This window comes from Poecile atricapillus, chromosome 13, assembly GCF_030490865.1.
Source record: "Poecile atricapillus isolate bPoeAtr1 chromosome 13, bPoeAtr1.hap1, whole genome shotgun sequence".
Lineage (NCBI taxonomy): Eukaryota > Metazoa > Chordata > Aves > Passeriformes > Paridae > Poecile > Poecile atricapillus.
In genome coordinates this window covers 6,568,268-6,702,780 of record NC_081261.1, presented here as the reverse complement: position 1 = coordinate 6,702,780, position 134,513 = coordinate 6,568,268, and the positions used below count along the sequence as shown (strand labels likewise).

General features: G+C 54.9%; 11 protein-coding genes across 26 annotated transcripts in view; 6 read left to right on the top strand and 5 right to left on the bottom strand.

Annotated features, from left to right (window-relative positions):
* TCOF1 (treacle ribosome biogenesis factor 1) overlaps positions 1-4,223 on the top strand; it is a 19,768-nt gene extending 15,545 nt beyond the window's left edge. For 2 of the 3 annotated variants that reach the window (XM_058848635.1, XM_058848633.1), the window contains exons 14-17: positions 1-21; positions 1,020-1,586; positions 2,601-2,701; positions 3,194-4,223. The exon at positions 1-21 is cut by the window's left edge and continues 208 nt beyond it. In XM_058848635.1, the coding sequence (XP_058704618.1) occupies positions 1-21; positions 1,020-1,586; positions 2,601-2,701; positions 3,194-3,226 (722 nt within the window). In that variant the 3' untranslated portion in view covers positions 3,227-4,223. The remainder of the gene's footprint in view (positions 22-1,019; positions 1,587-2,600; positions 2,702-3,193) is intronic. The other variant, XM_058848634.1, reaches the window with a different exon arrangement.
* Positions 4,224-4,484: 261 nt separating this feature from the next.
* Positions 4,485-8,639, bottom strand: CD74 (CD74 molecule). 4 transcript variants are annotated; one of them, XM_058848636.1, is made up of 9 exons: positions 8,487-8,639; positions 7,096-7,271; positions 6,883-6,977; positions 6,740-6,793; positions 6,458-6,553; positions 6,136-6,226; positions 5,610-5,798; positions 5,199-5,291; positions 4,485-5,082 (listed from the first exon to the last, which is right to left on the bottom strand). In XM_058848636.1, the coding sequence occupies exons 1-9, from the start codon at positions 8,555-8,557 to the stop codon at positions 5,078-5,080; spliced, it is 870 nt and encodes a 289-aa protein (XP_058704619.1). In that variant the 5' UTR covers positions 8,558-8,639; the 3' UTR covers positions 4,485-5,077. The 4 variants fall into 4 exon arrangements, with proteins under 4 accessions (XP_058704619.1, XP_058704620.1, XP_058704621.1 ...); XM_058848637.1 differs by having other exon boundaries at positions 6,883-6,974; XM_058848638.1 differs by lacking the exon at positions 5,610-5,798.
* Positions 8,640-13,597: 4,958 nt separating this feature from the next.
* RPS14 (ribosomal protein S14) lies at positions 13,598-16,639 on the bottom strand. Of its 2 annotated transcripts, none has more exons than XM_058848806.1 (5): positions 16,364-16,639; positions 15,069-15,219; positions 14,605-14,766; positions 14,345-14,421; positions 13,598-13,706 (listed from the first exon to the last, which is right to left on the bottom strand). In XM_058848806.1, the coding sequence occupies exons 2-5, from the start codon at positions 15,215-15,217 to the stop codon at positions 13,639-13,641; spliced, it is 456 nt and encodes a 151-aa protein (XP_058704789.1). In that variant the 5' UTR covers positions 15,218-15,219; positions 16,364-16,639; the 3' UTR covers positions 13,598-13,638. The 2 variants fall into 2 exon arrangements, with proteins under 2 accessions (XP_058704789.1, XP_058704790.1); XM_058848807.1 differs by lacking the exon at positions 16,364-16,639 and adding an exon at positions 16,007-16,028.
* Positions 16,640-21,334: 4,695 nt separating this feature from the next.
* On the top strand, positions 21,335-42,635 carry NDST1 (N-deacetylase and N-sulfotransferase 1). The gene is made up of 15 exons (XM_058848503.1): positions 21,335-21,470; positions 33,095-34,000; positions 34,522-35,004; positions 35,213-35,300; positions 35,524-35,678; positions 36,745-36,930; positions 37,310-37,438; positions 37,593-37,775; positions 38,101-38,197; positions 38,344-38,467; positions 38,641-38,815; positions 39,023-39,193; positions 39,965-40,074; positions 40,812-40,914; positions 41,019-42,635. The coding sequence occupies exons 2-15, from the start codon at positions 33,491-33,493 to the stop codon at positions 41,136-41,138; spliced, it is 2,634 nt and encodes an 877-aa protein (XP_058704486.1). The 5' UTR covers positions 21,335-21,470; positions 33,095-33,490; the 3' UTR covers positions 41,139-42,635.
* A 19,127-nt stretch (positions 42,636-61,762) lies between these two features.
* SYNPO (synaptopodin) lies at positions 61,763-76,288 on the top strand. The gene is made up of 5 exons (XM_058849133.1): positions 61,763-62,183; positions 63,106-63,289; positions 64,729-65,003; positions 70,924-72,845; positions 74,113-76,288. Exons 1-5 carry the CDS (start codon positions 61,763-61,765, stop codon positions 74,887-74,889), a joined length of 3,579 nt encoding a protein of 1,192 aa, XP_058705116.1. The 3' UTR covers positions 74,890-76,288.
* Positions 76,289-76,399: 111 nt separating this feature from the next.
* On the top strand, positions 76,400-83,014 carry MYOZ3 (myozenin 3). 7 transcript variants are annotated; one of them, XM_058849147.1, is made up of 7 exons: positions 76,400-76,582; positions 77,504-77,586; positions 77,880-78,043; positions 78,273-78,347; positions 78,446-78,593; positions 78,855-79,026; positions 81,511-83,014. In XM_058849147.1, exons 2-7 carry the CDS (start codon positions 77,556-77,558, stop codon positions 81,671-81,673), a joined length of 753 nt encoding a protein of 250 aa, XP_058705130.1. In that variant the 5' UTR covers positions 76,400-76,582; positions 77,504-77,555; the 3' UTR covers positions 81,674-83,014. The 7 variants fall into 7 exon arrangements, with proteins under 7 accessions (XP_058705130.1, XP_058705128.1, XP_058705131.1 ...); XM_058849145.1 differs by having other exon boundaries at positions 77,500-77,586; XM_058849148.1 differs by having other exon boundaries at positions 77,484-77,586.
* Positions 83,015-84,287: 1,273 nt separating this feature from the next.
* RBM22 (RNA binding motif protein 22) lies at positions 84,288-92,214 on the bottom strand. The gene is made up of 11 exons (XM_058849144.1): positions 92,093-92,214; positions 91,227-91,280; positions 90,251-90,280; positions 88,632-88,764; positions 88,266-88,366; positions 87,930-88,102; positions 87,212-87,412; positions 86,573-86,737; positions 86,067-86,155; positions 85,421-85,552; positions 84,288-84,730 (listed from the first exon to the last, which is right to left on the bottom strand). Exons 1-11 carry the CDS (start codon positions 92,144-92,146, stop codon positions 84,600-84,602), a joined length of 1,263 nt encoding a protein of 420 aa, XP_058705127.1. The 5' UTR covers positions 92,147-92,214; the 3' UTR covers positions 84,288-84,599.
* A 195-nt stretch (positions 92,215-92,409) lies between these two features.
* On the bottom strand, positions 92,410-104,606 carry DCTN4 (dynactin subunit 4). The gene is made up of 13 exons (XM_058849142.1): positions 104,409-104,606; positions 103,079-103,149; positions 102,513-102,691; positions 101,554-101,597; positions 100,703-100,810; positions 99,141-99,214; positions 98,691-98,803; positions 97,279-97,388; positions 96,207-96,280; positions 95,794-95,848; positions 95,209-95,316; positions 94,705-94,802; positions 92,410-94,544 (listed from the first exon to the last, which is right to left on the bottom strand). Exons 1-13 carry the CDS (start codon positions 104,541-104,543, stop codon positions 94,331-94,333), a joined length of 1,383 nt encoding a protein of 460 aa, XP_058705125.1. The 5' UTR covers positions 104,544-104,606; the 3' UTR covers positions 92,410-94,330.
* A 1,847-nt stretch (positions 104,607-106,453) lies between these two features.
* SMIM3 (small integral membrane protein 3) lies at positions 106,454-109,138 on the top strand. Of its 2 annotated transcripts, none has more exons than XM_058848954.1 (2): positions 106,454-107,520; positions 108,167-109,138. In XM_058848954.1, the coding sequence occupies exon 2, from the start codon at positions 108,168-108,170 to the stop codon at positions 108,345-108,347; it is 180 nt and encodes a 59-aa protein (XP_058704937.1). In that variant the 5' UTR covers positions 106,454-107,520; position 108,167; the 3' UTR covers positions 108,348-109,138. The 2 variants fall into 2 exon arrangements, with proteins under 2 accessions (XP_058704937.1, XP_058704935.1); XM_058848952.1 differs by having other exon boundaries at positions 107,367-107,502.
* A 4,427-nt stretch (positions 109,139-113,565) lies between these two features.
* GPX3 (glutathione peroxidase 3) lies at positions 113,566-116,411 on the top strand. The gene is made up of 5 exons (XM_058848552.1): positions 113,566-113,765; positions 114,784-114,937; positions 115,160-115,277; positions 115,475-115,574; positions 115,665-116,411. The coding sequence occupies exons 1-5, from the start codon at positions 113,679-113,681 to the stop codon at positions 115,893-115,895; spliced, it is 690 nt and encodes a 229-aa protein (XP_058704535.1). The 5' UTR covers positions 113,566-113,678; the 3' UTR covers positions 115,896-116,411.
* A 660-nt stretch (positions 116,412-117,071) lies between these two features.
* Positions 117,072-131,083, bottom strand: TNIP1 (TNFAIP3 interacting protein 1). 3 transcript variants are annotated; one of them, XM_058848549.1, is made up of 17 exons: positions 130,954-131,083; positions 125,101-125,271; positions 123,973-124,095; positions 123,575-123,657; positions 121,397-121,588; positions 121,133-121,227; positions 120,979-121,054; positions 120,650-120,742; positions 120,339-120,404; positions 120,059-120,190; positions 119,845-119,973; positions 119,394-119,510; positions 118,969-119,094; positions 118,562-118,642; positions 118,251-118,445; positions 117,912-118,002; positions 117,072-117,558 (listed from the first exon to the last, which is right to left on the bottom strand). In XM_058848549.1, exons 2-17 carry the CDS (start codon positions 125,231-125,233, stop codon positions 117,533-117,535), a joined length of 1,758 nt encoding a protein of 585 aa, XP_058704532.1. In that variant the 5' UTR covers positions 125,234-125,271; positions 130,954-131,083; the 3' UTR covers positions 117,072-117,532. The 3 variants fall into 3 exon arrangements, with proteins under 3 accessions (XP_058704532.1, XP_058704533.1, XP_058704534.1); XM_058848550.1 differs by having other exon boundaries at positions 120,650-120,739; XM_058848551.1 differs by lacking the exon at positions 120,650-120,742.
* Between the last annotated feature and the right edge of the window lie 3,430 nt (positions 131,084-134,513).

Below are 134,513 nucleotides of genomic sequence, written 5' to 3'. Positions count from 1 at the left end.
TGGCTGCAAACCACAAAGCAGGTGGGTCTCCTTTGGCAAGGTTGGGAATTTGCTTGGCCCAGGAGCGAAGCTGTGCTGCCGCAGGAGGGTGACACTGGGATGGGCCCTGTTCCCAGTGTGTCTGTACCATGGAACCACAGCATGGAGTGCTGCTGCCGTCTGCTGGCTTCCCTGGCCACAGCACAGCCTTCTACCTCAGCACCCTGCTTGTGCTGGCTGCCTCCAAGGCTCAGTGCCTTTGCCTCTTCCAAGATGTGCTTTAACCACAGTAATTAACAGGAGCAGGTAGGGCTCTCCCTGGAGCCGGTGCACACTGCACTGCTGGCTTCTGTGGAAGGTTCAAACACTGCCTGAAGAATGTCTGCTTCACAGTGCTGGTATTCCAGCCCTGCCCTTGGGCTATGTGGGCTCTGCTGCGTGTCTGGAGAGCAGAGGTGGGAAGCAAGCCAGAAGACCAGTGGAGAAACAAAGTGTCCCACCATTTCCCTGATTTGTTGGCAAATTGTAAAACTTGAAGCTGGAAGCTGCTTCTGCTCTGGTGCGACTCTGGCACCTTCAGATAAACTCTGGCTTGCTCTAGAAGTTCAGATGGGTCTGTTAGTCCCTTGGGCATATCATGAAATTGTGCAAAAGGCTGTTGAGGAAGTCAAAACTGTCTATGGATAGATAGCTCAAGAGGGCCCAGGGGCTCTGGGCTTGGCCATTGGTGGTGATTACCTGTGGCAGTGAGGAGACCCCTACCACCCTGGGAAATCCCCAGCTTACTGAGGATGGTGTCCTGGAGGACTGCTCCATCTATGCTTACCCATCTTGTCAAACAGCCAAAGCTGTTGTGGCTGTTGTCACCCACTTCAGGCTGAGGCATCTTTCTCTGACTCTGCTGCAGATGCCAACAAGTTTGGTTTTTTTTTCTTGGGAGAAGAACTGGATTTTCCTCATCAAATGCGTATTTCCATCCTCCTGTGACTAGTCTGTGTAATGAATGCTCACTGAATTGTCTTCTTTGTCTGTTTCTGCAGAAAACAACCCCGCTTCAGGGCAGGAAGCTACAGAAGCCTCCAGCAAAGAGAAGGTGGCAGGAAAAACAGAGCCAGGTCATGCCAGCCTCAAAGCTTCCTCACTGAAGAAAACCCAGGCAATGAAAGAGAACAATGTTGGGGCAACAGGGATGCAAGTGAACCCAGCATCATCACATGCCCTGCTCTCCGTCCCACAGTCACAGCAGCCAAGCTCAGGGAGTGAAACTGAGGTCACCACTGCTGCCAAAGTCCCTGCAATGCAGACAGTGGAGGGGTTGGAAGTGAAGAAGAAGAAGAAAAAGGAGAAAAAAGAAAAGGAGAAAAAGAAGCCATCCTCTGCAGCAGACAAGGCTGTGAAAACATCCAAGGGCAAAGACAAAGAGAACAAGAAGCAGAAAACATCTCAGAAGCGGAAGCTGACAGGAGAGGATGGGGCTGTGGAGCAGCCCAAGAAGAAAAAACTGAAAGGGCAAGCTAATGAAGATGTACCCAAAAAGAAAAAGAAGAAAGCAGATGGTGACCTGGAGAAGGTGGCAGGCAGCAAGGAAAAGAAAAAAGCAGTTAAAAGTAAGCATCCTACACTTGGGGCCTACTTTGCAATAGGTTCTTGCAGCTGATGCATGTTCAGCCTCTGATGCAGGGCCTTGCAAATAGCAACCAGTTTCCCATTGGCTTCCTGTTTGGCTGCTTCTCTCATGGAATCATAGTCAAGAGGCCTAAAAAAGCTCTAAGATCATCAAGTCCAACCATTAACCCAGGCCCATCCCCAAACCATGTCCCCATGTACCATATCTACACATCTTTTAAATGCCTCCAAGGTTGGTGACCATACTGCTACCTGGACAGCCTGTTCCAGTGTTTCACAACCCTTTTAGTGAATAAATTTTCCCTAATATTCAACTTAAACTTCCCCTGGCTCAACTTGAGGTTATTTCCTCTTGTCTTGTCAGTTTTGACCCTTCTACAGCTTGTTGTTCTGTAGTGCCCTGCTCTCTGTCCTAATCCAAAGGCCATTTTTTTTTTTTTTGCAGTGCAGCCTGTATTTTCAAATCAGAGCTGTTTTTGTGTTGGATCTGTTAAGCTTTAAAGAAAAAGGGAGGGGTGGGAAACATGGATTGGCTGGGCCGTATCTGATGGTGTTTCCATTCTGCTGAAATGCAGCCCCTATTTTTGGAGGAGACAGACTTGTCTATTGGCCCCTGTGTGAGCTGTTTAACAGGGATAAGTGGAGCCTCTTGAGCAGTTGTGCTGAGCTGAACCTCGTGTCCACCCTGTATTAGCAGCTCCCCTGGCTCTCATTTCTGGCACGTGCCCATCTACTCCAGCCCTGAAGCAGTTCCTTGGAGCAGGAGGTGTAAAGAAGGGAATTCTATGTCATTCCACCCATACGTGTGCACAGATGGTGGGTTCAAGCTGCTCTGGCTCAGGGGTATTAGGGAAACATTCCTGCTCTGGAAATCTTGCTCAGGTTTGGATGTGATCAAAAACTTACTGGGGATCCTCCTACCAGCCTATGCTCCCTCTCAGAGGCTGGCAATACCAGAGTACCTCTCTTAGCTGGCTTTTCTTTCCCACTCTTAGAAAAGAAGACTGGAAAAGAAAAGAGGAAGAGCAAAAAGGCACCTTTGGAAGGAGAACCTGAAGCAGATGACTCTGCTGAGGTTCACAAGAAGAAGAAGAAGGTATGTGTCACACCCTGGGCTGTGCTGCTCATCCCAGCTTCCCAGGCTGGAGAAGGAACAGAGCCATATCCAGGCCTTGCTGGCAGTACAGGGAAGCCTACAGTTCACTGTGGCCAGTCTTAAGACATCCTGACCTTTGGTTGGGATTAGAGTGACTCAAAGGGCTTGTTGCTGTATTACTGCCCTAGGAGATTCCTTTCCCCTGGAATGGTCAAACCCAGGGACCCTTAGTCCTGTCTAAGGAGTAGGTGCTCCTCTCCAGCTGTCTGTTCATCTCATTCTCAGCAGAAGCTGGAGTGCCTGAGAGCTTGCCAGGCTTCTGCATCCCATCCCAAGGGCTTGAAGGGGTAACAGAGGGAGACTACAGAATGTTCCTTGTGGTGGCTGCCACCTCTACAGGGACATATCCAGGAAGCCTCTGTGGCTTTACTGTGTCCTCCATGTCTGTGGTGCAAATGATACTGATGTATTTTTTTCTGCTTTCCATTTTAGAAGAAGAAAGGAGCTCAGCCTGAAGGATTGTAAGAAGGTACATGGCCTGTGGGGATTGGCCATTGGTACCCTGAGCGGCGTAACCTTGGCCACATCCAGAACTCCTGGGCCAGATTTAGGAACACAGTGTGCCCTCTAAGAGCTCACTGAGTCAGCCTGGCCCTGGATCAGAGGGCCAGGGAGTGGAGTGATGTGAGGAATGTCGTGCAGCCATGTGCTGGCTTCTTTGGATGTGTCTGACCTCAACTCTTTAGCTGCTGAGAACTGGATGTCCAGCCTGGGTGTTGCTGACCTCTGTCACCAGCAGAGATGAGCAGCTTCTGGCAGTGTCTGTCTGTCCCTGCTGACCACAGGGAGCTGGGGAAAGTGATGGGGATTAGATGGTGATGTTGTAGCCACCTGGAAGTGGACCAGATGCCTCTGCCCATGCTCTGCTCAGCTGTAAGGCTGTTCTCCTCCTCCCCATCCCTAACTTTTAACTCCTCTCCCCAAAGGTACCGCATTCCTGTGATTAAAGATTTATGGGTGAAGATCAAACAGAAGAGAGGAAAAGGAAGCTCACCTGGAGAATTCCAACTTGTTTTCAAATAATAATTTATAACTTCTTTTAACTGTGACTTTTAAAGCAGAGCTGTAACTTTCTGCCTCCTCCTGCCCTGCTGAGGCCCAGAGATGTGTTTATAGTCCCTCCAGATGGAATGGAACTGGAGGAGGCAATTTGACCAGAGCAGAGCATAAATTGCTTTTCCTGTTGTTGACACCCAGCCATCCCTTTCTCTTACCACAGAGCTATATTTTTGAGAAAAACTTTTACCTTTTTTCCCTTCTTCCCGTGACTTGTGGTGTCAGTCCTTTTGCTACTACAAGGAAAGCTCTCGGGTTTCCTTTTTATCCTAACACTGACAGTGGTGATTATCATGTCCCTGGAGTTGCACTGAACAGTTGTGTCCAGCAGCTGTTCTCAACCAAGGCAGTTTTTGTGTTGTTTTTTTTTATGAAATACAAAATAAAAACCAACAAACAGATTTTACTTCAGCTGCGTTCAGGGGAGGCCAAGGCTGACTGTCTCTGGAGAATGTTGTGTGTGGGAGAGCAGAGCCCAGTGTCTGCCTGTCTGGGGCAGGGGGATCCCAAGGTACAAGTGAAATCAAACAAGGAATGGGCCAGGGAACACAGACAGTCCTCGGTGGAGATACAGCTGTCCAAATGCCTGCAGAGATTTTTCTTTATCTCTTTTTTGTTTCATTTATTTATAACCTCAGACAGCTGCAAACAGCACACGGAGCCCTGCTGGAGTTGCTTATGAGGCTTTCTTACTGAAAAGTTTATTTGAAATTATTAGCTTGTGAGATTGTTTATAAAGGAGGAATCAGATATATTCAGGAAAATTAGAAGCCCCTCTGCCTATGATTACCCACTGCTGAGGCTGTAGGTGAATCTCTGTGTACAAATCTGAGCATTCCACAATAAAAACCCATTAGTCCAGTAATCTAACAGGGCTTCAGCCTACAGGGATCAGTTAAGAAGCTGGTGGGGGATATTTGGTGCTTTTAATGTTCATTTGGTGTAAGGAAGCTAAAGTTCTTCAGCAGGGGTGAGCTGCACTGCTGCCTGGGAGCTGTTGGAGCTTGAGCCAAAGAGAACAGGATTTATGGATCTGATGTCGTTGAAATAATTTTCCAGCCTGCTCTACTGCTCTATTTCATGGTGGTGGCAGCTCAGCCCTGTCTGATGCTCTGCAGCAGGGGAAGGGTGCCCAGGGATGTCCACTGTTAACTGACTTGGAAAAGCAATGTAAGAGCAGAAAAGAAATAGAGAAAAAAAATAAGGCAGGAGCTAAAGGGGCAGGGATGTTGAAGGCAACTGCTGGCTTCCTCTTCTACACTAACCTGTTGGTGGAACAAGAGGAGGTAGTGAAACAGCTCAAGGACTTTCCAAAACCCCTCCCTCACAACCTCCCCCTCCCCAGCAGTCCTCAGGACTCTGGGGACACTTGGACACTCACCTTTGCCTGTGCTCAGCTTAAGCATGTCCACCCCAGAGAAGATCATCTCCTCTGGATCTGGGGTGGCAGTGGCAGCACTGGGAGCATCAGTGCCTGCAAAGGGAGGGTAGGATGTGGGTGCTGGAGCCCAGGGCTGCCCCATCGTCCACCCCCATCCCTCTGAGGGCAGCAGGGGAGAGCCTGCACACACTGCTGAGCAGGGGGCAAGGGAGGGGCTCATGGAAAACCCTGGCTGCATATCTCAACTCCAGCTACCTGTGGGGGGCTGTGGGTTTGGGGGTCCTCTCCATACTGGCATACTGGCACTGGATGGGTGAGGAGTGCTTCCTGAAGCCTAGATGCCCTCCTAACGGTCCTCCCTACTCCCATGCACACTGCTCCTTCCTCTCCATCCCCTCCCTGGCAACCTACCGGGGCAGTCCAGCTTTCCCCGAGTCACAGTGCCCTCAATCTTGGTGCCATTTTTGTAGGAGCACCAGCAGAAACCGGTGGAGAAATGGCACTGCTTGGGCAGGTAGTCACCGTTCTCATCGCACTGTGGGCGGAAGCGGCCCAGCTGATCATCCCCAAAAGTGGCCTCTGCTTGGCACTTAGTTTGCACTAGGGCAATAGAAACAGAGGGGACACTATCAGCCTCCCAGACCCTTCCCCAGAAACATTTAAAGGTGAACAAGCCCCTGCTCAGTGACCTTTCTGAAGCTCTTGGGCCAAGCAGGGATGGAGGACTTAGGATGGAGCTCCAGCTATTCAGCCTTTTGTTCACCCCAAATACCCTACAAGCAGTGGGCAGAGCTGCTCTGTGATGTCCCAGCAGCCACGAAACAGGGACTCCCCACAGAACAAATCCATGAGTGGAGGGAGGGCTTGGTTCCCTGTGAGCTGCCCCATGCCAACACCTCCCTGACCCTCCCCAGCTCAGCAGTCCCATCCCCAGTACCTTTCTCTGCTGGGACTGCCTTGTGGTCCTCCGACTTGGGGTTCTTGGCCATCTCAAACAGCAGCCACTTGTGCATCCAGGACTCAAAGGACTGCAGTGAGAGGATCCAGCATGTTAATGGGCATGGGGGAGTTCATCTCAGGGGAGCCATGTCATGAGATCTAGCTTGGACAGAGAAGGTGGTGAACACCATCCCCTTCTTTGGGGTGGGAGCAGTCCAAGCCTGGCTAAAGACAGACTCTGTCCTGCTGGGGATACCCCAGTCCCTCCCCAAAGCACTCCTGGACAGAAGTGGGACAGGATGACAGTGACAAGCACTGACCTTCCAGTCCACATGAGTCATAGTGCTCCTCAGTCTCTTCAAGTTGTCCATCAGGTTGTCATTCAGCTCCGGGAACATCTTGCTGGGGTCTGCTTGCTGCAGAACAACCACAGTGAGGGCAAAGAAAAATGAGGTGGGGAGGTGGGGGTTGGAGCTCTGCTGGTATCAGCCAGACACATGCTGCAGGAGGTCAGGAGCTCCCCCCACCTCTGAGCATCCCAAGTAAGACCCCTGACCACTGCAGGAGGCAGCTGTGGGGTGGAGGGGAGGAGAGGGCCTTACCAGCAGCAGGTGCTTCACTTGATCCTCGGTTTTGTTGCTAGCAGGGGCCTTAACCTCAAGAGAAAAGACAAAGGGGCAGTGTGAGCACAGCAGCAAGGCCTGAGGGCGGCAGGCAGCACCAAGTGGTGGAGGGTCTCTCTTACTGAGAGGTCTTCAAAGGGTGCAGGATGCAGGACACTCATGACCAGAGGAGTGTTTGCCTTGGCCATCTTCATCTTATTTACTGGCTTGGCACCTGCTGAAGAAGGAGAACTCTGAGAGGCACCAAGCAGGTTGGGTGGCCCAGGAGGATCCGGGAGGGATTAATCCCTTCTCCTTCCACCTCCCACCACTCTGGTGTCCATGGTGCTACTGACCAGCAGGCAGCTTCCTCTGCAGAGCCTCCAACTTCAGGCTCTGGGAGGTCTTGGTCAGCTTGCTGATCTGCCCGCTCTGCTGGTACACGAAGTAGATGGTGACAGCCTGGCCAGCAATGAGCAGGGCCACCAGGATGGAGAGTGTGGAGAAGGCGACTTTGCGCCTCAGCACAGACCTGCGGGACACGGACGGGGAGCTCAGCCACGCACCGGCAGCTGGAGGTGACATCCTGCTGTCACCCCCTCCCGGCCCCAGACACTCCTGTCCCGGGGTGTTTGCAGCCAGACAAATGCAAATTCCCCCATCGAGGAGAGCAGAAGTGAAACCTCAGCAGGAGCGTCACGCCCCCACAGCGGGAACCGAAACCCCCTGTGGGGGCGGGGGGACGTGGGGACACGGGAGCGGGACGAAAGGCACGTGGGAGGGGACAGGGCGCTGCCAGGAGATTTTGGGAAACAGCATCACTCTGGGCATCGCCTTTTGCGGGATGATGAAGCCGCTTGAAATCTTACTGGTGCATGGAGCAGAGGACACGACTCATGGGATGCTGGACTGCACTTAATTTTTAAGATGTTGTGCCAGATCCTGCCCCGCTGAGTGAATGTGGCGCTGTCGAGGTGCCCCAGAGGTCACCCCCTGCCTGCGCTGCCCGCCCAAGGGACAAGTCCCGAACGGCGCCCGCTGCATCGGCATCTGCCTGGTGACTGATGACGTCAGAGCTCCAGGGCTCCTGATTGGCTGAAAGTTCTGGGGGGGGTGTCCCCCCCTGCGGGCGTTGGGATATAGGGACGAGTTGGGACACGGGGGGGCTGCCCCACAAAGTCATTTAGGTCCAGGCTCCGCTTCTGCCCCACGGCCACACCATCAGCCTGCCTGTCCCACAACCTCTTTCCCACAAAGCTGCTTCCCCCAAAGTTTCAAGCCGTGGCTCTCTGCCCCACCCTGTGAGCCTGGCCACCCCACCGCCTTGCTTTGTCCCCGGCGGCCCAGAGATGCAGTGACCCCTTTCATCCCACTGCCGCCCCGTGCCCCCCCAATCCCATATCCACCCAATTCCCCCCATCCCACAGCCACCCTCTGTCCCCCTCCCACTGCCGCTCCATGCCTCCCATCCCATAGCCGCCCAATTCCCCCCCATCCCACAGCCACCCCGTGTCCCTGCCTTGCCTCAGAGACATGTTCTGGCCCCTTCCACGGCCCTCTTAGCTTCACAGTGCCCCATTCCCACAGCCTGCACCCCATCTTCTGCCTCACAGTCACTCTGTGCCCCCTCGACCCGGCTGTATCCCCTTCCATCCCACAACCACGCAATATCCCCCTGCTCCACGACCTCACTGTGCCCACTTTGCCCTCCCCGTGCGCCCCATCCCCGCGCCCCCAGCAGCGGCACCTCTGGGTGTCCCCATCACTGAGCACTCCGCTGCCGCGGTCAGAGATGAGGTCTCGCTGCTCCTCAGCCATGGCTCCGCTGGGCTCCCCAAGGCAATGGGCACCCCGAGTGAAGCTTCTGGAAATACCTTCGGGTCCCCACCCTGCCCTGACACCCGGGGGGGGGGAGCCAAAAAAAAAGTCCTATTGGCTGCTGGCACTTGCATCACTTGTTGTCAGGCAGAGCGCTGCTCCAGAGGTCTCCAGTTCAGAAATGATGCTGGACACAGCCCTCAGCTCCACGGCCACTCGGTGGGATTTCACTGCCCACATCATGCCACGGACAGGTCACGGTGCCCAGCCTGGTGACAACCGGTGCCATGGGCCCAGAGGCTCCGGTAGCCCTGATGGGGCAGGAGGTAAGAAAAGGGAGGTGGCAGTGGGATGGGGAAGGTGAGAGGAAACCTGTGAGGAAGGAAGTGGGGTGCAGAGCTGGGACGCAGGGGTGGGACACCATGGGGGGGACCCCCACACCAGAAGCTGAGCAGGACCTTCTGTGGGGGCACAGTGCCAGGGTACAACCCTCTTCCCTGGCCTCCTCCCCTGCTGCTGAGAAAAGCTGCACTTGGGCTCAAGCCCCTCCTTGGGGGTCACTTTGGACCCTCCCTGTGTGGGGGTCCTTGGCCAGCCCTTCTCAGGCTGAGGGGGTGACGACTAAAAGATCAAGGGCTTTCAAGCCCTCCTTCCCTCTAGCACAACTTTGCTTTGCCTGCAGCAGGGCAGAACCCCCAAAGCCAAGAGAGGAGGAACAGCCCCCTAAGGTGAATGACCCCAAAGCACCAGTGGGAGTGGGGCAATGAGGGTCTCCAGCCCCTGCACAGCCCCACAAGTGCTACATGGGCAGGAGCAGCCATCTACCCCGTAATGCTGGGTTTTGGTGGTTTTACACAATGTCCCACAGCAGCCCAGGGTAACACACCCCAATGCCCATGCTGGGCCCAGGGTCACACTGAGCCCAGCACCAAGCTGGCTGCAGTGTCAGGACTCAGCATGACCACAGCCAGAGTTCAGCCAAAAGAGAAACACAGAGTGTGGAATTACAAGTCCTACCTAACCAGGCATCACTGGTTACATGGAAAACACACTGGGGCGAGCAGGGACATGTTGTTTCAGCGACTCCATTTCTTTTCCTGAATCAGTCCTGAGCCTCCCAGCTGGCAGAACAGCCCTGGGAGAGCGGACAAAGGGATCCTCTCAGAGCACTTACAGGGAGTAGGACAGGGTCTCCTGGCAGATGCTGTTCCTGGAGGAAATGTGTTGGGATGATGCTCCTGCATTCCAGGTGGGAAACTGCAGCCCCACACACAGGAAGGGTTTTGGTGCCTAGAGCCCGCTCCCAACCCTGTAACCCAACTGAGAAAGGTCTGGGCACACAGGGGTTCACACACTGGCCCAGAGGTGTCCATCAGCCCCACCTGAGGCCTGTTACAAAGCTGTATTTAGAAACCATCAGAGGGGTTTGCAAAGAAAATAAAAAGGGAGAGGAGATGGAGAGAAAAGGGAAGAAAGAGAAGTAAAAAAAGGGGAAGAAAAAGGGGGAAAAAAGCAAAGAACACAAAAGCCTTCCATACATTTTTTTTGTCTCTTCCCCTCATGGACACTGGGACTTTTGGGGGACACACGGGTTTTCCTCACAGCCCCAGTCCCCACTCAGCTCCTCATTTTGGGACCACAAACTCTGCCCCAAGGCCACTCTCCTGGTGCATTCCGTGACTAGCCTCAGCCATAAGGGGAACCAGAGAAAGTTTGAACAGGAACTTCACAGACAAAACCCCAGCGATTCCATGGAGCTGGGCTGGCTCTGCAAACCACAGACGTGGGTGATAACCTGGGGGTGGGGAACAGCCCCCTTCCCAGGCAGGCTGAGTTTCTCAAGCCCCAGCCTGGAGAAAGACTGCCAGCCCTAAGTCAGTCCCTGCTCCACACAAACATTCCCAGTCAGCTCTTCAGAGCTTCACACACAACTTTCTGCCCAGGGCTGGGACACTCAGTGTGTTCTCAGTCTGTGAATTCATTTTACAGGGAAGACACAGACACTTTCAGAGAGCAGCTTCCATCCTGTCAGACCCTCATCACTCTCCCATTGCCTGAGGCTGTCACCTCCCTGTTACCCCAAGGCTTTGCATTTGATGCTGCCCATCAAAAACTTCACAAGTCTTTTTTTGGGAAAAAAAAAGCCATCTGGAGCAAGGAGTGATTTCAGGACTCTGATGAGGACCAGGCTACAGAGCAATTATTTCAGGCAGTGAGCTGGAATAACCCATTGGGCATTCACAGGAAGCCATTCATCACCAGCTGGGCCTCATCTCACAGCTCTCAGCCCTCAGACCCTGCACAAAGGTTTGGAGAACAGACACAGTTCCCACCAACCCTGAGGTGACACCCTCGACAGCATAGAATCAGCCCTGGGCAAACCTGAGAGAAAAAGCTGAGCCACAGGACTCACCAGTGACAACTGACTGTGTCTGGGGATGGAGCACAGCCCCTGAACAGCCCCATGCCCTCCACAGGATGAGCATCCCTGCCAGGGTGACACAGGGTGGGCAAGCAAGGGGGGGCAGGCACAGCGTCCCCCACCCGTGCAGCCCAGAAGCCAGCACCCAGCTACAGCTATAGAGGGGTACAGGTAGTTCAGCTCCTCACTGAATCAAGACAAGCCAGTTGGGTAAGGCCAGGGACTGACAAGAGCCATGGGGACCCATCTGTGCCACACTGACAGGAGGGCCTTTCCCTCCAGAAAGTCCCAGGACATGGGCCAGAAAGCTGCCCTGCACTGGTGCCTCAGTTTCTCTTCTTCATTCATCATTTCCTCTTTGGGGTTATGCATCAACACAGGAAGCTGCTTCAAAGATGTCAGGTTGGCTGAGAAATCAAAGCAATTTTTGCCTTTAATTGTGCAGTGAGCCCAGACACCAGCCTGTCCATGCCATAGCACTGCCAGGACAGCACGTGGCATGGGCTGGATGTACAGTGACTCGGCTCAGCCAGCCCTGTGTACACCTGCATGGCTCCAGCTTCCAAGGATTACGGGTTAATAGAGTAAATCCACCTTTCCATGGAGCAGACACCTTCCCCTTTCTACATCTGCTCTATAAACCAGCAGGGCTGGACCAGGGTGGGCAGCAGAGGCAGTGAGTGGAAACATCTCCCCCTGCACTGAGAGATGAGCAGAGTCTGCTGAGTTTTTGCCACAGCAAAGGTCCTGTACTGGATTTTTGCTGTAGATCTCTTCCCAGACGTGCCTCATGAAGCAGCCACAGTGATATCCCCTGGGACACAGTAACTCACATGCTTACACAGAATCACTAGGTTGGAAGAGACCTTCAAGATCATCAAGTCCAACCCATGTCCCAACACCTCAACAAAACCATGGCACCAAGTGCCACATCAAATCTTCTTTTAAACACATTCAGGGATGGTGATTACACCACCTGCCCTGGGCAGACAACTCCAGTACTTTATCACTCTTTCTGTAAAAAACTTTTTCCTAATATCCAACCTCTATTTCCCTTGGTGCAACTTGAGACTGTGTCCTCTGTTCTGTCAGTTGCTGCCTGGAGAAAGGTCACCTCTGAGTCTCCTTTTCTCCAGGCTAAACAACCCCAGCTCCCTCAGCTGTTCCTCACAGGGTTTGTGTTCCCAGCCCCTCACCAGCCTTGTTTCTCTCCTCTGGATGCTCTCAAACATCTCAGTGTCCTTCCTAAACTTGGCCCGTCCATCCAATCATTCCAGCTCTCTCTGCAGAGTCCTCCTCCGTTCCAATAGATCGACACCTGCTCCCATCTTAGTGTCATCTTCAAATTTACCAATGAAAGACTGAATACCCTCATCCATGTCATCAATAAAATATTGAACAGGACTGGCCCCAGCACAGACCCCTGAGGGACACCACTGGTGACTGGCTGCCAGCTGGATGCAGCACCACCACTCTCTGGGCCTGGCCATCCAGCCAGCTCTTAACCCAGCACAGAGTGCTCCTGGTGGGCTTCTCTCAAGGATGGAAGGGCAGAACTTCACCCATCTATTCCCTTTCACTTTCCCTAATACTCCTTAGTCTTTCTACTTCCTCCCTAGGCTCAACCACCAGCAAAAGATCATTCACCTGCTCAGAGGTGTAGGCTGGCTTCTTCTGCAATGCCCCCTGGTACCACTGATAAGCTCAAACACTACGCACAGGAAGAGGTCTGGACAGACACATCCTTTTTGGAGGGTTCTTCCTGGCCACATACACTAACTGCGGCTTTTGATTGCGTAAAAAAACTCAAAACCAACCAACCAACCAAATTGTAACAAACATTAAACTAAAAACCCCACTAGCAGCAGGAAACCTGCAACCCTGCCTGCACAAACTGCTGCACCGTGGCCAGAGAGAGACGTGCTGGGCCCATTTACCCGCTCCTGCTCCCTGTGCTTCCCAGAGCCCTTTTAATCACCCCGCCCTGGCTAAAACCAGCAACAGCTTTCACTGTATCCAAAGTGTATCAAAAACCAGAGTGCTGCTGGTAACAGTGTCCCACTCCCTGATCTCTCCTCAGTCCTGCCCCCTCCTCCTTCAGCTCCATGTTGGCTGAGCTGCTTCTGGTCGACACCTTCTCCACACAGAGCTCAACAAACACTAAGTACAGGAAAACAGTGATCTGAACGGCAAATGGTGCACGTTTAAGACCGTAAGGGAAGTTTATTCTAACATTTTCCATGGCCACATATAAAATAACAAATAAAACGCTACGGCTGTGCCTAGAGAAATGCTGGCTAAGGAACAGATGTCCAGGCAGAGGACTTTTTCCACAGAAAGGGGAAGTGATGCATTAAGAAGTATTTTGCAGAAAATCCAGCAGCAGTTGCTCACTCCCATGGCAGCTCTCTTTTCCAGGAGATGCAAGAGGTCGTGACTCATTTTGAAAGCAGCTTTTGCTGCATGAAGCCCAAGACCCCTGTAGCTTTGGATCAGTCAGCCTGGTTCCCCTCTAAGCCAGAAACCCAGCTCAAGAGCACAAGCAATCTGTGTATGGAATTAAACTGAAGCCCCCTGGCTTCTGAGCACACCCCAGTAAGAAAACACAGAGCTAAACAGAGGTTTAAGAGAGCTTTAATAACAGAAGGTGCTGTGCTGGTTACAGACGACGTCCACGGCGACCACCCTTCCTGCGAGTGCTGTCGGAGGGGATGGGGGTGACATCCTCTGCAGGGAGAAAATCCAGAACAGTCACCTTCCAGAGGTACCCCCAGAAACCACCTGGGTACAGCCATCACCCAGTACCTCAGCACTAGGACACAACAGGAGCTGCATATGCGCAGAAAGAACTCTCTGCAGAGTGAAGGTATTTGGGAACTTGCCACAGGCTGGGTACCTAGGGCTTAAATGTTTAGCAAGAAAAGATTCCAAACCCACTGAAACCAAGCAGCCAAAGCATTTCAAAAGAAATACAGGTTGCCTGAAGAATTTTCAGCACAACCACTACCACTGCATCTTGTGACTTCCCCACGAAGTTCAGGACTCTCCCTACAACAGCTGGAGAACTCCATTATTACTGAATCACCAAGACCAACAAGGTATTTTCAGGTGACAGAACAGCCATGTGATATCAGAGGAGCAGCAGCATCCTGCTCCAAGCTGGGGTTTGCCCTGCACACAGAAACCTGGGTTCTGAGTACTGCTCTCCACCTACTGGTGAATTGTCAATTTAAGGATCTGTTTACATGAAATCCTTTCATGGGTGCCATCGAAGTGGCCATGAAGAACATCCCAAAGTTAAGATCAAGCAGCACAGATGCCTACAAAACTCATTTCACTAAATAATCTCTTTTTTCCTCACTCACCAATGCGGCCAATCTTCATTCCAGAGCGAGCCAGAGCTCTCAGGGCTGACTGGGCACCAGGTCCAGGAGTCTTGGTCCTGGAGGGAAGTCAGAACCAACAACCCCTTTAATGACCCAGAAGCTGAACACAGTTTACAAACAGCCAGCAATACAAAAGTCACACTTTCCCCGTGCCATACCACTCTCCTTGTGTTCCACACCCATTCACCATCAGCCCCCACAGCCAGGTTCCCATCAGTGCTCCAGCCCTCCTGCTGTACCTGTTGCCCCCAGTCGCACGCAGCTTGATGTGCAGGGCGGTGATGCCCAGCTCCTTGCACCTCTGGGCAACATCCTGGGCCGCCAGCATGGCTGCGTAGGGAGAGGACTCATCTCTGTCTGCCTTCACCTTCATCCCACCGGTCACACGGCAGATGGTTTCCCTATAGAAGGAAAAAGGTGATGTTCAGAAGAAAGCCATTCCTTGTTCTTCCCCCAAACCAGAATCTGGGCACAGTCAGAACCTATTATTTCCAATGTTACCACATCAATAAGCCACACACTACCCTGAACACCATCGTGATCAGAAGAGCTCACCAAGCCATCCAGTTCATGTATGTGCACCATCCACAAAGCTCAGCAGAAACTCAAGGATTTTGGTGGAACTTCTTGCCAAACCCAGTTTGAACTTTCACACCCAAAGGAGCTGGGTACTGCAGCGAGATCATGCCTGTCCCATACTCACTTGCCAGACAGATCAGTCACGTGGACGAAAGTGTCATTGAAGGAGGCAAAGATGTGGCAAACGCCAAACACATTCTCTCCTTCAGCAACCTGTGGTCCCAAGCTGATGACCTGTTCTTCCTTCTTCTCCTTGCCCTTACGAGGTGCCATTTCTGAACAACAAGAGACATAGGAGTGTTGTTAGTTTTTAAGCATTGTTAAAGGATTTTATGAAATTCCTGCTACTTCAACCTTTTACCAAAAAACAAAAATGAGTTACCACTGGCGAAACACAGGCAAATTTCTTATAAACCCAGAATTCCCGACTTTGCTGCATCCTGGCACACAGGTCATCACTTACAGCTGTTCAGTGAAGTTTCTCCTGCTGCACTTCATGGCAGCTAATGTCCCCAGGCCCCATCACAGCAGTGCACAAAGGCACTCCTTTCCTTGATAACCAGCAATGTTACTTCCCCTTGTTTATGTGGGTTTATGGAAAGAAAACACCAAACCACTTACTATAGACCCAGTATTATCAGTAAGCCCCAAGTCTGCAGACCTTTTAAGTACCAACTTGTACTCTCCCATGTTATTGGTTTCCCAACCACATTCTTGGGACCAACCCAGCTAAGTCTCCTGCTCCTGAAGCCCACACCCAGCGATGGGAGACAGCAGGGGCAGCACTCGGCTGTGCTCGGCTTGACTGCTGGAGATCCTGTGCATCCGCTCCCAAGCACAGAAGAACGGTTCCCTATTGCCCTCTCCTGCCAAACTCCTGCTACAGCCGGCGCCATGCACAAGAGAGATGTCCGGCTTCTGCGCCGAGGTAATCAATCTCAACACAACCCACGGTCACCCTCGGCGGTGCCCTGTCCAACAGCGCTGAGCACTGTAATATCAATTTACATCAGTGTCTGCGCGGCCACTCCGATAGCACCACATCCCCTTCTCGACACATACATGGCGCACGGGCCCCACGGACAGCGCCGTCCCCAGCCCAGAGAGGCCGACACGGGACACGCAGCGCACGCTGTACCGACGGCTCTGAGCTCCGAGCGCCGCGTTTCACCGCGGCCCCGACCGTTCAGGGTCCGGGAGAGGGCCGGCCCGAGGCCCAGCACCCGCAGCCGGGCGCTCCGCTACTCCAGCCCGCGGCTCTCCCGCGGCCCATGGCCCCGCTCCGCCGATCGCGCCTCCCCCGCGCCGAGCGCACTGCCCCGCGCTGCCCCGGTCCCGCGAGGGCGGGCGGCGGGCGCGGAGGCCGCGGGGAGGCGCGGGCGGGCGGATGGCGGCGGATGCGGCGCGGCGCGGACTCACCTGCCCGTCTGCTCCGGCGGCTGCCGCGGAAAGGAAGCGGCGGGGTCAGGGGGCGCGGGTCACCGCCTGACCCGGAAGGGATGGCGGGAGGCGGTGTGTCCGCTGCCGCAGGCGTAGGGCTGTGTCCCGATCCCAATCCCGATCCTTCCGCGCCGGGACAAACCGTGGCCGTCTCCCCCGAGCCCAAGCCGGGCCGATCTCCCCAGGATGGCGCGGCCGCCTCTCCCCTCACACAATTCTCCCGCCGCCCTGACCTCCCCAAGATGGCGGCGGCCTGTCCCGGGCTTCCTCCCCAAGATGGCGGCGGGCGCGTGTTTGCGCTCCAGACGGAGAAGGCCCGGGAGAGCTTTGGAAACGAACCGGTTTAAAAACAACTGGAGGGAAATGGGTGTAATTCCAGCAAGCATCCTGCTTCCCCCCGGCTACGCCGCTGCAGTCGGCTCTGCCCCAGCTCAGCTAGAGCCAGGTTGGGGCACAGACCTTTCTCCCTCACTCCGCTGTCGGGGCTGAGCACGGTGAGGGGTCCTGGCGATGCCTGGCCCTGCCCCGAGCTCAGGCGGGAGCCCTGACTGCGAGGAAGTGTTTGGGAATTCACCCACAAGAGAGTGTATGTGGTGATTTAGTATGTGTGACTGGTGTCTTTTCATCAAGGAGCTGATGGAGAAGTTTCAATCCCGGTGATTCTCTTAGATCTGGCAGCTGATGGGAGAAGCAGAGAATGCATCTGTGAACCATGAGCGATGGCACAGGAACACCTCCCTGAGCTGTGACTCGGGAGATTTGTTCCACCTCAACAAAGAGAATGTCAGTGTGTAAATTTTTAAATAAAGGTGGTCCAGCAAGGCAATATTTTCTGTTTCCAAGTGATTTGAAAAGTGCTCAGAAGAGTAAGGATGGGGAACACCAAAGACCTTCGGAACAGAGGCACAATGAAATTGAGTTTATAGTGCTGATGAAATGCTTACTGGGCATGATCCTGTCCCTGCTTCCAGCTGCTTCACCTGGCTCTGAGCTACCTCTGGGAAACAGAGAGCTCTGAGCCACTGTGGGGCTGGGGTGTGAGTGCCAGAGCAGGAGCACCCATGGGTCCCTACATGGGAACGTCTGACAGACCTTCAGATCCGCACCCAGAACTGTGCTCAGAGCTGGGCTGATGGAGGAGAAGCAGCTGGACATGGGAGGCTCCTCATAACAGCACTGCTAGTGAGGCTGCACAGTCCAAAGGCCTGGAAACATCTGCAGGGAGGGTCAGCACTCCTGCTTGACTGATAGTATTTGGTGCTGGCCCATCAGGAACTTCTGCCTCCCTTCTCATGTCCATCACCTCTGCAGCTGTGGGCTGCTATGTGTTTTTAGAGTAGCATCCACTTGCCCATATTGCCCATCCAGATTTCCCATACCTTTTCCTTGCTCTGGCCAAGCATTCCAGGATGCTGCTACCTCCAGGCTGCCACCAGGGAAAAGAGGTTTGGTCCTTAAGGCTCCATGTCCCCGTGCACTGCCCCTACTTGTGCTGGGATATTTCCCTGGGAAAGCTCTTTGTGCTCAGGGATGCCGCTGTAACCCCCGTCCTGACCCCGTGGAACACCTTCACTTGCCCCTGTGTTTGATACATCTGGGATCTTCCTGTTTGAATACTGAAGGAGAGGCTTTTAAAATACACACTGGCAGAGCTGCTGTAATTCCAGCCGGGAGCTCCAGTGACAGCAACTGTGGCCTGATTTGGAGGAAAGGAGAAGGAAAGAGTCAGCAGCAGGGAGTGCTGCAGAGGTCAGCCTGTGTCAGGACACGTGTGCTGTGGGTGTCCTGTCTGAGGAGGAGCCTGGGGATGGTGAGAGGTACAGGCAGCCAGGCAGGGTGGGTTTGTCCCCGTGGAGCCATGCTTGCAGTGCTGCCTGTGACAATCCTCCAAGAGGACTGTATGAGCCTATGGATATTCCCCTGGAATAGATGTATGCCAGAGGCAAGGAAATGGACAGGCCTTCATTTATGGGCAACAGGCTGAAATAACCATATGAGCTGCTAAAAGAATTAACCCACTGGTTCATTATTCTGTGCTGCCCTCAGCCCCAAAGTGTCTGGGAGACAAACTGCTCCCAACCCTTCCAACAGGATGGACCTTTCTCCACTCCCTGGGACACATTCTTCCCTTTCACTTTGCCTTGCACTAGTTCTGGTGTGTCTGGTAGTCTGGTTTGCCTGCCCCGCAAAATGTTCTTGAGGCCTGAATGCCAGCTCCAGGCAGGCTGTTCTACTGCTGAGAACAGCACTGAGAGCCTTCCCTGGCTGGGAGGAGAAGGGAGGCACCCAGCAGGGGCTGCAAGGATTGCGTCCTCCAGCCTGGCTGGGAAGGATGCTCAGGCCACTGTGGGGTCAGTGCCAGAGATGATGTGTATTTGCTTTGAGAAATCTCCCAGATTTAGTTCCTTAATGGGTAATTAACATTCCAGCTGCTCTTTGGTAATAGCCTCTCCAGCCCATGGGAAACCCACAGACACGGTGACGCTGCAGGAGGATTTCATAACTCAGCTGGTGACTAAACAAAAAGGCCAGGCAAATGGGAATGCTGCTCTGAATGTCTTCTCCTGCTGGGTTTGGCCTTGGAGTCAACTGGTTCAGGCTGAGAGGGGTCAGTGGGAAGTGACTGGCCTGACCTGCAAAGGTCCCAGCTCTGGGCTTCCCACAAGAAGGAATTTTTCGTGCTCAGATATCACTGCTTCCATGGCTGTGACTTGTTCCTTTGAGCCATGGACCAGTGGCCTTACTGGTGGCCTTGAAGCAGAGACCGGAACTGAAAGAGGCCAAAATTCCCCCTGCAGCAGGCTGAACCCCCTGTCTGCCTGCAGTTGGGGCTCTCTAACAGACCCCTGAGGATGGCATCTTTCCTCTAACGGCCATGGCAAAGAGACATTCAAGGTCCCAAATGCACCATTCACAGGTAAAAAAAAAAACAACAAAAATTTTCCATTTTCTTTTAAGGCCATTTTTAGTTTCAAGAAGGGCAGTTGGTGCAAGCACACATGTAAAACGATGTCAGGAACAGGCATAAGAAGATTAAAACAGAAATCTCCAACACTGAAGTTAAAGCACTTAAGGAATTGGCAGAGACTTCAAGAGCGAGTTTCTGGTCCTAATGAAGTTGGTGGAAGTGCTGCCATGGACTTCAAGGGGACCATAATGTGGCTGTAACTCAGTAGGGAGCTGGAAGTGTTGATTAATAAATTGGAAACAATGCAGAGGAAAGCCGCTGAACTGCTTTCTGACAGATGTGCTGAAGAAGAGCCTGTAGCTTAAAGCATGCAGGAAAGGAATTGGTTTCCTTTGTGTTTGCAAACAGAAGACAGGCAAGAAAAAAGGCTACCTGATATTCATGTACAATGGCAGAGCTGGTATTAATAAATTCCAGTGCCTTTCTGAGCAGCTTTGTTTCCAGTTTAAAAAAAAAAAAGAAAAAGAAAAAGAAAAAAAGTATTCACAAATGCCAGACCTAGAATTCAACAAATTCCTTTTTCTCAGAAGAAATTATTCAGTGGAAAACTTTACTGCTTGAGATCGTGGATTCTGCAGATTGTTCTTGGAGTTTGGTGCATGCCTTTGATTACTCATTGCTGGCTTTTTGCTCAATGATTTGTGCATGAATCTCCTCTGGCAGAGGTTAGTGTGGCCTCAGAATGCTGTTCCCAGGGGAGATATTTTTTTCAGGCTGAGTTTGCAAATCATTTAAGGCTGAAAAAAAAATAATCCCGTTAATACCCTTTATAGCAGTTCACAGTTGAAAAACTTGCTGTTTGCCCTTTTTGTTTTCTGAGCTTTCAAGTAACTTTGGCATTTGCAAAATATTCAGGGATCTTCAGAGGAAATTTTTGTGAGGGAAGTGAAATGTTTAAGGATAAGAAGTGTTTGACTTCAATGAACACTTAGAAAATTTGCAGCCATAATAGCCTGCCATTCTTTGTGTCTCTCTCCCTACAATTTCCTTTCTTGTTTTCCTTTTGTTTGTTTATCCGCTTGTTCCATTTGATTGAAATTGCTTCCTTGACTCTTGTTCATTTGGAAGCTCTCCCAGGGTATGCTGCCTAAACCAAACCTAGCAGACCTTCTGCCACATCTCATCCCCACGGGCTGGACATTAAACTTGTCCCCATGGGCTGGACACAAAACCTGACAGGGCTGGCTTAATGCACCACATCCCTTCTAACATGGGCAGTGAGACAGACCTGGGCGGCTCGTGTAGGTGATTAACTCTGGACTGGAGCGTGTCTCCACATGCCGGCACAGTCCCCAGCAGCCTCCGAGGGCAGGGCAGGAACGGAGCAGCTCGTTTTCCCCCTCTCTGAGGAATGAAGGGAATTTTGTATGTGTGCATGCAGGTTGGGGGCAGTCAGCCAGTAACTTGGATGTGGCCCTTGATCTTGTTTTGAAGTCAGGGAGAAAACACTGAAACGATGTGATACCAGCACCCTGAAATGACACCTGAGTTCTGCAGATGGGGAGGAGGCTGGGGACGACCTCAGGTTTGACTGGCTTTAAATGTCTGACACAAACGGGTGTGCGCACACTGGGGGAAGGATGAAAAGGCTCTGTGTAGGAGCCCACACTCCCACACTGACACCCCAGTTTAAACCAAACACACAGCCTGGGCCGTGCCCTTTGGGCACACCATCGTGCTCATCCCGGGAAACAGCGGGAATGTGGGGGCCTGGTGGGAGCATCACTGGGCGCACGGATCATCACAGGCACCCCGGGCGCGGGGATCTGAGCCCTCCCGCCGGGGATTATCGCCCGACTTTCGCTCACCCCGGGGGCCGGAGGCGGCGAGGAGCGGGGGGCTGCGCTGGGCAGGGCACGTGTGGCGGGGGCAGCCCCAAGCCCCGCGCTGCCCCCGGCGCTGCGGTCAGCGCTGTCCCGGCCCAGCCCCGGCTCCGGCCGAGTCGCGGAGCCCCGCGCGGCCCCCGGGGCGGTGCTGGCGGGGGGCGGCGGGGGCGGCGCCTGCCCGGGCGGCGGGCGGGACGCGCCGAGCGGGGCCGGGCCGGCGGAGCGGGCGGCGGCGGCGGCCTGGCAGGGCAGGGCAGAGCGGAGAGGAGCGGAGCGGGCCCGGCGGCGGCAGGTACGGCCCGAGCGGGGCGGCGGCGCAGACAAAGGGCGGGCGGGGGAGCGGGCGGGCGGCAGCGCGGGCCGGGGCCGCCGGGCCTCGCACCGCCCCGGCCGGGCTGCGCCGGGGAGCGGGCCCGGCGGCTCCTCCCGTCCCCTGGGAACGGCGGCACCCCCTGCCCGTCCCCACGGTGGAACGGGCCGGTGCCCTCGGGAGGAGCCGGCCCGGGCGGAGCTGGGGGTCCGGCGGGGAGCCCCCCGCCCCGAGCCGTCCCGCGGCCCCGCCGGGCCGAGGGGCTCTCGCCGCACGGGGCTCGGAGGAGGCGGCGGGGCCGCGCCGTGCCCGGGGGTGCTCTGGCCGCGCCGCTCCCGGGCACCGCCGAGGAGCAGTCGAGGCCAGGCTGCAGCACGGCGCCAGGCGCGGGGTGCGAGGCCTGGGGCGTCCCCGCTCCCGAGGAGTGCGAGTGGTGGTAACTAAAATCGTGCAGGACCAGAGCAGCCAGGGCACCTGGAGGTGCACACCTTGCGCATGGCACGGCTTGCCCAGCCTGGCTGGCGTTCCTGTGGAGCACCTCACTACCCCCTCTGGAAGAGGTCCTGGCATTTTCTCTGCCGCTGGTGAGCTCCTGGGCCTCTCGTGCATAGCTGTGTGTATTATTTCCCCAAGTGTTTTGGGTTTGGCTCCACCACTGCACAGGCAGGCTGTCCCCCGCAGATGGGGGCAGTCCCTGATGCCCGGCGGCACAGAAGCCACACCAGCTTGGGCGACCTTTGGCATCACCTGGAAGACTTTACTTCCCATCGAGGCGGGTGCTCTCAGCACTGCAGTCATATCCCAGCACCGGGACTCTCCTGTCCCGTGATCCCAGCCAGCTGCTGCCACAGCACACCGTGGGGATGGTTGTCTTCCCACTAACCGTGCTTGCAGGGTTGGGAAACCGGCGCCTTGCAGTGCCCCTTTGTCACCGGCAGCTTTGGAACAGCAGCTCTTCCTGCAGCAAAGCAGCATCTTTGTTGCTCACATCTCGAGAGTGGTTTTTACTGGGGCTGGGCTGGTAAAGATGGGGAGGTGAGAAGCCCTGTGCCTGCACCTCTCGGCTGCACATGGGGACCACAGCTGAGGAAGCTGTCCTTTTCCAAATAAAACAACCAGGACAAATTCAATAGGAAATAAGTTCCTCTCTTCTGAGTGAACTTGCTGTGGGTGGAGAAGAAGGAAATTAAACAATAGAAAAAACGTGCGGGGCTTGATATGGCAGGAAAATAACCCCCCAATGCTCTTGGCCTCTGGCAGAATGGCCGAGCATCTTCCCTTTGGCTGTGTCAGTGTTCATTTTGAGCAAGGCCAGTGAAGGCCAAGCTCATGTTTCCCAGTGCCCCTCCATGGCTGGGGCATTCATGTGTGGGTATGGGGAAGCCAGGACCTCCCCTTGCCATCCATTGGGGTCACCTCACCCAGCCCCAGTACATGCCATGATACCCCTCCACCTGTAGCCCCCAAATTTGCCCCTTCCAACCTGGAGCTGCTGGCACAGGACACAGATGCTGGTGGGGAAGCTCACACACACAAAGTCCTTCCCGCTTCCTGTGCCTTTGGGAAGCTGGTGCATCTGGTATGATTTTGTTTGGATGGGATTGGAAAATCCATTCCAGCAACATACAGGAAAACAGACTTTTCCTGACAGGTTGTTTTGGGTTTTCCCCACCATTCTCTGTGTCTCTGTCAGTACTGTAGAACAGGACATTTAATACGCTGTTGGTGGTAATTTAAACTGACGGAAGAAGACACCTCATAAGTCAAAACCCAGGCTGGAATGAAGAGGGAATGATTAATATTTTCTTCAGTAGTGTGTCATGGTGAAGTATGGCACAGCCAAGTGTGTCCCTGCTGCAGAGTGTCACCATCAGCACCTGCCCGTCTCTTTCCACAGGCTTTTATAAGCAGGTTTGATTTTGGGATATCTGTGGGTGCTGGGCTGAGGATAGAGGGCTGTGGTCTCACAAGGTATCCCATCTTGGCCAGCTTCTTACTGCATGGGGGAGATGGAGCTGCTCTTCTGTCTCTCTGTACTCTGGGGCAGAGTCCTGGAGTGTTTTGGTTAAAAGGGTTTTTTTACTCATTAAGATGTACCTTAATGAGTTGTGTTTTTATTTTTGGCAGAATAAGATTAGGACTTAAGAGAAGCAAGATACTAAGTTCCTATGTCATGTGTTTGTTTCATGGCCTCATAGGACAGGGGTTTCCAGTCTGTCTCACCTATATTTCCAACCCTTCCAACTTCAGGACCTCATGACAGCCTTGACTTCGCTGTGTTTTTGGCTGAGGTGGTGGCATTGCTTTGTGCCATTGTCACATGTATGTTGGTGGTATTGGAACTTGACATAGGGTCAGGAGGACCTCAGTGGAGGGAAAGTGGGATGCTGCTTTCTTGGAGACCACCTATAAACCTTGGGGGCTGTGACCAGTCTGCAGGTGCCAGTGGGAGATGGTGCCCCCGTGCCCAGTCTGTGCCTGTCCCCAGGTGTGGAGGAGGAGGACAGCCCTCGTGCCGGAGCCCTGGAAGGGCTGGATGAGTCACACCCTGCCAACACGGAGAGTTGGTGGCCTGTAGCTTATGATTCATATTGTTTTCCTGCAAAAGCCACCGACTGTAATGGCAGAGCTTGCAGAAGACTAATCAATATTGAGCTATAAATCCCATGTGTGACTGCGGCCAGCAGCTGTGGGGCTGGGATTGGAAGCACCTCGGTTCCCATGTCTTCCCCAAAACCAGGACCTTGCTGCAGCCTTTTGGCACACGAAGGGGACAGGATCCTCTGCACTACCTTCAGGTGACACAAGCCTTCCTAAAGGGGTTAAGGAAGGTCAAGAGATCCATAAATGGAAGGTATCCCAAGAGGAACTGCCTTGGTATTTATAGTGGGATTGTCCCGAGTTCAGCCTGCTACTGATCTGCTCAAAGCTGTAGATATGGAGATTGTCTTGGAGAGATCAAGGACCTTCTAGGACCTCTGCCCTGTTGTCCTGCTTCTGCAAGATATTCAAATTACCTTGGAATTTACATTCAGTGTTGTAAAGCAGGGAAGAAGTGTTTCCTGTCTCTGAGCTTGGGCATGTTGAGGGTTGGATGCACAATGAGGAGTGTCTGGCCCAGCTCCCTCTTCCACATGGGGAGATGTGTGTCTCATCCCAAAGCTCTGGGTATGCTTAGGAAGGATGACAGCCCTTAGGATGTTGCTGCTCCTCGGGGTAACCTGCTGCTCTCCTGGCTCTGCTTCCCATCTCTTGGCAAAACCCAGATACCTTCTAGCTACTTGTCAGCACCTCACCAAGTATTCCTCTTTCTTCCCAACACTGTCTACATCTTCGCAGCCTTGTACAACCCTGCAGCCCCAGGGCTTGGAGCTCTTAAAGAAAGGGAATGCATTAAAAAAAAAGTGTTAACCATGCAGTCCTAAAGTATGGCTATGAGTACTCTCAGTGCCTGGACATGTGGAAAGGGCCATTTTCAGTCTTCTCCATCAGCCTTGATCCATCACTTTCTGTGCTGGTACACTGCTGGTCTCTGGATTTACGTCGGAGAGTGGGATTGAGGCCAGGAGGGAAGGAGTTGGTGCAGGTGGGGCATGACAGATTGGTTCCTCAAGCATTAGTTTGCCTTGGAGCCCCTGCAGAGGAGAAGGAGAGGACAGGGCTGATGCTGGAGCAGGGAAACCGAAGCAACATACTTCTCCTGGACATGCCATTAGGTTCCTGCAGCCTCAGACGTGGATCTGGAAATAGGGGAGGCAAGAGGCAGCTCAGATGCCAGCAGCTGTGCTTCTTGGGGGCAAGTGTGGCCTTTGCCAGTGCTGTTCTAGGGGTTGAAAACAAAACAAATCTTGCAAGTGTCCCCTGTGCTCTGTGCCTGTTCCTGCTCCCTGTGTTTTCCCTGGGCTGCTGAGCCTTGCAGCCTCTGGTACATTTTAAGGGTGACAAAGTTTACATGCAGAGGTAATGTCTTTTATTAGCCTAACTAATACCTTTAGGAAAAAACAGATGTGCTCTTGGGCCTGAGAAATGCCTGCCCGGCCAAAATGTGTCGCTTTTTCCAACTGTGTCCATGGGTCTAATAAAAGATCTGACCTCCAGCGTGTCCCGGCCATGACCTTGGAGCATTGCTGGCCCTGGAAGCGTCCTGCCTGTGCGTCAGTGTGTGCTGCCCAGCCCTCCCAAAGGACCTGCCACCCTGGGAGCCATCGTGGGAACACACCCACGTCACGGCAGGGACTGCTCTGACTTCTGATTCAATACCGGCTGCCAGCACCTGGCCCTGAGGTGCTTGGGGCTCCTGGCAGCGTCTGTCCTGGCAGACTGCAGGGAAGTGGAGGTCAGAGGCAGTTCAGCAAAGCACTGGGGCATCAGGCAGGATGGATGTGGTCTGACAGGAGCGTCCTGGGGAGCTGGAAGGAGGGAGCAGCTCCATCCTTGCAGGGATTTCTCTGGAATATGGGCACTGGCGGGGGGGTCAGTGTCTCTGTGTGAGCTGGTTCATGCTGTGGTTTTATGGATTCTGCTTTGCAAAAGTGCTGGTTTGGGGCCGGATTAGCACTCACAGGGCAGCCTGTGCTCCCCAGAACAGCTGGCAGTTCTGTGGCAGGATGGCTCTGCTCTCCTACCAACTTGGGAAGCTGTCAAGAAAAGGAAGCTGGCCCATCCCGTGGGGCTCGCAGTGCTGCTGTTGCTGAGCACAGGGAATCACTGCTGCCTCAAGGCTCTCTGAGATCCAGTGTCACCCTCACACTTGTGGCAGGACCAGCATCTCTGCAGGGAAAGTCTGGCCAAGCCAAGTGTCAGAGGCAGCAAAAGGTGGCATCGAGAGGCTTTTAAATCCATGGGTTTTTTGGGTAGGAGTCCTTGTGCGACCTGCTTGTGAGAGAGCAGGCTGCCACTCCAGTGAAATATAAAAATGCATGTGAGATTATTTTCCCCTCATCCTTTTTCTTTTTAAAATACTCGGGATTCAGACCCTGATTATCCAGAAAGGCTCTTGGGTGCTTGGAAAGCCACAGGAACCGACACGGCACATTTCGAAGCAGGAAAACCTAATTCATTGAGTGGATTATTTCCCCCTGCAAACCCACTTAAAATTCATGGAGAGTTTTGTCGGTAAGAACCTGTTTCAATTAACAGACAAAAGAAACTCTCCTCGTTAAGTGCCTCTTTCAATTAAGATTTGGGAGAATTCCCCAAGCTCTGCTCCAAGGCTGTTCCCAACGATTCAAGGACAAAAAATACCCCTGAGGAGGAGTCACCTGTGAAGGGCTTCAGCTTTTTTGGGGGGACGGCAGTGGCACAACCCAGATCATAACCTGGATGTGGGGTGCTGGGGTGTTTGTTGGGATGCTGTTGGGGATCATCAGTGCTGAGGGATCAGCTGCCCAACCCCAGTGTCTCTGGGGCCTAGGAGAACTAATGACTGCTGCTAATTGCTGGCCTAGTTTGTGGAGAAGACTGATTTCATGTGGGTATTGGGAGATGGCTCTTCCAGATCCGGATGCTGAGGATAAGGAGGGTGGGAGCCACTGGTGCCCCAGGATCAGAAATGGGGTGACCTCTGCAGAGGGTTCCTCTGTACAGCCTCACTGACAGGGCTGGGGCACCTTGAGACTGGGGAACGGGGTGGGAGATGGGGATTAGCAGGTACAGGACCCTGGGATGTGGGTTTGAGATGTGGGGTTTGCTAGAGCTAGTCTTAGAAACCCTCCAGTTTGGCTTGCCAGCTATTCTGCCATGAGAAGTTTTAATCATGGGCTTCCAGAAACCTCACTGAGTTTTTAGGGATTTAGATTTTTTTTTAAAGATTTATTCAGGCTTTTTCTCCCTTAAAAATTCAGCATATACATGCCACACACTGAACCTTGCTTTTTCATCCCTCTGCAGGGAGTGAGCTGTTCTCATGATTGTTTTTTTGAAGAAAACCTGAGAAAAACATTACTTTTATCTTTTAGAGTAAAACTGAAGGGCTAACAGGGCTTTCTGGGTGAAAAAAAAAAATGCCTCTTCCAGAGCTGGACACTTTGACTAAAAATAACTTTTTAAAAGTGAAAATTCTTAACCACTTCCACTGGGCTCATTGCTCACATTAGTTTCTTTCCCCCAGGAGCAGGAAGGTCATGGACAGACAGAGCCAGAGGTTTATTTCCAGAGGGGAGTGAAGTATCAAGGGGAAGCTTGGTTCAGCAATCCAGGTGAATGCTCCAACTGCTCATTCCTGGCCAGGCTCTATAAATCAGATCTTAAAAAAAAAAAAAGAGCTGAGGAAAAGGGAGAATCTTCCTGCTGAAATCCTCCTAGGGTGGAAATTCTCCAGACCTTATAAATCATGGATGAGTTTTCCTGATACTCCCTTGTGTTTGGTCATATCCAGCCTGTGCATGAAGGAGAGAAGCCGAGCCAGGTGGGTTTGCAGTGGGAGCAGCACCAGTGGCTGCCAGTCACTGCCTGTCTCAAGGTCAGCTGCTAGGGCTGCCCTCGTCCATTTTTAGCTTGGCACCTCTTGAGCACCAGCAGAAGACTGGTGTCCTCAGGAAAGGAGCACTGGGATTGTCCCTCTTCCTGAGCAGGGTGTTTTTCCTCCCTGGTAGGTTGTAACTACTGTTTGCAAAGCACTTAAGCAGCCTATGTAATTTACCACTAAGATGCTCCTTATCTGGCATTACAAGACCTCAGGCAACTGAGTGACTGGGACAAGCTCCTTTCTGCTCCTCTGTCTCCTTCTCTGTGTTTTCTCCTCTCTGTCTTCTCCACATCCCTCTCCCCTGCCCAGGCACCCAGGTTTTCCAGCTTGGCAGGAGACAAATGGATGTCCCTACAGCTCATCGCTTTGTCAGAGTCTCTTGGGCCCATCCTAAAGGCTCACCCAGGCTGTCAGGACGTGGCAATCATCAGGAGAAACTCTTGGTTTTTCCAGTGGCTGAAGTTTTGATGCTGAGTTCTCTCCCTGGGCTGCTGTGGCTTTGTTTCCTGTGGCACAGGGCTTGTGCCTCAGCTCCAGGAGCACTCTGGTGGGATCATCACACACCTTGCAGCACAGTAAAGGGGAGATCTCCTGATTGTGCCTTCTCTTGGTCAGTGGGTCCAGCTGTGGATGGGTGGAGAGGAGATGGGGACAGGGACAGACAGTGGTCCTTCACACCCTGAGATAGCTCTTTTGCCAGCGCTTCCAACTGTCTGCAGATATTTCCAGTCGTAGCTGGGATCACTGTCATGTAGAGCTGATAAAGGCAGCGGTGCAGAGGTGGGTGTTTAAAGGCCATTTTTTCATGCCAGTTACTTTTTCATTTTCAAAGCAACCTCCCCTGTCTTGAGCTTGCAGTTGTCTCTTGAATAATGTGATGGCATTAATCTCCTCTCTAAGGACATGCTTAGCTCAGTGGTTTTAGATCTGTAGCCCTCTAAATATTACCAGTGAGTGAAGGGGATTCCCTCTAGAGGAAACTTAAACCTATTAATAATAATTTGGCTGCCTTTTGTGCATCTTTTACACGTAGTGCTGATTTCCAGGGCTGCAGGCCACCACTTAGTGATCTCTGGGGATGCTGGTTAGGGTGACTGAGGTGTGGGAGAGACAGAAGATAGGTTTGGATGAGTACTATTTGCCTGCTGGGGGCCCAAGTCCCAGCCTGGCCAAATTTAGACCTTCCAGTAGCCTTTTGCTTTCAAATGGGAGATGCAGCAGATGTGTAGGTGGGGCTGATCTGTCCACATTCCCTGCAGTGGTTGAATAGGGGAAGGGAAGTGTTGGAGCGAGCAGGAGTGATTGCAAATCGCTGAGCTGTGCAATGCAATTTAGCATCCTGCCTCTAAATCCTCCTCCATCCATGCTTAACCCTCAGGGCTGGCTTACTTGGGGAAGTGGAGCTGGCATGGTGGTGGCGAGGTGATTACCCAGCAGTGGTGGGTCTCTCCCTGCAATGATGAGGAGTGAGAAGCAGGGGTGCCCACCCAAAGGGTGCCAGCGCCCTGCAGGAGAGGAGCAGGGTGACCCATATGGCTGTGATGTTTAGGATGTGGCTTCATCTCTGTGGGTTGGATGTTGGAGGTTTGGGAGCTACTAGAATTGGGGACCGAGGTTCTTGCACAAAATCTTGGATTGTCTTTGGCATGACAGAGGATGCCTGCTCCTCCCCTTCTACCCTTTCCAAAGTGGTGCAAGAGAAATGTGTGAGCAATTTCTGTCTCTGTCACGCCTGTGGTTTTGAGCTCCCCTCTCGTCTCTGGGCCATGGGCTTGGGACAGTTGATTTATCCAACAGATGGGACTTGTGAACTGCCTGATCTTCACTGCTTGCACCTGCAGCCAGACCTATTCCACCCCTCAATAAATCAAACCCTGCTGTGGTTGTCTTCTGGGATCACTGACCCTTCCCTCTTCTCCGGATCTGTTTGTACTTCCTTGCTTATATTTAATCCTTCCATTGCATCCCTGCAAAATCTCACTGGTATTTAAAGGAAGAGTGCTGGAAGCCACTAATGGAGATGGTTTCATTCATTCTCATCCCATCCAGTGCCTCCCTGACTTTCTGAGGTGCAGTGATTCCCCAGGCAGTATTTGTGGAAAATAAGTCTGGGCAGGAGGAAACCACCATCCCCAAACTACACCAGGGGGTGGGTTTTGAAAAGCTTTTCAAACATTTTTCCCTTCCTCCTGCAGCTCTCTTAGATTTGAAGCACTGATAGTAAAGGGCTTCCCTGTCCCCTGGTTGCACTCCCTGCCCGTCCTGGGGTCGGATCCGGCTCCGCAGGGTGCTCCGGGCTCCCAGCCACGCTGGGAAGCTGCTTGGATGCTGATTGTGTTTGTCAGGGCAGCCGGATTAAGAGCACAGTGGCTAAGCCTCCTCACTGAGCCTCCTCTCCAGTGGAGTCTGTGCCAGGGCATTGCTCAGAAGCCCAGGAGAAAAGAGCATTTTCCAGGGCTCTTCCAGGATCCTCGATGTGCAGCTGTGGCTGAGCACCCGCCTGCTGATGGGAGCCTGCCAGCACCGATTTTGGGGGCCTGAGGTCTGTGTGTGGGACTCAGGCTGACATTTCCAGCTGGTGCCTTTTAAATAAACGCTGTGGTTTTAAAAGGCACCTGAGCAGCATCTAAAAATCAGGTTAAAAGGAAGTTTGACCCTGGCTGTCACCTTGCCAGGTCTTGTGGTTTTTTAAATTTTACCATCTTGTTTTTGTTTTAGAAAAGCTGTTGGTCTCAAGGACTTGATTTGTGCTTTTGGGCATGAACCTGCTTCCTTCTCTGGCAATGAGCTGTCAATTCTCCCACCACTACTGGGGCTGTGCAGGGGTTTTCAGGGCAGGATGCAGCCAGCACCCACTTGCACAGGGAAAGCCCTGGGCAGGAGCATCCCCACCCTGCAGTATTGCCCCAAAGCCCTTGGCATCCTCCCCATGGCAGTGAACTGGCAGAGCAGGATTCCTGCCTGCTTCCTGCCACACCAGCAGGTGCTTGGGGCAGGATGCTGCCCATCCTGGTCCCAGCTCACACCTGGGTGCTCTGGGGATCTGGTGCTTGGCTTTGACATGGCAGCCTGGGGAGGCTCAGCCAGCATCTGGCCAGAGATGCTGTCTCCAAAGCTGGTCATTAAGTACCAGTAATTAAAAGCTCTTAGGAGAGAATGGACTAATGAAGCACCCTTGGAAATGGCGGGTGATCAGAGCCCTCTTCCCTGTTTCATGGAGGGTGGTGCAGAGATGGACACACGGTCCTGTCCATCAGCTGCTGGCTCTGGTGCTTGGCATCAAACCCACTGCTGCCATTTGCCCGCCTGTCACTGTGGGAATGCAGCTGCCAGCACCCACTGCTCCTGGCAGATGAAAGAAATGGAGAGGGAGTGGGATGGCACAGCCAGGGTGTTGGATAATGCATTCCCAGCTCTCTGCATCCCTATGCAGAGAAGCTTCCTTCTGCACAAGCACATCCCTAAAATCAACGGACCTGGAGAAGTGCCCTGTCCCAAAACCCCAGCAGGTCTGTTGTCTCAGGGATGCTGGAGGGGCAGGAGTGAGGTGGAACAGGGAGAACACACCTCAGGGGGGGTAAGGAGAGAAGGTGCATCCCTCTTGGTCATGCCTGGAGATTATCCATGTGCACAAAGATAAATTACAAATGAATAAACCCGCGTGTTCCACCATGCCCAGCACAGCCAGCAGGGGGAGGTTGCTGCTGTGTCGTGGAGAAGGTGAAGGAGGAGACAGTGATGGAGGCTGGAAGGAGACTGGCTGCCAGCAGCACCTGCAGACACCTGGCTGGAGCAGTGCCATGTCGGCAGGGTTGGGGAGCGCTGCCTGGAGCAGGAGTTGCTGCTGGGAAGGGCAGGGATGACAGGATTACCCTGCCAAGCCCCAGCCTGTAATCCACAGTGCCGCTCAGCCGGCCACATTTAATCCTGTTAGGAGCCTGGCTGGTGTCAGCAGGGAGGGTGCTCAGCCACGGTGCTGGCAGGGCACAGAGAGCTCTCCCTGGGAGGAACAGGGACTCCTGCCCTTGTCCCCAGCACTGGTAGTGAGTTTGAGGACAGCATGGTGAGTCATTTTTTATCCTTAAACACATTGGCCTCATCGGTCTGTCCCCCAGGTGGCTTCACCTTCTGTCAAGCAGTGCTCATTGTTTTCCTTTTCTTTTTTCAAACGAGCCTTTCACAGGGAAGGCAAAAATATTCCCAAAGTCCCTTTGGCTCCACGTGGACACTCCCACATGCCCATCTTGGTGACCTTGGCTGGCGGCTCTCATGTCCCAATAATTGTATTTGTCCTGGTTTAGGGCAAATTTGGGAGAAAACCTCTGAATGGGGAACCTCCAGAAAGCAAATTCAAGCAGCCCCTCCCTCATCTGGTTCAGGAAAAAGATTTCCTTGGAGAAAAGTGGAAAAAACTGTTTATTTTACAGAAATTGAATAATATTAAACAACAAAACCTCTCGATGTTCAAAGAGATGGCAAATACAGAAAAGTTCTTTCCATGGGGTGTAGCTCAGCTCACTCAATCTCTTATCAGTCCCTCTGGCACTGGAAAGTGCCAAGTCCCAGGTCCTGGTGGGCCACAGGTGTGAGCTCCTGGGGTTTGTCTGGGTTTTCTGTCCAGAGCAGGTTTGAACAGATCCAAGAAAAACTCTTGGAAAGGAAAAAACAGAAAGGAGAAGAAAAAGGAAAGAAAAAAAAGGAAAAAAAACAGTCCAGGAAACTTTTCTGCCTCAGGTAGCTAAACGCTAACTAGAAGCAAAGGAGAGCTCTGTCCTGCTGTCTGTCCATGCTGCAGACAAGCCCCGAGCTGGGCCTTGGGGGTCTCAGACCACCCCCTATTCTCCTCGGCAGAGTGCAGCTCCTGCTGGGCACAGGGAGGAACGGGGCTGCTTCTCCAGCTGCTTGAGGTACCAGAGATTCACAGGGGGCTGGGGGCTCCCCTCCACAGCAGCTGCTGATGCCCCTGCACTCCAGGTGCACCCACATCCGCATTCCCGCTGTGTCCCTGGAGCCATCGGGAGCTCGTGGTATTCTTGTGGCAAGGCCTGGCAAGCTCGTGAGGACTCTTGCGGGGCTGGCAGAAATAACAGCGGCAGCATTGGCGCTGTCCCTGCCCTCTCATCCCACCTCTCTCCCTCAGGGAGCCGTGTGGAGCCAGGGAAGCAGGGATCCGCCATGCCCACACTCCCACCACGAGCCGCGCCGAGGCCGCCCGCCGCCCCCTCGCCCCGCTGAGGCCATGGAGCTGCTGCTGCTGCCGCTGCTGCTGCCATCACCACAGGAATTTTGGCTCGGCAAGGGGACTCTTGGTGCCTCTGCCATGGTGACATGAAGCAGACAGCGAGGGACGCCCAACTGCTGGAGGGGAGAGAGCCTGCACAGGCGGCCTGCTAGTATTTTAATTTATTAGTAGTATTCAATTTGATTTTACCTAATTTTTTGTTGGTTGCTTGCTTGCTTCTTCCCCTCCCCGGGGCTCGTGAGGGGAGGGGGCGGGCAGGGGAGAGGGACCCCACCTCACCCAGCGGATGCAAGGATGACTGTGCTGGCCAGGGCCCGGCGGGGTATCTGGCAGCTCTCTCCGCAGGTGGTGTTGCTCCTGCTCTTTGCCTTCTGCCTGCTCAGTGTTTTCGTCTCTGCTTATTATTTATATGGGTGGAAAAGGGGCTTGGAGCCCTCTGGGGACGTGGCGGGGCCGGACTGCGATGAGCCTAAGGTCGCCCCTTCCCGCCTGCTGCCACTGAAGACCCTCAAGGTGGCCGACTCCTCCCGCACGGACCCCTTGGTGCTGGTCTTCGTGGAGAGCCTCTACTCCCAGCTGGGCCAGGAGATTGTGGCCATTTTGGAGTCGAGTCGCTTCAAATACAGGACAGAGATTGCCCCAGGGAAGGGGGACATGCCCACGCTGACCGACAAGGACCGGGGACGCTTTGCGCTCATCATCTACGAGAACATCCTCAAGTATGTCAACCTGGACGCCTGGAACCGAGAGCTGCTGGACAAGTACTGTGTGGAGTATGGCGTGGGCATCATCGGCTTCTTCAAGGTAAGGGGCTCCATGGGGCAAACCAAGATCCATGGCCAGATGTGAGCCCTGGGGTCCTGCTGCCCCACAAGGACTTTGCCCTCCCCACGCCTTCTGCAAGCAGCATGAGTTGATATGGGGCACAGCCTTCTAGGAGAGGGCAGCATCTTAGCTCTCTCCCTTTGGAAGGGCTGTGGCCTTTGGAGATTTTGGGATCAGTCCAGTTGCTTTAAGCACTTGTTTTCCAGCAGCGGCCCTTGCTGGGGCTTTCCAAAAGCATGAACAGGTATTGTGCTCAGCAGTCCTTTTCCTGCCCAGGGCTTCTAGCCTTGGGGCACTTTGCACATAGGACATGAGCAGGATTGAGTGTGTTAGGGGGATGAGGGCACTCCATGCTCCAGAGAGGAAGGGGGGAACCCAGAACCTGGATCTCTAGGGGTGGTGAGCCACTGCCTCTCTTGCTGTGGCTGCTGGTGTTCCTTGTGAGCCCCTGCCTTGTCCCCAGCATCCCATCTCCTGTAACTCCCATTTTCCCCATGCAGGCCAATGAGAACAGCCTTCTGAGTGCCCAGCTGAAGGGCTTCCCACTCTTTCTCCACTCCAACCTGGCACTGAAGGACTGCAGCATCAACCCCAAGTCGCCCCTGCTCTACATCACGCGCCCCAGTGAGGTGGAGAAGGGTGTGCTCCCTGGGGAGGACTGGACTGTCTTCCAGTCCAACCACTCCACCTACGAGCCCGTCCTCCTGGCCAAGACCAAGTCAGCCGAGTCCATCCCGCACATGAGCGTGGATGCTGCACTGCACACCACTGTGATGCAGGACCTGGGCCTCCATGATGGCATTCAGAGAGTACTTTTCGGCAACAACCTCAACTTCTGGCTGCACAAGTTGGTCTTTGTGGACTCTGTCTCCTTCCTGACGGGCAAGAGGTTGTCTCTGCCCCTTGACCGCTACATCCTGGTGGACATTGATGACATCTTTGTGGGCAAGGAGGGCACACGCATGAAAGTGGAAGATGTCAAGGTGCGTCTCCTAGCTGGGTGGGCAGGGCTGGACACTTGTGCTTGCTCAGGGGTGCTCCAGAGATGAACTTTCCTACCCTCAGAGTCTCCCCTGTCCCTCTGAGAGCCCCTCTGCAAAGCGCTCAGGGGCATTGGTGCTTGCCCTGATGTGGCAGCTGTCCCTGAGGCCACGTGCTGAGGACACCTTGCTTTCTCTCCCCTTCTCCCAGGCACTGTTTGACACACAGAACGAGCTGCGCACCCACATCCCGAACTTCACCTTCAACCTGGGATACTCAGGGAAATTCTTCCACACAGGTGAGGAGGGCAAGGGCACTGCTTCTCCTGTGGATGCTGTACAGCTGGTGCTGGGGCACCACTTGGTGCTCAAAGAGGGTGCTATCTGGGTTGTAAGAGAGTCCTCAGGCATCCCACCCTATTCTTCCATCACCTGGGCACCAAGAGGGGCTGCCCCTCCCTCTGCCCCAGCTGCTCACACGGCTCTCTGTGCTCAGTGGTGACAGCAAGTGTCATGCCACAGGTACTGATGCTGAGGACGAAGGTGATGACCTGCTGCTGTCCTATGTGAAGGAGTTCTGGTGGTTCCCCCACATGTGGAGCCACATGCAGCCTCACCTCTTCCACAACCAGTCAGTTCTCGCCGAGCAGATGACCTTAAACAAGAAATTCGCTGTCGTGAGTAAGATGCCACCGGTGGGGTTGCTGGTGGTGAGGGGAGGATGGTAGAAGAGAAGCAAAGAAAGTTCCCAGGGAATGGCCCCTGCTTGCTGGAGCAGAGGGATCAGGTGATGTTAAGTCATGTCCCCCACATTGCAGCTGTGTGGGTAAATCCATTTATACTCTAGTACCTAGAGCTAAAGGTTTTATCTGCAGCAGCCAACTTGTTGCTGTGGCAGTGAGCTGCCCCAGTGGCTGTTCAAGGGGAGGTCCTGTCTGTGCCCTGCAGTCGTGCCCACCTGGCCTGGCACCGTGGGGATGCAGAGGTGCTGCCCAGGGGGATGCTCAGCCTGGCACCGTGTGAATCTGTGCTGGGGGATGATGTGGGATCCTGGAGCCGTGGCTGTGCTGGGAGGCTCCAGCTGATGGAAACTCCCTCTACAGGCTGAACTGTCAGGGACATGTTTGGTTGTAAAGGCAGGCTCTGACCTTCAGCTTGGTCTGGGGTTCTCTGTCCTCTTGGGCTGTCCTTAGTGTGGCACTGACACACAGTTCATGCTGTGATTGACTGACAGCTGTCTTGAATCCAAACTGGTAAAGCCAGATCTATTAATAATTGTATCCTATGGCCTAAGAGAGGGATCTTCAACCTAACTTGAATTTATTATCTGATAATTACAGTGCGTAAGAGAGAGACCAGACCTTTCCTACTTAGGATGGGCAGTGTTCCAGCTCAGAATTTCCAGGCTGTTTTGTATCTACTGATATAAACCAGTCTACTGTCCTATATAGCTGTATCTCCTCATTCTTCACACAACAGCTTGTCTGTGGCTGTTCTGTGGGTGACAGCAGAAGACAGGGATGAGGATGGTCTGAATGAAGCAGAGGACTGGGTGTCCACCCAGCATAGCTGCTCCTGTGCTCCCTTTTGTGGAGACAGCCAGGCTTAGTAGAGGATGGAGAGGCACAGCCTCTGGCTGCTCTCAGAGGCACAACTAGACAGTTTGTAGCTGGGAATGGAAAGGGATTTGTTTGTGATTCTGAGGTCTCTACAGTCACCCATTCCACACTCTCTTCTCTGTAGGAGCATGGCATCCCCACTGACATGGGATATGCTGTGGCCCCCCACCACTCGGGTGTGTACCCTGTCCACGTGCAGCTGTATGAGGCTTGGAAGCAGGTTTGGTCCATCAGGGTGACGAGCACGGAGGAATATCCACACCTGAAACCTGCTCGCTACCGCCGCGGCTTCATCCACAATGGCATCATGGTGGGTGCTGGCCTCTGTCTCTGGTGCTTCTTTTCTCCTGCCTCCCCCACCAAAACCAGAACCTCAGGAGGTGGTTTCTGTGCAGCTGCAGTTTGAGGGGGTTGTTCCCCCTTGTTCATCCTGCATGGCTGAAGCTTGTGTGAGGACAGTTTTTGACTTTTCCATCTGTGCACATCCTTCCCTTCTGTGTATGGATTCAAGTCAAGGGTGGTGAGGGGCAGTGGAACTGGTCCTGGCCTCCGAGGGGTTGAGGTCAAGTTCCCCCATTTTTTTGGGAAGGGAAGGAGACCCTGCTCTCAAAGCCTGGAGGAGGCCTTGTAGTCATTTCATTGCCCTGGCTGTTTCACCTGTTTAATCCATATATTTTTTCCCGCCCCAGGTACTCCCCCGGCAAACCTGTGGCCTGTTCACACACACCATTTTCTACAATGAATATCCTGGTGGCTCCAGTGAGCTGGACAAAATCATCAACGGGGGTGAACTGTTCCTGACTGTCCTCTTGAACCCTGTAAGTACTGCCCAGAGAGAAACAGACAGGTGTCTTGCAGAGCTGTCCTGGCACTGCTGCAGATGTCCCCAGTGTCCTCAGCCAGGTGGGGCCATTTGTGGGATGGCTGCTGGGTGAGGCTCCACTAAGCCCTGCTCTGTCCTCTCGGCTGCAGATCAGCATCTTCATGACCCATCTGTCCAACTATGGCAACGACCGCCTGGGCTTGTACACCTTCAAGCACCTGGTCCGCTTCCTCAACTCCTGGACCAACTTGAAGCTGCAGACATTGCCCCCCGTGCAGCTGGCACAGAAGTACTTCCAGATCTTTTCTGAGGAGAAGGACCCACTGTGGCAGGTACCCCTGTGCCTATAATAGGGGGAGTGACCCTGTTTATTGTGTGGGAGAAGGTAATGGGTTATAGCTGGCCCTGCTTTGAGCAGCTTCCAAGGGGGATTTCTTTCTGATTCCCTGGGTTAGCAGTGGTCTTTCACCTCTTGCTGGTTCTGCAGGGAGTGCCAGAAATGCATTTGTCCTGTAGACCTGGAGATAAGCCCAGTCTTTGTCCTGCGTGCTGAGCAGGATGGCCTCCCCGTGTGTCTGCTCAGGCTGGAGGGGCTGAGCAGTGGGGTGGGGTCCCATCCAGGCTGCTCTGTCTCTGACCCTCTTCACTGTGTTTCAGGATCCCTGTGAAGACAAACGACACAAGGACATTTGGTCCAAAGAAAAGACCTGTGACCGATTTCCAAAGCTTCTCATCATTGGGCCTCAAAAAACAGGTGCTTCACCTTCAGTGCTGTGAGCATGCTGGGAGGCTTGACAGGACCCCCACGCTCCCAAAGGGCCTCTGTCAACCCTCCTGCCCCGAAGCAGAGCTTGGAGGGAGGTTTGGCTTTGTCAACTCTCTCTTTCTGTCTGTCCAAAGGAACGACTGCCCTTTATCTCTTCCTGGGGATGCACCCGGACCTGAGCAGCAACTACCCCAGCTCAGAGACCTTTGAGGAGATACAGTTCTTCAATGGACACAACTATCACAAGGGCATCGACTGGTGGGTCTCTGGTGGGACTATGTTGGGAGTCCCCATAACTTTGGGAACGGGAGCAGTGGTGCTGTGGGGCTTCCCTTCTTTCACCTTCAGGTGTCTGAGATGTCACCTGTGAGGGTGGTGCTGGGGCCGTTTTGTGGTGCCTGTCTGCCAGCCTCACACTGTGCCTCCCCCAGGTACATGGAATTCTTCCCCATCCCCTCCAACACCACCTCTGACTTCTACTTTGAGAAAAGTGCCAACTACTTTGACTCTGAAGTGGCTCCCCGGCGAGCTGCAGCCCTGCTGTCCAAGGCCAAAGTCATCACCATCCTCATCAACCCTGCAGATCGAGCCTACTCCTGGTATCAGGTGAGCTTCTGCCTGTCCCCTTGGGCAGTCCTGTGGGACGGTGGGCAGGAGGCTTGGTTTGGGATGTGGGGTGACTGCAGATGCCATGCCAGTTGGCTGAACATGATGCATGAGGATACATTGTGGTGGCCTGGGAGCCACTGCCTTGTGGGCAGCCCAGGATTTGGGTTACCCTGGGGACAACCCTGCCTTGCTCCTGCCTGACAGCACCAGCGAGCTCACGATGACCCGGTTGCCCTGAAGTACACCTTCCACGAGGTGATCACAGCGGGGCCCGAGGCCGCCCCGAAGCTGCGCACCCTGCAGAACCGCTGCCTGGTGCCAGGCTGGTACGCCACCCACATCGAGCGCTGGCTCAACAGCTACCACGCCAACCAGGTAGGGATGGCAGCACCCAGGGAGAGCCTTCACCCAAGTAAGGATGTGGGGGAAAGAGATCTTGGATCCAAGGTCCAATGAGGACTTGTTCCCATGGGAGTTGTTTTTCTTACACCTTACAAACCATGGGGAGAGGAGTAAAAGTACTTGGAGAAGAGACAGAGGGCAGTTGCTGTGCAAGAAGGGAACCTGCTGATGGATGACACATTAAGATGTTGTCACAGCAGGCTCTGAGAGGTCAGCCAACACTCACCCTCACTCTTGGCCATAGACCCCTGTCTGGTGTCACCACGGCATCGAACAGGACAAAAATAGCAGGTGAAGCTGCCCATAGTTCAGCTGTCTGCAGGGAACATGGGAGCTGGATGCCAGCCCTGCTGTGACCCACACAGTGCAGCACTGCTGGACAGTACGGGATCAATCCCTGAATGATTTTTCCACTGTCGATTAACCTTATAAAGCCTTATTAGTTGCCTCCTGCTAGTGTAATTGCTGTGTTGCAATCCCAACTCCCTGTGGGCTGGGTAGCCCTGAGCAGAAGTTCTGATGTTGTCCTGGGTGGGCCCTGGCCCTGGCTTTAGTTGCATTTCATTTTCCAACATCCAGTGTAGGGGAGCACCAGCACACATTGGTATTTAGCAGGTGTCCTTGTGCTGGCTGGTGGCATTTGGCTCCAAGATGATCAAAAGTGTGGTAAAGGTGTCCTCTTGGCCTCAGGAGAGCAGGGCTAAGAGTCAGTGACACCTCACCTCCCTGCTTTGCTCCCTGCAGATCCTGGTGCTGGATGGCAAGCTGCTCCGAACCGAACCCGCCAAAGTGATGGAGACGGTCCAGAAATTCCTCGGAGTGACCAACTTCATCGATTATCACAAGACCCTGGCGTGAGTCCTTTCCCCAGCTTCTCCTTCCTCCACTCTGCCTTTGCTCCCATGCAGGGGGTTGCCCTGGGGGACACCCAGCTTGTCCCAGAGCAGCCCCCAGCCTTGGGCCTCTCCACAGAGCTGCTGTTGATTTTGATGAGGCTGAGTTTTTGCCTGAGGCTTATCCAGACACTACAGGGAGGTGATTCCAGGCAGCCCAAGAGCAGCCCTGGGCTCCTGGAGCAGAATTCAGGAGTGCATTTATGATGTAGATGATGGTATTGAGCCCTGGCACTCCATTTCCTCATACATTCCTGAGAGCAGCTGCTGGCTGTGTGGCACCTCTGCAGGTGTCACCTTGCTCTGAGCCTTTAATAAACCCCACTGTGGGAAGCCTCCAGAGCTCCTAGAGAAATAATAATTTACCTTTGCCAGGGCTTGCCTATAAATGTGTCCACCCAGGTGCTGTGGGGCACTTGAGGGCATCCAGGGACAAAAGTGACACAGAAAATGATAATTAAACCCAAGTGGACTCTGCTCCCTCAACAGGGCAATGAATGAGCCTTGGTGGACTGCTTATTGCACAGCTGGAAGGGGTTGTACCAGGGGGTTGATGACAAGATGTTAGCTGGGCTGTGCATTCCAGAGGTGGAGAAGTGCCCTCTGCAGGGCTGGACAGCAGTGAGACCTGCTGGACAGGATGTCTGTGGAAGGTGTGAGGGGGATAAGAGGGCTGAGGCAGAGCTCTTGCTTCACAGGTTTGATCCAAAGAAAGGATTCTGGTGTCAGCTTCTGGATGGAGGGAAAACGAAGTGCTTGGGAAAGAGCAAAGGGAGGAAGTACCCCGAGATGGATTCAGATGTGAGTATGCAGAAAGCCTCCTGGGCTGGTCCTGAGCAGAGCTGTGCTGGGGTGGTGGGCTCCAGGCTGGTCCCCTGATGCTCCTCTTTGCTCTCCCGTTGCAGTCACGCTCCTTCCTGCGGGACTATTACAGGGACCATAACATAGAGCTCTCCAAGCTCCTGTACAAAATGGGGCAGACGTTGCCCACCTGGCTGCGGGAGGAGCTGCAGAGCACCAGGTAGCTGCTGCTGCCACCCCCCAGCAATACCTGAGCGGGGCTGACCCTGTGCCAGCAGGACCTTCTCAGCAATACCCAGCCTTGGAGGGGACCCCAGGAGCGCACAGCATCACTGGAGGCTTGGAGAGGACCCCCAGGAGCACAGGGCTCCACTGGAGGCTGTCTGAGCAGTGATCCGACTCTGCAATCCCTGTGCTCCCACCTCTCTGCCTGTCCCACACCTGTATCTCTTTCATTTTTTTTTTCCTTTTTAATTCTTTGTCCCTTCCCATCCTGCTCTGGCATAGGGAAGTGGCATGAATTGCCCCTTTCTTTGCTCAAAATGGGTTCCAACTGCCCTGGGCCCAGGGGCAGCACCAGAGCTGTCCCTCACTTCCTGGTCCAAGGGTGGAGGAGCTGTTCTGGATGCACTGGTGGTGGCTTTGCTGAGCTGGAGAAGAGGAATGGAGTTGGTGGAAACCCAAAGCACAGAGGAACCCAGACCCACTCCTGCCATCAGCCCTATGGCAGGAAACAGGAGAGTTTGCTGGATTCCCCCAGCACCTACTTGGAAAAGCTGAGAACAAGGTGGATTTTCCTTTCAACGATCGGGGCACAATTTCTTCTGTCATCTCTGTCATCATTTTCAAGCTCCTCAACCTCTGGCTGCCCCTCCATGGGCAGTGTGGTGGGAATGTGGCCTAGCAGGAGAAGGGGCTGGCATGCTGGTCTGGCCATACTGGTCCCAGTATGCTCATGACCCCCAAGCCCATCCTGCAATCTTGTACACATGTGGTGTTTCCTGTGGTAAAGCCAAGCGGTGCCCAGCACACCCTGGCATGGAGGAGAGCTCGGGGACAGAACAGACATTGGGATAAAGGCAATCAGAAGAACGCTGAGAACTTCAAACCTCTTGAATATTAAAAACAAAAGTATTTTAATAATGTTGGGTTTTACGGGGGTGTGGGGGGCGGGGTGTTCATTTGGTTCCCATTTTGCAGGGAGGTGTTTTTCTTCAGTGCCACAATTTGTACCTAAACCCCGAGGGTTTTACGTGGTCTCTTTGGTTGTTAGACGTGACATGGACAGAGGTCAGTGGGGAAACGGGACGGTTTCCCAGCGGGAGACACATCTTTGTACCGGTGCTGCTGTACAGAGCTACAGCCTCTCCCACGCCCTGGGATTTGTTGGCAGATGAGACTGAGCCATCACGGGTTTACCAGGATAAGGGCCCACATTTCCCCTTGGATGGAGCTGCCCTGCAGGATGTGAGATGGCGGCAGTTCCGTGGGAGGGGATGCAATGGGAGGGGATGCTGCTGGAGTGGGGCCAGGGCAGTGGGGTGAATGTGTTTCACCCCCCATGTGAGGAGCCCCCTGGCAGCAGCGTTCCCACCTGGATGTTTCACAGGAGCCCCTGTAGCTGCACATGGGGCCATGGGAGCTGTGCTGGGGGAGGCTCCCAAGCACTGGTGTACGGTCCTGTTGAACCAACTGCTAATAAATGGGGGGCCCTGGTTTTACTTGCTGGTTGTTGCCTGTGACTCTCACTTGCATGGTTCAGTCCTGCCCCTGGGGGTCTTTGGCTGCCTTTGGGACTGTCTTTGAGGGGTTTAAGAAGGGGATGTGTGGGAGCAGCTCTCCATGCACGAGGTGGCAGCAGCTCTCCAGTCCTGGATCCATCCACGCTGCGCAGCGCCCACAGCCTCTTCTTCCCAGGACAGCATCCAGCACTGACTGTGTTAGCACGGGGGAGGGATTTGGGGGTCTGGGGGTCCCTGCTTACCTTCTCCCCTCTGCCCCATTATCCAGTCCCTGCCTGCCCGAGCCTGCCCGCCCGTCTGCTGCCTCCCCACCGCCTTCTGCTGCCCGGCCCCTGCGAAGCGCTGCAGGAAACGGAGACGGAGCCTAATTAATCCCAGACGGGTTTGTTTGAACCTGTCGGAGTGACAAACGATGTGTGGTGCCGAAGGAGCCGCCGGATGGAGGAGAGGGGGCTGCAGGGGGAGAACTGGGGGGAACGATGGAGCTGCTTGCCCAGAAGAGAAGGCTGCTAATTCCCAGGCATGCTGGAGCACATCCAGGCCATGCACCCGCCATGGTTCCCTTCCTTGTGTCCCCAAGCCCAGGAAGAAGTAGTGTCTGGGGCTGGCCTCCAGCCCCCGATGATGTGCAAGGAAACCTCTATCTTGGCTCTGGGCTGCCCCAGGTGGGCCCAGCTGGTGCTCAGCTTAGTCCTGAATTAATTGCTTTTTAATTAACGGGGTCATAAGCACAGCTCAGCCCCGTGCCATGGCTATTGGGGTGCCTGGGAGGATGAGAAGGTCTCTGCCCTCATGGCCACAGGAGAGCCCTGTGTGAGGGAGGGTCTGTTCCCCTTGCCTGTCACCCGCCTTGGCACCAGTGATGTTTTCTAGCTTCTGCCAAAAATGTGCAAAGTTGGCAAAATCCTTTCTGGGCTGGGCAAGGGCCAGAGGCTGGGCAGCTGCAGCCAGCAGGGCCCCATCCCTGCTTGGGGCTCAAACCCTCAGTTGCTCCCCTGCTGTGGCCAGGGGTTGCTGGGGCTGTCCCTGCTGCAGCCTTGTCCTACCAGAGACCCCAAGGCATCCCCTGCTCAGCTCTGATCTTCCATGAGCTGCATGAGGCAGTGGATGGCAGTCAGCAGCTTCCTGGAGTTCCCAGAGGGGCAGATGAGGATGCTCCAAGCCCTTGGCAGCCCCAGCCTGCAGGCAGGACCACGGTGGCCATGGTGAGGGCTGGCTTTCCAGCCCACAAGCAGCTGTGGGGTTGGGTCCATCCCTAATGGCTGCTTTCTGCACCTTGATTAATCCTGCAGCGTGCCCTGACACGTCCTGTATCCTTGTCCTGACACATCCCACCTCCATGCCCCAACGTGTCCTGTATCCTCCTGGCTGTTGGGGATGTGCCAGTGAATCCCTGCTGGAAATGTCTGCAGGAGGGATATGGAGCACAGCTGTTCCTGGGCTGCTCTTCCCATGGGGTCCAGCAATGCTGGTTGTGCCCACCCAGCTGCCAGGAGGATGCAGGCAGGGAGAGATGTGGGCAGGAGGGATGCAGGGAAGGAGAGATGCTGGCAGCAGGGTGCAGGGCTCACCTGGTTGGGTGCAGGTCTCACCTTGTTGGGCACAGGGCTGGAGGCTGCTGGCCACAGGCAGCAGAGTAACTCATGGGGATGTGCCACTGAATGCAGGCACTGAATGGAGGGACCTGTGGTCCCCTAACCCTTCCCTTGTCCCCAGCACAGCTGTACAGACCAGGCCTGGATCCTACCCTTAGGTGCCTCACTTGATTTAAGACCCCCAGCCCTGGGAAGGAGGGATTGGAGAGGGTTTTGCCAGGGAATGAGGTGGCAGTGCCAGCAGTTGGGGGTGCACGTACACCCCAGCCAGCTCCTCCTGCCCTGCTGCCAGCAGTGCCCTGGCTCCATGTGATTGTTGGGATGCAAACCCCTGCAGATGGATATTGTGCCTTTCATCATCTGGTGAGCAGAGTGGGTGGGGGGACAAGAGAGAAAACTCTTGGATGACTTGGAAGCCATCTCCCGTGTTGGCTCCCCAAAGCAGATGGAGGTGGGGGTGCTCAGCAGTTATGGGTGGGATGGGTTCCTCCTCCAAGCACTCTGTGCTGTCCCCAGCCTTCACAGCCTGCTGAGCCTCGACATTTAAATCAAGCTTTACAATGAGACTTAGTAGGAATGACAATTATTTCAATCAAAGGATGTGTATGCCATGGATTTAGGTTGAAGGAATCTCACTGTCACAGCCCCCATCTCTGTAACCACCTCCCATCTCTGCTCCCCCAAAGAGGCACACAGGAGGGCCAAGCACTGACTTGTCTGAGACCTTGGCTCTGAAATCCATGGAGGAGTCAGGATACACCATGGAAACTGCTCTCTCACAGGGAGAAGCAGGCTGTGTTTGCACCCTATAAATAACAGAGATCCCTGGCCATGGAGGAGCCCCCTCCTCCCCTGAGAAAGGTGTCCCCAGCCCAGGTGAGGGTAAAAGTAGATATTGCAATTATTTCATAGTGTACCAGGACTGTGAACACAGCAATTGCTTCGCCTTCTTCCACAGCCCTTGGCTCCAAGCTCCAAGCTCCAAGCATGGACAGGGAGGGAACAGAGGTGCTGCTGGTGAAGCTCTGGCTGTGGTTGTGCTCCTGCTGGGATGAGGGGACCTCATGGAAGGTCAGATTTGGGGCAGTCAAAAGCCTCCAGAGGCCCCAGCTGGTGTCACACAGTGCTGTGTGCTGGGAGGGGACGGTGGCCATGCCAGGCCCCGCTGGAGAGCTGTGTCCCTTTGCATGCCCCCCACAGCTGCTGGGATGTGACCTTGGTTCTGCAGCCCTGACACTGCTGCATCCTTGTCATGGGACCTGTGACTGGAGGGGGGGACAGTGCAAGTCAGCAAGTCCTTGAATAAATGCCATGAAAAATATTTCTTTTAATGCCTCTCATGATTTTGAAGTGACATATTTACACTTTGTGATAAGATAATACTAAATCCCAGTGTCTGAAAATGTCAATGTATTTCTGTTACATGTTCATCAACCCTGTGACTACAAAGCTGATACAAATGTTTCTGTAGCTCTACATTTTCCTATAAAGATTTATATCTCTTGTTTCAAAGATACAAATGTATAGGATGTCTCCTATACATGCAAAGACATTTCTATATAAGATATTTACAACGCCTAAGACTGTAAACACAAATTCCCCATTTAAATGTCACAGCCCAAATCAGAAAATGCTGGGGATGCAAAATAGACTTGAAATGTCAAAGGACAGATGACGAAAAGATGTTTCTTCCATCTGGGAAAATTCTTATAACCAATTTCCATTAATCCCAACCTTCCAGTGCCTGCAGTTAACCCCATTCTGTGAGTGCTGTTTTTTCAGAGATGTGGAGCTGGGCCCCTCCAGCCCCGCAGAGCTCTTGGGCCGGTGCCCCCCTCAGCATGCCCCTCATCCCAGCCCTGCAGGCCCCCTCCTTCCCCACCTGCCAGCCCCTCATCCTGCATCCCGCTGCCCTCCTGCAAGGCGCCTTTGTCCCTTCCCGCGCCGGTTCTTATTGAAACCAGGTGTCGGAGCAGCTCCGAGCCCGGGGGGAGCAGAGCTGCTTCCCGGGGCTCTGCAGGCAGGGAAGGGAAGGGAAGCAGTGGGCTGTGTCCCCCAGAGGGGTAGCAGGGGATGAACGGAGGGGCAGCACCAAAGGGGTGTCCCAATGTGCTCTGGCTCCTGCTGGAAGTACCGATGGCTGCCAAAGCTAGAACCAGGCAGGTTTTGCATGAGTGGAAAAAGATAAAGGCTGATAAGGAGGATCTGGTTTAATAATGCAGGGGCCAGCTGGGAGGCAGGCTGGGAGGCAGGCTGGGGTGTCCTGTCACATCAGGAGGCTAAAGATGAGGAAAGGCTGATGCGAATCCCTAAAGAAAAGTGAAGGCAGACACTAAACAAGGCTCCAGACTCTGAGAGGGGCAAAGGGTGACAAGATGTGTGTGATTCTGGATGTCCTGGCAACTTTTCCCTGAGCAAATCCAGCTTCTGGCCATGTCAATGCAGATGAAACTTGTCTGAGCTCATGGAGATACAAATCCCATGCTGGTACCAGCGCATTCCCACTGCCAAGGGGCTGGTACTGCTGTGGGGGTGGAACTCAGCCCACACAATCTGTAGTTTTCAATCGTTTTAATATTTCTCCTTGTCATTTTAAGCCCTGTGGGGACTCGGTGCTGTTTGTTTGCTGGTGCTTTCAGGTTGCTGCCTTTCCCAATGATCCCGGCACTGCCCGGAGCTGCTGGAGCATCCCCCGTGGGTCCCTGCCCTTGTTCTTCCTTGGGACATCTGCAGCTCCTTTTCAGAGCACACTTGGGGAGTCAGAGAGGAGAAACTCGGGAGCCAGGGCTGTTGGAGGGGCTTTCCAGCTCCAGGCACAGAGCAGGGAAATGTTAAAGGGTTCCCGCTGTTGCACATCTGGGTTGAGTTTCATCTCTGGAGCCTCCCCGCGCATCGTGGGGGTCGCCGCTGCCGGAGCCCCCGGGGCTCGGAGAGCCGTGACGCGGATCCCAGCGCCGGGGCAGGCAGGGAAAGGTGCCCCGGGGTGTCCTCTCCCCTCGAACTGGGGGTTCAGCGGGGCACAGAGCCCATCTCAGCTCCCATCTTCCCAGCCCATCCTCCGCAGCCAGGCGCGAGCAGCCCAGCCCTGCCGACCACCCAGGCGTGCTGGGATCGCCACCGCCACCCCGGGACCCTCCTCTCCTCCTCCTCGTCCCTCCCTGCCACCTCCATCCACCTGCCCTCACCGCGGCTGGCCAGGGTGCTTTCTCCCCACATCCCCTCCATGCAGGACGTCACCTCCACCCTCCCCTGCCGCATGTCCCGCGGGGCTGGGCTTCCTGGGATTGCAGTAGGAGGGGGTGAGGAGCCGCACGGCGAGCTGGACCCCCAGTCCTGGCCGCCACCAGAGTCTCTTCCCTGGGCCACACACATCCATATGGATATTTATACAGGATGGGAGCGAGCATCCAGCCCTGCACGGCCGCGTGGCTCCCCATGCACACACACCCCACCCCCCCTCAAGCCGTACGGACCCAACACGAATCAAACGCCTTGGAATGAGCCAGAATAAATATTTTACGGTAAATTACCAAGGTTAATAATTATAAAAATCTGTTCATATAACCCGGAGCCAGGGAAATGTTTCCAAGCAGCTGGTGACCACATGGGTGACGGTCCCCCAGCTCCCCAGCTGGGCTGACGGACCCCCCCGCTCATGGGGAGCAGCCCAGGGGTAGGGATGGGGTGGGTCTGGGGTGGATCTGGGGTGGGTGTTCTCCCTGGCTCTGGTGCTGGGGTTGCTGGGGGGTCTGTGAAGCCCCATGAAAGGGCTTGAGGGAGGATTTCCTGCAACAGCGATTGCTGCTGGTGTTTGAGGAGGTGACTGCGTGGGGAGGGGAGGTTCAGCTGCCCATGGGACGGGCTTGTTTTACTCATTTGATCACTCAGAGATGACTTTTGATGTTCAGCCATCCTCCCAGCCAGCAGGATCCAGATCTGCCCTTGGCCCCCAGCCCTTCTGGGATGGGACTGTCCCTGGGGGCTGTCTCAGATTTGGCTGCGTGCTCGGAGCTGGACCAGGCACATGCCGGGCGAGCATCCCCATTCCCGCCCAGCGGGAACTGCAGCTCAGGGAGGGGACTTGGCAGAGGGGGTGGAAAGCTCTTTCTGTTTTTTTTCCCTCCTTCCTCTTCCTCCAAGGATTAGTTGGGATGAGCCCAGTGAACACACGGACACACATACGCCTGGCATCTCCCAGCCCCTTCCTTTTTTGCACACTGTCATCTCCTTGTGTCGGTCCCCATCATGACTCTCTGCAGCCTCCCTCCATCCTTCTGGCACTGCCTCGGCCCCATCTCTCTCTGGAGCAGTTGGAAAACGGGGAGATTTGAGCAGCCAAAACCCACTCATTTGCTCTCCCCTTCCCCCAGCCTTTTTCCCTTCCTCCCTGCCCTGATTCAGAGAAAAGAATCGGCTGCATTTCAGGTCAGCACCCGGCTCTGCCTTGCTCAGCTCCTGCGGGCTGATGAGTCAGTGAAGAGCGGCAGGATCTGCAGCTCCGGCTCCGTCCCAGCCTGGCTCCGCTCCCACCCGGCACGGCTTCACCAACAATGGCGCTGGCCTTGGGCGAGCGGACACGGAGCAGCAGCTCCCTCCACACCCCCAGCGGGGTCACAGGAGCAGGAAGGGAGTGAAGGTGGGGACCCAGCACTGGTCCCCAGACCGGGGGTTTGTGTGTTTGGGGGACACTGAGGGCTGAAGGGGTCTTTGCTGGAAACGGGTGGACATTTCCAGCCCTGGATCTCCGCGGGTGGATGTGAGCATCCCACCCACACCCCCTCGATCCTGAGTAGCCTGAGGAAGAATTCCCAAGTCGTCCATGCCCAAGGGTCCCAGAAGGGCTGGGGTTGCTTTGTCCCAGCAGAGAGCTTTGCTGAGCTCCCAGGGGATGCTCCAGCCCCGCGGGACCCTCACCCTGCTCCCCGGAGCTCATGAGCTGCCCTGCGCTCAGCCCCTTCCTCTGTCTCACAGAGACGTGCGCGGGCGGCGGCAGCCCTTGGCTGGGGGACCTTGGCTCCCAGCGATCAACAGGAAACGGGAGATGGATTTCTCGGCAAACTGGGCTTTCCATAAACAGTCTGAGGGGCCGACCCGCGACGGCGGGAGCAGCACAGAGCCAGGGCTGGGCTTTACAGCTGTTTATCACATTTTTCTGCTCTCGTTTCCTCTCTGGCTCAGAAGCTCAGGGTTCCTCTTCTCCTGCATGCAAATCAGGGATGAGTTGAGAGCTGTTGGATGGGCTGCTGCCATTCCCAAGTGGGATGCTCCTGCTGGAGCAGGATCAGGGCAGGCATTATCCCTTGGGTCCTGTCCCCTGCTCAGCCGGGATGCAAAGTGCTAGAAACAGTCTCCAGCCATTCCCAAACCTACACCCATGTTCCTGTCAGTTTCCCTTTGTTTTGGAGCGCACCAGGACACACTGGCACACAAGCCTCCAAATTCTCAGCAATCAGGACTTAAGAAAATACAGAAAATACAGGCTGACCCCGAGGGCTGAGAGAAGACTGGGGGGGCAATGCTGGGCCCTCCACCTGCTTCTCATTAGCAGCAGCTTGTTCAGTTCCAGCCCCGCTCCCCATCCCACTCTGGTGAGCTTGGCGGCTCCACTATTTCCCAGTGATTTCTGCCCATCTCAAAAAGAGATCAGAGGTTTGGCTGTAGAGCATCCTTCCATCCCTCCATCCCTCCATCCCTCCATCCCTCCATCCCTCCATCCCTCCATCCCTCCATCTCTCCCTGCAGGACAGAGCAGCTCCATACCCTTGCACCCTCTGTGACCCATGCCCGTGTCCCTGGGCACTGTCCCTGACCCGAGGAGGGGTGTTTGGGCTGTCCCTGTCGCTGTCCTCATGCCTGCCCTGACCCGTGGGACAGCAGGGACTGTGTTTTTGGGTGGTGGAGGTCAGTGGGGTCAGCCGGCGCATGGGCCCCGCTTGCCGAGCCGAACAAAGGGGCTTTCTTTAGGCTGGGGCTCGGGGTGAGCACGACCCGTCTGGAAGCGAAGCCGCCTGCGTCAGAGGCAGACAGCGGCGGGATGGGGGGGTCTTCCAGAGGGCAGGAAAAGCAGCAGCAGTGGGGCTGCACTGGAGTCCACAGGGAGCTGCCACTGGGCACTTTGGAGACGAGAGCCTGGCACCCTCATGCCCACATCCCCCGGCAGAAGGATGCCGGGTGCCCGGAGCCCATGCACGGTCACTGTCCTCATCCCATCATGCCATCGTGGTGCTGCCAGGCTGCCGAGTGCCCGTCAGCTTCACAAAATACATCCAGTTTTGCCTCTGAACAGCACAGAAATGCCCCAGAGCAAGGCAAGAGTAGGCACACAGATGTCCAAGCAAAGAGTGAGACACCTGGCACCACACCAGCTTCAGCAGGTCAGTGTCGATGGCAAGTGCCAGCTCCTGGCTCCTCCCCACCGTTCCAGGCACAGCCAAAACCATCCCACAAAAGCCGACTGCGATCCACCGGCACAGCAGCAGCTCTGTGCGGCCGTGCAGGCGCTGCTGGCGCAGCCGGCCGTGCGTGTTCTGGCACCAGAATGCACATCCTACTTCCACGTGATGGATGTGGAAGAAAATGTGTTTGCCTGTGGAGAGGGGATGTGGATGGCGGGATGGGGCTGGGAGTGGGGCTGGCAGGGGAGGCAGGATGCTGGGATATGGGCCTGGCCAAGGGGGAATGCTGCCTGGAAACGGGCTCCGCTGGGCCAGGGCTGTGCCTGGGAGAAAAGCTGGTATGTAGGTGTGTTGGTGCATGAGGACATTGAGCTAGGGAGTGTGTTGAAACAGAAGGGTTTGATTTTTTTCATTTTAAATGGCATTTCTGCTCTCTTGGAGTATAAAATGAAACACTACCAAAAGGAGAAAAAAATGGGGAGGAAAAGTCATCACTAACAGTTTCTTCCCACCCTGAAAAATCCCCTTTGCAGTCACATTTTTGCTGCCTTGTTTGCTTGTTTGTTTTCAAGCCTGGACATGAAGCTGCAGCTCAGAGGCTCGTGTGTCCCTGTGCCATGGTTCTGCTGGGTGGGATGGCCTTCAGAGATCCACACGGTGGGGATGCTCCCAGTCAGGGGTGCACCAGCATGTGATATGCCAGCAGTCACATCATCCAGTGTTTGGAGGAAGGAAGAAGCCTCAGGGGTACAGCTTAGTGCCCACATGTCATGGGAAGTGCCACCAGGCACAGCTTGATCCTGCAGAGGGATGCTTGTGACCCCTGTGCCTCCAGCCATGCATCGCAGTCCTCAGCAGGAGCAAGACCACGGTCAGTAAGGGCCAGGAAATTTGTTCCAAGGAGGACTCATGCAGGATTTGCTTTTGCATCTGTAAATCCAAACAGCAGCTGGTCTGTGGGCCAGCTTTCTTGAGAAGAATGCTTCCAGCCACATGGGGCTCTGGGGCTTCCCCCTGGCCTCCCCACGGGTGCAGCCACAGGCAAGGGATGCAGATCCTGGAGGTGCAAAGACACATGGGGACAGCCTAGCACAGCCCATGCTCCTGCCTGGCCCTGGGAAGCAGTCAAGAAGGGTTTGGATCCATATCTTTTCTCTCATAGAATTTGCACCTCATGTTCCCACTTTTTATTCTCTCTGGCAGCATTTGGTTTAATTTATGTTGAAGCCTGCAGGGTGAGGTGGCTGGAGCTATCCCAGCCACAGCCACTGCTATTCTGCACTGGGCACAACGTCCCCTGTGTAGGTCTGGACCCTTTCTTAGTGCAAGGGGCACCCAGGGGTGCAGATGCCAAGTCCTCCCCAGACCTGGGAGGGTGCTGGGAGAGTCTGCTGCAAGCATTGCCCAGTCTCCACATCTCCTCAGCTCCCTGCCAGCTCCGGGAGCACTCTGAGCCCCAGACCCTGCTGATTAGAGACATTTAACATTCCTCCCAATGCCAAAGGGATCTTTTATCAGCGGGGTTTTTTTCCTGCAGACTATTTTCTTTTCATGAAAACATTAAATGGCCTGAGAGATAAGGAACAAATTTATAGCAGTTCACACCGAATCAGCCAAGACACTGGCAAGGAAAAAATGCCTTCCCTCCTGCTACCCGCCTTCCCTCGCACGCTCCCCACCCCGGCCGCTTCCTCTCATTCTCTCCAAATTCTACAGACTCCCACGACAAGCTTGGCCAGCCCATCCCAGCTCTTCCTGCCCCACGGCAGGGCATGGTGCAAGGTCACCCACTGAGCCAGGGGATTTGGCACAAGGAGGTGCTGGCACAGTCCCATACATCATCTCCCTGGGATGCTGCTGGGGGCTGATTGCATCCCAGGGCGATGCAGCCTTGTGTCCAGCAGCCCTGGATGTGAGGATAGGATCCTGGACACACACTCCCTCCTGGCATGAGGATGGATTCGGTCTGTGCGAAGGCTTGCCTTAAAAACGAGCCAGTCTAAATCTGGGTGGGTGTTAACTGTGGGTCTGGGTGAGACCTGTCAGCCCCCCCTTCCCTTCCCCAATAAAGCATCCCTTGTTCCATCCCTGCTGCTGGGAGCTGCTCAGCAAACCAGTCCCGGGGCTCACAGAACTGTAATGTTTAAGTTACCAAAATCTGCAATAAATTTTCCTAGCAGCCCCCAATCATCTGGCCCCCGTCCGCCAGCGCTGCCGGTTTATGAGCTCTGAAGAGCTATAAAGGCCTTTTACTGGCTGTGTTTTTTATTTCAAATTAGAGTGTGACTGGATAAACACTGGACAAAGTAAGGATTTACAGGGCATCCTGCACAGTGCAGGGCTGGGGGCTCAGGGACAAGTGGAGCTCCATGGGATGGACAACATGTCCCTTCACCCTGGGTGAGTGGGCTCATGCCTTCCTTCCCCTGGCTGCCCAAAACCACGAGGGCTGGTGAAGGGGAACCCACTTTGGGAGCCCTCATGGGTGCCAGTCAGGGGGTGGGCATCAGTGAAAAGCCCAGTGCTGAGGAATCCACCCAACCTGGTGAAAACAGAGCACAGACGTGGCCCCCTCCATCTCAGACCTTGCTTGGAGTTTTGCCACCAGTTGATGTCCTCTCCTGCCCAGAAGGGCAAAGCCAACATCTCTTCTATGGGAATAAGGGAAGGATGCAGTGCCAAGGCCCCCAGATGTCCCCATCCCACACTGAGGTGGCTGGTGGGGGCTGCAGGGGACAGCCACTGTCTGTGCTCAGGGCCTGGAGATGTCCTTTCCCTACTTGTGAAGATGGTGTCACCCATTTTACTGGCACCATGGTCTGTCCCCAGGCACCACGAGGGGAGACAGAAGGGAGAAAATGGGTAAACAACAGGAGGATATTCCATGTGGGTATTTCCCAGCCCTTCCCTGTCAGCACCTTGCCTGCTTGCTGCTCCAGAGATGCTCTTGTGTCCTTGGGATTCGGGCAGAGAGGGGACGTGCCACCAGCCCTCCTCAGCCTCTCTCTGCCACTGTTAGTCACAGTTCCATGGGACTTAAAGGCTCTGCCATGTCCCAGGACAGGAGGGATGTTTGGGGTCTCAGACCCCCAGGAATGGTGGGGTTAGTTTCCCCCACTTCACAGCATGTCCAAAAAACAGGGAAAGGGACACTCCTTTCTTGGACTTGAGTTTGGGGGTTTGGTTGCTCTTTTGGGGGGACAAAACCATGGAGGGTGTGATCCTGGGTGAAGCAGAGCCATTTTCCAGGCTGTAATTTCGGGTGTCCCCGCTTCCAGAGAGGGGTGCCAGGGCAAAGGGGTGTCTTGCTGCAGCCTGCAGCCCCCCAGGACAGGCACTGTGCCCCGAGCTGAGAGCAGGGCTGTGCTCTCAGCTGCCGCGAGCGCTTGAAGAATATAGGTGGTTAATGCCTTCAGCATGTATGAAATATCCCATATGCTGGGAAACAAAAGGGGCTCTGTGCTATTAAAGTTTCATTTCCCCCCTCCCCTCCTCCCTCCCCTCTCCCCCGTTCTCTCTGCCCTGCGCGCTGGAGCAGAGCAGGCGAGGAGCCCCGGGCGCTGCCGGCCGCAGCTCCCGGCCGGGACCCCGGGGTCCGGGCACAGCGGGGGCAGCGAGGACGTGACCTCCTCCGGGCTTAGCTGGAGCACATGGAAAGCAGCCAGCTTTACTTCCCCACGGCAGAGAAGGGGAAGGGAAAGAGGTGAGCGCGGCGAGTGCGAGCATCCCTGGGCTCACCAGAGGTGCCCTGGGCTCCGTGGCCATGCCAGCAGGATGCTGGCTGGGCACGGCTCTCGGTGACCGTGGGGACTGAGCGGTGTCACAGGAGACGAACATGGTGGAGGGGGCTCCCGGCAGAGCGGAGGGTGGAGGTGAGCTTCCCTGGAGAGCTTTTCTCACGATGGGTGTCTCCCGGCTCCTCTGTCCTGCCCAGAATGAGGTGCCCCCTGCCAGCGTCCAGCCTGTGCTTGGCTGGGTGAGCTGGGCGCTGAAGGGGGAGCAGCGCTTTCCCTCAGGACCCTCCGGAGCTGTTGGGGAAAGGATGAGCTCTGGAGAGGGGAAAGGAGGCGGGGGAAGAAGAGGGAGAGGAACGAGAGCCAGGCGACTTGAGGGCAGCAAAACCAGCCCTGCGCCCTGGGGGCACCCTGGAACCTCATTGGTGTCCCAGCCCTTCCTTGTGGTCAGACTCCCAGGGTTTCATGGGGTTTGGCTCCAGCAGCCCCTAGGGCTGCCGGCACAGGTCCCCCGGGCTCCTGAAGGGGTTAAGAGACGAGAGGAAAAGCAGAGAAAGAAAAACAGAGTGTCGGGAGAGAGCAGCTCGGTCAGGGGCTGTTTGCACTGGCTTGGAAGTGTCCTCGGCATGTTTATTCCTACTGCACAAGCGGTTCTGCCAGGAGGAGAGCTAGACTGCTGAGCACACACACACACAGAGCCCCATCCCAAAAGGCTTGGGGACCCCTCTGAGTAGTGAGGTGGTGGTCGTGCCCTGGCCTCAGGGACCCCCAGAAGCCCAGCAAGCAGCAGGGCTGCTCTCCTGCCTTGCCAGGACCGGCTGGGGTCTCAACTTGGGGAGCTACATGGGAAAGGACCTCATGTCCCAGGGCCACCAGCCTGCTGTGCTGCTGGGGCCAAGGCCTGGGAATGGGCATGTGCTGGGGTTTGGCTGCTTTCCTGGTCTGGAAAGAAAACACTCCCTTCCCCGGGATGCTCTTTGTTTCCCATGGACAGACCCGAGCGCTGCCCATGGGGCTCAGAAGGGCCAAACCCTGATCTTGTGTGCACTCCGTCACTGAGCTGTTAAAATGTCCTTTATCCTGGTCCTGGCAGTTCCCAGGCTGTGTGCATCCATCTCTACTCTCAGTTCCCATCCTGCCTGCCTGGGATCAGAGCTGGGGGCCAAGGGACTGGCCAGGGCTGCAGGTCTGAGAGGCAGCAGGGAGCTGCTCCCTGTTTCTTAGCAGCGCAGTTCTGCTCTTCAGGGAGCTCTAGGGATTCAGGGATGCCTGGAGGTGATGGGGGGCGGGAGGGGGTCACAGTGGGGAGGACAGAGCTGCTGGACTCAGCAAACCTTGGCTGAGCTGTCAGGTCTGCTACTGACCTTGGATCTTTGTGCCGGCAGGTCCCCTGTGCCCTGATCCTGACAGCCCCAGGTCATGGCCCCTCATTTGTCAGTTCAGGAGGACCTGGGCAGGGCTGTGACAATGTGACAATGGCTGTGAAATCCAGCAGTGGCTGGGCCAGCCCCCAGGATTACCTGGGAAGTTTTAAGCCTGGTTTGGACCCGAGGGGGTTGAGATGCTCAGACTGTCAGTTGTCCCAGCTCGGGCAGCCGTGAATGCTCAGAGGTTGTTTAAACTGGATTTTCAAGCCCCAGTGGGGTGTTCTGCTTAGTTGCTGTCTTGTGCTTTATATCTGCAGAGACTGAACTCCCTGGGGCCAGCTAGGCTGCAGGATTAGCCATAACTCCACTGCCAGAAAGTTCATCCCACTCATCTCATGGCTGTGGGATGAGTTCCAACCCCACTGCAGGGTGAACCCCAACACCACTGCAGATGCTGCCCTGTCCTCCCCACACAACACAGCTTTTGGCACAACCACCAGCAGGCATCTGATATCCAGGAGTGACTCCATCCTCACAGTGCTCGCCTCCAGGAGCAGGATTTTGTTTAGTGAGAGTTCCTTCATTCCTCTCCCAGGAAATGTGCACTGGTATTGCTTGGGAAATGCGTGAAGGCGCCACTGTGCCAGCCCGCCCTCCCTTCTCCCTCTGGCAGCTGCTGCTGGAGCTCTGAGGGGAAATTTGGGTGTGGGACCTGCTGTGCCAGAGAGCCGGTGGCTGCACAGCCGGGATGTTCCTGCAGCATGGGTGATGAAGGTGAGCTGCCCTGGGCAGACAGGGATGTGTGGAGCCCAAAGCTGCCAGAACCTGCCTTGCCAATCCAGCTCACTTTGCAGCCATGGTGGTGCCAGTCCTGGGGACAGCCATGCCACACTGACCAGAGCTTGATTTTTCAGTTCATCTTCTGTCTTAGACCTCTCTGGTTTTTATATTTCATTTGAGCCTTGAAAAGGCTGAGCTGCAGTTTCATCCCTGGCTTCCTGTAGTGATCTGCTGAGGCTCCAGCTGACCACCCTCTGTCCCACAGCAGGAGGGGCCAGAGGTCCCTGAGGAAGGTCACCCCACGATGACACCTTGGGCTTGCATCAGGCTGCAAGTGGGGCATGGCAAACCTGGTACTTTGCTCCCCAAAACTGCACTGAGAAGAGGGGCTTGAGGCAGCTGTAAGAGCCAGACTGGGGTTGTCACTCCCTGGAATGCAGCAGCTGGAGCTGGGGTCAGGGTTCAGGCTGAGCAAAGGGCAGGACAGGCTGGGACCTGCCCTGCGTGAGGCTGTCATACACTCAGGGCACGGGCAGCTGCCAGGATTGTCTGGTTGGGACCCCCAGGTCAGATGGGCCCCTTAGGGATGACGGGAAGGAGTAAATTCACTTCTGAGCCCAGCCAGGAGGGCAGAGAAGGAGCAGTGCTGCCTGGCTGGAGTGCAGAATCTGATGTTTGATGGACACAAATCCCTGTAGAACATCGGAGTTTCTTGGAGACTGGGGCTGGAACGTGGGCTGAGCAGTGGGAGGAGGGGAGTGGGTGTGCTGAGCACCAAAACCTGACCAAAACCCCCATGGGAATGGGGGTGGTGGAGTGGAACAGGGCTGGATTGGAACAGCTGTGCCAGGGTACAAAATCCAGCCCAGCCTGCACTGTGCTGCTCTCCAAGGAGCCAGCATCCCTTTCCTCAGCTCTCCATCCTGCTTCCCAGCCCTCCTCAGTGCCTGGGAGCCTCAGCTCCCAGGGGAGCTGCCCAGGGAGAGCTCCCTGAGCCCATAGGGACAAGCCCAAAGCTGGCGTGAGGAGCCATGCACCAGTTCAGAGGGATATGATCAGCCCACATCCAGCCCTTCCTTCCAGCGTGGGGTGGAGAGGGAGGGGACACGGTCCAGCTGGCCGGGATGCCACTGTCATCCTCCTCCTCCCTTGTTTCGCTCACTGCTTAATCACGACCGCTGCCCTGGTGCCCCGCAGCCCCCGTGGTCATCCCCAGCATTCCTTCTGCTGCCTCTCCCCAGCGGCTGTGGGCAGGGAATGAGGGCACAGGGCACCCACCTGCCGGGACCAGCTGCCCGTGTGTCCGCAGGCGGGCTGGGCTGCTGGGGACCGCAGGGGTTGCACGGGGACAGGCATTCGGGAATGTTGTTTTTTCCATCCCGGTTTCCGTCAAGGTAGTAAATCAGCGCTGCAAAAGGCTTTTGTTTTCCCCAGCACGCTGCAGACTGCTGTGCCTGCCAGCCCTGGCCTCGCCTGCAGGAGCCAGGACGTAGCCATGCCTGTCCACACTCCCAGCCTTGCTCCTCAGGGAGCCGGCATCCTTGTCATGGCAAGGGAATCGATCACATCCATCCCACGTCCCTTGCACCCCTTCCCTGGGCACTGGACCCTGACAGAGAAGGCTTCCCTCCGTCCATCCTGCACATCCCAGCTGTGCCCCTCCTGCTGCCATCCCCGTGTGGCTGTAAGCAGCCCTGCTGTCCCGTGGGAGGCTCTGGGGGTGGCACAGGTGACACCACGCTGGCCCCAGCCGTGCAGGCCTTTGGGGTTTAGCAGGGTCCTTGTGCAAGGGAGATCACCCCACAGGCGGCTCCCCCGGCACAGCTCAGCCGCACGGCCAGGTACCCAGGGAGCTGGGAGGGATATTGGATTGCAGCAGACGGGAGAGTGTCTGTGCACAGGGCGGCCAAATGCTGCTGGGTGACACCCGAGGTGTCTCCGGTGTCAGCTGGGAGGGCAGCGCTCCCTTACAGAAACACAGGGAGGGAAAGCGCCACGGGAAGAAGGCTCCACGTGGGGAAGGAAGGTGCCCGGGTCCCCCGAGGGGACATTCAGCTGCTGGCACAGGGGAGGTGTAAAGCTCCCCAGATGTATACATTGCGGCTGGGCTATTTTGGAAAGGGACTGGGCCGATCTTGTGACTGGAGCTGGGGACTGCAAGTCTGGGCAGCAGGGTCCTGCCTGAGTGACAGCGACCCGCTGCCTGACCCGGGGAAACCCGAGAGCCCCGCTGTGCTGGGGACAGCTTTCGCACCCTTCCCGGCTCGTTTCATGGTGATAAAAACCCAGCGTGGGGCAAGGATGTGGCTGAGAACAACACGGGAAAGCAGGGACAGAGCCAAAGTTTGGGTGTGAATCTGCCCCCCCGCTTCATGGCACTCCCGTGGCTGGGCCACTCAGTCCCCAGGGCTGTCCTGGAGGTGCCCCCCATTTTTTACAGCCCTGCCACCTCCTGCCCCTGCTCTGTGTCTGGGGCAGACCAGCCCAGGCACTGCAGACCCCCAGCCGGGAGCAGATGGAGACGAAGACTTTCTGCAGACCCTGTCTCCCCCGGGCTCCGCAGCCTGAATGCCAGCAACGCCTGCCAAAAATATTTGTGTGGGACGTGGAAAGTTAACTTTAGTTTTCCTTTTTTCAATAGCGGGAGGGGAGGGTGACAGGGTGTGAGAAAGGCAGGTGGGGGGGCTGTGCATCACTCGCCAGCGAGTGGGCAGGAAGAGAAGCTGAGCAAAAGGTCTCCTTGCTGCCAGATTTCAGCACTTTGTGAATTGAAGGATTTTTTGTTGTTGTTATTCCCTCCCCAGCACCATTTTGCAGCTTCCCGTAGGGAGTTGTTGCCATCAGGAAGCATGAGGAGCCTCTCAGATGGGCACGGTGAGCAGCTGCTTCTCGGGACTGTGAGTTGGGCACTGGTGCCCAGTTTAGGTGTCCTCCAGAGCTGCACCCCTGAAATGGTGCCTGAAACCACCCTCACCCCTCTTTACAGCCTTTGTTTGCAGGTGGGGGCTATCTCAGCCTGGTTTTGTGGCTGTGGCTGGTGTTGCTGTTTGTTTTTACCAGTGAAGTGATGCACCTGAGGCATATACACACATCCTACGTGGCTGGTATTCCAACAGACAGGCTCAGCCTAACAGCTTTTGCTAGAGATCCACGGTTCTCATAAATATTCCCCTCCTGTGCTGCTGGTAGAGCCCAGGAGCTGTGTCCCGGGGGGAAGGAGGCTGCTCACTGCCGTGCCCCAAGCGAGGCAGCAGATCCTGACTCAGGATTTCGGTGCTGTGGGTGGCCCTGTCCCAGCAGTGTGTCCTTGGGGAACGCCACTGCCCGGCTCTCAGCACGGCTGGGTTTGCCTGGGGAGCACCGGGGCCGTGGGCGTCGCTCCCAGGAGATGCCCGTGTGTGGAAAGCGCTCCCGAATGCAAGGGGGCGGCTCTGGGAGAGTTCTCAGGGAGGCACCAGCTCCCCCAGCAAACTGTCAAGGCGGCTCCGGTGTAGGATGGACACGAGTTGTGCTGCCCCAGAAACCGGCTCCCTAGGGATAGGGCGAGGGAATGGGAGTGGGGAGATGCAGACCCACCCTGGGAGCTTCTCTGCCGACCCAGGCTGGGCTGGGGCTATTTTTGGCAACTTTCTCTTTGTCCTCATTTGAGATAAGCCAGCTCCTTCCAGCTCCAACAACTTGCCATGTTTCTAAGGAAAGATGTGGGTGGCTTCCTGCAACTATTGAGCCCCCAAATTACGTAAAGAGGAGGGTGAAATTTCTTTTTCAGAGAGAAACATTGACATTTTCTCCTCAGGTTCTCTTTGCAAATCTGTGCTGAATAATTGCAGCAGAGAGAGGCAGGAGGAAGGATTTCAGAAAGGGCAGAAGATTTCCGTTGGGTGTTCTCCAAAAAATGCAGCCTTGTGTTTGGGAAATGCCCGAGTGCCTGCTTTCTAATCTGCCTTATTTTCCAAAATAACCTTGCTAAGCACAGGAAAAATGTTGCAGAGAAGCTGTGAGCCTCGAGGAAGCTGCAGGGTGTATTTCTGCCAGAGCTTAACCTGCGATGTTGACCTGGTGCTTTTTCTCATTTCACTAAAAAAACCTCGCAATAACTCAGGGAGGGGGTTGGGATGAGCAGAAGCCCCTTTTCCTCAGGTTGGGAAATCCATCAGGGTCCATGTGCCGTGGGTGCTGTGGATCTCTGAGGAGGCTCTTCCCCAGGACCAGCCTTGCTGTGAGCAGGGCTGGGCGATGCTGTGCGAGTGAAGGACTCACAGGAATTTCCGTACACTATAACCCATATCCTGTCCTGGGAGTGATGACATCCCCCTCTCCCAGCTGATAACTTGTCTGTGTTGGTGCGTGGGTTCGTCATCCCAGCAGGATTTATGCTTGGCAGGAGGGAAGTGGGTCTGTCTGTGCTTGTCCTGACGCCGCGTGAGTCACTCAATGGTTAAACACAGTTCAGCTGGATGCTGGAAATTTTCCTTTTTTGTTCCTGATAACCCTGAGCAACATCCTCAGGGATTTTCTTCTTCACTGAACACTCCCAGCTCCAGAGCAGTGGTGCCCCAGTGCTGAACACTAACAGGGGTGCCCACAGCCTCATCTGGGCTGGCAAAGCCAGGGGAGCCAGGGCCATGGCTGCTGTCCCCAAGGTGCTGTCACCAGGGTGAGGACAGACAGACGAGGGTGCTGGGGTGGTGAGCATGGGATGGTGAACACGGTGCTGGGGTTGGGGCATTTCCAAATGGCCTTTGCATCTCAGGGGGTCCTTCCTCATGGGAATTGTTGCTGGAGCTGGAATTCAGGCTGGGGCTGCTGAGAGCTGCTCCGATGTCTGTAGCCATCAGAAATCAGTGCAAGCACAAGCATCCTCAACATTCCTCCTTCCCCTTACACAGGTCCTTGGATGCCGGTCCTCTGCCTGGGAAAGGGAATTTCCTGCAAAATCCTCCTGGCTGGCCTGTCTCCCCTGGACACATCCCTCTATCTGGGTCTCCAGAACCTGCCTGCTCCAGTGGCATCCTGCCTGCTCTTCCTGCCTGCAAGAGTAGTAAAGCTGAGCTCACGCCTGGCACGTGGCTGCCCTCCCTCTTGTGCTGCCCATGCTCTGAGGGAGGATCCATCCCCCTGGCCATGTGGAGCTGTTTGGAAAGGACATGGAGTGCTAGTGAAGGCAATCAGTGAAGGAAGATGCTGAGGACAAGGCTCCAGCAGTTCTGTCTCCATCCCCAGCCCAGCTGCCCCATGCCTGGCGAGGTTGAGCAGCCCCCCTGTGTCCGTGGGACAGCCAAGGGGGACAGTGAGGGGGACAGTGGCTGCTGGCAGGAGAGGAGGAGCAGAGGGGGGCAGAGCTGCCATCAGCTCTGGGATGCTCCAGCCTCCGAGCCAGGTGAGCAGGAGGCACAGATGGGACTGCTGGGAGAGAGACCGAGTGGGAGCTGCCAGAGGGACCCCAGGGGGCTCAGTGGGGATGCACCACCACCCCCACTGAATGGCAGCAGCCTGACCTCGGTGGAGCAGCCTGCAGCCCCTCCCAAGTGCCCTGGCTCTGCCCCAGAGCTGCCCCCCACAGCAGACAGCCCCACGGACAACTCCAGCCAGGAGTGGAAAGTGGTGAAGATCCAACGGGTCCTCATCAACCCTGACTTTGAGCCAAGGAAAACAGGTAAGAGAAACCCCCCTTTGGCCACTGTACCCCCCACCCCCAGAAAGACACTACTGTGCTCCTGGTGAGAACACCCAGCTCTTCCCAGGGCAGGACTTCCCCTGGGTTAGAGGTCCCAGGCTTCCAGCGGAGCTGCTGGGATTAATTTAGCTTGAGATGATCTCTCTGGCCTTAAAAATAAGGAGGAATCTGTGGCTTTTCTCGGGAGGGGGGTGGGAAGGCAGCAGGCGGGTTCCCACTGTCTCCAGGAACTCAACCCATCCCTAAGTTGGGCATAAACAGGATGGAATTCCCAGTCCTCACCCTGGCCATGGGGCCTGGTGGGATCGTGCCCAAGAGTGATCAGGACCAGCTCCTGTGGCACTGTCTGGGACAGGGACACCTCTCCTCCATTGATTGGGGTTGGCCAAGGCTCCCTCACGTGGCTTTGGGCCATTTTTGTCAGCCCCTGGTTTAAAAACTAAGCACTTTATTTCAGTCTGGTTGCTTGCTACAATGCTCTCTGCCACTGCCTCCCTTCATGGCCCTGTGCCACAGCTATTCCTCTCCGCCCATGACTGTCCCTTCAGCCATAGTGACACAAACACAGGTTCATATTTAGGGTGACTGCCTGGACTGCCCCACCTCCCTGTGGGAGATGCTCCCACAGAACCCATCCTCTTACAGGCATTGCACCCATTTTTAAATCCCTCTTCCACGCTCCTTTCTATTTTCCTCCTGCCCAGCTGTTATCTCAGCTGCCACACAGGGCCAAGGCAGGTGTGTCCCTGTCCTCACAGGACGGCATTATCAGATGCTGCTGCCCAGCTCAGAGCCTGGTTCTCCCAAGGCAGCCCCCAGGACTGGGTGGGATGTGGTGGGACCGACTGGGGATGCTTGACATGAACCCGGTGTCCAGAATGCGCTCCCTGCCTTTTTGCAGTGTCAGACATCCTCAAAACCAGCGGCTCCTGGATGGGACACAGGCTGGGAAGCTCAGCCAAGCCCTTTGGCTCACAGCTGCCCCAGCAGCATCGTGTTTCAGGGCTCAGCACACAAACCAGATGGACCCAAATAGTCTTCCCATTTCTCACTGCTCCGGGATGGCAGATCTGCGGTGGGGAAAGGTCAGGCCTGACTCTGTCCGGGCTCAGCATTTTCCTAATCCCCGCCACCATCCAGCACTTTTGCTGCCAGCCTGGAATTTTAAAGTAACTCAACAGGTTTGTTGGAAAGAGTTTGTCTGTCCCGTTTCCTCCCCCTCCAAGTGAGATCACCACCAGCCACTGCCTGCAGGACCCGTCAGACTTTCCAGAGCCTCCAGGCAGGATGTCACTGAGGGTCCTGAGAGCTGGGAGCAGCTCTGGGACCTTGCAAACAGCCTGCAGGTTTGGGAAACACAGGATTGGCTCAGCGCAGGTGAGAGGAAAGGGCAGGTGCACTAGGGCTGTTCCTGCAGCAGGCTGCTTGCAGGAGCATCCCTGGGAGACGTCAGGGATTTGCTCCTCTTCTCTTTAGCTGCCATGGGGTACAGGAACCCCCACCTCTTCCAGCTTCTTCAGGAGAAGAGGGAGCATCCATCCACACCCAGAGTGGTGCAGGGCTAGCCCTGGGAGTCGGGAGCCAAACCCATGTCCCACTTTGAGCTGTGTGGACCCACCCAGGCGGGTCCCAGGTGCCCCTTTGGTCCCCATCCAGCAGCCCAAGGCCAGGCTGGTTGCTCTCGATATCCGGCACGGCGGCCCAGGCTGGTTGGCACCTCTCGGGGCAGGCTGGGGAGCACAGGAGCCCCGGGTAGAGGCAGTGGCTGGGAGATGCAGGAGGCAGGACTGGTTTCTCTGTCTGGTGTGCAAATAAATGGAAGGTTTCACTCCCTGGGGGCTGCAGAGCCAGCGCCAGGTTCCCTCAAAAACCAGGAAAGCACAAAAAAGCACAGAGGGGCAGGAAGAAAGGAAATTAGAAAGGCAAAAATCAAGCCAAGAGCCCATCCTGAGGTGTGGACGGGCATGGGAAGGGGGTGAGGCTGTTCTCACCTGCAGCCAGAGAGCTCTGCAGCCCCAGCCGGGTGGTGGAGGTGGGAGGTGATGCTGGCTCCCCAGGGATCATCAGTTTGCCCTGGACTGCGTTTCCCTTGTGACTGGGAGCAGACCAGCCCTGGCAGAAGGGATTCAATACTGTTTCCAAGAGGTCTCCAGAGCATTGGCACTCGGGCTGGGTTTTTTTCTCTGGGTTTTTGCCTCTGGATTTTTGCCTCCCCCCAAGTGCCTGAAAACTTTAGGCACTGGGGAAACCTGCGGAAAGGGGAGGCCCCACACCCCCAGCAGTGTCTGAAACGTAAGGTGCTGCGAGGGGGAGGAGTGAAACAGGGTGAAGGGCTGGGTAAGGGGATGCTCAGGACTGTTAAGGTGAATGTACAGGGCTGGGAGAGAGAGATGCCCCAGAATGGGATAAGGGGATGCCCTGGACTGGGAAGGGGATGCGGAGAGCTGGGTAAGGGGATGCCCCGGGCTGGGTAAGGCGATGTCCAGGCTTCTCCCGCCCCTCAGCGGGCTCAGGGCTGACCCAGCCGGGACGAGAAGCGGCGGAGCAGGAACGTCGGGGTCGGCGGGGCGGCTGCCAGAGTGGCCGGGCGGGGAGGGACCCGTCCCGTGCTCTCGGTCGGTCTGTCGGGGCGGGCAGGGGCAGTGCCGGCAGGACCCGCCACCCCCCGGCCCCGGCCCCCGCCCGCCGCCCCCCCGGGCCCGCTCCGAGGGCGGAGCTGCCGCAACTTTCCTGCCCGCCGCCTCCTCCCCGGTGCAGTCGGGCTGCGCGGGGAGGCGGCACCGGCACCCGGCACCGCGGGTACGGTCGGGCTGGAGGGGTACGGAGCGCAGGGAGCGGGGGGCTCCGGGGGGTGCCAGTGCAGAGTGGCGGGGGAAGGAGGCTGTGTGGGCACGCAGAGGGGAGTGCAGCCGGGTGTTGGGGTGTCCGGGTGCCGGGGGCTGGCGGTGCGGGGGGTGCACAGGGGTCCGGGGTGCAGCGCGGGGGGCCGGGAGTGCATGCACAGAAGTACCGTGGGTGCGACGGTGGGCGAGGGGTGGGCGATGGGGCGCACACAGCCGGGGCTGAGCGGGGTTTGGCTCCAGGAACGAGCGGGGCAGGTGTCGGTTCCCTCTGCCGGCAGCCGGGTGTCCGGTGTGGGGCGTGGGAGGCGCAGCGAGGGCACACGGTGGGGACGTGGAGGGACGCCGGGGTCCTCGGGGCTCGCAGGGTCGCACCTCCCAGCCCCGCAGAACGTCCTCCCAGGCCATGTCCCCTGCCTCAGGGACATGACCTCCCCTGGCCACGCCACCCATGCTGGGGACACGAGGTCTGTCCCTCGGCTTGGCAGCCAGCAGGATGGATCCTTTACGGATTGTGCAAGGGACAGGCAAAGGCCCCGTTTCGTTCCGCTGCCCTCCCCGCTCTGCCCACCCCACAGGGACAGTCGGAGCCATTTGACCTTCTCTGGCCAGGCCAGCGCCGCTGGCTCGGGGCACCAGCCCGGCGGGGCTGTCCCCAGGACCTTGCATGGGTGGCCGAGAGTTCCAGCAGCTTTGGGCAGAGCGGGGCTGGGACGCACTTTCCAGGCAGGATGGAATCCCTGTGGTACCCGGCCGTGGGATGGGCTGGTTCCGCCGCACTCGGGGTGGATGGGCGAGGTCTGCCCGGCTCCAGCCGCCTTTTCCAAACATAAAAGCTTGATTTTAGCCAGCTGGAGAAGGTGCTGCCTCCACCTGTGTGGTGGCAACAGCTTCTTGCCCAGTGTGGACGCATGTGGGGCTGGGGCTGCTCACTGCATCCCCCGGGAACTGGGCAGGGGCAGACAGCTCCCGTTCCAACTTAATCCCCACCGCCCCCTTCTCCTCCCCCTGTGGGAGCTGGGTGCCCCAGGACTTGCTGCTTGGAGACTGTGGGGCCATTTCAGCAGGATTTGGGTGCTGAGTGCTGAGCACGGATGTGAGACAGGAGTAGTGTGTGGAGGCAAAACAGCTCCAAATCCAGCAAAGCCCCTGCGAACAGAGCACTGGGAAAACTTGCAAGCGCAACGAATTTTCTTGCTGTGCCACATTTTGTCACTGGCAAAGGCGCCAGTGTGGAGAGGCCCAGCACACAGTGTCTGCCAGACAGGCAAGGTTGATCCCACCACAGCACCCACCACTTGAGCTGGATCTTTTTGGGGCTTCAGGGCCAGCACGGATAAGAACTTCATGAAGGTTTTGTATCTGGGGCATAGGAGGGTTGGAAGCTGGGAATGAGGCAGAAAATTGTCATCTTTCTACCCATATGTTTGAATCATATCCGTTTCTAGCTAGCTCAGCTGCCTGTCTCTGCTACCCTCTGTGTTTTCCTAGCTGCAGATTATTTGGGATAACTGGGAGCTGGAGGGAAATGTGTGCACAGGCTTAAATGTGTGTGAGTTGGTACGGGCTGCAAAAAATCCTGCACAGCTGTAGCTGGGGCAAGGGGCCAGCTTGCTACTCTGCCAAAAAACCTGCTTACATTTCCTCAGTGTCCAAAGTCCTCAGTGTTTGGGTGAAAACACTGGATCTCCTCTCCCCAGCATTGCCTTGCTGTGGATGCGCGCCGGGGTTCGTGTCAGGTGGCACAGAGCATGTCCCTCTGGAAATGGGGTTTGTCTTGGTTTCACTCTTGGTTTTGCCAGTGGGATTTTGCCAGCAAGAGACACCATCTGGGTTGACCACAGAAGTCCAAGAAATGTTTGGAAATGGGGAGAAGTGCCTGCTGGTTATGGATGGTGGATGCTCTGTCAGGGGTGGTCTGGAAGGACACCCTGAGCATGGCCGAGCTGCGCTGTAGCACCGGGATGGCCGAGCATCCAGACTTGGAGCAGGCCAGGGACAGAGCCCACACTGAAGACTGGAGTCACCTGCCAGCTCTGACTCCAAGATTTCACATGACCTGTTGCACCCTGCAGGTCCCATAAGGAGTTGGGTGCCTCTCACCCTCTGCATACAAGGACTTCTCACCAGGCACAGCTTCCAAGTCACTGTTGTCCTTCCTGTGACACCCCAGCCATATCAAGACCATCAGCTTTCAGTGAATTTGTCAGTTCAGTGAAACTGCAATTTAAGGCCAAATCTTCATCCCTTGTCAGCTCTCAGAGTCCATCTTAGGACAGGATGGGTCATAAGCTATGTCTGATAAATCCTTCACCTTCATTTGGGGTCAGATGGTGATTCCAGCCTTCCCTGGCTGGATTTCAAACATCCTGCTTTAGCACTCTTCAGGGGAATCCATCCTTTGCATGGAAAGCTGAGATGGAAGGAATTTTTTTCCCCCATCTGTCCAGGAAGTGAGAGCAAAAAAAATGCCTTTCATCACCTTCGTCATCCTTGCTCTGGAGGAGAGAGCACTGTACATGCCGTGGGAAGGATGACTGACAGCTCGGCAAGAAGCTGTTAAGCCCTGCACTTGAGGGATGTTCAGGAAGTCACCCCTGGAGCAACGGAAAACCTACAGAGCTAGTGCCTATATAAATCTATAGATAGAGATCTATAGGCTTCTGTGGCCAGAGCTGAAATGTGTTAAACCAGAATAGCATTTGGAGCTGCTCCTGTGTGCCAGGACTCTGGCAGTTCCGTGGGCACAGGAAGCACAGGGAGCAGCTCCTTCCCCAGCAACCCTGGATCACAGGGGAGGGCCCAGTGAGGGCACCTGGCAGTGGAGAGGGCTGGGGGGGGCTCGGTGTCTTGGAAGAACTTGGGACATTTGGAGAGAGGAGATGCTTCCTTCCTGAAGGACAGTGTCATGGCAAGCCAGTGTATGGTGTGGGGAGGGAGGGAAGGAGGGAGGGAGGGAGGGAGGGAGGGAGGGAGGGAGGGAGGGAGGGAGGGAGGGAGGGAGGGAGGGAGGGAGGGAGGGAGGGAGGGAGGGAGGGAGGGAGGGAGGGAAGGAGGGAAGGAGGGAAGGAGGGAAGGAGGGAAGGAGGGAAGGAAGGAAGGAAGGAAGGAAGGAAGGAAGGAAGGAAGGAAGGAAGGAAGGAAGGAAGGAAGGAAGGAAGGAAGGAAGGAAGGAAGGAAGGAAGGAAGGAAGGAAGGAAGGAAGGAAGGAAGGAAGGAAGGAAGGAAGGAAGGAAGGAAGGAAGGAAGGAAGGAAGGAAGGACTTCACCCACTGGCTTTTAGACTTGGCTCAGGGTATTGGGTGGAAACCAGTTCCCAGTGCCCTTGGACACATGTAGTTTTACTTTTGCCTCTTCCCTGTGCTGCTTTCAGCCCCACACCCCCTTTCCTCCTCCTCCTCAGCACCCGGGCATTCTCAGTGCATTCAGTTCCCTCCTGCCTGCCTGGGGCTGGGGAAAAGGACCAACCAGAGCCCACCTGGGGCTGCCAGCTGGCAGGAGATGGCACAAAAGGATGATGGAATGTTCCCTGTGGCTGGGATGAGAGTGAATGGTGAAGAAACTGCCCCAGGTGGCAGAATCCCTCCAGACACCATGGCAGACAGATAAAGGCCCTTGCACTGGATGAATAACCTCATCCCATGGCTCAGGCTGCAGCAATTTCCTCTGGACTGCCACAGGCTTCAATGCTCTTCATCTGTGTCATAAAAATCGGATGTGGAGAGCAATTCTTACCCTCAGCATCCCAAGTAATATCCTGAGGGATTCATTTCCAGTGGACCCCGGTGGGCCAGCCCAGGACCGCTGGGTGCTGGGCAGGCAGGGGCACAGGGGCTGCTGGAAGACTGAAGGGGATGGATATGGATGGAAGTGGATTCCAGGCAGGGGATTTTAGGTGAGGGAGTCCACCCTGCAGCAAACCCTGGCCTGGAGTGATGCCCATGCCTGTGGTGGCAGCAAGGGGTGGAGACACCCAGGGGCAAAATCCCGGTGGGCAAATCCCAGCATTGGTGCCGGCTACGTGGGGGTGTATCTGGTGGCTTGTCCAAGCAGGAACGGGCTGGCCAAGAGCTGAGTCATCCCTCCAGCACGGAGGAGATCCCCCAGGGCCCCTCGTTTGCTGTTAAAAGGCAGTAGCAAGAGCAAGAGGCTGCGAAATGGCTCCGCCGAGAGCTCGGCTTCTTAGGCAGCCCCGGCCTCGGAGGAGGCGGGGATGCTCCGCTCGGAGCACGAAACCGGCAGACATCTGGAGCCTGTGGCTTGTTTCTCAACGGCTCCTTGGCCGCGTTTCTCCTCCGTTTCGGAGATAAAGGCGGCGAGGGTGACCCGGCGGAGCGGGAGCCGCGGTGCTGGCCGCTCTCCAGGCAGCCCGGCCGGAGGAAGAGCGGCCCCGCTCTGTGCCGCCGCCAAAGCAAATAGGAGCGGGCCCTTAAACAATGCTGGCTGCGAACCGGGGGGGCCCGGCCGCCGGCGTCGCCGCTGCCGACGGGCTCCTGGGCTCCGGGAGAGTTTCCACTGGCATCTCTGCCCCTTGCCCAGGCAAAACCCTCCTGCCGGGCAGCCTGAAGACTTCATCCAGGGCATCCCGCACACCTCAGCTGTGTGCAAGGACTTGCGGGGTGCTTGGGGAGGCAGGAGGGATGAAGGGCGAGGAAGAGGAGTTGCCCAGCTTCCAGCAGCCCTCCTGCTTGCCGTGGGCTTGCTGGAAGGATTTGGCTTAGTCATCCATCCCTTTCCCTCGCTGGTAGGCTGAGCCACTGCTGAAAATATCCTGGAAGACTCCCAAGCAGCACAGAAGGCAAGAAAATGAGGAACACATGAAGGAAGGGAAGACGGGAAGGGATGGGATGGGAAGGAAAGAGGAGCAGGGCTGGGAGCGGGCGGTCTTGGCCACCCACCTCCCTGCTGGGGCCAGAGCAGAGCCAGCCACCAGAGCCATCCTGGCAGTGCCTTTGGAGAGGGGCTGCGCCCTTGCTGAGTGCGGGGCTGATGCTGATGGTCGGCACTGGTGTCTGTGCCCAAGAGTGGCCTCGGCAGGGTGGGGGACACTGCCCTTTCCACGGGTGCTTTCGGGGGGGTCAGCTCATAGGAAATTGCTCACCCTGAGAAAATGCATTCCCGGCAGCTCCACATCCTTTCGATCTCAGGGAAGGGCTGGTGCCCTGACCTTTGTCCGGCACAGGAGAAGCCCAGAGGCACCGGGCTGCTCGCCGCGGGGCCCGCGCCAGGCTTTTAGCACTTTGCTTTTAGCACTTGAGTCCCGAGGCGTGAGGGTGGCTCCTCGCTGTGTCCAGCTGGGCAGCAGCTGCACAGCTTCTGTCGGCTGCTGCCATCTCGTGTTGCTCCATATACGAGTCCCCCGCCAGGGCTGCCCACCGGCCTTGCTGTGAGGTCGGGGTGGATTGTCATCCTCCCGCTGTGCCCGCGTTATGTCGGGGCTGAACGTGCCGGGATTCGGGGTGCGGGGCTGGGGGACACACGCTGGCCCCTCCACTGCCTCTTTGAGCCGGGGGCCGAAGCCATGTGAGCTGCAGCCGGAGACCTGCGAGGAGAAATTCCTTTCCCATGTGGTCAGCGCGGTGGGTGTGCAGAACCCAGCCGAAATACGGGCTGGGATGGTGGAAACGTCCTGAGTGTCACTAGGTGTCCCCTGGGCTTTCCCATGTGTCCCAACATCTTTGTGATGGCCGTGCTGGGTCCCCGTTGCCCCCGAGCTGTGTACCCTAGCCCCGGTGCATCTCTCCTGCCTTTCCCCGCCTGCTGGGGAAAGAGCTGGGATGCCGGGGGATACCTGGAGGACGGGCTGCCAATCCTGGGTGGGGAGGACTGACACCCCACTTTCCCACTGAAGCCCTAACCCCCCTCTCTCCTCTTCCCAGGTCTCTCCCGCAGTGCCAGCCTCTCGGAGAAGGAGCTGAAGGAGGCGAAGGCGCGGAGCCAGAGGATCGCAGCTCAGCTCACCACGGCTCCTGGCCCCAGCTCCAAGGGTGTTCTGCTGTTCCACCGGCGCAGGCAGCGCGTTGAGGGGCTCTCGGGGGCCGGGCATGGCGGGGGGCTGCCGCTGAGCCCCGCGGCCCAGCCTCACCAAGGGGTCATGGAGGAGAGCCAAGGGCAGGGGATGAAGCCGGAGCCTGCCCAGCCTGGCAATCCAGGAGAAGGGATGCTGGCAAACGCCTCCCCGTGCCAGGAGCTTCCTGCTGAAGCCCAGCAGATCCCACTCAGCGTTTACCTGAAGGAGAACATGGCATCGGCTGCCACCAATGGTGTGCAGGAGCGCTCAGCCAGCGGGCTGGAGAGAGGGGTGGAGGGGCTCGGAAATGCAGGAGTCCCTGCGGGGCCGAACACAGCGGCGCTTGTGGTGGCACAGAGCCCCGGGGAGGGAAAGAACGTCAGTGTGCCCAGTGAGGTGCCCGGTGAGGTGCCTAGCGAGGTGCCCAGCGCTCCAGCAGGGACAGCCACAGCCACGGCATCGCCAGCCGGGCAGCAGCAGAATGGGACGCAGGGCCGGCAGTACTACGAGGTCCATCTCACCCTGGCCAAGCCCAAGCCTGTGAAGAACCGGACGGCCAGACCCTTCGGCACCCAGGCATCCCCCGCCAGTGCCCAGCCGGCCGAGGAGCCCCCTGCCCCCGAGCTGCCCCCACCTCCAACCTACGCAGAGACCCTCAGCAGCCCCCCACCCCTCACCCGTGTCCGCTCCCCCCCTGCCTACTCGGCCCTGTACCCCACCCAGGAGCAGAAGATGCTGCCAGATCCCCTCCTGGGCTGCGGGGTGAGCGGACCAAACCCCTTGCCCAAAACAGGGATCCTGGAGGAGTCGGCTGCCCGCAGAGCCAGCAGAAAGTCCATGTTCACCTTTGTGGAGAAGCCGAAGCTGGGCCCCAACCCCGACCTGCTGGACCTGGTTCAGAGTGCAGACAGCAGGAAGAAGCAGAAGGAGCAGAGGGAGCCCAGTGCTGAGGACGAGCCCTTTGCCCTGGGGGCTGAAGCTTCGAACTTTGTCCCCAACAATGCAGCCAGGGGTGTGCAGCACCTGCCACCAGCTGAGGATGCTCCGGCATGGTCCTCCTGCCTCAAGTCTCCCACCATCCAGCCCAAGAAGAAGCCACAGCCCAGCCACATCCTCACTGAAGCGAGAGGGAAGGGAGCTGAGCTCTTTGCCCGCCGACAATCCAGGATGGAGAAGTTCATCATTGAGGCCCCCTCCCAGCCTGAGCTGCTGCGGTCCCCATCACCCACCATGTCCCTGCCTCCCTCCTGGAAGTATGACAACAATGCTTACCTGTCACCCATGGTCTCCAGACGCCCCTCCAAGAGTCCCTGCAGGCCTTCCAAAACCCCTCCTGCATCTCTGTATGGCAGCAACCTAATGGAGAACGAGGTGTCCCAGAAGGAGCTGGAGATCTCCAAGCACCAGCCTTACCAGCTCCAGTCTTCTCTCTTCATCCTCTCCCCATCCAAGGGGCCAGCAAGGTCCATGCCCCAGGAGGTGCCTCCACCCAGACCCTCTCTTCCCGACTCCTACCCCTATCCCCAGCAAGCCTCCTGCCCGACCTCTCCATTGCCTCCTTCCCCGGTTTGGCATCCCCCCGTGATGCCCAACGCCGGCCAGACCGCTGCCAGCCCCTTCCCCAGTGCTGCCGGGGCTCTGCCCCTGACTCCCGACAGCCGTGCCAGTCCTGGAGCCCCGGCTGAGGTGCTGCTGGCCTCCCCGTGCCGCCTGCTGCCGCCCCGGGCAAAGGCAGGCTTCCAGGCACCCCGGCCCTCCTACTCCACCAGGAATGCCGGCATCGAGCCGCAGGTGTGGAAACCTTCTTTTTACTACAAGTAATGGTGGCAGAGAGAAAAACACAGGGGTGCTAGGCTGAGTCCTCCCTAACTGCTCATGGGAGTGCCAAAAGCCAAACCAACCACAAAAAAAGGAGGGGGGAAAGAAAAGAAAATAGAAAAAAGAAGTGGTTGTGAGGCTGCAGTGCTGGGACAGTGGGTCACAGGCGCTGCTGAGCCCCTGGTGCAACAGGAGCTGAGGAGTCCCGGGGAGGCAGCAGGAACTGGGCACAGAGCCTGCAGGATTCCCAAGGAGTCAGTAGGAGGCTGCCAGTCCCACAAGGCTGATCTTGCTCTTCTCTCACCTGGAAACTGTACGGAGCATCGCACCTCTGGCTCCCTCCTTTCCTCACCTCCAGCTTTTCCAGCTCTCAGAGCTGTCTGCTCCTCCGCATCCCCTCTGTCCTGTGGCTCTTCTCAGCCTCCTACCAAAGCAAACCTGGAGGGGACACGCTGCCTTTCTGCCTCACTGTGCCTGCTCCTGGCTCTTCTGTTGCTCCTTCAGGATGTCCTCGTTTGCTTCCTCACTGTGGAGGAAGAACTGCATCCCTCGGGGAATGGCAGAGTCCAGTGCTGCTGGGCCCGGGGACACCGTGGGGTCCCTGTCCCTGCGTGGGCTCAGTGCTGGAGCTGGGGTGGGCAGTCCTGTGTGGCACGGCTGGAAGCAAGGGATGTGCTGGGATGAGGAGGGTGCCAGGGCTGCTGGGTGATGTCCAGCCCAAGGCTTCATCCAGCTGTGCCTCTGCCCATGCCCTCTCACCACTTTCCCCATGGTGCCAAGTTGCCTTTTGACTGTGCTTTATTTCTCCTGCATTTTTCTTTTTCCCCCTCTTTCCGAATACACTCTCTGCGCTGTCACACGTGGCTCTTCTCTTTCCTGTGGTCTGGGGAGCAGTGCTGGCTGAGGGGTCCTGGGGCAGTGCAACAGGGGCTCCGAGCAGCCCCCAGAGGGAGACTTTAGGAAGCTGCAGGTTGTCAGAGGTCCTGGGACATATTCTGGGCAGGGATGATTACCGGTGGGCTCAGCTTGCCCCGATCTCCTTGGTGGGCGAGGGCGTGCAGGGTCAAATGCATTTTGGGGACCTCTTGCAGGGGTGCAACGCACGAGGAGACATCCCCAGCTCCTGTGGGGCTGTGCCAGCATGAATCTTACCTTGGCACCCTCCTGCCGCTGTACCCCCTGCTCTGTCCCTTCGTCCCCCCGAGTGGGGGTCACTGACCCGCTCTCTGTCCCTCTCCAGGACAGGCGCTCGTCCCTCCCTGCATCGCCCACCTGGACGCCCCGGCTGGCGCGGCGCCCGGGCAGCCTGGACGGCTGGGCCAGCCCGGCCTCGGTGCCCGAGCTGGATGAGGGACCCCCCACGTCCCCTCCGTGGAGCGAGAGGTCCCTGTCCCCGCTGCGGCAGGACGCGGACCCCCGGGCCAGCCGGCAGATGCAAGCGCGGCTCGCCAGGAACATCATCAACGCTGCCCGCAGGAAGAGCTCCTCTCCCAAAGCCGTGGGGCTGGAGAGCTCCCGGCCCTTCACCCCCATCTCTGCCGGCCCCCCCAGCCTGCCCCAGTCGCCCCGGCTGGGGCCGAGAGCGCCGGCACTGCAGGTTGCCAGCAGCGTGCTGGGGAGCCTGGGCAGCCTGGGCAGCCCCTCGCCCACCCACAAAAGCCCCCTGCGATCCCCCCGGGCAGGCAGCCCCCAGTTCTGTGCCTCCCCCGGGATGCCCCGAGCCGCCTGGGCGGAGGGTCGCCGGCTCCTGCTGTCTTCCAGCGCGTCCTCCTGCCCCGTGCCCAGGCTGTCCCCCGTCCCCAAGAGCCCCCTGCCATCCCCCGTGGTGGGCGGGCGCTCCCCGGCCAAGCGCTGCACCTCCCGGTCCCCGACGGACTCGGACGTCTCCCTCGACTCCGAAGACTCGGGGACCAAGAGCCCGGGAATCCACAGCTTCAACCTCTGTCCCCGGGGCTGGACCAGCAGCCTGCGGCTGAAGACGGGGGGTCTGCCCTCAGGGGCTCCCTGCACCTCCTAGACAAACCAGCCCCCGCCAAAAAGCCCTCTCCCTCGACCCGCCAGCCCGGGTGATGCCACCCCCTCACCCCCACCGGGAACACACCAACCCCAAAAAACTGTCCCTTCGGAGCTGCCACGGCCCCTCTGTGTGCCAGAGGGGTCAGGTGCCTTCCGCCCGCCCGCCATCCCATGGCCCCGCTCTATTTTTACCTCCCTAACCTTTCGGGGCAGGACTGCGTGCTCAGCAGAGCGGGGCAGCCGATCCCCCTCCCTCGGCAGTCCCTGCCTGCCCCATCCCGCACAGCCAGGATGGGATGGGATTGTGGTCCCCCGTGTCCCCGGCTCCCAGGTGTCATTCCGGGATGTCACTGCAGCTTTGCTTCCCTGGGGAGGCACATCTGCTGCGGGTGGGCAGCATCGACTGGATGCCATGACCAAGTTCCCTCTCCCAGCCTCTCCCAGCCTCTCCCAGCCTCTAGATTTGGCCAGTGTCAATTGAAACAAGATTTTGGAGAAGAAAATTTAATTTTTAATTCTAGTCCCCCTGTTCTTCACTGCCTTTTTTTTTAAACTTTTGACTCCTTCTCAAAGAAATTCTCCCAAATCCTTCTTTCCCTGGAGACAAAAAAGAGCCAAAGTTATTTATTGCCATGTTAAGGGGACTGTTTACAGGTGCCCTCCCACCCTGCCCAGACCATGAGGGACAGCCCCATCTTGTACCTTTCACTGTCCACATCCCCAGGTTCACCACATCCCCATCCCCACTCCGTTGGGATGCAGGCACACACAGGAACCGATGGGCGCTGTGACAGCCAGGGCAGGTGGGGAGCTGTAGGGGCTGAAGGAAATGGTAGAAGTTGCGGAGGGTTTGAAGGAGGTGTTGGCACAGAAGGTGATTCTGAGAATGTTGGTGTCCCCACACCTTGGGGCCAGTGAGACCAGCCCTGGAAAAGAGGTTGTGTTTGGGCTGCCAGGGTATATCACCATTCACGGAGCCCGTCACCCCTTCCCTTTCCCCAGGACATGCTGTTAAAGCCAGCCCACCCCTGTTCCCTGGAGCACCTCCACACTGCAGGCTGCCCCTCCTGGAACACAGCCCCCCATTCCCAGAACACATCTCCCACCCTCGCTCCAGCAGCCACCACAGCCTGCCTTCACCTCACCGCTGTATACCCCGTTCAGAAATAAACTGCCGTTATTCCACCCAGGCTGGCTCTGATCTGTCCCCAAGGTGGCCTGGGCACACATGGCACATGGCCACCTCCTGCTGCTGCTACATGTCCCCAGGGCTCAGCCCTGCTCCATGCCAAGTGACAGCTCCTGCATCTGTGTGGGTCAGCCCTGCTCCGTGCTGGGGTGATGGTGTCCTGGTCCCCAAGGGTCAGAGCGCTGCTCCGTGCCAGGATTATGGCATCCTCATCCCTGTGAGTCAGACCTGCTCCGTGCTGGGGTGACGGCATCCCGGTCCCCAAGGGTCACAGCCCTGCTCCGCCCCCTTTCTCAGCCAGAAATAACTTCTGTCCCGTGGCTGGACCTTGGCATCTGGGCTGGAGCCCAGGGCGGGTTGGGGCGAGCAGCAGGAGCCCAAGGGTGCCGTGAAGGGCCAGCAGAGGCCACCGTGTGCTGGTGGCTGCAGCTTGGCTTCATCCTCATCCCCAGTGCAGCAGGAGAAGCATCTTCTGTTCCCAGCATCTGGGGTATCCCCTGGCCAGGTAGGGAAGGTGAGGTCCCACGTGGGGGTCAGCAGGTGGATGGGTGGGGACAGGGCTTGGGGGTGTCCTTGGAAAAGGGGACACCACCACTGTGGGGATCAGGGTACAGTGTCCCTGGAGTGGGCAGAGGGAAGGACGGGGTGCAGGTCCCCAGCTTGTTGTGTGGATGGTTAATGCTGAACTCAGAGCTGGCAGGGAGCTGTGCAGCAGGCACCCCAGCCCCACAGGAGCCCCAGCACTGCAGGGCCCTTAGGGGAAGCTGCCCAGCATCAGCCGGAGCTGATGGATGCCAGATGCACCAAACAGGGTCAAACAGCCCTTGTGGAGCCGAGTGTCCCGGCAGCACAGGAGGGCTCTGCTGCAGGTGGGCAGCTCAGGGGGCTCTGCCTGGGGCTGGTTTCCAGCTGCCTCTCCACAATGGAGCAACCCAGCTGAGTGGTCCCATGACCCTTCTTGCTGCTGGCTGGGCTCACCAGGTCCCGGCAGGTTCAGGGCTGCAGCTCCCGCACCCTTGGAGCCAGCAGCTGAAAATAGCTCTGCTAAGGCGGAGGTGCTGGGGGGTGGGAGCCAGGGCCCCGCTTGTCCAGCAGCTGCTGCTCCGAGGGCGCTTGGGGCACAAGGCACACTGTGGGCAAAGACAGAGACAAGGACAGGTTTTGCCCTAAAGAAAGGCAGAGAGGAAGAATGACAGGCAGGGGCTGAGGGGCAGCGTGATTTGAGCATTCCCTGTGTCTGTTGAAGGGGACAGAGAGCGGTGCAAGGAGATGCTTAGGGATGATGCTGAACTGGGCTGATGCTTGGGGGGTGATGCTGACTAGGAGAGATGCTCAGCTGAATCCTAGCATCTCTCTGGGGCATGCCTGGGGCTGACATGTTCCCATGTTTGGTGTCACTCCTGGAGTGCCTCTCTCTTCCAGCCAGCCAGGATCCAACCCCCTCCCACAGAGCTGCCCCAAGAGCACAGCAGGAAGTGATGGCCATCATGAGACCGGGCCCTGGAGATGGTAAGGGGGTGCAGGTGTGTCACCAGCCCCAGGACAATGCTGCCTGGGGGCAGACCCAGCTCTGGTTAAGGCCACTTGCCCTGCTTTTGCTGGAACAGTCCATGCACAAGGGTGGGAGAGGCTGCTTGAACCTCTGGAGCTCCCTGACAATTCCTCACACTGAGGAAACTCCAGACCCTGGCGTGGGCAAATGGCCCAACCACAAAACAGAGATCCCAATGAGGGGATAATGGTCTGTGCCGGCTGGGGTTCCCAACACTGCAGAATCCTCAGCTGTGGCTGTGCTCTCCCAGCCTCCTCAGAACCCCAGCTGGACCTGGGGAAGAAGATGAGCACAGCACAGGACCTGATGATCGAGGAGCTCTCCCTGCAGAACAACCGTGGCTCCCGGCTCTTCCAGCAGCGCCAGAAGCGAGTGCAGCGCTTCGTCTTTGAGCATCCCAGCGGCTCCAGGCAGGTGGGTCTGAGAACAGCCCTTCCCTGGCTCTTGCAGCCTTTCCAGAGAAGGAATTGCTGCTGGGCTCAGTGGTCTCTCCGCAGGGCAGCCATGGTTGGCTGACTGCTATGCAGAGGTGAAGGGAGAGATGTCTTGGTGATGGAGATGGGCAAACCTGGGGTTCAATATCCACCAAAGAGGAGGGAGATGGTGCTGATCCCCCCCTGCACCCACTCATTGTCTCCTGCAGCTCCCAGGGCAAGGGGCAGGTGGCTCACACCACACTGGGAAAGGTGATCCAGAAGGAACAGTGAATGAACAGATGGTGAGTAAATGGAGGAAGCTCTGAGGTGCTTTCAACCACCCCAAGTCCCAAATGGGCAGGGGGAGCTCCCCTGTTCCTGCTAACTCTCCCCTCCACAGGCAGGGGAGAATGCTGAGGGCCAGGAGAATTATCACTCTGAGCTCCACGTAGCAGCATCCCCCCAAGGTGGCCCTCCAGAAGTACCCAAGAAGTCAGAGAAGGTCTTGCACATGAGCAAAGTCCTGAACCCCAGTGCCCTGGCCCCAGGTAAGTGAATGCTTCCTGCACCTGAACCCAGCACTGCTGTGATCTCAGCAACACGGGGCTGGAGGCAGTGAGCTGCTGAGGGGTCTGCCCAACCCTCCCCCAGAGATTTTATATGTACAAATACGTATCTATATCTATTTCTTATAATACACATTCCCAGTAACAGGTCTTCCATGGCCATGCAGAGGCTGAGCTGTTCCCAGCCCCCTGTCTCAGCCTGGCTGTGGCCCCAGCAGCCCACACTGTCTCTCCCTTGTGCAGGGTACTCGAGCCCCCTTAAAGAAATCCCTCATGAGAAGTTCAATGTCACTGCCATCCCCAAGGGCTACCGGTCCCCATGGCAGGAGCTCTTTGGGGACAGTGACGGTGCCGCGTATGGCAAGAACCCGCCGCCCATGAGACCCCCTGCGTGGGACTTCAGGAGCTTCAACAGGTAACAGGGCAGACACTGCCAGCCACACCAGCCCTTGGCCAAACCCTTCAGCCTCCAGGAGCACCCACCATCCTGCCAGGGAAATCCCACCATTCATGCCCACTTAATACCCCACAGGGGCACAGCGTGGGGTCAGAATGCTCTTTTCCTACTCAGGAGTGCCTCTGTGGTTCCCTGCAAAGGTTCTTGCCTCCAGCAGCTCTCCCCCAGAGCTCCTCTCAGCTCCACTACTGGGCTTGTACAGCCTTAAGCAGCTTGATCTCACTGGGTAACCTCAGGGATGAAATTTGGGAGGACCAGTTCTTACACACATGGTCCTGGAGAAGGAATCACTCCTGTTCCCAGCTGGGCTCAGCTCTGGGCTGGGTGGAGGAATGACAGAGTGCCAAGTCTCTTTCCTAATTTCAATAAGGTATTCAAGCAGCTGCTGGAAGCAGCGGGGGTATAAGGTTAATCTTCCCACAGAGTGCTAAGAGGTCACCAGATTCCATCCAAACACCTGCTTGAGCCCAAAGCCTCCGGGCCAGGGCGATTCTGGTGGCTCAGCCTGGCAAACTCCGTGCCCTGTGGGTGCTTCTGATGGAGCACAGCTGGTGCCTCCTCAGACCTCCAAATTACACTGGGTCAAAGTCTTTGCTCCCTGGAGCAAAGACTGCCAAGATAGATCTCCTTTATGGAAAGGTGCTTGGTGGGGATCCAGGAGATGGAGATCTGGTGGTAGCAAATCACCAACAGCACATGGCAGAATAATGAGAACTGAACTTTTAAGCTGAACTTCATCCCAGGGTATCAGCAAAAGGAGTCCTGTCTGTCCTCCTTCCTGAAATCCTCTGTCATGAGGATGGAATTATATTGGCTTTGGTGGCCTGGCCAAAGTCACCTTCCAGTAGACAAGCTCCCACTGGAGTTTCCCCCGGGACACAGCAGTGCTCCCCATCAGACTGTGCCAACAGCAGCTCCCTGCACCCAGGGCTGGGTTTGTGGTGTGGGGGACACAACTGCTGTACCAGCACTTGGCAGAAGGGGCTGTGGGGGACCACAACCCCTCCTTGTGGGAAAAGCCATCCTAAAGGGCAGAGATGAGCCTGGCCACCACCGTCCCTTTGCTGCTCTCCTCCCCCTCAGCCCTGGGGCTTTGCCATGTGGCTCTCCTTGAGGAGTTGGAGCCAAGGAGGTGCTGCAGGGGGAGAACAAGAAGCTGCTGCAGCCATTTGGCTCTTTTCTTTCAACATTTAGCCATGTTCCTGCCTCAGGATTTATTTATGGACAGGGACTGAAGCAAGGACATGTTTCTGAATAATACTCTACCCTGTACCATTTCTCCCCTCTCACACGCTGCCTTTCTATTTAAAGTCTTCAACTGTAATTTAATACAGATGGATGTTAAATTAACTCCAAGCCTCTTGCCACCTCCTCTGATTCTTCAGTGAAGCAGGAAGATTCAGAAAGCCAATCTGCTTTTAACTGGGCTTTTCATGTTCTTCCAAGCTGCTGGCTTTTAAATCACTTCTCAGTTCAAATACCAAACCACAGAAAAACAAACGTTTTGGAACAAACTGGCTATTGAAAAGCCAGTGGTCTTGCCTAAGGCTGAATCCCAGCACAGCTCCCATGGTCACAGGGCAAGGACAAGTCCACCATCTCCACAGCAACTGCGTTAAAGCAGGCTGATTTATCCCCAATTTTAAACATTCAGATTGTGATGCAAAAACCTGGGCCACCTTGCTAAGGTGTGCTGCCTTAAGAGAGTGAAAACTAAGCTTTGACAAAGACTCTCTTTCCCCCAAAAAAAGTTCCTAGAACAAACTTCTCTCATTTGCCTTTCCCCTTCTTATTTCTCCTCTGTTGCAAAACAGTGCCACGTTATTCATGTTCTAACAGTGCTTCCCAAAGCAAACATTCCCACTTTTGCCTCACTGATAGCTCAGCCCCCATGTGCTGCTCCAAAACCAACATTCTTGGCTTTTTGGGGGCTGGCACACTCTTCCCCAGTGTCCCTTTCCACATTTCTCCAGAAAGAGATGACAGCTCTTGCCCCCACACTGCTCTTCCTGTTAGTCATTGTTCACGAGGAGCCGTCCCAAAAGGCAGGATGGAGCCAGGGCCAATAGAGCTGTACGTGCCAGAGTGATCCAGAGCAGCACTGTCAGCCTCAGCCCTCTGCAGGACACGGGAGCTCAAGACCAGGGGTTTGTCACTGTTACTGGGCTCTGAATCTAAGCCATTCCATGTGCAGAACACTTCCACCAACACCCAGGCACCAAACTCCATTCTCCAGGCTTGCCAAAGTTTGAGTTGAGGTGTACCAGAGAACCATTTCGCTGGGCTCTAGCAGTGTCCTGGGGGGGAAGAGGAGGGTTGTAATTTCTAACAGGCATTGCTACATTGTGCTGGACTCAGTAAATCCAGGCTTATTTTTTCTAACACCTTCACAACGTGCCCAGCCTCTCCTTGTGACTAAGTGTGCTTCTCCTTGTGCTGCAGGACTCCGGCCCCGTTTGACAGGGCGTTGGTTGGTGAGCCGTTCTCTTTGCCCACCATGGAGCTGGATAACCTGAGTGTGCTGGAGCTGATTTCCCACAGGCCCAACTTCAACAGGGTGGCCCAAGGCTGGGTGCGGATCCTGCCAGAGAGCGAAGAGCTGTAGCACGTGTGCTCCCTTCCCCACGGCCACGGATGGTTCCCTCACTGGACTCGGACACACTCGCAGGGGAGGGGGGGCAGGTAAACTTTGTGAAAGCTCAGCTGGTGGGCTTGGGTTGTCATCTTTGAATGGAGTTTGACTGAGCTCGAGTGTGGGACCATTCTGAATTCCCCCTGCAGTCAGTACCAAGCCAACCAGCCAAGTCCTCGCTGTTAATCCAGCAGATCCCCGCAAGCTCCCGTACAAAACATCCCGTACAGCCTGTCCTCTTCCCTGCCTCATGGAAAACAGCAGCACTGCCAGCTGCAACACACCAAGCTGCCTCACTGCATCCTCACTGACACACGAGACCTGCTCGGACAGCTGGTGCTTTTGCAGAGAAATTCCATCCTCAGGACAACCCTGCATCTGTCATTCCAGGCAGGACACAGAGAGGAGGTGATAATGGACGAGCACTAGCAAAACAAGTTACTTGAGGCATTGGCATGCTTAAAGCAGCTACCTTGAGCTTGGCTGGACAACAAAAACAAATGAAGGAGTGGGAATCTACCTGTTTACCAACACAGCACAGCCACAATAGAGGGGAGAGGAACACTGGGAGTTGGGAACTTGTACCATTTTCCATGAGCTACAGGCTAGCACTTGGCAGCTATCTTCCCCTTCCTACCGCTCTTTGCGTGTCTCGCTTGAAATGTAATCTAGGCTCTTGGAGTGACTTAGACCAGACTTGCTTCATGCAGTTGGTCAAAGATCAGGCCCTGCCTGGACCCACTGCCCTGCAGAACCACACCATGTGAGGATGCTGCCAGCATGTTCTGGTAACTTCTGTGGGAAGGAAAAGCAGCACAACTGTGCCTCCAGAGCAAGCACGGGCTTCCCTGAGAACATGAAAATCAGCAGTGAGGATCCAACCACACCAACGTTTTCAGCAGTGACACACAGTGGGACATGCAGCTAACAACAGCCTACAGTCACCAGAACATCTGGGGAAGCCCACTCACAAAATCTGACTCAGCACAGGCCTCCTTCAATTGCTTTTGTCAGGTTCTTAATGTTACCCTTTCTTATACTCCCAAAAGCACCAGGATAAAAGTTCCTTTTTCCACCACTGTGGTTAAATGGGGCAAGTAAATGTTGTGGTAAAAATGCAGTTAGCAGCTGCCTCATATATGAGGTTTGTATTGCTGTGCAGAGCAAACCCCACACAGGGACTCTGCTGCCACAACATACCATTCAGGTGGGAAGCTCTCATTACTCTGCTTCCCACAGAAGCAGGAGGGGGCAAGTAAATGGAAAGAAATATGGTTTGTTCCTTAGAAACAATAAATCTGATGCTTAACTGCTGCCCTGTTCCAATTTCATTTCCCTGCTCTTTGTCCATCATCTGCAGAACCTAGGCACCCTGGGTAACTGGCTGGAAATAATAAATAAACTGGGATGATGTGAAGCCTTCTGCATTCCAGATCTGTCACAGCACTCACAGGTCCTGGCTATGGACACTCTGGGCCAGAGCAGGGGCAAATGGCACAGCCCTCTCCTGTCCAGCAGCAGCCTCTGCTGTCCACCACCCTGGGACAGCTCTCCCCTGACAAAAGCTGAAATAATTTCCCACACCAAAGCCCAGCTCTTTCTCCAGAGAAAGCCAGCCTTGTGGTGCCACAAGTGCTACATCTCCTCTGACAGCTTGGCAGGGCTGGCACCATGATGGGACCCAGTGGCACTGTACAGGACAGCACATGAAACTAAAAGTGGATGTGCCTGTCCTTGCCCATGCAAGGTGTTGGCTGTGGCAGCAGTCACATAAAAACCAGACCAAGTGCTCAGACACTGCACTCCAGGAAGCTGGGTCAAAGGATAGTGTTGAAAAATTCAAATATTCTTATGTACTTTAAAAAAAACAAGCAAATGAAGCTTCAGAACAGGCCCCATCCTGTTATGAAGACATCCACAAATCCACTGCATGAAAGCAGCTAATATGGAGATAAACCTAAAATCCTTCAGCCACAGACCCTGCTCAGCTGCAGGCTCTAGGCAGGATGCAGTTGCTCCTAGGCAACCACTACACTTGGAGCACAGAAAGCAAACTTTCACATCTTATCAAAGCAAGATGAAGTGGGACCCATGTCACAGCTTAAGGGGATGCTGTTTCACAGGCCTTGAGAGCCTCAAATCTCCCCAACAGCAGTTGCAATTGCATCCTGCCCTGCTGCTGCAGGCAGCACAAGTCTGGGCTCTGGGGCCAAGGGGGCTGTCCCCTGGCTAAATCAACAACTGCTGAACTGTCACTCCACATCATGCCCACACTGGCTGGGGGCTGCTCGCTTGACACAGAACTTGTCCTGCTCAGGATGTGCAGGGTTAGAAGTGATGCACTTACAGATGTGTCTTTTTTTAATCAAGAAGTCAGGAAAAAGGAGGGAGGAAAATTCTGTGCAGTGGTAAGGCCAAGCCATGGGTTTGGCAGGTCTGATGAACTCGTTTTTCAACTCTTATGTAGTCCTGTTTAATACCTCATTAGGACAATCCCTCATTAGCTATCTGACAGAGAAGACTCTATGGTTACATTTTAATAGTCCATAACATTACAACTAAAGATATCAAAAGAGCTTGAAAAGGGTTTGGTTTTGTTTTTCCAGAAGTTTATTTCAAAAGTGTGCCAATGGGATACACAGATAGCACTGTAATTCCGGTACCCCAGACCCACAGACCCCTGCCAGCCCTTCTCTGTCCCCCACCCACCCCCCACACTAATAGAAAGACCTGGGACGTATCAAGAACCCGATTATAAGTGGAGACACGGAGCTCAGCTTGCCCTGTGGCTGCAAGCAGGGAAATAAGGCGTCTCTAGCTCACCCACAGCTCAACGTATGGTGCTACCATGGTAACTAGAAAATAACATTTACTTCAAGGATGAGGGTGGCAGGACGTGCTAGGGGGTGCTGTGCTTTCCTGCGTGGGCACCCATCCTCTGGGGATCCTGGGATGGGTAGTGGATGGGGCCTGGGGCTCTCATGAAGGGAGGTGGGGGCCCCATGGTGTGGAACATGTGTGGTCCAAAACCTGCAGAAACAAAAAATTGGCAGCTTCAGGCAAAGCAACAGAAAACCTGATGTGTGTGTACTGCTGCTTCAAAGTATTGACACCACAGCTGGCTGACAGCTGTGCCTCACAGATGTGCACATCTCCCATCTCCCCAAACTCCTGCCCCTCTTTTCAGTACAACTAGGGCCAATTCCTACCAAACACATCCTTACAAATAAAAGCTGGTGGGGGGACCAGACAGGTGTTGTAACACCCATCTAAATGTTTCCTACTCAACCACAGAGCAGAGCAAATACATCTAGAAGAGTCCAAAATTCCATTTTAAAAAAACAACAAAATCTATCTCTGGATAGATATTTAGAGAGCCAAGGACATGCTGGCATTCAACCAGCTGCAAAATTACCCTTTGAAGTTCAGGTTAATGTGGCATTTACACAGCCAGCAAAAGCACTGAGTAGGTCTCAGTACCAGTAACAAGGATCTCCAACATGCCTGGGAATTTGCAAGCAAATACCAACCACAACAGGCAGCTCAGTTTAATTAAACTGTGCTGACAGCTCAGTTTAGATCATCCGTTTACACTGTGCGATCAGGGATGAGGAAAATCAGCTCAGGGCATGCATCAGTGCTGCAGCAGTGCCTGGCAAGGAGGAAGAGACTGTCTACCACTGAATTTCACACCCTCACTTGAGGGGGAAACACAGGTACCTGGAGGCGGCGGTGGAGCGATGCCAGGAGGAGGTGGCAGGGCAATGTTCACCACGGCTGAAGGGCCACTTGGAGGTAGATTGAAGTAATTTGCAGAAGCCTCCTCTTCTGCAGCTGGAGGAGGGGGGAGGGCTGCAGAAAAAGTACATATGGTTATGGAAAATCTCTCAGGCAAGACAAGCAGAGGTGTTTGCCCTCAGAGCTGGAGTACAACCCATGTTTTCACAAGGGCAAACTGTTTCTACTATTGCATGTATAAATTGGACTAAGAAGCAGAACTGCCCTGAAACCTCAGTCACCAATTTCCTTCATCTGAAACCAGCTTTACTTTGTCCACCATACAACACTCAGTGGACTAAGAAAACATTAAAAGTGTGGGTTGCCAGTATCCCTGACCTAAGTAAGCTGAATTCAGCTTTAACTTTTCACTCATCACATAAAGAACTCTCTTTTCATCAAGGACTTGCTCCTAGACAAAGCTCATCTCCTATCCAGCTGGATCAGCTGCAAACCTACTGTAACTGCTCTGGGCTCACCACTGCCTCTACCATCCTCAACAGTCACTGCTCCCAGAAGTTTAACAACAGCCTCACTCATGGAAGTGGGTCAGCATTAAGTGTTTCAGAGATGAATACAACTCCCTCACCCCCAGGGAGTCCTGGAACTGGCTCCAGCTTTATCCCCGATTCTGTAGTGCCTTCCTTGTCCTTTTCTTTCCCTCTTGCCGCCTGGGACCTGAAAAACAAACAAAAGTTTGAGAACAAGGATGAGAAAAGCAGGATAAGGAGATATTTACATTGCAGTGCCTTCACATTATCTATTTCAGATCCATTTCTTCAGGCCAAAGCTGAAAAATCCACAGAACATCAGACAGATGGTACCAAGTTTGCAAACACTGTTTACAGGAGATGGACCAGGAGCAAAGCACCAAAACTCATCCGTAATCCTCAGCCAAAAAATCCCTTATGCTACTTGTGTCATTTCCAAGCCAGATCCCACAGTAAAAAGAAAACTAAAATGCAAGAGGACTCCAGCTATTTACCAAACAAGTATCTACTTCAGCATAATGCATAATCCAATGCTGCTGGTCAGGACTGTGAAGTGAGAGAAGAACCTTGCAGATCCTCCAGGCTTCCTCCCCCCCACACTTACCTTCCCCATTTGACGTTGAGCCTGCGGCCATTGACAATGAGTTTGTTGAAGGATTTCTCAGCAGCCACCTCTGCAGCCTGTCTGGTGGCAAACTGGATGAAAGCACATTGCTGCCTCTGCACCACCGTTATCGTCCGGATCTCCCCAAACTGGTAGAAGTGATTTCTGAATGGGACAAAAAAATTATTATGATAGCCCACTCCTCCTAGTCACAGGCTATAGGGCAGGTGAAATAGGTATGCTCAGAAACTTTCTCTTCTCCATCCCTTAATCGTTAGAAATTAATCATCAATCAGTTAATCATAATTAGCCCTCTGTGCAATTATGGAACAATGAAAGCTCTGCAGCAGCTTCTTGGAGTAGCTAGCTAAAGGATACAGGACTTCCTTGTAAAAAGGGTTACACAGTATCCCAAACAGCTCAAAGGGATGACTTATCTTTAAAGAGATAAATTTTAATCAAAGCATTTGAAATGTGCCTGTTTGTTCTCCAACAAGCTGGCACTCCTCTGCGCTTTCCCACCAACCAGTTCCCTATTAAAAAAAACTGAAATCCAGATTTATTTTTGTTCCTCACTTGAAGAGCTGTTATCAAAGTGTCAAACAAAAAGGCAAGGGCAATACAAATTCACCAACACACCTGAGATCTGATTCAGTGATGGTATCTCCAAGCCCTCCAACATACAGTGTAGTAATAGTCTTGTCTTCAGGAGGATCTAGACGAGGCATGGTTGATGCTCGTTTCAGAAGTTTGTCAGCCACGGGATCATTAATTCCATAGTAACGATCTTTGATGTTCTGGTCAGCCAGAGGATCATCTGGATCTGTAGGTTTCTCATGTCTAAGGTTCAGCAAACAAAGCATTTCATAACATCAGGAATGACTGATTGGATTAAAATGACTGCCAGTTTCACTTCTCAAGCCCTCAGGTCAATTACATCCTTAACTCTAGCCACATAAACACGCTAAGATGGAACAAAGCCCTGCAAATTTCAACTGCAGCCAGGACTGCGTCAAGTTCTGAATGAATGGCGCTTCTGACAGCTCAACACTCAGCACTACAAAACACAAGATCTGGGTTTGAAACAGCCTCTTGTTCAAATACAAAGATCTCTGCTTGAGGGGACTGACGCCATGAAGGGGAAAAATTGACTAGACAAGAGGAGAGCTGCAGTCACTGCTTTGGCAAATGGCACAGCCAACTTCTCACAAACCAACTTGCCACCACAGAGATTCATTTGCTGGCACTGGATGCAAGTTCTGCCCTCACCCAAACCACTGTAGTGTCTCCTGCCCACTGTAGCATCTCCAAGGGAAGCTTCATTTGACCGTGGTGAACAGATTGACTGTGTCTGTACCTGTAGGGACACTCCTCTCCTCTCTTGCACTCTCCTTTTACCCAGAAGGAACAGATGTGAGGACGGTTGCGTTTGTAGTACGGAGTGGTTCGGGCCAGCTTCAGCAGCATGTCACTGGTAGATGTAGCTTTTCCTAGTGCACCAACTGGCCTAGTGCCATCAGAATTGGCTATCTGAAAGCAGGCAGAACACAAATAATTATGTACATATCAGCACTGAACACTAATGCACAGAATCAGAGCAAGGAAGTGGTTTTAAGAGAAGCTAGGTTATTGCTGCCCTTTCCTCCCCACACACAGCCCCCCAAAAAGCATGATCATGGCTGGCTACACTTACCTCTCGCTCCATGTTCTGGGTGTAGTACTCTTTGTTGACGTCAGATTTAGGCATTTCATCCTTAAGAGAGAGTCCTGCATCCCGGACTTGGATAGGCAAACCTAAAATGAAACAAAAACCCCCAACCAATCCATATGAACAAGCTGAAAGAGCAGAAATAGTGATTTCTGAAACCTGCAGTGACCAGAGGTAAATCAACTGCCGCTCAGAGAAACCATTCTACCCTTGAAACTCTGAAGAGACATGACCACCAAGACCTCTCAAAGACTGTCCAGTGCCAATTACATGCACACATTTAAAGTGATTTCACCAACTCCATTTCAGAGGGCAGCTCATTGTCTTGGATCAGGTATTTTGGGTACACACCATATTCCAGGTCGAGCAGGCAGGTCTGACAGACGTTCTTCAGCTTGCTGCAGGTCTGGCACACTTCTGTCTTCTTGAAGCGCATCCGCACCCCAGGGCACCAGCGGAACACTGTGAACGGCCTGGCACAAATCTGGGACAGAAAGGTGGCACTTGGTTCACTCTGCACAGAGCTACCACACTGCTTCTTGCATGGAAACAAACCCCAAACTCATCTAGCTTCTTCAAACCATAAATATAACTTCTTTGTCCTAAAGCTGACTCAGAGCTCAGGAAATATTTGTTTCTCTTTGGGGCTTTACTTTGACAGGATGAAGTTTTGGGGGAGATTTTTTTTTCCCCCCTTGTAGCTTTTCTTTTTATTTATGACAATAATCAGAGTGCAGATCTACTCAAAGATGTGGAAATTCTCTTTGATTCCAGGTGATGTCAGCATGGAGCTTCTTAGGATGAATTACAATGATGGATACATCAGGCACCAGCACAGCAGCAACCCAGAAGAGGTTATGAGTAATGCCTTAAGTTTTAGCTTTCGTATTTTTCAGATTCTGTGCTGCCCAGGTGTGTAGCTCTGAGTTTCATACTAAGTGTTAGTAAGTTCTCTTCACAGAGTAGGTAGACAAAACAATTCCTTTTCCAGCTTGAGACTAAAGGAAAACTGTTACAAGTTTCAGACCCAAAAAGAGAAACAACAGCGGAAGGAAGAGGGAAAACAAGCATGATGGGACTTCATAATCCAAAGCTGTAACTGGACAATTAACCTTGATATGCAGATGTACCAAAACTTATAAAAGTGTGGAAACTCATGACCAGTCGTTCATTTTTGTGACCATTTTGGGTTCATCTTGGGTGTAGCCCTGGCCAGGCTCCTGTACTACCCAAGGTGTATCCTTAAGGCCTTTCAATAAATACCTACTTTATCCTTTAACTGTCTAGTCTCCCTTCTAGGTCAAGCCTCTCATGAGAGCTTTGGTGCAGAAGAGTGATGCTCCCTCTTATCTCATGGATTGATGCATTCGCTTCCTCTGCATGTACAGCTCGAGTACATAATAAAATCTCAATCTGTACAGACCCCAAATTTTACCTTTTTCTCTACCTCAGATGAAAACTGACAAAAGGGCTAAGATCTCCTTTAATTCCCCTCAGTCCAGGCAACACTGAATATTTCTTCCTCTTGGAAATAATTGTGCCTTTTTTCTTGGACAGCCAACACAAATCACCAAATAGCCATGAATAACATACACAGTAAAACCCAAACTCCAGGTATTTTTCAGTTCTCAGTAAAAACAACAAACTCACACAAGAAAACATGGATCATTTAAACTGCTGTAATAACTTCAAATATAGTACAATAGTATTTTCAAAACCTCATTCTGATAAACATGAAGATTTGTTTAGACAGACTCAGGATTTGCTCAATAATTTTATTATTTTAGGACCAACTGACTTTGTCTAACAAGCACAGCAGACTGACCTAAAAATTTATGTAGTTACATAAACATTTTAAGTTAACCTAGATAAGCACTCTTCTGAAGCTGACAGGTACTTAATCATTAAAATGTATTATTCCTAGACCTGCACCTATTTTGACAGTCTTTCTTCAAAACACACAAACATACCTTGCATTCTTTTCCATATTTTTCTTTGGTCTGAAATATAAAAAAAAAAAAAAAAGAAATCATGAAATATCACAAATTCAATATAAAACATGAAACATATCACTGATACTATAACACAGTAGTTTTTTTCATAATTATACTCCGTTTAGACTCACTCACCCCTGTGTATTTGGCTTATACCTTGGAAAGTCAACAGGAAAAAAAAAATATAAATCCTGAATACTCTCAATACACTTTTGGTTTAGAAACTTTTCTAAAAACAGAGTACTTTAAGTCCCACCTCCTGTACTGATGAAAGGTGAGAATGAAAAGGAGCATTAACAGCTCTTCTTAAGGAAAGATGATGTTACATGAAATAAGCCATGGAAACAAACAGGTTTTGAAATAGACTCCATGCTAGCATTAGGGTTATGTTTCATGAGAACAACCAAATCTCTCTCAGCAAACTCTGTGGAACACAAATGTGAAGGAGATAATGTCAATGTCGGTCATAGGCAACCAGGCCAGGCAGAGAAAAGCAACATAACATGGACTGACTCACCCTGCACAGAGAAAACCAAAGAAAACAAACAGAAACTTAAAACTACCTTCATAAATCACCTTTAACTTAGTTTTAGAGATGCATGTTTGTCACATTTTAGAAATTGCACTCATTAGAATTTAAGCAGCTCACAGCTCTCCATACTGGAGTTTTCCAGTACTAAAACTTCATTTTCTACTATTTGCTGTACTCCAGACACTGGACTGCGTCATCTTCCTCTCCTTTTTGATTGATTTGTTCTTAAATCACACCCCTAACTGTGATTACACACCAACAACAGCTGGAACCAGATCCTGTTGTGCAGAACCAGCTGTTCAGGAGTGAGTGTTCACTTCAGCATCTCTGCTGTACCCAGTCCTATTTCAGTCCCCAAACCCACAGCTTTAGGGCCACCAGAGAGAGAGGGAAGGACAGCGGGGTCCAACAGGAACATACCATCCGAATATAGGGATTTTCTCCAAGACATGTCTGGCACAGGATAGGGAAGTCCTGAATCGAGCAAGAAAGAAGTCGAGAATTTGTAACAAGCTCTGCCATCACAACAGTATTCAAGTCACACTCTGAAAAATGATCTCGTTTAACTCATAAAACAGATTAAAATATGCAAATGGCAGCGGGAGAGCCGCAAGCCACAACCCAAACCCAAATTATTACAGAATGATAATCTGCTGGCTATTGTAGTTTCGAGTAAAACTTAAGAGTAACCAAATAAAAAGCATATCCTTGAGATCTGAACCTGTCAGTGCCTGGACTGCCGGAGGTGACACCACCCCCGTTATCCCTCAGCAGCGATTGCCTGCACCAGGCTCACTCGGGAGAGGCCTCAGCTCGAAGGGACACGGGCACACGGGGGGCGCAGCTCAGCCCCCGCAGCGCCGGGAGGAGCTCCCAGCCGCTACAGCCGCTGAACTCCGCCGCTGGGGAAGGGGCGGCGGAGCTGCTCGTTCCCTCTGCGCCGTAAGGAGGGCCGGGAAACCGCGGCAGAGCCCTCCCGGGCGGCTCAACCGCAAGTGGCGGCTCCCCGGGGCAGCTGGCGGGTCCCCGGGGCAGGTGATGGGTCCCCGGGGCAGGTGGCGGGTCCCCGGGGCAGCTGGCGGGTCCCCGGGGCAGCTGGCGGGTCCCCGGGGCAGCTGGCGGGTCCCCACGGAAGGTCCAACGCCGGGGCCGCCTTCCCGCACTCCCCTCGCCTCGCGGCCTTGCCGCCCCACATGCTCCCGCGGTGGAGCAGGGCCCCGCCGGCCCAGGCCCGCTCTTCTCGGCTCTCCCGGTTGTCCCGGCCCTTGGCGGCCGCCCCCGCTCACCGCATCCTCCCAGTTCTGCCGGTTGTAGGTGTTGGAGCCCAGCGATGTGGACATGGCGGCTCCGCTCCGCTGCCGGCAGGCGGCGGCCGGAAGTGACGCCACTTCCACCGGCGCAGAGACGGAAAGGCGGGCTGCGGAACGGTGACGTCACCGCGCCGCGGCCGCCGGGGGCGCTCCGGGCACAGCTCAACGGGCGAGACCACGGGCAACGAGAGGGGGGGAACTCGGGGACGAGACCATTGGGAAAAGATGGGGGAGCTCCGCTTTTTGTTTTGTTTAAATAATGATTGTTTTGGAATAAGAGCCAGCGCAAAGAATCCGAGAGCCACGTGTGTTTTATTGAAGGTCACTACACCACATCAAGCATAAGGCAACAGGCGCCTGTCGGGGAGCGGGGACAGAGGCAGGGACACGCCAATACCTTTCCTATCGCCTACAGCACCTACAGGGAGGGGAGGAAAGAGCTCGCCGAGCTCATCAGAGCGCTCAGAACGCCACAGCCCAATGCACCTTTTGTTTTCAGTGAGCAATGCACAGGTCACGTTGCCTGCAGCAAACCCCAGCCCCAGGCACAGCTCAAAGCCTGGATCCTGGAAGGTTTCTGTGGTCGTGTTACAATTGCAGCAGCTGTTTTGGCTACTGAACAGAAGTTGTGGCCAGAGGTGAAGTGCTTTGTTATCTGGACAGGGAAAGCCGCAGCAGGCATTAGCACTACACATTAACTACAAGTCTCAAACTCATGCTGTACATCTGTGTGTCACCTACACAGAGTTGTAAACGTGATGCCTCGCCGCTTTGAAACCCGCTGCAGGACCAGGGCTGTGAGGTGTGAGCCCCTCCAGCACACCATGGCAGGTTCCTTGCGCTAAGGAGATGTTCTGGGATGTTCTGGGGGGCTGCACCACGCTCCCAGAGAGCAGGCAGCCTCATCCTACCCCTCCATGCAGAGGATTCGCAGATCCAGGCTGCCAGAGCCGTGGCACAAGCATCATGATGGCCACGGCTGGCTGGTATTCAAGCCTTTCCCAGCACAGCAGCATGTCAAAGCCCCTCAGAAATGTTTAACAAAGGTCAACGTCTGAAGAGGGAATGCTCTGCAGGAAGAGCCATCTCACCTGCCTGCACTAGCCATGCACTTACTGGTAATTCAGTCTCCTGGATACACAGCTCTTAATCAGCCATTTTAGCTTGGACTGCAGCCAAATTACACCCAGCGTAAATGACCTTCTGGTAGTGTGTGTAGTTAACATATAATGAGTTTCCACCTTTACACCTCCCTCCCACCCACCCTAACTGGAAAAACAAAGATTATGAACCCAAATCACCACTGTAGCTTTATAATTACCAGAACTAATCTCAACTCTCCAGGTTTCATACCCTCATTGCTACAACCCCTAGCAACACAACACTTACTGAGCTGACGTCTGCCAGGGAGCCTCTCTGGAGCATTCCTCTCACTCAAGAGCTGCAGCAGAACCTGAATTCCCAGCTTACAGCACATCCTGCTGCCACATCCAGCTGAGATGCAGCGGGCTGATGGCGGGCTTGGTTGCCAGTCAGATCCATAAACACTACAGTACACTATGTTTAAATTTTAAAGGCAAACTGATCAACTCCTTTGTGAAAACACACCTGCCACCTTGGCTAAGCAAGCTACATATGCCAGAGGGGTAGGGCTCTACTGCCCAGCCCCCACAGTTGAGGTATCCCATGAGGAAGCAGAAGACCAAAAGAAAAGATCGTGCCGCTGGCAGTAACTTGCCAGAATTCAGAAGACAGGGACACTCCTTAAAATGTTTCTCTGGGAAGGGCATTGCTCTGTGTGAAAGAGAAGTTGTTTATTATTGGGTATGGAACATCAGTTTTGTGGGCTGACATGGAGAAAAAAACAGTATGGGTGCTTTTCTACTTATAAATCCAAATTCAGCCCTAATTATCTCTTGATAAAGCCGAATTCAGTGCAAACCTGGAGGGAGATCTTTTTCTGCGCTCTAACACGTGCTACAAGTTACTCTAGCCTGTGGCAGTCAGGGAAAGAGGAGTGGTGGTTAGTGGGCACTACGACAAGGGGAGAGAGAACAAACCAGCCCAAACCACGGCAGCCTCAGCCCCCTCCTGGCGGCCGGCCTGGCCCGTGGCACACCCACACATCACAAAGGAGCTCTGGCAGAACCTTTCACCAAGTGCTTTCTTAGGGTGCCAGTCCATCCAGCCATCGGGAGCAAGCGCTGGGAGCCGCTACGGGAGCACGGGGCCGAGGCTGAGCTCCACGTGGTGGGTGAGCCAGATCACCTCAGAGGTGTGGTCGCCGTCCTCGTTGGGCCGGATGGGAGCAGTGAGGTTTTTGAACTCATGCTTCATCTTGAAACTCACGATCACTTCACCCTCTTCCTTCTGTGGGGTGACCTTGATGAAAACTCCCACCTTATTGGCTTTTCTAAAGGCAATGACACTGCAAGGCAGAACACAAAGGAACATTGGGTCAGCCAAGTTCTCAAAGCATTGTTCCAAGTGGAACAATGCTCCCAGAGGAACTCACACCACACTGAAGACAGACAGGAGAGTGAGTTATTCAAAAAGCCAAGTTTTCAAGGGAGAGAATCCCCACTCACTCAGGGTCATCCTGGAAGTCTTGAGGCTCTGCCAGCTCATCGTATTCTGCTGCAGCATCTTTGCCAGCCAGAATAAGCTCCTTGGGAGGAACTGCCACCTGAAACAGAGCATGGAGAGAAAGAAGCCTTTCAGCACTGATCACCAGCTACACTGCAAGCAGGAGAGGGCTCTCCTCTTCTGAAGTCTGCTTCACTGCAGTTTAACAGAAAACAGATTCATCCTCAGCTCTTCTCTGCTCCAGGAGAGCCTGATTAGCACCCTGCCAGTGAAATGATAAATCTCTCCCTTAGGTTTTGGGTATCAGTGAACAGAAACCAATTTCAAAATACTTTGTAGGCTGCTGTTTACATTGGTGACAGTCATTTAAGCTCCACGGAGGGAAAAGCAGCACAGTTGGCAGGGGTTGAAGGACAGATGAAAAGTGTGGCCTGGGGAAGGACAAATGGGAGTGGTAAACTCTGGAAGAGGCTTAGGCTTACACAGCAGGAGAGTACAATCAATACCTTGGCAGTGCTGTTGATGTTATCAGGGTCTCCCTCCTCACACTCCAGCAATGTGACATGTGTGACGTTCTCCACAGGATTAGTCAGAGTCAGAAGGACTTGGCTCTCCTGGGGAGATTCAGAAATCACAGTTCAAGAAGCAATTGTGCCAAAATTAATTGTTACTGTAACTACCTCCATCTTCTCAGACTGATCAACACATTCAAAAATTGCATCACATCCTCTCAAGGGATGGACAGTGACCGCCCCTCACCCATAAGAAAGGCACCAATGCCATGCAAAACTCTTAATATAAGAAACATGCATTTTGGGAGTCTAGCTGAGATCTCAATTCCACACCTTTTATTCTTCAGACGTTGGCAAGTGCTTGTGATGTCAGATGTCACATTGCACAGCAACCTACTGCTGCAGTGATAAGTACATGCAGTGTTATTCTGGCCACTCCCTTAACCCCTGCACCCTCTACATGGAATGAATGGAGCCCTCAGGGAACAACCATCACACCACATCATCTTCCAAAAAGATCTCACATTCACAGCTCTTGGCTATGTCTCAGCCAAAGACATTTCTGGAAAAGCTACTGACCTTCATGTAGCGCAGGTTTGGAATAGACATGATTCTCACTTCAGGGATGTAGTTACTACAAAATAACACAGCAAATGACTGTGAGGGACTGTGTCGCTGTCTGTAAAGCTTTCTTATTATTAGAGCTTTCTTAAAAGGAAAAATGAAGTGTCCTTTTGCTGCATAACCCTAATCCTACAAACCCTGCTACAGTCTGGGGCTGGCACAGCATGCAGTGCTTTTGTCAAACTGCTGAAATCTTTAGTAGATCAGCAAGCAAACCTATTACAGATAAGCTAAATATATTTAAAAAGGTGATTTCACCATCCTAAGGGATGACACAATCCCACAAGACGTCAAAGGAAATTAAAATAGAAGGCATTAACTATGCATGGACGGGGAGTTGTTGTCCCCAGTCCCTGTTTCTTACTTACACAGCAACCAGCTGGATCTTGAATTTGATAGACGTTGGATTAAATTCTGGTTTGCTCAGGTTATGTTCACATTTCTAGAGAGAAAGGTATTTAAGTCAGCACCAAAAACCAGTGTGCAGCCACACAATGAAGAATCAGAGCCACAAGTACTGTGTCACCAGCCATGACATTACAGCCTCCAGCACAGCACATAAAAACTATCTGGGGTGCATGTAGCCATCAATGTGCTCAGCTATTGATACTCCAAAATGTCATATCCAGCACTACTAGTGCAATCTCAGAAACACAAGACTTGGAACCAGTCTTCAAAACACCTGGACACTGACTGCAGCACAAATAACTGTAAGCCCTCTGACCTATGCTCCAGAATCCATTAAAAAAATGAAGCAGCTGTAAGTCCTGATCTCCTCATATGCTACTCTTCAAAAAAAGAATCAGCTTGACATTACTTATTTCTGAAAAACTATTCTGCATTTGTAAAGCATTCTGTGTCTTAAATACTTACAAGAATATTGCTCTATTACTTTAGGAACTAGATAAATAAACACCCTTGTATGACTGAGAAAACAAATAATGTAGTAAAAGCCATGTAGAAAGCCAACAGTAGAACTTGGATTTAACTCTTGCCTCTCTTCACTTCCCAGATCTTTGCTTTGCTTCTCTGAAATGCTTTCTTCCTGCCTTCACTCTAGTGGCATCTTCAGTATTCTGCACTGCCTCTCCCTCATATTTTGTTTGTTGACTTTTGTATTTAGTAGCAGCATTTTTTTTTTAAATTTCAACTATACTGGCAGTTTTCTTTGACTCCTTGGCTAGCAGGGCACTAGCACAAACCACCTTTGTATCTTTATGCATCTTTGACAATGTTGTCCCCCTTTCACAACAGTCACCACACCAGAGATGTGACAGTCTCCCTCATCCCCTTAGTGCTGTTACCACTAACTTGGCTGAGAACTTTCAGCAACCAGAAGCATTTGAGTAATTTCTTTTAAAAGAGAAACACACAGCCCATTTCCCAGCACCCACGTCCTGAGAGCCTGGAAAAGGCACTTCTCTGGATTGAATTCCCTACCCGGCAGCGCAGTGAGCGTTTGATCAGGAGGTGCTTGTGACGTGGGTAGAGCTGGGAAGCACAGATGGGCTGGAAGTCAGGCTGCAGCAGGCGCTGGCGCAGAGTCGTCACTGGGAGCACAACAGAAAGCAAGACAAAGAAATGTCTCAGGAACTGAAACTCCAGCTGGATTCTACATATGCACCTGACATTGTGTGGAGACCTGCCACCATCTCTAAGACACCTAATTTCACCTGCACCCTGTAACTCAGAAGCCACTGGCAACTATCCCATTTCTAGAAATAGAAAGGCAAAAGTTGAATAAAGGGCTGCCCTGACTGGACACAGTAACGCCAGAGCAACATTAGCGCTAGCCCAGCACTGGTGAGAAATAAGGAACCCACATCTTTCTTCAAAGCTGAGCTTGGATGGAAACAAAAGTTTTGTAATAACTAGAACACAGTTCTTTCCCTCACCACAGCAAGTGAGTTTCACAGCTTTGTTACCCTCACAGCTGGGTGCTGCATGACTACAATACACAGATTCTTAGCAAGGAGTTTGAGTAACTCACACTCACATGTAGAATTAGAGAAAACGTAGTTCCCAAAGCAAGAAACTCCCAGCAGCCAAAACCTCCCATGGGTTTCTCTCAAAATGCAGGCTCCTCACTGTTCCAGTGCTGGAGAGGCAAATGAGCCACCTGGCACCTTTCCCTCCCTCACTGTGGGGAACCAGGAAAGTTGTCTTCTGCACCAGCATCAAACTCACAATGGCAACAGTTTCATGAGAGAAGGAGACAAGGACGATCTACCCCCTCCTGAAAACTTTGCATGAATTAATTGATACTGGCTGACTTTGTAGGCCTGCAGAACTACATCATCCATTCCACTTGGGACCACCTCAGCTGGAAGCCCACATCACTCCTGTGCCTGCTGGTTTATCCTGTTCACACCGAGTCTTATGGATCAATTTACAGTATTTGTGGATTAAATTAATGAGTCAGCCAAAGAACTGGCAAGTGTACACAAGCTGTTCCAAGCTGATGTCAAAGCAATGCGCAATTGTTACTCAACAGCCCGCTTTTGATTCCGGCTCCCCAGCAGCTGCTATTTCCTTATTTCCTGCTATTATGTGAACAAGGACATCAGCTTTTCTCTCCATCCAAAAGTTGATGCTTCACACACACACAAAAATTAAGGCCAGCAAGAAAATTAAATAACCCTTCAGGCCTTCTGTCTCTTGAGCTTTCCATGTACAACATGAAGCTGAGGCTGCATTCAAAGTTACCATGTAAGAAGTCATGTATTTCCCAATATTTCAACCCCAGCATAAAAATGACCAGAAACTTGGATCATGAGGAAGGTCACAAGCTTTTAGGCAATGCCCATGTTACAAAATGTAAGGCAAAAAGTGACAGAATACTAAGGTTTTACCTTCTGTCAGATTGATAGGTCTTGTGTAGTAATCCTCAGGAAGAGGCTCCACTTCTTCCACTGCATCAGCTGGCTCGATCTTGATCTCCTTCTGGTCTTCTCCTTCTTTCAGGCTAAAGCAAAATAAGGGGCAACTCAGTCATTAAATAGGGCATGTGTGTTCTGACAGTAACAGCAGTAACTGCATTATAGCACAGAAGGCAGCGAGATCTAAGATTGCACAAGAGTAATTGCAACAAGAGTGTGAATGGTCACTTGTTCCTCTTGGGAGAAAGCAGAACATCTGGAGCTGCAGCTGAGATGCCTGAGGACCTGACACCTCTGCAGTGCTTGAATGGAGAAATCGTCTCTCACTGCTATCTGCTAATTATCCTTCTAGAGTTGCTTTACTCCTCTCTTGCTTACACCTTCAATCCTCCCTCCAAAGGTAACCCCAACCCTGAGACTCACCAGAGTCCAGCAAGGGCACTGATGGGAGCTCCAGGCCTCTGGCGTTGAAGCCTTGTTCCAAGGCTGTATTTGTCCTACAAGGGCAAAAGGAACTGTCTGTTTCCTGATGGGACAAAAAGTTACCTGCTGCAAACTCATCCTTTGAGCTGCATGACAAGCATGGGGATACAAGCAAAAGAAAGCAAAAAGGAAAAGGTATTCAACGCTTCCTAAGATATATTTTTCTGCTTAAACTGTTAGCAAAGATAAACAATTCCCACTGCACTGCAGATGGGGAAAGACAGATGTGTGTGGCTACTGCTTATAAAGCTTTTTGCTCCTTCCTCAAATCACCAGCCTGCACTACTGACACATTTACCCTGGATATTCTCTTCAGAGCAACTCCATGTCAAGTAGTGTAGAATGAGAGCTCAGCTGCCAAAAAAAGTGGGTTATGTGGTTATACATCCATCAGGAAGGCTCTGTAGCACCACTTGAAGCAGGTGAAAGGTTCAAACTCCTACAAGCCTCGTTACCTACAAGTCTGTCTCACCAGAAATAGCTGTGCTCCTCAGCTTTCTACAGCTGAGCTGTACACAGGGTGCTTGTAGGAAGACATCTTCCTTCTGGGCAGGGCTGAAAACCTGAATTCTCATAAAATGGGAAATGTGAGCATCAGCCTACTCTGGTGATTTTTCAAGGATGAGGTGATTAATGTTAGTGGCACTTGCCTTGGCCAAACAGACAGCTGTCTCAAGCCAAGCTTGCTGAAGGACTGCTTTTCAGGTGTACGTTATTTACTCAAAGACACTGTCCTGTTTCTAAACTAACATAAAATATGTTTTGTAAAAAATGTTACCCTCTGAAGAGTTAGACTTCACCTAACTCTTAAGCACACCCACAGCCTGAGGCAGGGTGTAGGATCTGTTACTCCCCTTCAGTTGGTACCATGAGAGCTTTAACACCAGCAGAAACTGAAAAGACTTACCACTACGTGTATAGTGTGTTGCTGTGGAGAGCCCCCAAAATAGCAGCAGGTAGCAATGGAGACAAAAAATGCAGCCATAAGACACAAGCAAGGGCACAGAGCAAGCACAATTCATAGAAGTAGCAAGCATATGCAGTCACAAGTGAGCATTTACCTGCCAGGTACAATAAACAAGTCATTCAAGCCACAACCAAGTTTTAAGGTTAATTTCAGTAGTGATTTCATGCAGAGAAGTGTCAGACAATGCTGATCTATCTGTCACTGAGCTGTGGGATGAACTGTCCTGAAAAAGAGCTGCTGCTGACACTGTGGCTGCAGTTGCACTGCACTTCACTGCTGGAGAACATATTTCTTTGACATGGCAAGTGTAAACCCTTCTGGCAGTGATGGGGAGGACTATCAGAGAGAGTGGCAATGTAATACACGGTAATGAGTGTAAAAGTATTCATCCCTTAAGAAAGCTTCATTCTCTTCATATTGTCCTCAATTAGCCAAAGCTGGGCAGCCCTACTGTGCTACCAACTATCTAATTTTCCAGGCTGAGGCTGTTGTGGATGACCTTCCCTGCTCTGAGAGGATGGCACAACCAGCTCACCGAGTAGGCATGGGGAACGTAGTTGCGGCGTCGTGCCAGCTTCTTCCTGTCCCGCTCGATCTTCTCCTTCTGAGCCAGCTGCTGGTAGTACTCCACCAGTTTGTTAATCTGGAGGGAGGAATAGGGAGCACTGTCACCTCAGCTGCAGCATTTGCTTGTGAACTAGCTGGGGTTCCTGCTACTTGTTTCACTCTGTTCCCAGTACCAGCGGTACTGTGCAGGATGTACTTCAAGAAGCCTATGTACCTTAGCCTGTCTTAACCACACTGTGGGTGACAAACTGACCTTCCCTTGGGATTGATGTGTGTTGGAGGTCAGTGTCCAATTCTCACTTTGCAATTCAGCAACTGAGACTTCGTTCACAAATTTGCCATGACTGCATAGAGTAATGTCATGTGGCCAACTCTGAGCAATTTGGATTGGCAGAGCAAACAGCATCTTTAGCATCTTTTCCCCCCTCCCCGAGGCTGGTCACATTTAGAGTGGAGCCCTAACGGGTAACAGGTGCAGTGTTAAAGGTGCAGTTGTGTTTTCCAGATCCTAGACACACTTTTGATTGGAAAACAGCTTTTTTTCACATACATACGCAGCACATTCACCTTAATAGCACCATTAGATAGGTTGGTTTCAACTGAGCTTCTTCTCAAAAGGAGATTTTATACTGCGATATCCTCAGAGGAGCCTCTAAAAGGCCTTCCCTCCATTGAATTCAGTCAAGGTGCAGATTAGGAACTGGAACTGGTATCTGAAGGATTATATAGATGCAGAAAAAGTGATTGAGAGGGCCTGACACTAGCAGTTCTTTCTGGCTGATGCATTTCAGCCCAAGCACAGCTTTCCCACTCACTCACCCTCTGTGTGTGAGGATTCTCCGGCTCCTGCCAGCCACCACTTGCTGCACAAGAGAAGAGAAAAAACCAAGTCCACGGGGGTTTCCAGATGCCACAGAAAAATCACATCAACCATTCAACTATCTTGGTGTTATTTATAAAATATGATATTCCCATTTTTGCTACACCTACCATTGCAATTGTTTAAGTTCATGTCTGTACAAATATATACCTCTGAAAGCACTGCACAGGCAGGTTTGGAATGAAGGAGCTCTGACAGCTTTCATATTGTGTTTTTAAACAAATGTTGCCTGAGAGATACTCAGGACAGCACCCAGGAGTCACATCAACAGCAGGTACATGTGCTTATATGTGTGTCTCTGATTACTGGCTGCTGCCATCTCTGCATCCTCGGCTCCATTTTCAGTCACATCAACATTGGAAGTCAGAAGATCTGCTTTCCTACTCAACCCCATTTCTGGAGCCTGACAGGTACTTTCTGTACATCTCACATACCAAAAAAACAGATGAAAGCTTTGTTCTAGTGCTCTTGTGAAGAGAAAAGCCAAATTCAAACACTGACTAGCAACCCTGGAATAAGTCTAAATCAACAAAAGTGATGGAAAATAAATTACATGTTTATGCTGTCAGACTGAGCAGCTTCAAAGACAGTGAAAGCACACAAACAAGATCTCAGCTGTGGGGAGAGTGCATTGACTAAATCAGTTCGACAGTTTTCTCACTACTCAGGTAACACAGGCATAAAAGTAGGTCACATATTCCACCAACTCAGCTCAGCTCTTCAGAGGAGTCTTCAACAACAAAGAGTTTTCCTGTGAATTTCCAACTACAACTCCAATCCTAGACAGATATCAAGTCTATAGTACAGTGGGGAGCTAATTGGATTATCTGTTACCTTCAAAACACGAACTGGGCTCGTGCTGTAACTCAGTTTTTTCTGTCTTTTAACTGTCCCTTACCGACAGACTTGTCTGCCATGCCAACGTCGCGGGAAGTCCAGCGGCAGAAGCCACAGGCCAGGTAATAGGCTTTCTTCATGGTGGTCTTGGCCGGGTCGTCGGGCAGCGGGGCAGGGATGCTCGTGGCCCGTGTGGAAAGGGTGTGCATGCAGCAGGGGCAGTCAAAGCAGTTGGCACACCTGCAGACAACAAGGCAGGGCTGTCAGAAGGGTCTCAGGCTGAGAGAAATGCTCCCAACAGCCACATCAGATCATTAACTCCTAGGCAACAGCACTAGGGATAAAGGGCAGCAGAGTCATTACAGGAACATGGGGGATTCAGAGCCAGCATAAGAGCAGCAGCAGTGAGAAACATAATGTGATACTAAAAAACCCCTGTATTATGAGCCCAGATCATTAAAAAAATGATACAACACATGATACATCATGCAAAGACACATATTCCCCAAAACAGACTCAAACATAACGAGCAGCCATGTAATTTTCAGAGTTTCAGACAGACTTGGGAAGGGACTGTTTTAAATAGGGAGCCTTGATGAAAAAAAAACAAAACCAAAACAACTTCACCTGTTCTTTTTCAGCTTGGCTTCAGCTGAAGGCATGTTTTCCAGGCAGCTGGGGCAGTAGTGAGAGTCCACCTGAAGAAGACACAGTCACATCACACACATTACCTGGCACACTTTTGTCCAAAAAGTCCCAAACTGCCACATGACCCAACAAGAATTCATGTCTTGCAACAGCAGGGTGAAGCCAGGGAAGGCTCGAGACGTTTTTTGGTATGCAAAAAACCTTAGCCCATCTCAGACAGATTTTGATCTTTAATAACATAAATTGTAAGGTTTCTTATGTCAGAAGGGATTAAACTGCTCCACCTTGCAAATGGGAAAAGATCAGCTGGGTGTTGACCTTTAGCAGTCACCAGAATCTCAATATTCAGCTTGAACAACAGTTTTAATATTTTTTTTTCTACTTAAGACCTAAATTTATTCTGTCCCCGCAGTTACACTGGTCAGATACATGAATATTTCAAAAGATGCTTTGTATCTCTCTGCTGTCACAGTGAATATTGTCAATTAAAACAACAGCAGGAAGACTGGAGGCCCCTTCTTGAAGAGGAATTCAAACTAATTATTAAGCATGGCCACACACAATGACTACACTGCTCATACCACAGTGAATTCACGACCAATACAGCCAGATCACAAATCCACTCTTCAGAGGCCTCAACATTTCCTTAAAGACATCTCTTCTGAGATCTGGGCTGCACAGTCATTCCTTCAAGGCTTTCCAAATCTATCAAAATTTCTAAATTCAACCAGGCTTACACAAAATCAGGCTCAGCGATTTTAATATGACAATTTATGAAGCCAACCCCGTTCCCACAGCAAAAATGGTAGCGTATAATAAGGAGGGGTTAGTGTCTGGGGGGGGTGGCCCTTGCCCATCCACGGCTGGGCCCGATGGGGATGGGGGAGAGGGTCTTGACCCCACGGTGTGGTCCCGCCGAGGGGTGAGGGGTCCCCGCGGCCCAGGTCGGACCCCATCGAGCTTTGGGGGGTCCCCGCTCCCCCAGCCGGGGCCGTTCAGGGGGGCACGTCCCTCATGAGGGGAACCCGCCCCGGTGCGCTCGCCCAGCCAATCACAGCTCGAGTTCTGCCGACGGACAGGCGCGCGCAGCCAATCCAAGGCGCAGCACCGTCCCATCCGTCATTCGCGACCAATCCCCGCGCTCCGTGCAGCGCTGCGCCCACCCGCCAAATGCGGCAACAACCAATAGCAAAGCAAAAAGAGAGAGAGTGGCGGGAGAGCGACCCAATCGCTGTGCACAGAGAGAGCACCGTCCCACCCGGTCCCGCCCGGTCCCGCCCGGTGTGCGGCGCGGCCCGTCCGCCGTTACCTCGTGCGAGACGCACTCGAGCGAGCGGAGCTCGCTGCAGTAGCGGCAGAAGTACAGCTGCGGCAGCGGCGCCCGCAGCTCCTTCTCGCCGCGCACCAGGTACAGCACCCGCTCCGACTGCAGCAGCGACGCCATCTTGGGAGCGGGCGGGCTCCGCCGCGCCGCGCCGCTTGACGTCACCGCGCCGCCGTCTGATGTCACCACGCCGGCTTGACCACGTGATCCCGCGGGGCAAGGAAGGGGGCCTGGCCGGCGCTTCAGTCCCAAGCAGGGCCCCCAGTGTCCCCCAGTACCCCCCAGTGCCATCCAGTGCCATCCAGGGCATCCCAGTGTCCCCCAGTGTCCCCCAGTGCCACCCAGTGCCATCCAGTGTCCCTCAGTGCCCCCCAGTGCCATCCAGTGCCCCCCAGTGCCACCCAGTGCCACCCAGTGTCACCCAGTGCCCCCCAGTGTCCCCCAGTGTCCCCCAGTGCCATCCAGTGCCCCCCAGTGCCACCCAGTGCCATCCAGTGTCCCCCAGTGCCACCCAGTGCCACCCAGGGCATCCCAGTGTCCCCCAGTGCCATCCAGTGTCACCCAGTGCCCCCCAGTGTCACCCAGTGCCATCCAGGGCACCCCAGTGCCACCCAGTGCCATCCAGTGCACCCCAGTGTCCCCCAGTGCCACCCAGTGCCATCCAGTGCCACCCAGTGCCACCCAGTGCCATCCAGTGCCCCCCAGTGCCACCCAGTGCCACCCAGTGCCACCCAGTGTCCCCCAGTCCCACGGGCAGGGACACTCAGCTTGCATCCCGGAGCTGCCGGGCCCGTGCAGCCTGGTCTTGGACACTGCCAGGGGTGAGGCAGCCACAGCTGATCTGTGCCACCGCCTCACCACCCTTGCAGAGAAGGATTTCTTCCCAATGTCCCATCTACCACTGTCTTCTGGCAGTGGGAAGCAGTTCCATCTTGTCCTGTCACTGAGCACTTGTCCTAAGTCCCTCTCCAGCTCTCTTAGAGACACTTTAGGCACTGAAAGGGGTTCTGAGGTCTCCTGGAGCCTTGCCTTCTCCAGGTGAACATCCCCAGTTTTCCCAGCCTGGCTCCAGGGCAGAGGGGCTCTGCCCTTGAAACAGCTCCATGCCTTCCTCTGGAGTCACCCCAGCAGCTCCATGTCCTTCTTGTGCTGGGAACCCAGAGCTGGACACAGCTCCAGGTGGGTCTCACCAGAGCAGAGCAGAAGGGATGATCCTTTCACACCCCAAAGGTGGTTCCTCTTCCGTCTCATGTCCACTTAGATAGGATCTCTAAAGAATGAACATTCCCATGCTGTGGGATCAGCAGGGAAGCATGAGATCTGTGGATGCTCTGCTGTGTGCCTGGAGGGCAGAGCTCACATCAGCAAGCCACCCCCAGTTTGCTGCTGGATACTCCAAACACGCACCAGTGCCAGCCTGGCCTGTGGCATGAATCCGCCATCCTCATCCCAGTATCCATCCCCACAAAGTGCCTGGAGTCAGTCCCTGCCCTCTGCCTGCTGCTTGCAGCTCCACAGGAAACCCCTGTCCGTGAGGATCTGCTGCTGCTCATGATAAAAACCCCACATGCTTTTTATCCTCCTGCAGCAGCTGGAGTGGAGCGCTGCTGGGAAGGCAGGGAGGAGGCTGCCCATGCTCTGCTCCCAGCAGAGCTGTGTGTCCAGCCCGTGCCTGGAGGCCAGGGGTGTCTTGAGAGCATGTGGTAGGGCTTTCCACCACCTGAAATCCAACAGGTTTCCCTGGGAAAAGGCAGGAGTGAGAGGTGTAGTGTGTGGCTCCCACTGTGACTGACACTGAGCCTATGTCACAGAAGGAAAGTTGGAGCATCCCATCTTGCTTTTGCCATTCAGCATTGCCAGTGGAGTGGAATATTCCACTGGCCAGCAGAAACACGGTTCCCAGCCAGCAGGCTGAGGTCTGTCCCCTCCCTGGCGATGCTCTCTGTGAAAATTGAGGTTCACATATTTTTTTTTAAATAATTTAAAAGTTTAATAAAAAGACAATTAGGAGATAAAAATAAAGTATACAGATATGGCCGGGTGTCTCTGCTTTCAGCCAAGTGAGCACAACTTACTAACAAAGGATTGTCCCTTAAAAACAGAATCCTACTACATATCCATAAATTCTTTTACATATTCATACATTTTTCTTAGGATTTTTGGTGTTCTTCTGTTTAGTTTTCTCTTTCCCCCTTTCCAATAGATCAATCTTCTTGGCGCCATCGAGATTTACATTCCCTGATAACAGAAATGCAGTAGATTCCTCCCCCAGAACTCTGGTCAGGCGGTCTTCATCTGGATAAGATAGTTTACGAACGCAGGGGGTCTCTAGCTATCTTTTTCAGTCTTTGAGTTATACAAACTAAAGTAGTTTTTCTTTTAATAGTATGCCATAGCTTAACATATATGTATTATAACACTATTTATAAGTTTCATCAATAACAGAAATAAACTATATTAATACAGCTAAATTTTCTAATCTTATACATATAATACTCATTATAATATTTGCGAAAAGCCAAAACTATGATATGCATTTATAACATCTCTGCCCGTGTCTCTGTAAAGCCCCGTGCCCGAATCCCCGGGGAGTGCGGGCACCTCGCTGCGGGCGGCTATGGAGGCTCTGGGTGGTCTTGCCCTGGCCTCGGGGGCCAGTGGGTGCCTGTGAGCCCTGAACTGAGCACAGGCAGGAGGGGGATGGAGTAGGGAAGACCCTTTGATAAGGACTAAGAAGTGAAATGTCCCCAAGGTCCTTCCCTGAGACCTTCGAGTTCAGCTCCGGGGGGTCTCCCCCAGTGGAGATTCTGGGGTGGGATGAGATGGATTGTATTCTTATTTCATTCTGCTGTAGAAAAAACCTCTTGCCGTGCCTTGCCTTTCATTTCTTTCCTTCCCCTTCCTCCTATCCCCTTCCCCTTCTTCTCCCCCCTTGCCGTCCCCCGCGGGCCGGGCCGGGCCGGGCGGGGCCAGGCGGAGTCTTTTTCTCCCGGCGGGATCTGCCGCTGCTGGAGCTTCCCGCAGCCGCTGGAGCAGGAGCCGGGTTCCGAGTGGGTGCCGCAGCCTGGCAGCGCCGCGGGTAAGGGGATGCGGGCAGGTAGGACGGGAAGGGCACGGGCAGGGCACAGAGGGCACGGGCAGGGCAGACAGGGCACAGACAGGACACGGACAGGGCACGGACAGGGCACGGACAGGGTACGGGCAGCTGCCGCCTCTCCCCCACGGCATCGTGTCCCCCGCCCCCGAGGTGCCCGGGCAGGACGGGGGCACAGCCGCGGTCCCCGGGGAGGGGGGTCCCCGCTCCCCGGCCCCTCCGTCCCCTTCAGCTGATGGATAACTCCGTGACTCAGCACGAGGTGCGGGTGGGGGACACACACAAGGCTCCCCAGAAACGAGGGGGCTCCTGGCTGACCTGAGCCCATCGTTTCCCCATGTGAAATACACCGCTGAGTGACCAGCCGGACACCCGGTTGTGGCTTTCCTTTATCAACTCCTGTAACAAACAGTAGAAATTAATAGAGAAGTTTTTTCCCTGGGCTTTTATCCAGTGCCTTCAAAGCATGCTATAAATCTTGGGGGTAATTGAAGGAGCTTTTAACAGAGGCTCTCGAAAGAGCCCAAGGTGAAAGCTGGACCTGGCCACAGGGGTGTCCCTGGAGAGAGCAGCAGGGGATTGGAGGGGACTCTGGCTATGGGAGGGATGGAGGGGGCTGTCCCAACACCTCTCTGCCTTTTCCTGGAAGGATGGACCTCCCTCACCTCACGAGTCCTACCGACCTCCCCAAGCACATCCTGGATATCTGGGTCATCGTCTTGATCATCCTGGCCACCATCCTCATCATGACAGCGCTCGTGCTGTGCCCAGCCACTGCCGTCATCATTTACCGAGTACGAACGCACCCCACGCGCAACGGCGTCGTGTGAGGCACGGGCAGTGGGGGACGCTGGGCTGGGGACTGCATGGGACCCTGTGCCAGGGACCTTGACAGGGCACCCTGAGAGCTGGAGCCTGAGCAGGAGCTGGCATGGGCCAGCACCTGAACGTGCTCCTGTACCTGGCTCTCACTGGGTACCCCCTGCTCATTTTGCCCACTGAGCTCACGGGGACCGTGGGGGAAATGACAACACGGGCAGCATGGGGAGAGCTGTGACTTTGCAGACGTGTCCAGCTGGAAATATCTCACTCCCATGACGGAGGCAGGCTGGTGTTGCTTTCACAGTCTGCTCCCAGGCAAGCAATAAGGAGTGGAAATGCCTGACAAAGTTATTTCTTCTTTGGAGTCCCAGCTGTCAAGGTGGTTGGGGAAAAAAGAGTCAAGATGGATGTGGCTTCTGGCTGTGCATTTAGCACTTGGCTAAAAGCATCGATGACAGAGCTTGTGCTGGCTGCACAGCAGACGTGCAGCTGGCACTGGCTTATCTATCCATTATCTGCTGAAATGATAGGAAAATCCTGCAGGGCTCTTGGTTCCTCTGTGTCTTGTGGGGCAGAGGAGTATGTGGTTCCTGCCTGTCTGCACACTGACTGCACTCCCCACTTCTGATAGTGAGAGCTCCCACTGTTTGCCCAGCACACCAGCCCTGCTGGGGAGTCTGTGCACGCCTCACCTGGGCAGGTAAAGCGGGAGGAGCAGGTTTGTGCCCAGCCACTGGCAAGGGATCATGTAAGCTCTTGTACTGCCCTTTGTTATGAAATAAATGGACTTTATCCTTCATGTGAATGTGTCATGCAGCTCTGTCCATACTACGGGTGGTGTCTGGCTCTGCAGGATCTGGAATACTTTGCAGCCTCTCCAGAAACCCTCCCTGCTCTGACCTCTTGCACTGCCTTGCCTCAGGGTCCCTGCGGTTCTGTCTGGCCTTGGAGCCCAGCAGGAAACTCACTGCCAGCCCAGCCCCATTCTCCAGGAGGGCAAACCTCAGTCTGGACACAGTGGGTGGGAAGGATCCCTCAGGACTTTCTGACAGTGGTTGTGGCTGTTTTCCTCCCACTCGGGTGACTGGCACCACTTCCCTCACACCAGCCTCGTGCCGGGTCACTGTGGCAGGAGCCCTGCGGCTGCAACTGCATCTTGGTGACTCACAGCAAGAAAGGTCACAAAACTGACAGAATGAATCAGGCAAGGATGTGGGGAAACACTATGGTGATGCTGGTGGGAATTGTTTAAATCCTATTTTCTGTGCTGAAAAGAGCAACCAGCCCTGCAGTGTTGGAAACCCTGTGTGCCATCCCTGTGTGGCTTGATCCACAACAGCCAGATGTGGGTTTGCATTGGGTGGTGGAGCCAGAGGGGCAGGATGTTCCCAGGGAAGCAGGACCTTGGGCAAACACCTCCCACCTTGGGGAGGGAGCCTAGCAGAGGGATGCAGACCCTGGGGAGCAACTGGAGCCACTGGCTGTGGTTGTGCTGGGAGGGAGCAGACACTTATTCCTTGCCCAGCCAAAAAACATTTCTGTTTTGAGCTATCAACTCTTCCCCTTTCGAGTTGCAGAGTTTGAGGCAAATAACCAGAGTTATTTTGCTGTTTTTCTTCCTCACTCCCTCCCTTGCTGGCACAGTGCAGCGGCAGCTGGAGGACATTACAGATGTGCAGGATGGGAGCAGCCCTGGCTTTGCTTTCCCCCATGCTCCACCCCAGCATTGCTTCCCTGGGGGCACTGTGGGGATAGCCAGCGGCACCAGGAAGAACAGCTGAGCAGCTTTGCTATGAGAGGAATAGAGGAGAAGCCACAAACATGGGAGTGGTTTGGGAAGGAAGCCTGGTTTGGAGCAAAACACGAAGGAAAGCATGGAACACCTCCCCCCCCGTCCATGCAACCACATATGATGGCTGTTCCCACCTCTGCATTCCCCTTGTCAAGAGCAGCAGAGGGAAGTCAGAGATTTCCTTTCTTGGTATGAATTTTCTGGGAAGTTTCAAACCCGTGGCAAACATTTCCAGGAAAGTGCTTGGAAAGACAGGTTTCCTCATAACAACAACAAACATGGAGCTAAATGGCAGCAGAGGTAAAGCAGGGAGAAGCCAAGACATTTTTTAAAGCATTAAGATGGCGGAGAATGGATTTAAACTTGATTTCCAACACTGTCAAGTTGGAAATTCCTTCTCCAGGATGGAGTGAGATAACCAAATCCCCCTGTGGCCCTGGCTTCAGTGCCTGAAGAATGATGGAGCTTGAAGGCAGGATTTGCATGGAGTTTTGCCAAGGAAAAATGCCTTTCTGTTGAGAAGCGGGTCCTGCTCTGGTGACACTGTAGCAGCCAGGGTGATGTGGGCACTGAAGTGATTCAGCACTCACTGGGATGCTTCCCTGGAGGTGCTGGCCTGTGGCAGGAGCTGGCTGCTGGCCCGTGGGGGCTGCTGCTGGTGGAGGCACATGGGGCAGTCCCAAAAGGGAGAAGGGGGTGCAGGATGCTGGCTCTCACCTTTCCTCTGGGCAGCCTCCCTTAGCAGGGCGAAGGAGGAACAATGGGCAGGGGCATTTCTATGGGCTGGGGCAGAGCAGCGAGGGCTGGGTGAGCTGTGGGCTGGCAGCCTGGGGAATCCTGGTGCTCAAAGAGCTGGGGCCTCTTGCCTGGCAGAGCTTGCTTTGTGTTTGCTTCCCGTCCCACACTTAGAACAAAGAGGTTGCCCTGGGATTGATGCCAGGCCAGGCTGCCAGAGGGAAGCTGCACTGCTTCTAGCCAGGGCAATGCTGTCTGCTGCTGCCTAAGCTCCTGCCACTGTCCTGCCATGCTGCTGGCACCATCCCTGTCCCTCTGCATGAAAATACTCCTTGGTCAGCTCCAGGACAAGCCAAGCAGGCAGCACTAGATGGTCCCCACCTCTGCTTTCACATTTGGTGTGCTCAGTTGGGCCCATGCAGCCTGGCATGAGGTCTCTGCAGCCCCGGCACGTGGCTCAGGGAACAGCCAGGGAGGTTGGTGGCAGCGGCAGCATGGTGGCTGGGAACCTGGAAGTGCCTGGCCTCCCGCCCCGGACTCCTGCCAAACATCTGCAGCAGGCGGGAACTGGCTCCTGCCCGGCCCTGGTGGAAAAACAACTCAGCAGAAAGGTTCGTGCAAGGGTCAGCCCGCCCTGCATGGCTTTTTGGGGTGGGGGACCCCAATCCTGCCGGATGGAGCAGCACAGTCTTGATGGAGCCCCTGGCCCCCTTGGCTCTCCCATGCAGGCTCCAGAATGGCATGCACACTGCACAGCATGCTGGGGACACTGGGTGACATGCCTGGGGTGCCACGGAAGCTCAGTGGCAGAGAGGGAATCCATCGGCTGTGTCTCATTAACTCCTTCCCCATTCCCAAACTCCACCGAGGCTGATTTGGCACTGGGACACAAGGAGACAGGACTTGGATAAACAGGTCCCTTATTTTTATTTTGGTTTTAGGAAAACTGAGCTCAGGAGTGACTCAGACTTTGACTGCTCATGGCAGGGATCAGGGACACGTGGAAGGGACACAACCACACTGTGTCACACACCACTATAACCAGATGTGGGTGGCTGTTCCTGTGGTGGGAAATAGTGGGGCAGGGAGCCCCCCAGCTCCCCGGGTCTGTCCCAGCTCTGTTGTAGGAGGTGGCTTTGGTCAGGACCAGAAGTGTGAACTGTTCTGGGGAGCACAGCACTGGTCCTTGTTGACTGCAGGATGCAGAGATGTGCAGACAGCATGCAGGCCAGGAGCTGCAGCCTCATGGCCTCAAATCTCCCTGGAGACTGGGAAGTAGGTGTTTGCTCCTACAGGTTTTGGCAAGGAGCCACCTTGCTCCACTCACAGCCCTATCAGTGAGAGTTGACCAGAGCACCCCTGTGGCTGGCCTGGCCCTTGGCATGTTGTGATGGGTTCTGTGCAGTCCCCAGGCAGTAGCTGAGCATCCTGAGGGTTTGCCTGGACCTGGGTGAACACCCCACACTGCTTAGGGTCCAGGCAGGGCAGGGCTAAGCCATTCCCCCAGTAGCAGTGCAGGTTTAAAGCTTTGGGAAATGCTGCCTGTGCAGAGACCCCCAGCTCCCCTGCTCCGTGGCTTCCCTGTGTGCCTGGGAGATGTACCCAACCCCCAGCCCTCCCACACCAGCTGAGGCTGCAGTTGGAGCCTCACAGCATCAGCCTTTCCCAGGACATGGTGTTCCTTCTGGGGAAGAACACAGATTGGGAGATTGCTCCCAGCTTCCTCTTAACCCATGGCCACACTCCCCTTCCTTGGTAGCATCTCCAGCAGCTGGCTCAGTGACATTGTGCAGGGCTGACCCTGCTTTCTAGTAAAGCCAAACCTCATGCTGGCACTCATGGTCCCTCCAGGGCTGACCCACTGCCACCCCGTACTGTCCTCCACCCCAGGCCAGCCTCCCCCCAAAACCACAACTCCCCCAGCTCCCCTCCAACCAGTTAATTCTCCCACTGAATAATTTTGTTGGGGGATTTCAGGGAATTTACACCTCACCACGGATATTTTCCTTGGAGACAGCCCAGGGTAAATGTTCACATTCCTTGGCTAAGCAAACAGGACCCTGGAAACTCCTGCCCCTGGGGACACCAAGGGCTAAGGGACAGCAGTGCCCTGGCCTTGACCCCAGCAGGGTCAGGGAGCCACAGCTCAGCAGCTGCAGAACAGCCCCTGTGAGGAAGGATCCTCCTCCAGAGCTGCCTCCGGCAGCACCTTCATTTACCGGGCACAAAGGAGCAGGATCAACCTTCCCCAGCCCAGCCCGAGCAGCCATTGAGGGAGGCACCCACCGAACCCCGAGGCTGCTGCTGGGTGGGGATTTGGTCCCTGCTCCTCCTCGGATGCCAACACCCCCCTTGGGGGGGAAATGTCACCCTGGCTGGGTGGCCTGCAGGATGGGGCACCTCTCCCCCGCGACACCTCTCCCACCCTGCCCCCTCTCCATCCCCCGTCACCTCTTTCCCCCCTTCCCCCGCTATCTCTCCCCCCACCTTGCGGGTTTAATCCCGGCTCGGGTGACACGTTGCATAAACCCTCGGCACATGCCGCTGCCCCGTGTCCCCTTGGGTGCCCCGGGTCCCCGCCAGGCCATGGTGCCACCCCCGGGCGGTGTCTGTCCGTGTGTCCGTCCCAGAGCCCACACGGTTAACGCGGCCCCGGCCCGGCCCCCCCCCGGCCATTGGCTCCCCCCTCGCAGCCCCGCAGCTATTTCTCAGCCTCCGGGCTCGGAGGTGACAGCGGCGACAGCGGCGCTGGTCCCGGCCGATCGCCCCGGGCTGTCAGGGGGTGCCGGCACCCCGCACCCCGCGCCCAGCCATGGGGGGCTGCTCCCGCAGCAGCTGGATTTTGCCCCTTTTCTTGGCTGGGCTCGTCCAGTTGGGGCGAAGTGAGGAGAGGGAGAAGGTAAGAGGAGGGGGACACCCTCACGGGGCGTTCAGGGGGGTTCAGGGGGTGTGCGACACCCTGGGGACGCGCCTGTTCCCACGGCTCTCTGCAGGGCTCCCCGGGGCAGGGGTGAGGCACGGTGGCCCCGTGACTCCCCCTCCTTCCCCCTACAATCCCGGTGCCTGGATCACGGGAGGATTTTCTGAGTTCTTGCCAAGGGCCAAGAATCGCTGTCCTGGGGTTGGGGACAGAGGGGTGACAGAGCCACGTGTGTTCCCCAAGTGACCTCCCCGGGGGTAGAGCACGGGGACTTTTCTCCATGCAATGTCCGGGAGGGTTCCCCCATGTTTGGAAGGTGTGGAACCCACCGTGTCCCCACAGCCCAGCGGACAGGGGCACTGTCACCCCCCCAGCCAGGCTCCCCACCTTGCCACCGGGACCCCACAGTCCCGCGGAGCTTTCACTTCTTGAGCACAGCCCCTGTGACTTCACCTCTCACCAGCTCCCAAAATAGCCCCTGGGTGGCACTTGGCTGAGCCTGGGTACCCTGGTGGGGGCAGGAGATGGGCTCCTCTGGGTTAACCCCTGTGGCCCCGGATGCAGGGGCTGCTCCAGCTGGACCCTTCCGCATCCCACCCGGAGCCCCCTGCACCGCCCCTGTCCCCCAGGGCTTCCGGGGGTGCTGGGTCCTGCTCCCTTGCCCACAGCCTCGGCATTCTGGTGCTGGCCTCCCCCTGTGCTCCGGCTGTTTTGCAGCCGCTCGCCTTCCTGCTGCTCCCTGTTCGGTAAACATTCCCGCAGCTGCAGCCAGACCCATGTGCATCCGCATGCCCCAGTCAGCCTGTCCCACCACCGCGACCTTGGCATGCCGGAGCCTGGCTGCTGCCAGCGGCACTCGGGGCAGGGGACACAAGGCTGGAAGCTGTCCCCGCAGGCAGCAGCAGGGCTGGCCCCATTGCTCTGCTGGCCGTGGGGATGGGCAGCAGGGTACCGGCAGCCCCCAGTCTGCTCCCACAGGATGCTCCTCGCCCCACAGGTGGACTGCTACCACTCGGTGAAGGACACCATCTACAACTACGGGGCCCTGACCCTCGATGGAGACGAGTACATTCCCTTTGAGAGGTACAAGGGGAAGACAGTGCTCTTCGTCAACGTAGCCACATACTGAGGCCTGACGCTGCAGTATGTTGGTAAGGGTCCTGCAGGGCATGGGCACCTTGGGCTCAGAGCAGGGCCCAGGACTGCAGCCTTTGGCACATCCCCATGATCCGTTCTACTTCAGGGAGCTAGGGAAAGAGTTAATGCCTGCTCCCCAGGGCCCAGCCTGACTGGGATGGTCCCAGGGGGTAAGAGCAGGTGTGGAGGTGTGCTCGGACCTCTGCTAACCCACTTCTTGCTCTCCTTGCATGCAGAACTGAATGCACTACAAGATGAGCTGAGAAACCAGGGAGTTGTGGTCCTTGGCTTCCCTTCCAACCAATTTGGGAAGCAGGAACCCGGCCAGAATTCAGAGATCCTCCCTGCGCTTAAGTGAGTACTGTGGTGGGGGCTGTGGGACACCTCACTCCCCTGGCTTTGCTGCTGGGGTCCCAGCCAGGCAGTGGGAGCACAGGCTGCAGCTGCTGCTGGCTGTGGCCCCCAAACAAGGGGTTTGGGGTCCTGTCATCAGCCCTGTGCAAGCACCCAGAGCTGTCTATTGCACAATGTCCTGTTCCCCCGCCTTGTAGGTATGTCCGGCCAGGAGGTGGCTTTGTTCCCAACTTCCAGCTGTTCCAGAAAGGGGATGTGAACGGGGCCAAGGAGCAGAAGATCTTCACCTTCCTGAAGGTGGGTGCTAAGGCAAGGGGAGAGGAGTGGGACACACCCAGCTCGCTTTTTGGAGGGGCAAGGCTGTGATGCACTGGCTCTCCATTGCAGAACGCCTGTCCCCCGGTGGCGGAGGAGTTTGGGAACCCCAACAAGCTCTTCTGGGAGCCTCTGCGGAACCATGACATCAAGTGGAACTTTGAGAAGTTCCTGGTGAGCCCTGAGGGCGTGCCCGTCATGCGCTGGTACCATCGCACCAACATCTCCGTGGTGAAGAATGACATCATTTCCTACCTGAGGCGGCGGCAGCAGGAAAACCACGATGAACAGCAGGAGCAGTAGAGCCTCAGGCTGCTGGCATGAGGGCCAGCATCTCCCCAGCTACTTCCCTCTCCACTCCCTCCCCAGATGTTCCCCAGCAGCAGGAATTATGTGCTGTCCCCTCCATTGCTCCTGTCTCTGGCACCCACCAGTCAGGGTGCTGGGCTGGGCAACCTCGTGGCAGAGACCTCAGCAATGGCAGTGGGATACTTCCAATATCCCTGTGTCCCACCTCCACCCCTGGTGGTGACATCTCCTGGCTTCCAGCTTGCCCCCTCCTCTCCACCATCCCGGGCAGTGGGAGGATGCAGGGGCTGGCTGTCCCTGGAGCAGGAGACCACATCTCCATGAAGGCTCGGCCCGAAAGCCCCCGGCTGGGGCGGGCCTGGCCTGACCGTGCCGAGCGCGGAGCAGCTCTTCAGTGCATTCAGGCTGCCCGTGGTCCTGGCACACAGACGTGCTGCTCTCCTGGTAGGGGGTGGCCAGCCCCTCACCACCCACCATAGAAACACCAAATAAAGGCTCTGCAAATGTGCAGCCCCATTGGTTTGGTATGGGGTAGGGAGGATAGAGCTGGGGGCACAGTGGCCAGCCTGGGGGTAGCAGTGCCTGACTGGAGAAACTTAATTTTTTCCACAGTAACTACAAACATGGACTTATCATCACAGCCCAGCATTTGGGGACAGGATAGAGAGTGAGTAAAGAGGACAGGTGGTCAAAAGGGGCTGGAGGTGGGACCGGGGACAACTCTCAGTGAGGGGCATCCAGAGAATCCTGTGCCTCCTGCTGTCACACCTCTGACAGCCATGCTTACAGAAACTGGGTTGTGCTCGTCTTTTCCCCTCCAGACCTATTTCGTGGAGCAAGATTTGCAGTGTGCACTGTCCCAAAGGCCATTACTGCATGAAAAGGCAGAGGGGGCAGCAGGGGCTTCTCTGCCCTGGCAGAGGTGGGAGGCAGAAGAAGGGAGGGTGAGGGGCTGATCTCAGCACAGAGAGGGAGATGGGGGGCACCTACTTGGGGAAACAATCCTGGGGTACCCAAGCAAGGGCTGGGCCCCCCTTGCACACACTGTCTCTATGGCTATACCCCAGCACATGGGGACCCAACAGTCCTGGTATCCCTCCCTCTCCCACTCCCCACGCAGGGGCTGCCCCACAGGAAGCAGCTTTCAGGACAAAACCAGAGAGACTCAGCCACACTTCAGTCCTTAAATAAATATGAAGACACCAACCACCCTCAGGCCGGGCCATGGCTGCGGCCAGCACCTGCCTGCGAGTGTGGGGTCTCCCACCACTGGGAGAGTCCCTGCTGTTACCCACTCCTCCAGGGGCTCTGGATTGGGGCAGCTCCTAGGAAACCCTGGCTCCTCTTCCCTGAAGACTTGGCATGGGTCTACAGCGATGCCAGGCCCGGCTCCTCATGGGGAAGGAGATGGCTGCAGGGGACTGACCCCATGCTGGCTGCCACCACGATGGCACCTTTAGTCCTTCCTTCAGGATTTCCTTGGGGGAAGGTGCTGCTGAGCCCCCCATGTGCAGCACATGTCCTTGCACAGGCACTGGCAGCTGGAGGAAGCTCCTGGACACACACATACGGGTACACACACACACCCTACTCATCTTCCACTGGTGTCGGAGTGTGGCCGGTCCTTGGCATTAGGGCAATCCGGGACCTGCCTGTTCTGAGACACAAGAGAGGGGTGGCACAGGGTAAGCACAGTTCTTCATTTTCACACAAGCCTCACAGGAGGGATGTGGCAGGGTTGTTATCCCTGAGCACCAACTGCCCTAACTCCCTAACTGCCCTGAGCTGTTTGGGCTCAGCCTGACTTTAGGTGCTGTAGGGATGCTGGCAGGCATGCAGCAGGGACCAACCCCATGGCAAAATCATCCCCTCAGCTGATGAGAAGTGGGGGCTAAGGGAAAATGGCCACTGCCTGGAAAATTGTGCCCCCATCCCTCCCCCATTTAGCCAAGTGCCCCAAGTCTCAGGGTGAAGGACAGGCACCCCTGTCAGGGAGGGTCTGAGCCTTACCCAAGTCCTTGGGGACTGGTTTCACCCCGGCCACTGGTTGGCTGTTCTGGCTGCGAGCCATGGCACAGGGAGGGCGCCAAGGGTACTCAGGCTGTGGGAGGAGGTGGAACAGAGACAGGGAATTACTGGGGATGAATCATGAGGTTGTACTCTGTTATTGATTGACAATGTGGGAAGGAAAAGGAAGGGGAGGAAAGGGATTGAGCAGTGACATGCCAATAGGACACGTGTGCTCAGTTCCCTGTTCTGGGATTTGGTGGCCCTGGAGGGCAGCAAGTCCCAGGCCCACCCACACGTCACCCTCTGCTCCCCGTTCTGCTGGCACAGGTAGAATCTCACCGGGGGAAAATGGTGGAAGTTCTGTCCTTGCGTGTGCTCGCCTGGCATGGCTGGCGGGTATCGGATCTGCTGCCACTCGTCATAGCCATGGTACACGGGGGGAGCCATGGGGGGACTGTACTGGTACTGGTACATGGGGCAGGCTGGGGCCAGCGGCCCTGGCCCTGGCTCGGCGTGCAGCCTCTCTCCAGAAGCCTGCAAGGAGCCAGGACAGATGCTGGAGAAATTCCAGGGGCAGCCCACCCCCCCCACCACTCATCACCTGCAGCCCCCAGCCCCTCTGCCCAAGGAGGGTTTCTTCCCATCCCTACCTGTTTGTGCTGTTTCAGCAGCTTTTTCAGCTTCTCCTTCTCCTCCTTCTCTCTCTGGCAGTCGTCCTTGGAGGCTCGCAGCTGGGAGGAAGAAGAGTTAGTGCAGAGCCCACCCTGCCACCCCCTCTCTCCATGCGGTGAGGGTTGCTGAGGGAATGCCCACACCAATCTCCCCCATCAGACCCCCAAGAAAGGTGCAGAAAGAGGAGATGAATGAAAGATGTTGCTCTGGCAGTGACAAACAAAAGGAAAAACATCCCTCTGGTCTTCCTGTGCTCCTTCAGCCCCTACTCTTAGGGGATGGATGTATGTACAGGGACTGTGATGCTGGGGACCAGCATTTCCAAGACACGTGGGGTTGAAACAGGGCTCACAGAGCACTGCTAGTAGCACCCACTGCTGCTCACCTGGTTGTTGGAGAGCACCAACTGCTTCTGCAGCTTTTCCAGCTGCTGCTTCAGCTCTTCCTTCTCCTCATTCATCCTCTCCCTGTCACTCCGTTCCCGTTGGAAGTCTTCCTCAAAAATTTTCACCTGGCAGGAAGAATGTGGGTGCACCTGACTGAGGGTAGACACCTTCCCTAAGCACCCACAGCATTGTCCTGCCATCCTTGACTCCACCAGCCATGCCCCAGGCATGTGGGCTGGCTTGATGGCCCATGGCTGTGAGGTGAATGCCTGGAGGATGCTGAGTTGGGTCCCCAACCCCCACCACCCCAGCACTGACACCTGCCCAGCTGCTGGGCTGCAGCTGGCACACAGGGCTCTTTGCTGTGGAGGTTCAAGATATGTATTTCCTTGCCCATCCCCAGTGGCTCCGTGTCCTGCCCTACCTGCTGCTTGAGTAGCTCGTTCTGGGTCAGCAGCTCCTGCTGCGGCAGCTTCCCTGCCGGCTCCATGGCAAAGATGGGTGGTGGAGAGGCTTGGACATTCAGGGCCTCTTCTAGTGCCTAAAGAAGAGGAGGGAGCAGGGTCAGAGCAAGTTCAGTGCCCAAGATGTCTCTGGAGGACCCCGGGCATGTGCCCAGTGTGGGAAGTGGGTATAACTGGGCAGAGACAAGAACGACAACTTGAACCCCTCTTCCTCGGAACCCAGAGGGATGTGGTGGGCCTCATACAAGTGGTGGGCCTGACACATGTCTCTGCCTGGGCAAGAGTAGGTTATCAGGGTCAGGTTTGGATTTGAAAGAGGTGAAGAGACTGGAGAATATTAAAGACATTTTGCAGTGAGGGCAAAATGTAGTAATGGCAAATGGTGGCAAAAAGTAGTGCCCTGGCCCCTACCTTGTTCAGCCTCTGGATCTCCTTTTCCTGGTATTCCCGCTGCCTGGTGACGGGAGCCAGCTGTTCCTGCAGGAACCGCATCCTCTGCTGCAGGTCCCTCACCTCCATGGCCAGCCTCTCCTTCTCTGCCTGCAGGACCCAGGGTTGGGGGAAGATCAGCCAGGGCAGGGCAACAGGGCTGGCAGCTCCCTGTCACGCTTCCCAAGGGACTCACCTCCTCTGTTTCAATCCGGGACTTGGCCAGGAGCAGCTTGCGGTCAAAATCCCGTTGCTTTTGCTCCCGCTCTGACTCCAGCTCGGTCACTGCCCTGCGGGCCTCAGCCAGCTCCTGGTGTAGGTCTGTGACCTGCCAGGAAGGAGTGGAGGCATTGGCCTGGAAGGACTGGGGGAAGGAGGCACAGGCTGCTCCCAAACCTCCCTACACCGTTTCCTCCAAGTCCTCACCCAGCAGGAATGTGCCCCCCAAGCACCCAGCCCTGAGCACCCAGCCCTACCTTCTGCTCGTACTTCTGCTTCATGGAGCGGAAATGCTGATCCCATTGTTTATTCACCTCCAGCAGCTGCGGGGAGAGAGGGATGGCTGAACAGGAGCCCAAACCCTGCTACGAACCAGCTCTGGTGGTCCCCAGCAGACTCCTGTCATGAAAGCACTTTGGGGACCAGCTGGATTGAGATCCCAGCTCCAGCAGTGCTTTCCTGCAGCTCTGAAGCCCTACCCCAGTCTCTCAGTGCCATCCCAGCCTTGTGCCCCCTCTGCCCACTCCCCGCCTCCTTAGTGGTGCCTCCCTCCCAGCCTGGTCCTCACCTCCCTGCGCTGGTGCTCCAGGATCTTCACCTTCTTTTCCTTGGCCTCCAGCTCTTCTCTGCCCGCCGCCTTCTCCACCATGGCCCCGCTCTGCTGGACGCGCACGGGGGGGACCCTCAGGGCTTTTGTGGAGGCTGTGCCCAAGGCCGGCTAAACTCGAGCCAGTTCCCCTCCCTCTGCCTCCCCCATCCCCTTGAGACCCTGAGAAGTCCTGCTGGTCATACTGGGACAAACTGGGGGCTTGATTAAAATGAGGCCTTCTTTGCTGATGTGTCAGCAGGCTCCCTGCCTCCTTCCCAGCCCTCTCCAAGGAGATGCTACCTCCTCACCTGCTCGGTGGCTTCCCTCTTCCCATTGTCCTGGCTGCTCAACGTCACCATCCTCCGGAGCTCCTGGTTCTCACACCTGTGGGCAGGAAGAGATGGGTCAGCAGGAAGAAGCTTCCAGGGCAGCCCTGTTCCCATCCACATAGTCCACCCTCACCTGAGCTTCTCCAGAGCCTGGTTTCTCTGCTCCAGGTCATGTTCCAGCTTGGTGCGCAGCTCCTTGTTCTCACTGTGCAGCGTCTCACACAGCGTCTGGAGGTGAACACTGGTAGTGTGAGGACCATGGCCAGCCCTGGGCCACCCACACCTCCCACCAAGCCATGCTACGGAGGTGAGTGTCCACCTCAGGATGGGCAGGAGGGGTTTGGTGGGAGAAAAGAGAAGGAGGAAAATCTCCAATAAGTTCCAGGCCAGCCCTCACCTGCAGGAACGATGTTCTCTGCTCATTCTTGTGCACCTTGGAGGCCAAGCGCTTGAGCTCGGAGGCCATGTAGCCCATGCGCACAAAGACCTGGTCCTTGCTGGCCTCCTTGGCACAGCCACTCAGTGTGTTCTCCAGCTGCTGCAGCTGGGGCAGCAGGTTGGCATCCTCGTTCGGTGGCTGCTCCAAATCCTGGGAATGGGGAGGGGATCAAGTGTGGTCAGACCAGTTAAAGCATTGCAAAGTTCCTCTTGGGGCAGATCAACTTCATGTCCCATCCAGGGCTGGGGTTGGGAGCTGGGCCAGCACCAAGACACTCTGCAGCACCTCTCAGTACGCTGAAAAACTGTGTCAGCTTTGTAAAGGTCTGATTCCCAGCTGCTGGATATGGCACACTGAGTCCCCGGGTGGAGGAGAACATGGCAGCAGCTCACGGATTCCCTGTGCCCCTTGGCTATCTGAGCTGAACACACTCTCAAATCACTGACAGAAATGGAGGCATCTCCACCCTTTGTCTCTTCTCCATCTGAACTTTTCCCATCTGCACTGAGACTAAAAATCCCATCTTCTGAGACTGTCCTCTCTACGTACACCCTGGTCTGTGCTGGAAGGGGTAGTGATCTTACCCCAAATCCCATGTTTTCCTTCCACTTGTCCTACTTCTGTGCTCCCTGCTGCTGTGGCACACCAGGCACCAGGAACCCGAGCCCTTTAGCAGGTGACAGCCAAGCGCGTGATGCACGGGATTTAAAATGATGGCCGGGAAAGCCCAGGTCAGGGCACACCCACCAGTCTCAGGGTGTACCCTGCCCATGGGGAGTCTCCAGGTTTATGCTCCTCTGGTGTGGTTGGTTAACTCCTCCATAGCCCAGGAGGTGCCGCTGGCACAACAGCTGGCACACGTGGCACTGCTGGGAGGAGTTGGGGATGTCCTGGTACACCTACACCCACTCCACTCCCAGCCTCACTGATTCACCTGCTGCCTGTGAGAATGCCCCAGATTGCACCACAGGGCAGCTCAGTGTCCCCAGCACCCTGACCCCGGAATTTACAGCCTCAAACCTGCTGTGGGAGGGTGTGTGTGGGGCGTAGCACAGCCAGCTCCTCCCACCCACGTCCACTGGGGGACAGTGAGGACCTAAGTTGGGAGATTCCAGCTGTGAGCAAAGGACTTGGATTTGGCTCAGGAACCAGCAGGTGGCCAAGCAGATCCCATTCTGTTCTCCATCACCTCATAGCTGCACCCCAGGAGTGTCCCGTAAGACTCAACCCCTCCAAGAACCTCTCTGGCCAATGCGAACAGGGATGTGCAATGAGAGCTTGTCTTCTTACTGGTACCATGTGGTGCCAGCTGATGTTCATTCCCCTTGGGCTCCCCACCCTTTCTCCCCTCCATTCCAGCACACAAAAAACCAGAGCAGGACAGGATGGGGCAATGACAGTCAGGAGGACATTCAGGTGCCAGTAAATGGAGCACACAGAGGTGTTTTGGCTAGGGCAGACCCCATCAGCAATGACAGGGCTTGGAGGCCTGGTCCTCCCACCCAGTGTGGGCACCAGCTGAACATCAGAGCATCACTGACAGCTACTTGGGTTGTCACAGCTCTTCCTGTCACTGTCGTGTGGCATCTGCAGACACTGGCACCCCCATCTGGCTGGGGCTGCTTCACTGGCCCCTCGCCCAGGCCCAGTCAGGCCAGCTGTGTTTGGGGGAGGACCCTTGCCCAGTTTATCCCTCTGTGGTTTGCCTAAGGGTTGCTTTGACATGGGTCAGCCAGCCCTGCTGGTGCCTGCCTGGGCACAGAACTGCAGCTCTGCACACCCCCAAACCCCTGACACTGCTCCACTCCCCACCTGCCAACACCAAATCCTGCAGGAACCAGGGCCACTCATTGCTCTCCTGCTCTCCTGGGGAAATCCCTGCACTTCAATGGCAACAATCTCAAACTTTGAGGAGGATGTCTGCAAGGGGAGGCAGCCAGGTCAGAGCTCCCCAGGGAATGGATGCCCACCACACAAAGAGAGGGACCACCAGGAGTACAGCAGGGGAGCTGATCCCTCCTTTCAGGTTCATTCCTATTCCTAGAGGCTAAAGGTTGCCTCCTTTTGCTTTATTAGATGGACAGTGCCTCCCTCTCCAATCATGCCAGCACCAGCTTCCACATTCAGCAGACTCACACTTGGAGGTGATTTCCGTGCTTCCACGTCCGGCTGGGCACTGCCTGGGGCTGCCCGAGCAAAGCTGGGATCGGGGCCGACGGCTGCAGAGAGGGGAGAGGATGCAGCCATGAGCCTTTTGGAGAGCAGGGCCTCTCTCCACCTGGCACAGGGATGCAGACAGCAGACCCCTGCAGGGTCAGGCACTGATGGATGACTTCTACCTCACCTATGGGGATGGGACAGAACCTCCTTTTAGAAGGGAGGATAGCAGTGGTTTGATACACTCCAGATGTATCAGAGATGACACAGCTGCAAGGGACTCTCATTAAGGTCTCTTGCACAGCCCTTCCCTTCCCCCAAGCTCAGGATTCTGAGCCATCAGGTTATTCTTCCCCCATGAGCCTCACATCTCCTACCTCCGGTTTCCACCAACTCCTCTAAGGAAGGTGATCCAATCAGCATTTTGTTGTCCTTCACGAGGTCCTCTGCCTTCTGACGCAACTTGGATGCCTCGACCTGGGACTCCTCCAGAAGCTCTCCTGTTGTGGGCAACAGAAGGACGTTCAGCCTCCTTCCCCAAGTGCCTGTCCTGCAGTAGCCCCATTCACCAGCACCAAAAATCCTGTCTGGCTGGAGCAATGCCCAGAATAGTCCTTCTTCATCTGGAAACAACTATTCTGGGATAAATCCAATGGCAAAGCTGGATCAGCGGCTCACTGATTTCAGAGATCCTCATGCTGACACATAGAGGACTGGTTACAGGAGGCAGAAGCACTACAGTGGCTCTCGAGGTCTCCTCTGCTTCCCAGAAGAGACAAATTTAAGCCTGGGTGGTGGACTTAAAGGTCCAACCTCCCCACTTTGTGGTCTGGCATGAACAATGCAACCCCCCCGCATGAGGGGGGGCTGCTGTCACACCAGTGAGCCCCTGTCCCAGGTAAGGGCATGGTGACACAACAGGAATCACGAGGCAGGTGGAAATTCGGCTGCAGAAGCAGGACTCAAAGGAGGAAGCCGGGTCACGAGACAGAAAGCAAAACTGGGGGTAGGAGCGGGGGAAGGCTGACAAGGAGAAGAAAGAGGGTGGCACAACTCAGCTGGAATATTTCAACATTGGCATGTCCCTGCTGCCACAGGAGCAGTCAACATCACGTTCCTTGAGAAACACCTGGGAAAAGCCCCTTGCCCAACAAGGCTTGCAGGAAGTGCAGATTTTCATCAAAAGCAGAACAGATACCAGCACCTATGAACTCTGTGGGGCTGTCCTTGCTCCAGCACTTGTTTTTTTCTTTCCAGCCATTTATTCCACCATAAAACACCCCAGAAGTTCAGCAAAATCTTGCTCCCTCTGCATCACCATGTGAAAAAGCTCAGACATCCTGCCTAACCCTCCAGGACAGAGAGGGTTTTGCTGCTACCCCAGTGCCAAGACCCCCAGCTTCTACCAGCACCCTTCCTCAATCAAGCAAGAAACCCCTGGCTTTGTGGGCACAGGCTAGGCTGCTCCAAAGGCAAATCTCATCCCCCTGGCAGGCAGCAGTTACCGATAGACTTGATCCCTTGCATCTTCTCCTTCAGCCGGGCGTTCTCTTCCACCAGCCGCTCCAAGGCCGTGGATCCATTCTCCTCTGAGCCCCCACCGGGGTCATAGATATGATAGGGTCCTCTCCCTTCCATGCCTGCTGTTCAGTCGCCTACCTCCCAGCCAGGCATCCCTGCAAGGCAATGGAGCACCGTGTCACCTTCCTCTGGCTCCAGATGGTGCCACAGTCCCCTGGTCCCAACCGTATCGGGGTCCAGGGTGCTGTGCTGGTGCCTCACTGCTTGCCAGCCAGCCAACAAGTGAGCCAGGTGAAGGCACTTCCCCCTCCAGCCCTGCTTGGGGCGAATGTGTTGGGGTGACTCACGGCCATGAGAACTGTCACACGAGGAGGCATCACCAGCAGCCCCACTTGGGGCTGGCTCTCACCCATGAAGGGCACTGGAGTCACAGAGAAGGCTGCAACCCCTGGTTGCTGCATCCCTGGAGAGGTGGAGATGCAGCCCAGGAGCATCCACCTACACCAGAGCAAACCTGGGCACTGTCATCAGGGCATCCTGCTCAACACATGGTATTTCTGGGCTCCATAAAGGCTTGTGAGGGGCTGTTTGGGGAGGGGTAGTGTCTGCAACTCCAAATTAACCAGCAGCTGAGCAGAAGTTTGGGCTGTATTGGGGGATTAGCCCCAGGAGCCAGGCAGGGACCCACTCTGTCCTGCTCAGCCAGAAAAACTGGCTGCCAGAAGCACGGGTTCCTGAATTGGGCACAGGAAACATCTGGGCATGTGCTGGGCTGGGAGCAAAGCCCAAGGGGAAAAAACACCCACAAGCAGTATGCTAACTGCTTTTCCAATTCCTTGCCCTTGTGGGTGGCCTAAGGCCTCCTCCTTGCTGAAGTCTGGCCTGGGGGACAGCTGGGCAGGATCCTGGCTCCAGGTCTCACCCATCTCTTGGGGCAATAAAGCAGCAGCTGTGAATCACAGCACAACTTATAAGAACTATCCCCCCTGGTGCCAGCTTGTTACAGCATGGAGCAGAGCAGCAGCTGAGAAGGTCCTTGTGCCAGCTGAAGCTGGGATGCTGCCTGGCGGCACAACAGGAGCACCCAAAGTGCTCTTCTCCTAGCCAAGACAGCTGGTGAGCAGGAGGGGGCTGAGAGGAGGCATTTAGAAAGGGGAAGGGGGTAGCCTGTACCTAAAACTGTCTCAACCTCAGACTAATGCTCATGCCATGAGCGATGCAGGCAGATCTTCAGTTTGGATGACCTGCCTGCCAGGGAGCAGCAGGGACTTTCCAAATGACAGCTGCCACCTGGCACAATCCACAACTGGAGCAGCAATTAATGCCTGCCTGAGTGACAGGGAATTAGGCCTGGCCTCAACAGCACTCTGCTTCTGGGAGACGCATTGGTGCATCTCATCATCCTCCCACTCCGTGGGTGCTGCCAAGCCCCCCAATGCCTCTGCCCCCCCCATGGGGAGCTAGTGACCTTGTCCCAAGCAGCTGGAACTGTCCAGCTGTGGTGGTGTGGGGTGAGCTGAGGAGAGGCTATTCCTGGAGCCCAGAGCAGCTGACAGGAGGCTGTGGAAGAACCAGGGCCATTTCAGAGCTGTGGGTTCCAGCAATGGCAGCATTGACACAGCCAGTCTTAAATAGAGGACAGGTTTGGATTAGGTATTAGGGAGAGATTATTTACTGTGAGGGTGTGAAGTACCAGAACAGGCTGTCCAGAGCAGCTGTGGATGCCCCATCCCTGGAAGTGATCAAGGCCAGGTTGGAAGAGCCCAGCCCAGTGGGACTCTTGTGGCTAGGAAATGCCATCACCTGTGGCCATGCTACCTGCCTGGGCAGCCTGGCAGAGAATGGGGATGGCATCACAGGCTGGCTGGGGACCTGAGCCTGCTTCTCACTGCTGTCCAGGCACCACGTGCTGCTCCACACCTGGGGCTCTCGGAGGAGCTGGGTACCAAAACCACCCTGCAGTGATGATCTTGTGCGGCATCTGCATCCTGCACCAGGATGAGCCCAGGTGTGTTTCAGGGAAGGTAAGGAGAGGAGGAAGAAGAGGGAAGAGCTGCCCTCTCCTGTGGTACCATCTCCTCATGTGGCTTGGAAGTAGCATGAAATACCAGTCCTCGTTCTTCTTAATGCCAGACCCCAAACCTGGAGGTTTTCTGCCTTGTCCCATAGCACATGGGAGGTACCTGTCCCCTGTGCACCCCTGCAGGAATCCCTCAGGGTCCAGCTGCACTGACCTGCAAACAGCACAGCTCAATCACAGCGATCCCATATTCTCCCAGACGGGAGGAGCCACTGCAAACCTCTGATATTCCCTCTTCTCAAGATTCTGTAAACAACTTTTCTACTCCAGCTCTGTACCCCACCAGGGAGATTGTAGCAAGGGGACCACAGGAGCTGTTTTCAAATAACAGCTGGGGAGAGGAACTGGACTATCTCCAGCTGACGGAAGCACAGACCAGCCGCAAATTCACCAGCAAACAATTGCCAGCAAGAGGGAGGGGTTTCCACAGCATTCCAGGCCATCACTGGGGACAGGGTGGGTTTTCCTGGAGTGGAGGCACAGTCCAATTTCTGCAAGGCGCAGCTGGAGTAGAGAGGTCACCCTGGGGACCAGAGACCAAGTAAATGATCCCAGTCTTGGATTGTTGTGTTTTTTCCTTAAGAGTTCTGGCAGGTGAGATTTACAGTGAAAAATCTCATTTCAATGAAAGCACAAGGGGAGGAGAGAGGGGGCCATACACCAGCACCTAACAGTGGTTAGATACACAAAGAAAACACGACTACCACAGACTCCAGCAGAAACCACCAAACCACCAGAAAACACTTCCCTCTTTGTCAGTCAACAGTTCCTAAGGTGATCTGACAGTATTTCACAGCCCTGGGGCCTGAGGACCAGGCTCGGACTGTGGCTGCCTGGCTTCAGCTCACTGGCTCCATGCCCAGCTGCTGTCAGAGATTGCCACAGGGGCACCATGCAGACCACCCAAGACCTTTAGGTAGCAAATTTTTATGGCAACTCAGCAAAAGTAGAGAGCGAGAGTGGGCAGGGGAGATTCACAGGCAAAGATGAAAGCAGAGTGGTGTTTAAATAGCTGTGCTGTGGCTTGGGAGTGAGCTGGAGCTGTCACCTAGAACAATATGCACCACTGCCACAGCCATCACTGTACCAGCCATGCAAAAGTGGCAGAAGGATGTGATTCCTACTTTAAAATTACTGAACACTGAAGATACCAAGGCTTAGGATGTGAAGCCTGCGCAGGAGGGGGGCCAGCACTGCTGGGGGTTTGCTTTGGGCAGTGACCTCAGGGTGGGGAGCAGCCTCCCAGAACTGCAGTTTTGGCAGCCCTTCAATTCCCATCCTGTGATGGCCCAGCCCTAAAGGGAAGGGGGTTTTCCTTACTCCAGTGCACAACATTCACAGGAAGCCTCCTCCGCACCAGGATCACAGGAGGTGAAAGCAAATCCCTGCAGGCTGCCAGCGTAATTTTCCCATGACTGGGGCTGCTGGGTCTCCAACATGCCTCCTCAGAGGGAAAGCAAAAGCCACTCAGACATCATGGAATGATTTGTTTCTTTGTTTGTTTGATCATTTTACTGGAAAACATTGTAGCCCCCACACCGGTTTTCTTCTACAGGGCTCCAGCAGCTTTTCAGACAAGGGATAACCATTCCTGGACTCCTGGACTGGTCTCATTTGCAGGAAAGCAAAAGTAGAGATGGTTTTAGGAGGCAGCAATAGTGACACTTTTTGGGCACTGCAGTCCACAGAGCTGGGAGTAATAAAAGTAGAGGAAAGCAGGCACTGCAAGGCTCAGGTCTCATAGGGAAAGATCTGAACCTTCACTTGCAGTGTGTTCCTTTCCAGCCAGTTTAGTCACAAAGAGAGAGAGGGAAAAGCAAGAGCCTTACCCAAAACACAGCAGGTATTAAAGACATCTCCCAGCAAGAAAGCCCACTCTCACCTCAAAAACCCACCTCCTGAAGAGGCTTCACAGAACAACCTGCTTCTGATGAGGCTGCTCACAAAGAAAATAAAGCATTTCCCTAGGTCTGCCAGGTTTACAAACACAGGTAACCACACACAGCTGCAGAGCTCCTTGGGATGGGCCCAAGCTTCAATGCAGGCAGGAGATGCAGCCAAGCAGGACATGCAGCCAGGCATGGTGGTGCTCTGTTGGCAGCATGGGGGCAGGATTTATGCAAGACCCTGTCTTCTGCTGCAAAGACATCTGGCTCATCCTGCCTGTTCCACTTCTCCCTGCAGAGCTCAGCAGCATCACGTCTGCTTGTCACAGCACTCCAAAGCAGAACAAGGCACAGCCACCCCTTTCCTCGTAGCCTTTTTCTTGTTCCCAGGCTACTCCTGTCCAACTTGGTGTGCTTCAGCCAGCAACAACCAAGCCAGTAGCAGATAGTGGCACCACAAAGCTACACCAAAGCGTACATGAAGTGCCACCCAAAGTGTAAGAACTGCTGCTTTAAAACAAAACCTGCAATGCCACAAGAGTAGATGGTTCAGTTTCCTCCACCCAAGAGAGTTTTGTATCAGCTGCTGGCAAGCAACAACCCACGGCCCTGCGCTAAATAGATTTGCCTGGCGTAGGTCGGGCCGAAAGGGCGTCGTGGGATTTCTTGCAGAACCAGGAACAATGCCAAAGGCAGCAAAAAGCCTCTCCTGTTTTCTTCTTGCTTACTTCACCTCACCACAGAGACAGCTTTCAAGGATGTGCCTGGTTGGAGCCTTCCTGTCTCCAGAACTCATCCCAGTGCCCAAAGTCCAGCCTCCGGAACGCTTCAGCTGACAGCGCTCTCCATCAAATGTGCACTCCAAAAGAGCTCGTGGCAGCAGAACAGCTCCCATTCCCCCAAGTGGTGAGAATAACCCACCCAAGTGATGGGAATAATCAGCTCAAGGGAAAAGGCTGCATTTGACCTCTTCATACAGGATTGTCCTGTGTGCCAGGGACACAGGAGCAAGACAGCCAGATATCTGAGAGGATGCAGATCCCCATGAGTCCCATCTGGAGCTATTGTCACCTAAAAGCAGCAGTGACAGGCAGCATCTTTTCTATTTTATTCTCTCTGCCCTTCCTGAGGGTCTTAGCATGGAACTGAGGGAGAGGAAAGGGGGAGACAAGCTGTGCCTCCCTCCCAAAAGAGGAGGATGCTGCCATCCCCGCTCCAGCTATTCCAGCTTCTGCATCAGCATCCGATGCGGACACACACGGTTGGACCAGAGAGAAAAAGTCAAAGGGAAAGGAAAACAGCACGACCAGGAGGGTCCTTGAGGCCATGACCGCCACAGCCAGCCCGGAGGGGCCCAGGACCCGGCCCTGCCCGGGGGGGAGCACACGCCAGGGACAGTCGGGAGGCAGATGCGTGGGCCCGGTGAAACGCCGGGGGTGTGCAAGGCGGGGCGAGGGCGGAGTGGGGCCGCCCCGGGGCATCAGCACCGCCCGGGGGGCCGGGGGACCCCCACCCGCACCCCGCCCAGCCTGCTCCTCTCCCCCCCGGGCACCGCCGGGAACACAGACACCCAGCCTGGCCCCCGCCCTGGCCGCGAGAGGGGAAACTGAGGCACGGCGCGATTAACGCGACAGCTCGCGACACCGGGCGGCTCCGGGACAAATCCGCGGGGACGACGCGGCCACCCGACCACCCGAGCGGTCCGAGAGCCGGCCAGATACGGTCAACGCGCAGCCCCGATCCCGGCGGTTCCCTCCGGCCCGGGCCCCTTGGCTGGGGCGGCGCGACCCCGGTGCCCGGCGCGACCCCGGTGCCCCGGGCAGGGCTCCTATCCGCGAGGGCGGCAGGGCCCCGCAGCGCTCCGAGCTCACCTGCCGTGCGCCCCACGGCGGGGCCGCCGCCGGGATCGGGGTCGGGGCCGGGATCGGGGCCGGGGTCTCGGTGCGGGTCCCTCCGCTCCGCCACCAGCACCGGGGCTGGTTCCGCCCCCGGGAAATTCCCAGCCTGACGGACAGGCGGCGCAGCCAATCGGCGCGCGGCGGGGGCTATAAAGGGGAGGGCGGGGAGGTAGCAGGGAATGTGCCCGTCATGGCGGAGTAGTCAGCGATATCTGAGCGTTTGGCTTCCTGAGGGCTGCGCGGGGGTCCCGCCCGGCTTAGGAGGCTTTTGAGGGGCGGCATCAGCCGGCCTGTGCCTCCTTCCTGCGGGAGGGTGCGCTCGTAGGGGAGCGGCGAGGCCGAGCCCTGCAGCGGCTCCCCCGGCTTGTGCAGACACAAAATGGCGGGCCCGAGGGGGGCTCCTCATGTACCCCCGAGGAGGAGCAGTGGCTGAGGGGAGGCTGTGCTGAAGCGCTCTGGTGGCCTCGGCCCCGGGAAGGAGGAGGGAGGGTGGTGCTGCTGGCCGGCCGAGGCTGACGTTCCTCTGAGGCAGGGAGAATTCCCCACCGAGCCTCCAAGTTAATGTTAAATGAGGAAATTGCACCCTCTAACCGGAACGTGTATTCCAGGGATCCTTTTCCTCTGTGCTGCTGCTGGAATTGTGCCGTGATGAACCACTGAAATCAGCCAGAGGAGCAAAGCACAGGAGCATCTGGGTTCATTCACTCTGCTCTTTGGGACTCGCTCAACAGCTACCGGATTTTCTTTCTTCTGTCAGTTTTGCCGCAAAGAGAAGGTGGTGGGCTTTTATTAAACAAATGTGTAAATAAAAACAACAAATCAGGAGTGAAGAAATCCCACTCTAAGCATCTGTGCTGTTCTTTGCCTGTACTCCAGAAATGTCCTCCTTAGGTGACCTGGTGCTGGTTCATCAAGGTCCTTCACTGGAGATGGAGCTGTTTCCAGCTGCCTCAGTCCTGGCTTCTTACTCAGTTGTATTCACACAGCTCCACCACTTCTTGGGAATTTCATGTTTTGGGTCATAAAAATTAACACCCCAGAAACTCCTTTTCCTGACTGCCCTTCACTGGCAGCAGGACATCACCCTGGCAGCTTGGCTGGGTTTGAGAGCTCAGCACTGGTGGGACTCAGATGTGTTGTTTGTGCTCATGTCTGGAGTCTCAGCTGGGGATGAGAGAGCAGGACCCCACACATGCCCAGCGTCTTCCCTTTTGTTCCCTGAAAATCTTATTTTACCCCAATAAGATGCCCAGTGCTGTAATGTAAACCCTCAGAAAACCTTCAAAGCTAAATGCAGTCCCACAGAACCAGAAAACACCTTGTTTATAAATGAATGCCTCAGCCTGCATGAAATAACAAATCCTGCTTATTTCTGTGATGAGCAAAAGGGGTGATTTGGTTTTGCATCACCCCAAAAGATTCATGCCTTCCCCTCGCTCCATCCCGGACTCTCTTGCACCGAAAAAATCATTGTGCTACTCACCAGGCTGGGTCCTGGAGGGGCTGGGGGGGAGTGAGAGCCCTTCCGAGCAGGAGCTTTGTGCCTGCAATCCTCAAATACAGGAAGGCTGGCCCAGCTGAGCTTACTTTTAGGCATGGAGAAGGGGAATTCCCCATGATGGAGGTCCCAGACAGCCTCTGTGTGGTTTTGATAGGGAGCCAGGCACCACTTAAAGGGCTCTCCTGTGCCGTTCCTCCCAGGGGCCCATCGTGTCAGGTATTAGTCAGCAAAAAAGGGGGGGGGGGGGCTATAGCGGAGGCTGTGATTCACTTTTGGACAACTGGAGAGCCTTGTTACATCATTTTCCTTGCCTGGTTTCTGGGCAACTTCTCTGGGATTGCAAACATGTGCTTTTCCTCAGAAATACTGCTGCATCTGGCAAGAGGTGTCGTCGTTTCATGTGTATTTCCATCTCAGATAGGGATCTGGAGTCAGAACAGGATGCATCTTCCTGGGGGAGCAGGGAAGAGCTGGGTCTGTTCAGGGAGGTGCACAGGTGTCAGTTTTCCTGGGTTGCTGAGAATCCCTGGAAACCATCCACCAGGAGAACTGGCGGTCAGAAGCAAGGCTGGAGCCAGCTGGTGCTGGAATAAACACCAAGGCTTTAAATGTTTCTGTTTTCTAGAGGTTGATTCCAGCTCCCCAGCTCCTTGCCAGCAGGTACAGTTGTACCTGGCAGGGCATTTGGTCTACACTTGCCAGGTGTGAACTGCCAGGCCTGAAGAGGACCCGGCTTTAGTCCATCTGGTTTGGATGGCAGGAGTGTGAGTCCTGGGCAGGAGGATGAAGAGCTGTGGGTCTGGGGTCTGCCCACACCTGGGAACCTGTGGATGAGGCACGGCCTCACTTGGTGCCCGTCCATCTCTCTAACCAGGTGCTCTTTGTGTTTTTACCTGAACTCAGGCTGGCCCAAACACCAGCATGAATTTCACTATGAAAATGAAAGGCTTTTGGTCCTGCTGGTCCTTCCTCATTCCTTTGATCTCACCATGCTCCCAGGGGAGAAAACTCCCCTGATGGCAGCTATGGTTTATGAGCACGCCTGTGTGGCTGTGAGGATGTGTTCACAGCTGACATGTTGACACACCAGGGTTTTTTTTTGGCATAGAGAGTTGGGTTCAGCACCTTCAGTTGCAGCTCACTTATGTGAGCACACCCTGATTGCTCCTGTGCTGTGGGAAACGGGTTGACAAGGAACACAGGCTGCAGATGGAGGGTGGTGGTACTCCCCTGTCCTCAGGTCCTGCTTGTCTCAGATCAGGTCTGGCTTTGATCAAGTTGATCCCACTCTGGAGTGAGCAGGGTGGGCTCAGTGGTGTGAATTCAAAGTGGCATTGGCCCAACAGCTCTTACTGCCCAAAAAATCCCCCTGTCCTCTGTGCTGCTGGGAAAATGGAGCTCACTTGAAGCCTGATGGGGCAAAGGGGCCAGCCATGACCTGGCTGTCATGGGTGGCTGTGCCTGGAGCTGGCCCTGGAGCAAGGTGGGAGCAGAGCAGGCAGCAGATGCAGCTGGTTTGGCAGCGCATTCCAGGGCCACTCATGGGCTCAGCATTGCAGGGGGCTGCCAATGGATCCCTCTTGGCATCAGCAGCTGGGACCTGCTGTTTGTGCTGTGCCGGTCAGATGTATCCCGGTGCTTTGGCAGCGAAAGGAAGCAGAAGGCCGACAGTGACGCTGTGAGAGTGGGGAGGAAGCTCCGGCTGCAGGAGGGGATTTCCAGAACATTGTGATCTGCTGCTTATGCAAATCAGAAACTCAAATTAACCTGGCAGGATGGGAGGGCTCTGGGATGGAGGGCAAAGGAGAGGCAGGGAAGGGAGCCTAGGATAGTCAACTGCTGGGAGGGCAGAATGGAGCATGGAAGGAGAAGGGAGGTATTGGGGAGCACTCCCGCTCCACCAAGCCTCTGCAGTACCCTGCTTTCAGGGTACTGGATCATCCCCTTCAGGGCACTGGATCACACCCTGGCTTTCCAGGGATGCTGAGCTGTGTTCACTTTGCTGAGTTTACCCTCTCCCTGAATGAGGGCT

What these genes read in the sequence shown, in the direction of transcription:
- CD74 (XM_058848636.1), bottom strand. Translation starts at nt 8,557, where the DNA reads ATGGCTGAGGAGCAGCGAGACCTCATCTCTGACCGCGGCAGCGGAGTG. An exon ending in GCAGAGGAAGCTGCCTGCTG is followed by an intron (nt 6,978 to 7,095) that starts GTCAGTAGCACC and finishes CTCCTTCTTCAG; the next exon opens with CAGGTGCCAAGCCAGTAAAT. An exon ending in TGACTCATGTGGACTGGAAG is followed by an intron (nt 6,227 to 6,457) that starts GTCAGTGCTTGT and finishes CTCTCACTGCAG; the next exon opens with TCCTTTGAGTCCTGGATGCA.
- RPS14 (XM_058848806.1), bottom strand. Translation starts at nt 15,217, where the DNA reads ATGGCACCTCGTAAGGGCAAGGAGAAGAAGGAAGAACAGGTCATCAGC. An exon ending in GTGACTGATCTGTCTGGCAA is followed by an intron (nt 14,767 to 15,068) that starts GTGAGTATGGGA and finishes TTCCTTCTATAG; the next exon opens with GGAAACCATCTGCCGTGTGA. An exon ending in AATGAAGATTGGCCGCATTG is followed by an intron (nt 13,707 to 14,344) that starts GTGAGTGAGGAA and finishes TTCTCCCTGCAG; the next exon opens with AGGATGTCACCCCCATCCCC.
- NDST1 (XM_058848503.1), top strand. Translation starts at nt 33,491, where the DNA reads ATGACTGTGCTGGCCAGGGCCCGGCGGGGTATCTGGCAGCTCTCTCCG. An exon ending in GCATCATCGGCTTCTTCAAG is followed by an intron (nt 34,001 to 34,521) that starts GTAAGGGGCTCC and finishes TTCCCCATGCAG; the next exon opens with GCCAATGAGAACAGCCTTCT. An exon ending in TATCACAAGGGCATCGACTG is followed by an intron (nt 38,468 to 38,640) that starts GTGGGTCTCTGG and finishes TGCCTCCCCCAG; the next exon opens with GTACATGGAATTCTTCCCCA.
- SYNPO (XM_058849133.1), top strand. Translation starts at nt 61,763, where the DNA reads ATGCCTGGCGAGGTTGAGCAGCCCCCCTGTGTCCGTGGGACAGCCAAG. An exon ending in CTTTGAGCCAAGGAAAACAG is followed by an intron (nt 62,184 to 63,105) that starts GTAAGAGAAACC and finishes GCCTTTTTGCAG; the next exon opens with TGTCAGACATCCTCAAAACC. An exon ending in CAGATCTGCGGTGGGGAAAG is followed by an intron (nt 63,290 to 64,728) that starts GTCAGGCCTGAC and finishes GGGCTGACCCAG; the next exon opens with CCGGGACGAGAAGCGGCGGA.
- MYOZ3 (XM_058849147.1), top strand. Translation starts at nt 77,556, where the DNA reads ATGGCCATCATGAGACCGGGCCCTGGAGATG. An exon ending in GAACAGTGAATGAACAGATG is followed by an intron (nt 78,348 to 78,445) that starts GTGAGTAAATGG and finishes TCCCCTCCACAG; the next exon opens with GCAGGGGAGAATGCTGAGGG. An exon ending in GACTTCAGGAGCTTCAACAG is followed by an intron (nt 79,027 to 81,510) that starts GTAACAGGGCAG and finishes CTTGTGCTGCAG; the next exon opens with GACTCCGGCCCCGTTTGACA.
- RBM22 (XM_058849144.1), bottom strand. Translation starts at nt 92,146, where the DNA reads ATGTCCACATCGCTGGGCTCCAACACCTACAACCGGCAGAACTGGGAG. An exon ending in CCCAGAACATGGAGCGAGAG is followed by an intron (nt 88,103 to 88,265) that starts GTAAGTGTAGCC and finishes GCCTGCTTTCAG; the next exon opens with ATAGCCAATTCTGATGGCAC. An exon ending in ATCACTGAATCAGATCTCAG is followed by an intron (nt 86,738 to 87,211) that starts GTGTGTTGGTGA and finishes TGTCCCATTCAG; the next exon opens with AAATCACTTCTACCAGTTTG.
- DCTN4 (XM_058849142.1), bottom strand. Translation starts at nt 104,543, where the DNA reads ATGGCGTCGCTGCTGCAGTCGGAGCGGGTGCTGTACCTGGTGCGCGGC. An exon ending in CATGGCAGACAAGTCTGTCG is followed by an intron (nt 101,598 to 102,512) that starts GTAAGGGACAGT and finishes TCTCTTGTGCAG; the next exon opens with CAAGTGGTGGCTGGCAGGAG. An exon ending in GACTTCCAGGATGACCCTGA is followed by an intron (nt 94,545 to 94,704) that starts GTGAGTGGGGAT and finishes TCTGCCTTGCAG; the next exon opens with TGTCATTGCCTTTAGAAAAG.
- SMIM3 (XM_058848954.1), top strand. Translation starts at nt 108,168, where the DNA reads ATGGACCTCCCTCACCTCACGAGTCCTACCGACCTCCCCAAGCACATC.
- TNIP1 (XM_058848549.1), bottom strand. Translation starts at nt 125,233, where the DNA reads ATGGAAGGGAGAGGACCCTATCATATCTATGACCCCGGTGGGGGCTCA. An exon ending in AGAGGGAAGCCACCGAGCAG is followed by an intron (nt 120,743 to 120,978) that starts GTGAGGAGGTAG and finishes GTGCGCGTCCAG; the next exon opens with CAGAGCGGGGCCATGGTGGA. An exon ending in ACCAGTCCCCAAGGACTTGG is followed by an intron (nt 117,559 to 117,911) that starts GTAAGGCTCAGA and finishes CTTGTGTCTCAG; the next exon opens with AACAGGCAGGTCCCGGATTG.